Consider the following 144,179-nt stretch of genomic DNA (forward strand, 5'->3'; position numbering starts at 1 on the left):
GATGCGTCGAAGCAGAACACAGCATAGGTAAGATAAAGGGTATTTAATAACAAAAGTCTATGAACAAAAATACTGGTGTAAAGAGAAAAAAGTAAACAAAAGACGCTAGCGTGAAAGCTAGGCTAAAACAAGGAAAACTAGAACTTGGTACGAGGACACAAAAGAGTAAACAAAACATTTAGCATGAAAGCTAGACAATAAAGTGGCTTGGCGTGAGAGCTAGCGAGAAAATACATACGAATGATGAGTCGTCACTGATGCGCGTGGGCAAATTAGGATCCGAGAATGAGTGAACAGAAAAGGTGAGCTTAAATAGGAAGGTGATAATTATTAGCAGGTGTGCGGGGCGAGACTAGCAGGTGGACTGATGTGTAACCATAGTGATGGATAAAAACAGGAAATAAACGGGTCAGACAGAGAATGAAAAAACAAACACGTGAAGATCTGAGCAGCAGATCGCAACAATATATATATATATATATATATATATATATATCTATATATATATATATATATTGGGAGTGTGGGAAAAAATTGATTCGAATACGAATCGAATCATTTTCGTTGTGCGATTCAGAATCAATTCTCATTTTTAAAAAATACATTTTTTATTTATTTTATTTAAAAAAAATTATTATTATTTTTTTTTTTTATCAATCCAAAAAACCAATACACAGCAATACCATAACAATACAATACAATTCCAAAACCAAACTTAACCCAGCAACACTCAGAACTGCAATAAACAGAGCAATTGAGAGGAGACACAAACACGACACAGTACAAACCAAAAATAGTGAAACAAAAATGAATATTATCAACAACAGTATCAATATTACTTATAATTTCAGCATAGCAGTGATTAAAAATCCCTCATTGACATTATCATTAGACATTTATAAAAAAAAAAAAAAAGTGTCACAGTGGCTTACACTTGCATCGCATCTCCCAAGCTTGACAACACACTGTGTCCAATATTTTCACAAATATAAAATGAGTCATATTTTTGGTTCGTTTAATAGTTAAAACAAATGTACCTTATTGCAATCAGTGGATAAGACATTGTCCTTTACAATTATAAAAGCTTTTTTTAAAAAAAAAATCTACTACTCTGCTATCATGTCAGCAGACTGGGGTAGATCCTGCTGAAATCCTATGTATTGAATGAATACAGAATCGTTTTGAATCGGAAAAATATCGTTTTTGAATCGAGAATCGAATCGAATCGAAAAAAATTGATATATTATCGAATTGTGACCCCAAGAACTGATATTGAATTGAATCGTGGGACACCCAAAGATTCACAGCCCTAATATATATATAACACCAAATTATTAAGAGGGGCTTAAGAATATTTTAGGGCGCTTAGAGCCCCCCTAAAATAGGCCTAACAACGCCAACGGTCAGAATGGTGTTCCTGTGTTTAAAGGCCTCACTTTTTCTCCTCCCAACATATTGCTGGGTATTGTGGCCAAACAGCTATATTTTTGTTTCATCTGACCAGAGAACTTTCCTCCAGAAGGTCTTATCTTTGTTCATGTGATGTCAGATGAAACAGAAATTGAGCTGGCTACAATGCCAATCACGCCTCTCCAGGTTTCACTGTAGTTGCCCATCAGAACAAGGAAATCACCTGAGGGAGCCCTCTATCCCTCGTGGGAATCCAACAAGGTTGGGTACTCTGAGTGGCTGTTTGGTGCATAAGCACAAACAATAGTCAGGATTGTCCCCCCACCCGAAGGCGGAGGGAAGCTACTCTTCTCTACTGGGTTAAACTCCACAGTACAGGCTCTGAGCAGGAGTGCAACAAGAATTGCCTCCCTGGCCCGTTGGCTCTCACTGCTTGCAACAGCAGAGTGGAAGAGAGTCCAACCCCTCTCAAGAAGACTGGTTCTAGAGTTCTTGCTGTGCGTCAAAGGGAGTTCGACTAGATCCAGTCGGAACTTCTTCACCTCTCGCACAAGTCGGGCCCCAATGGGACAGGACCGGCCACCAGACGCTCGTCATTGAGCCCCACCTCTGGGCCTGACTCGAGAGGGGGAGCCCCGGTGACCCGCATCTGGGCGAGGAAAATCCAAGTCCTTGTTTTTTCTTTTTCATTTAGGTCTTGCACTAAAAGTCTGAGAACTATACTTCTTAAAACACAACAACACCGTGTTTTGGAAAGTGTAGCTGTCTTGTTCTGTTGGCAGATTAATTTATTTTATATGCCTCAAATTATAGTACAAATTACTTAAAAAAGAGAAATGGCCTGACCTAAGAAAAAATATTTTTGAAGCGTAGTAAGTGAAATGACAGACAATGTGACATACACATTCCAGTTCCCTCAGAGGAAATTAAATAGTGTGAGCATTTTATAAAATTCACTGAATTAGGACAAAGAGCACAATCAAGCTATTTGCATTTCTTGCTTAAAATGAAAATGTCCCATTTGCATTTTTGTGGATTTACTGCCTGTTGACACTTTTGTGTTGGTGTGATATATTATGTGCCTAATCTTCCAGAAAACACATTCCATTAGTGAGAAGACTATAATTAAAAAATACGGCTATAAATTGTGACTATAAAGTTCAGTTACGAGCATCTCCACCACTAGTTGGCATAGTCAATGTCAGAACCAACCCTGTAAGATCCACGCCAAAACATCTTGGCTAGCATTAGCTTTTAGGTAAAGCTCTTCATGACTTTGTTTTTCAAAGCATTGGAATTGAGAAAGTGATGCTCATTGAATTAGAAAAATATATGATCAAAAACATGAGTATGTTTTTGATCATATGTGTATGTGTAGGCATTATATATGTATGTTTATGTGCGTTCAGGTACTGAAGAAGGCGCCAGCTTTTGTGCCAGTCAAGGATTATAACATAATATCTAAATAGTGGAAATGTATTTATGGAAATATGGAGTAGGTGTTGGTGGTGTATATGACGGTGAAACAGCTTTAAGGACATCAATCAATCAAAGTTTATTTATATAGCCCTAACTCATGAGTGTCTCAAAGGAAGCACAAGGCACAACAACATCCTCGGCTCAGATCCCACATTAGGGCAAGGAAAAACTCAACCCAATGGGCTACAAGGAGAAACTTTGGAGGTAACCCCCCCACATATGTTCATTCATAGTTTTGATGCCTTCAGTGACAATCTACAATGCAAATAATCATGAAAATAAAGAAAACGCATTGAATGAGAAAGTGAGTCCAAACTTTTGGCCTGTACTGTACATATTATCCCCGGCATGACATGCGTTAAGCTACAAAACCCCATTTAAGAGCATTTATATCTATGGGCCCACATGTATAGTAATGTAACTGAGAATGTACAAATAGAATCAATAACTAGCTCTCGGGGTCCCAACATCCCACTGTGTGTATATATTTTACTAAGCTTTTTCTTCGGCCCACTCCTATAATGTTATTAATTTTCTCCGCCTGCAGGAAAAAAAAAACAGCATCGATCTATATCTTGACAAATAAAAAATCAATTACTTCTGTGTTGTTTTGGAACAGTTGGTAAGGGTTATGTGCAGGAAAAATTTTCATCAGCTTTACCTCACCTTAATGTCTGTTCCTAAATTTGTGTTGAATGTCTTAGATGAAGAGAACAGGGTAAACAACTAAAAACTACGGTTTTGGGCATTGTTTTTCTCTAATCATCGCATACATTTGTCTAAATGTGGTGAAGGACACGCATTATTGTGGGTTTCCTGAACGTGGTCTTCATCGCTGGAGGAAAAATCTAATCAGTGGGAGATGATCCCTCTGCCATTTTTAAGGATGTTTTTTTTTTTTTTTTGCGTCGTCAGCTTGAAGCGTCGCTCTGTCTCTGACTCTCTCGTCGTCATGTGACATGAGTGCATGTCTGTTATTATTTTGCTTCCTGGTTTCGATGACTCGTCTTATCTTGCCTCTGATTGGCCAGTCCGTGATGTTGCACCCTAACCTTAGCCATTTGTGACTCATCATTTCAACACCAACCAATTATCATGGATGTTCTCCGTATGTATGAATGTTCTCATTCAATCAGGTCATTGTATTGTCCCAGTATGTTTTTTGGCCTGGATTCGCAGTCCTGTTTTTCTCTTTTTATTGCAGCTTTGATGTAAGATAGCTTGCTACATAGGTCTAAAAATAGCTAAGCTACAGGAATCGCTACTCGTTCAAAAAGTAGTAAAGTTACTGCCAAGCTACTGGGAAATGTTCCCCAAATTTGAGAGGCCACCATCAGGTGGCTGGCTTCGTTGCCCAGCATGCAAAACTCAAATGAGGAGATCAACATTTTTGCCTAAGGATGTGCTGCTCCTTAACTCTCAGGATCTAGTTGGCACATCTAAATGTTACTAATGTCATTTCTTAAATTTGCCTTTTCCATTTTGCACCCAAAAGCTGATCTCTAGTCAACACTAAATTGGGCCTCGTGTGTGAATAAATGCAAATGCTTGTCTGTCTGTGTTGACCCTGCGATTCAGTGGCGACTTGTCCAGGGTGTACTCTGCCTTCTACCCGAGTGCAGCTGTGATAGACTTTAGCCCCTCCGCAACCCAGAGAGAGTAAAAAATGGATGGATGAATGTTGATCTTTAGTGCCAAATTTATTTGTACTAAAATTGTTTAGTACTTCATCAAATTATGTATATTTATGGTAACACTTTAGTATACGAAACACATATTCACCATTAATTAGTTGTTTATTAACATGCTAATTAGTAACATATTTGCTCCTAATTAGTCATTAAGTACTTATTAATGCCTTATTCTGCACGGCCTTATTATACAACCATTAAGCCATTAACTAGGAGTATTCCCTCAATAACCTCAGAATTATTGCTTATCAGTAACCCTAACCCCAACCCCAACCGTTACCTTAACCCTTATATGTTCCCAGAGTGTCCAAATAACTCTAAATAGTGCTAGCAACTAATTAATGGGGGATATGTTCCCCATATTAAAGTGTTACCATATTTATTATTCCATCCTCCTTTCTCATGGTAGTATGTTTTTTCTTGATTTTAGCATTTTCAACATTAGCTTTAGTTTATGTGTAATTATTTATTATTTGTGTGCATTTTTAAATGTTTACAGTCCATGTTCTCAGATGCTAAAATTTACACTGTCTATTTGCTGTTATACGTGCCTCTAATACACTCCTGTGGACAAATCACATTTTTTTTAATTAAAGTTTATGTTTGAGGTAATCATAAAAATCCTCATGTAGGAAAATGTTTTTAACCAGTTGCCCTAAAGAGCATTTCAGGTCTGAGAGTGCACTAAACTTGATGTTGAGGCTGAGATTTCAATGTAGACTAACAGTGTGGTAGTGGCGGCTGCAGATTTTCAGCCAGGTGCATCGCAGTCAGCTGACAGTGCAGGCCAATGACTGTGGCCCCCTGCAACACCCACAGAAGCTGACAGAATGACGAAAAGTAATATTCATATAACTGGAAAAGTTTGAATATTTGTGAGTAGTTATGTGTCAGAGTTTTGGCAAAGGGATTATAAAAGGGTGACATTGTGAATTGAAAAAAGGGAGTCACACGCATGCTCTAAGAGAGTACCAATTACTTTATTTTTGTATTCCAAGAGAGTCCCGTGGTATTTGGAGTAATTTTTTCTCTCTGAACAATTACTGACCTTTCTAGTATGCTCTGCTAGCTGGCTTGCTGTGCTGTACCCAGCCGGAACGCGACAGTATGGACTACGACGTGAATGTAGATTTTTTTCTGAAGTTGTGGTTCAGGGACTGCTGATGCACCATTTCAGGGAGGCGGCAACAAGCCTTTTGCTACTACTCAACCAACCAATCAATCAAAGTTTACTTACATAGAGCCCTTAATCATAAATGTCTCAAAGGGCTGCAGAAGCCACAACGTCATCCTCTGCTCAGATCCCACATCAGGGCAAGAAAAAAAAACTCAACCAAATGGGAACAACGAGAAACCTTGTATGGGGTCGCAGATGTGGTGATCCCCCCGGTTGACCGGTGCAATGGATGCCGAGTGGATACGATTAATAATGTGAGAGTCCAGTCCGTAGTGGGGCCAGCAGGGGATCCTCTTCCATGTAGAAATGTCGGGGCACAGAGACATCACCGACTGATGCATAAGGAGTACCAACTTCATAATGTGAAAGTCCATTCAATTGGGAGGCTAGCAAGGGATCATCTCGAATGGAGACAAGTCAGCAGCGCAGAGACATCACCAACTGATGCACAGAGGAGTGGTCCACCCTGGGTCCCGACTTGGAACAGCTAACATATCCTCCGTGGAGGCTGATCCGAGGTTACTTGATAACCTGTCCACGCAGGAGAGAGGGGCAGAGTGAAAAAGAGAGACGGCAGCTCAACTGTTCTAAAAAAGGGGTCTATTTAAAGGCTAGAGTATGCAAATTAGTTTTAAAATAGGACATACATTTTTACTGAGGTAGCATTTCTAACTGTTACCAGTAGGGCATTCCAGAGTACTGGAGCTTGAAGAGAAAATGCTCTAAAGCCCGCAGACTTTTTTGGGGCTCTGGTAATCATTAATAAGCCAGAATTTTTTGAACGCAGATTTCTGGCCGGGATATATGATACAATACAATCAGCAAAATAGGATGGAGCTAGACCTTGTAGTATTTCATACTTAAGTATTAAAACCTTAATGTCGCATCTTAAAGGCACAGGAAGCCAGTGCAGTTGAGCCAATATAGGCATAAGGTCAAGTAAACATGCTGTTTGTTTTGTCCCATTTACAAGTTGCAGGAGTTCCTTTAATATTATGTCTTTAAAAAGAGAGAGATTATTTTGGAGGGCAAAATCCATACATTCGTATCTGCATTAATTGAACCCAGTTGTAGCTGGGACGCATTATCCTTAATCACCTTTCTAATGATTTAAATGTTCTTATTAAATAATTTCATAAAGTCATCTGCAGAGTGGGTGTAGCTACAGGTAGTACCGTAGGAGTCCCTCGTTGGGTTAGCGATGCTCCTATTGTGAACAAATATTTAGGATTGTTTTTATCGAAGCTGATGAGATTGGAGTAGTAATTGGTTTTACCTAAGGTAAGTGCGTATTTATAAGTTATTAAACTATCACTCCATGCTTGATGGAAAACCTCGTTTAGTTGCACGCCATTTGCGTTCCAGTTTTCTACATGATAGTTTAAGACCTCTAGTTTCTTCCGTTAACCAGAGGGTACACCTTTAGGGGCCTTTTTAGATTTAGTGGTTCTATATTATCAATGGTATCGTGCAGAGCATCGTTGAAGTTTTTAGTGAGGTTATCAATAGAGCCCACATAGTTTGGGAATGGTGCCATTACCGAAGGCAGTAGGCCAGCAAGAGTCATACTTGTGACAGCATTGATGTTGCGGCTGCTAAAGTATTGGTTATTAATCGTTGTTGACAATGAGTCAGAACTTCAAATTTAATAAGGTAAAGAGCTGACATTACTTTAGTGTACGGGAATACCATAACTTTGGCAGGTGATGACACCCGGAAAAGGACTAGGTAAAAAAAAAGCTAATCAATGATCATCTTTATGACAGCACTCTAGTGTTTTTATGGACCTTCTGCAAAAACGTGAGTCTCCCACAAGTGTTTTTAACTGAACTCGCCAGCCACTAGTTGAATAGCACAAATGATGAAAAAGAGAGGACCTAAAACGGAACCTTGAAAAACACAAGTATAACTAAAGAAGTTGCACAAATACCTATTGAGTGCATCTGAAGTTACCCAACACCAGCAACACCTTAATACATAAATCGCATTACAAAAAAATTGTAATCGCCAAAAAGGAGAGGCTTAAAAAGGTGCCTTAAGAAGTGCCTCAAGAAGTGCCTCAGGTCACAAGATTGGATCCCAGTTTTCTATGTTTGCTAGCGAAGTTAAAATGTCAATGCAAGGATCAGTAAATGTGTTGGTGGTCCAAGTTCTTCAAAACAAAATGAGCATTTAAGTCTTTTTAGGATTTTGCTACAAAAATGTTTATTTTCCAAAGTTTTTACCTTAACTTTGGTATGGTGTCATTACCGGGCCTGATTTGGTCCCCGGGCCTCAATTTGAATAGCCATGGCTTGTAGTAACGTTTTTTTTTTTTTTTTTCAATCTACACCAGGGTTCACCAAAGCGGGGCCCGCGGGCACCAGGTAGCCCGTAAGGAACAGATGAGTAGCCCGCTGGCCTGTTCTAAAAATAGCTCAAATAGCAGCACTTACCAGTGAGCTGCCTCTATTTTTTTAAGTTGTATTTATTTACTAGCAAGCTGGTTTAGCTTTGCTCGACATTTTTAATTCTGAGAGAGACACAAATCAAATAGAATTTGAAAATCTAAGAAAATATTTTAAATACTTGGTCTTCACTTGTTTAAATAAATTTGTTTATTTTTTTTACTTTGCTTCTTCTAACTTTCAGAAAGACAATTTTAGAAAAAAAAAACCAACCTTGAAAATGATTTTAGGATTTTTAAAAACATATACCTTTTTACCTTTTAAATTCCTTCCTCCTCTTTCCTGACAATTTAAATCAATGTTCAAGTAAATGTATTTTTTTATTTTAAAGAAAAATAAATACATTTTAATTTAATTCTTCATTTTAGCTTCTGTTTTTTCGATGAAGAATAATTGTGAATCATTTCTTCAAACTTATAATGTTTAAAATTAAAAAAAAATATTCTGGCAAATCTAGAAAATCTTTAGAATCAAATTTAAATCTTATTTCAAAGTCTTTTGAATTTCTTTTAAAATTTTTGTTCTAGAAAATCTAGAAGAAATAATGATTTGTCTTTGTTAGAAATATAGCTTGGTGCAATTTGTTATATATTCTAACAAAATGCAGATTGGATTTTAACATATTTAAAACATGTCATCAAAATACTAGAATTAATCTTAATCAGGAAAAATTACTAATGATGTTCCATAAATTATTTTTGAAATTTTTCACGCTAGTTTTTCTCTTTTTTTTTCCGGTTGAATTTTGAATTTTAAAGAATCGAAATTGAAGATAAACTATGTTTCAAAATTTAATTTTAATTTTTTTCCGGTTTTCTCCTCTTTTAAACCGTTCAATTAAGTGTTTTTTTCGTCATTTATTCTCTACATCAAACTTTCGGTAAAAGAAAAAAAAATGTACGACGGAATGACAGACAGAAATACCCATTTTTTTTTATTCATACCGGTAAATAGATTTATTTATTAAAGGTAAATTGAGCAAATTTGCTATTTCTGGCTATTTTTTTTAAGTGTGTATCAAACTGGTAGCCCTTCGCATTAATCAGTACCCAAGAAGTAGCTCTTGGTTTCAAAAAGGTTGGTGACCCCTGATCTACACAATTCCAAATACAAACATTTGTAAAATAGGCTCCTTTCTGCCTGCATGAGTTAGTCCTTTTGTTAAAATTTTTTATACATGTTCATTTTAAATCGAATCAAACAATTCATTATGAAATACAAAAGTGTACAATTTTTGCAGTTTAACATCCCAGTCTGACATTTGACGAAATAAAAATTGCTTGGATGAAAGTTTTTCAGCTATTCTAATGTCAAGTTTGTAAATCTGATTTCATGTTTGATCATGTTTTGTGTTCTGGACTCTTGTTCTGTTTTTTCACATCCTGGTTTGTTTTTGTTACCATGACAACTCATTGCTTTTCACCTTGCCCTCCTAGTCACGCCCATGCCCTCAGTCCCGCACTTGTTCCTAATTATTCACAGCCACTATTTAAGTCAATTTCTTTCCGTCCATCAGTCTGGGAACATTAACTTTCATTACCCATGCCGTTCTAACTTTCTTTGCCTTACATACTTCATGCCATGCTTTTTGATTCATCCACGCCAAGTAAGTTTTTGTTTGTATTTATGTCTTTGATAGTATCTTTTGTTTGTTTGTAGATAGTATTGCCATTGTGCTGTTTTTGTTCTAAGTTATAGTATAGATTTTTATCCGCCACAGAGCGCGTCCTTGGTTTGCCTTTTTTTTTGTATTTTGAGTATTAATGAAATTAAAACTATGTACCTGCATTCACGGCTGGCTCGTCCTGTAATCCCGCTGCGTCGAAGGAGCACACATCATCCATGTCCAAGCCTGACAGAATGTTCCCAGCAAAAGCGCTCCTTCGCAAGAGATTTGGACGAGGCGTCTTTGGCGGTGCTGAGCGCGATGGAGGAGGAAACGCTGCGCTACTCTTCCCTCGCGCAAAGAAGGTTGACGTTGGAGCCAAATGGTGACGAGGTCCCCATTGACTTTATTTGGCCCGAAGATGACGCCATGTTGGCTTGCCGGAAGCGCCGCTCTCGACGGAGGACGGCGGGCAAGGCTTCCAGGTGCAGACAGGAAGCGCCGCGCCGGCAAGCTCCTCCCACTCAGGGCGGAAGTGGACCGCAGGCTGCTCAGACTCTGCAGGACATCGTCACGCCACCGTCAACAGATATCACAGACCAGGATTTTATTTTTCAAATCTTTCACAGTTAATCACCCACCTCCATCAGAAGACTCAGACCCTATGATAATGATTAATTATTACAAAAAAATGATTTTGCACAACAGATCACAGCAATCACAGCCATCCAATTTTCATGCCCCGCCCCCCAGGACTCAAGACCCCCCCAAGCCACAATTTTTTTTTTTCTAACCAAACCAAGACAACCAAAGAAACAAAAAATGGACAATGTAAAGAGGAAGATTCTGCCCTCTTCCTCACCGCCCTCCACCCACCCCAAGAGACTGTTTCATGTCATGGGGATAGTGTCTGGCAGCCACTCCTTGAGGGAGGGGTTGGGGCTGGGAGCTTGTGGGTTGGTTCTGCCTGGTGCGGTTCCAAGCCACAGCGACCAGCACGTCCCCCACCTCCAGTTTTTCAGCCAATTAAGCCGCAGCTTCCAGCTCCAAGACCAAGTCCACGCCAAAGCCCAAGTCCACACCCGATGCTAGCACCAAGTCCAGGTCCAAGGCTAGCTCCAAGTTCAGGTCTGATGCTAGCACCAAGTCCAAGTCCAAGGCTAGCACCACGACCTGCTCCACGTCAAAGTCGACGTCCACTGCTGGTACCAGTGGCAGCTCCACGTAGCCAAGCGCCGCCAGTGGCAGCTAAGCCCAAGTCCACGTCGACCGCCAAGCCCAAGCCCAAGTCCACGCCGACCGCCAACACCTGCCACAATGACGCTCCCGCCTCCTTGTTGGCCACGGGTGTGGCTGCTACGTGGGCATCCACCACGCCAAGGATGTCGACCTCCTCGTCGGCCACAGTGGTGGCCACTACGTGGTCGTCCGCCACGCCAAGGAGAACGGCTACGAATGTGGCCGTTCCCGGGTCGCCCACCTCGGTCCTCCACGCATCGCCGCCACCTGACTCTGCCCCGTTGGATACGGGGACACACGGTTTGGCGATTCACCGCCATGTCCCCCTCCCGCCCTCCCATGACTCTAGATCATTGTGGGACATCTGGAAGCTGTCCTTAATGGGGGGGCTCTGTCACGTTTGTAAATCTGATTTCATATTTTGTGTTCTGTTTTTTCACTTCCTGGTTTGTTTTTGTTACCATGACAACTCATTGCTTTTCACCCTGCCTTCCCAGTCACACCCATGCCCTCAGTCCCGCACCTGTTCCTAATTATTCACAGCCACTATTTAAGTCAATTTCTTTCCGTCCATCAGTCTGGGAACATTAACTTTCATTACCCATGCCGTTCTAACTTTCATTGCCTTACATACTTCATGCCATGCTTTTTGATTCATCCACGCCAAGTAAGTTTTTGTTTGTATTTATGTCTTTGATAGTATCTTTTGTTTTGTTTGTAGATAGTATTGCCATTGTGCTGTTTTTGTTCTAAGTTATAGTATAGATTTTTATCCGCCACAGAGCGCGTCCTTGGTTTGCCTTTTTTTTTGTATTTTGAGTGTACAAAAGCCTGTCTCTGAAACGCTCGTTTTCTTTTTGTGTCATTGAGTTGGTTGAGTGTAGTTCACTTTTACGACACTGGAGGGGGCATTGAACACATCACTATATCCGCAAGCTCTGAAAGTTACAGTGAACTTCGATGTCATTTGTTTAATTGGCAGTGTGCGTCAATACAAAGTGAGTTACTTTATATACACTTTAATATAACCTGTTTTGTGCTTAAAACTATATTGCAACTCATTTGGTCAGTTTTATTGTTGTCTAATGGCTGTTTGGCATCAGGTTCACAAGCTAACTGCTAGCTAAATATCATACCCTGATTGGGGCCTGTTTGTAGCATTGGACATGTTTGTTAGCCCCAATTGACAATTTAGAATTATTGTTGTGATGCTATTTACATTCTAATAATTATTACATTACTTAGGGCTGGGATGTTCAAATTCTGTGGATTTATGTAAACTGTGTATACACAGCTAAGTAATGTATATTTAACAGCCCTGTTGCATGCTTGTGCCTATATTTCATTGTATTGTGGTCACTTTAGTTAATTTATAATGATTGTATTTGTTCGTTTAGGAAACCACACACATACACAAATGCAAACGAACAACTCAATATATAATTGAACCTGCAAATCTGGACTTGGACAATCTATTATTTCTCCTGCACTCACCTGAATGAATAATAGCAGTCCTGACCCGACACCCTGAAGTGATTGCTAATCCATATTTAACCAGTCATAGTCGTCACTACATTGAGTATTAATAAAATTAAAACTATGTACCTGAATTCACGCCTGGCTCGTCCTGTAATCCCGCTGCGTCGAAGGAGCACACACCATCCATGTCCAAGCCTGACATCTAAAAGCTTTACAATTACTTTTTTGTACTGTTGTATTTGTTGGAAATCTTTCAAGATGGAAGAAATATGCCACTGTATATATTAAGTTTATTACTAACAAACTACAAATTTCATAAGTTTTTATATTGGTAAACTATCTGAGATACAGACTGTAAATAAGACAGATTAATGCATAGTTGCTAATTTACATCGATAGTCCCAAAACAGAAATAGGACAAAATGACATGTTAGTAGCACAGACACACAAACAAACAATAAAACTAGTGAAAGAGTTTACATGACTAGGAACTTATGAGAAATCGTTTTGGATGTTTTTAAAAGTGCAGAAAGTGGCACATTATTTAACATTTCCAGAAATTATTTATTTGGATTGACAGAACGGTTTGTCCAAATATTGTTTTTCTGTAGGGGCCCGGGCCGGGGCGTCGCCAGACATATTTCACTGGGGCACGTGCCCCACTGTTGATCTGCAGTGCCCCAGTAAAAATTTCACCAATAAAAAAAAAACGCTTCAGAGTTTTAAGTCTACATAACATAGACAACAGCGCACATACTACTTAGTATCACTCCACTAACAATGAGCACATGGCTAATTAATATGGTAATTTATTCACGTGTGGATGAGACTTCGGTTGAGAGAGAGAGAGAGAGAGGGGGGGGGGCTGCGAATCACTGCATGAGGTAGGTAACGTTAGCCAACAACAATTTGTTAATTACATTATTTTGATTTTGATTTGACTCAAACTGTAACTCCTAGATGGATTTAAGAAAGTTATTCGCCCGCAGCAGAAAAGAGGCAGCAGGAATGAGAGATGTAAGTGAAGTCCTAGCTAGCTAGGCAACATCATTGTCTTAAGTTGATGCTAAGTTAGCTAACGTTATTCCTTGTATCAAGACAAACATATTCATTTGCTGTACGAGCTGTGGGGGGAATTTCCAATGAACATGAAACATAATGTTGGTTATTGTCTGCTGGTTCTGCATCAATGATGATTTGGAGTAAGCATGTGTGAGTTGAGTGCTTCTCAAATGGTTTATCTTCAGGAAGAAAAACATTTTTCCATATCAAGTCGTGAGCCAAATTTTTAAATCATTCAAGTTTATTTCACAGAAAAATAGCACAGTAGACATGTCTTGTTAATCGGTGTGACTTTGACTAAAATAATCTTGTTTTGTCACCAGAAAAATGGCTACAGCTAAAGCATCTGGTTTTGTTTCCAGAAAAAATAGTAACATTTCTGTATTTGTTTTCAGAAAGATGGCTGAAAATATCGGGTTTTGTTGCCCCATTTAGATTTAAAAAAAATATATATTTCCATGTCTGTCCTGAGTCCTCCTCCAACTTGTTAGTCGGTTTGCCTTTTGCTAAAATACTCACTAATAATCACTAGAAAAAAGGCTAAAATAATCTGGTTTTGTTGCCACAATTAATTTTTTTTCTCCTTAAACTTTTTTTTTTCATGCAAACATCTGACTGCGACTCACTGAAAATGACACACAATCCACTCTTATGTCACGACCCACCAGATGGGAACCACTGGTCAACTGTATAACAGTTACTGTAATATTTCCATGTCTGTCCAGAGTGATTGACCACTTTGCAAAAATGAAAAGGAGACGTTACAGTTTACTTCTCAGAAAATGATTCCCTGAACAGACACACAACAGTTGTTCATTTATTCTACTACTGTGGCTTTATTGTTTTGTATATATTTTATAGTTTCGTGTATCCGAAATAGGATTAGCCACATTGCCATAAATGGAAATTCCATCCATCTTCTACCGCTTATTCCCTTTTGGGGCCGCGGGGCGCTGGCGCCTATCTCAGCAACAATCGGGCGGAAGGCGGGGTACACCCTGGACAAGTCGCCACCTCATGTAAAAGAACCCAGAGATGTAGGGGTGCTTTATTTTTTGTTTTACTTTTGTAGATGTTAAATTTGCAGATGATTACTGCAATATATATTTCAAAAAGATTATTTGCTCTTCCTTTTTGCTTTTACCAGTAGCAGTTTAGAAGTCTGGAGTAAAAAAGTGCACAATTAGGTCAAATGCATTAGTTAATTTCAGGTGGTTAATCAAAGATCCATGCAACATAATCTGATATGATTTCATAGTTTAAAGCACTATTTATGTATTTTTTATGATAAATAAGTGCTAAAAATGTTTTTGCTTGCGCGCTTTGCACGCTCACATGAATTATTTGTGCCCCAGGTGTGCCCCAGTACAGTATTAGGTCTAGTGACGCCCCTGGGCCCGGGTATCAGAATCTTCTGTGTAAGATGCTCTGGTACCAAAACAATTTAAAGATTGTAATATTTAAAAAAATCATCAGAGTTTGTCAGCTGCATTCGGGCGGAAGCCCGGACACAGCTGAGATAGGCTCCAGCACCCACCGCGACCCCAAAAGGGACAAACGGTAGAAAACGGATGGATGCATCATAGTTTTTTTTTTTCCAAGATGGCGCTGCTGAAGCGGCTGCTGTTGGCAGGAGCTCTGTGCTCTTGTGTCATCCTTTTGTGTTTCCCTCTTGTTTTCATGTGTTATTATGATCTTTTGCTTTTTGGTCCGGGACCCTTTGGGACTGTGTGACAAGGGGTGGCACTTTCGTGACCTCTGTGGTGCTTTTTTGTGGACTTCTGGATCTGCCTCCTGGGAGTCTTTTTACCATGGAGACCAGCTGCTGGGTGTCTGCCACACCGGAGTCGGTTTGGAGAGACTGGAGGAGATGCGGATGAGGGGACAGGGCTGCGGAGCTGGCACTGAGCGCTGGGACGGAGAGGCTTCGCGGTGTCTTGGCTGGGTGAGTAGGTGTCGGACACCTCAGTCACCTTGGACGTATCATCGCTCATCCATGCGGACTGGACACTGGCCGAGAGTGGAGTCGGCTGTCTTGGTTGCTTTGTTGGGTCTGCTCCTGTCTCTGGCCCTGCTCCCTCCACCCCAGCGGACGATGGCGTGGAACACCGCAGAGGCCACCACAGTGGATATGTTTCTTTTACTTTTTATTCATAGCTGTATGTAGAAGTGTCTGGTTGTATCTGCTGCTTTAATTTCTTTAATGTCTTTTGTGTTCTTTGATGTTTCCCTCTTACACACATGTAAGAGGGATGTGTACTATGGCTATGAGTTGAGTTGTTTTCTTTCCCTTGGCCTCAGTCTGCACCCCCTCTCCAGGGCCCAGGCCAAGACCGATTTTTTTCTTTTATTTTAATCCCCCCCCGTGTTTACCTGTATCTCACCTTTTTTGTAAGGGGCGCTGGAAGCCGGCAGACCCGTCAGCGATCCTGTTCTTTCTCTGTCCCTGTAATGTTTGTCTGATCTTGAACGGGATTGTGCTGAAAATTTTAATTTTCCTGAAGGAACTCTCCTGACGGAATAAATAAAGTACTATCTAATCTAATCTAATCTAGTTTGTCAATTTGTGTGGACAGGTGTGAGGCCTTTTTTGATTGAATGAAACTTTTATTAGTAGATTGCACAGTTCATTGCATATTTTTTACAATTGACCACTAAATGGTGACACCCGAATAAGTGTTTCAATTTGTTTAATCCACGTTAATCAATTCATGGAATTTTGCTATTTAGCGAAAAGTTGTCCAAAAAGTACTGAAACATTGAAAAGTTGGATAACATTTGCGTTCAAAAGTTTAAGGAACTTTATACTGCATTTTCGGTTTACTATATGTGACTAATTTTTGTGAGGAAATTAAAAAAAAATGGCGACCTAAAACGCACTGTTCGTTGCAACCGCTAGATGACGACAAACGGTAGTTCACGTTGTATATTTTTCTCCTTTTACTGTTGGTGTGAGGTTCCATTTTCTTCCTGGTCATTTTGTTAACCATTCATTTTACATTCTTAGAATACGAATAAAGGCTCTGAACTATCAAAATATGTTGTTTTTATTACGACTCCTGGTACATCATGGAATTACTAGACTTGGATGGTTCTTTCAGTTGTTTAATTTTGTAGAAAAAAAAAAGATAACAGTCATGACAAAGCATTATAATAATGGCAACTTTCTGGCTTTAAGAAACACTAAAATAAATCAAGAATATGAATTGCGGCAGCCAGGAACAGTTTCATTTTTAGATCAAGCAGAGTAAAAAAAACAATAGGATCGATCAAATCTGAGGGAAAAATATGGAATCACAGAGCTTGCAGTCTCTGAGGCATGGACTTAACGGGGGACAAACAGTACTCTTCAACAATCCTGATCCAACTTTCTCTAATTGATGTTGTCGGATCAGCTTTGCAAGTTGAGTCTTGTAATGGACCATTTTCTTCAACTTCCATCACAGATTTTCAATTGGATTAATATCAGGACTATTAACAGGCCATGACATTGACCTGATATATCTTTCTTCAAGGAAAGTTTTTACGGTTTTTGCTTTATGGCAAGATGCATTATCATCTTGAAAAATTATACCATCATTCCCATACACATGTTTGATTGATGGAATAAGAAACATGTCCAAAATGTCAATGTAAGCTTGTGCATTTATTGAAGATGTAATGAGAGCCATCTCAATAATGCCATCACTTGACAGGCAGCCCCATAACGTCATGACCGTGGAAAAGAGGTTTTCTTCAGGCAGTCGTCTTCATAAATCTCATTGGAACGTCAACAAACAAAAGTTCCAGCATCATCACCTTGCCCAATGCATATTCACGATTCATCACTGAATATGACTTTCAACCAGTCATCCATAATCCACAAGTGGTTTTCCTTGGATCATTAGGACCTTTTCATGTTTATGTTATGTAATGTTAGGCACTTTCTTGTAGTTCTGTCATGGACTCAAGTTTTCGCCTTATTGTTCTTCAATTGTTTTGCTGTGCATTTTTTGATTTAAAAAACCCATTGCTTTAAGTTTTCTGTCTTTATAAGCTTTGTTGTTTTCTTTGGTCTACCAGTATGCTCGCCTATTACAACCTTCCCATGTTGCTTTCTTTTACTTGGGCCAGATTTTAGACACAGCTGACCGTGAACAATCAACATCTGTTGCAGCATTGCGTGAAGATGTACTGTTTTGAAGAACGTTGATAATCCTCTCCTTTGTTTTGCTTGACATCTGACGTCTTGGAACCATGATTAATGTCAATCCACCTGGTGCAACAGCTCTCCAAGGTGTAAACACTTCTTTTTGTCTGCAGGCTAAGGAACATATTTTAATCTGATGCAGGCGTTAGTTTTGGAAATTAAAATTTACGGTGTGGTTACCAGTTTTTTCCTCAAAATTGAGCAATTTAAAAAGGTTTTCACTTTGCTTGATCTAAATATGAAACTGGTACTAATAACCACACTTGATATTCTCAATTTATTTTAGTTTTTTTTTTTAAGCCAGAAGGTTGCCATTTGAAATTACTATAGTTTTGTGTCATGTATGTTGTTTTTTCTTCTAAATTAAACAACTGAAGGAACATCCTCCAATTCTTGTGATTCCATCGTGTTTGCCAGGGGGGATTGTAATAAGGGATGGCGTGGCTCAGGAGTCCAGAGGATTTGAATACTGTTTCTGTTGCTGTTGTGTCCTCAGGCAAGGCACGTCTCACAGCGGCATCCACACATGGATACTTTCCTGAGCAAGATTCTGACCTATGACCCGGATATAGTGCGCAGGTGCAGCAAGATAGCTGCCCACTGCTCCTAAAGAGGATGGGTTAATGCAGAGGCAAATTGAGATGTAAATGTATTTATTTCTTGTGTGGGCTTTGGCCTAGTGGTTAGGACGGTTAGGAAAGTAAGGGTTGGAAATGTCAATTGGAGCATCTCTGAGTGTAATTTGCATGTTCTCCTTGTGGGTTTTTCTTCCATATTCCAAAAACATGCATCATTTTGTCTGTATATCCTTTGATCTATCGGCAATCAGATGAGGCTCCATGTCGCCTCTCGTTCATAGTCAGCTGTGTAGCGGTGGAGAAAACGGATGTATTTTTAACTTTATTCCAGTAAACTGTCACACACAGATATCCAAAGAAAAACAATGCATGCTTTAAGATCCAGGTGGGGTTAAATGAGAGACAGAGACATAGAAGTAAGAGATCTTTGATTCCCACTTTTTAATCCAATAGTTTACTTATCAAATCTAACTCATAGCAGTAGCAGCAGCAGTAGCAACAATCTGTACTTGAGCTGAAACAACTGTAAACACTGCCATTTGTCACGTCGACAAAAAGTTGGTGCAATGGAATCCAATGTTTTCAAAGTGTTTATTTTGGCAAGCACCATTCGAAAAAGAGCAAATTTGTCTTGTGCTAATGTTATGTGATAAATAAAATGTTATACCCATGCAAAATTCCCAGTGAAATGTACATATAATGTATTTATTGCAGAGAAGGTATGTGGTATTTAAATCTTGTTGATGTATGTATTAATTAATATTTTTAAATTTTTCTTTTTACTAGACTTGTTCTTGACTTGGTGTTCTTTCAGTTTTCGGTCTATTGCCCAGCATTGGTAAGTTTGTTAAAATCAATAATTATACACAGGTGTCTGGAGATGCTTGGCATGTAAGGAGTTACATGGTTTCTTGTCAACTCATACATCCGTACAAAATCAAACGTTAGAGTAGAAAAAACAAACTGGTGGAGATGCAACTCGAATGAGAGGATGGACTGAAAGAAAGGTCTCTGTGTTGAACTGGAAAAAAACATCTCATCATTTTAGATTAAGTTATAAAGCCTGTTTATGCCCCCTTCCCTCCCTCCTCTCCTTCTTTCCTTGATGTCTTTTAAATGTGTTTTGTCCTTTTTTCATCACTTCCTTCATTATTGAAAAAGGAGCAGCTGGCTTCTCTTAGTTGTAAGAAACAAGAGGAAAACTCCTGGCAAGTATCTTGGTGTGTTGTTGATGCTCAAGGCATTACTTTGCTTCCTCTGTGAGTCCTTTTATTATTTCATTTTTCATGTTTCATATCAGGTCCCTCTGCTCATGTTCATACGGACTTAAAGGCGAGGTTCCTCCCACGGCACACCGGATCGTGCCTCATACGGTGGTAACCCTCATCACCACTTCTCGGTTGGCTGCGGCGCTGATTCGAGGGTCATTGGGTCGCAGTTGACTCAGGATGTGCAAGATGGTGTAGCCACAATGGTGGTTCAGAATAGTTCTCAGCCTCCTACCGTGGCGGCCTGCACTGCCACCGGCCAGCCCGTGAGGAGAACCGCGAGAACCACGGGCCCCCGCCTTGCCACCTGAACTCACCGGGTCACCCAGGTCTTTAGATTTTTCATAGTTCAGAACTTTCCACTGCTGGTTGACAGCCTGCCATCGTTTGAAAATCCGATACACCGACGATCCCTCATGGATGATGAGGCCTGTAGGAAGAAAAGAACAGGAAGACTAAAGAATCTTGTGTGTTGTTAACATTACAATCATCAAATGATCTGGAGATTCTACATTGGGGGCAAACAATACAGTGCCCCACAACATCCAGTAGATGACGCAGAAAATCCTTCTCCTTTGTCTTTCACATATTTATTTCACATTGACGCGAATATAAGACAACTCTCACAAAGAAAATATTGAAAAACTATGAAGAAAAAATTGTAGACAATGATTGTGCTTCATTGATGACCCTTATTTAAAAACTGGGATAATAACTTCTCCGCTATTGTTTGCCATTTTACCCAACTTATGAGACACTATTTTACTGTCGAGTTGGGCTCTTTAGCTCACTGGTTGTTTTAAGTGACAGGAAGAAAAGCCCTGACTTGTTTGGGAAGCAATTGTTTGACCTCACATGTTGGTTTCCATGTATAAATCTCCAAAACAACACTTGTCAGGCTTGCCACTGACAGTTTGTTTGCGTTTTAGTTTTTCCTCTGTGTGTTTAGTCTTTCCTGTCCCTAGTTCCTGTCAGCACTCTTATTTTGGTTCAGCTTCCTGTTTGTCTCCCTGAGTGCTTTGTTACCCCTCAGCTGTGGCTGATTGGCACCTGGCCACACCTGGTGTCAATCAGCCCGCTCCTATTTTTACCTGCTCTGTCTTCCAGTCTGTGCTGGATTATTGTCATGTCGATGTCGCTCTTGTCGTTGCTACCTGTCGTGTCGTATCTTGTCTTGTCTATGCAGCGTTGCGGTAAGCTATGTTTGATTGCGATTTTTAGTTTACCGCCTTTTGTTCCCTGCTTCCAAGTTTGTTTTTATATTACATGTATGACTTCTGTTTCCGGCTTGATTCTTACTACCTTCCATGCTAAGTTCCTTTTTGTTTTCCAGCTCCCATGCTAGCTCCCATAGTTTGTTATCCGCCTCGTGCGCGCTTTGTGTTAGTACCCTTTTGTTTGTTCTTGTTCTATTATTTACAAACCTGTTTCCATATGAGTTGGGAAGTTGTGTTAGATGTAAATAAAACAGAATACAATGATTTGCAAATAATTTTCAACCCATATTCAGTTGAAAGACAACATATTCGATGTTCAAACTGATAGTTTTTTTTGTGTGCAAATAATCATTAACTTTAGAATTTGATAACCTCTTTGTCATGTGGCCACTATGTTGCTTTTGTTTGCAATTGCCCTTATTTGGAGTTCCTCGGCAGAGCCATTGCAACACACCTGGGGCCAACTCCAATTAAGCCAGCTCTTAAACTCTGAACTGAGACATGCTCGATGTCAGATGATTCTCCTTGCCTTCCCCTGCGTCGTGCATGTCTCCTCGTCTCTGATGCCTTTATAATAGCGTGGCTTCTCCCAAGTACTTCTTGTTGAACTTTATCCAGTAAGTCTGTCCTTTTATTTGCACTTTGGTTAATTTGCTAGTTTGTTGGCTTCCCGGGGGCCTTTTGTCACTGGTAACTTTCAGTCATACTTTTTACTCCCCTGTGGTGCGCTTTTTGTTTATTAAATTATTTGTTAATGGTTCATCCCGTCTATCGTGTCTTTGCTTTGGGGTCCGACTTCTGGCTTACCGCCAATCACAACCGAATCATTCGGACATAATGGACCCCGCAAAGACTGACCCTATCCAAAAGGCTCTTTGTGCCCATGCTCAACTTCTGGGCAGGCAGGAAGAACGCACGGACTCCTTCAGCACCAGTTTAGAGAATGCAGCTGAGCAGCAAGAGCTAAATTGAGCCTCAGCTCCACAGCCTCCTTTCCTCACTACAAGATGGTGCCTTATCCTCGACACCTGCTACACTCGTTGCTGAGACTCCACCCAACTTCATCCCTCCTATGACTCATGACGTCAACATTCCAGCTCTCTGCCCGCACCTCTCAAGGCCCGAGCGTTTCTTTGGGGACTCAAGTGCAGTATGCTCCTTTTCAACTCAATGCGAATTGCACTTTGAACTCCAAGCTAGGGCATTTGACTCGTTTGGCATTTGAACCCATGTAGCATTTATGATAATGCATCTTGCTGGAGAGGCTGCAGCTTGGGCCTGAGCCGAGTAGAATTGCTGTTCTGCCATCTGTTCCTCCTGCACTACGTTTTCGAAGGCCATGAAAAAGACATTTCAGAAAAATCCCCCTGGCCGGGAAGCTGCACACTCTCTATTCAAGGTACGCCAGGGTGGTCGTCGGGTTTTGGACAATGCTATTGAGTTCCTATTCTCGCTGCTGAAAGTGATTGGAAGGCCACTGTATTATTGGATGCCTTCTTTCTGGGACTGGATGAACACATTAAGAGTCACATGGTCCCATTAGAGTCACCTAATGATTTGGATGAACTTATAGAACTCAACGTTCGCAGAGAGAAACGACTGTGATTTGGAGGATACGAGGACGCCACCTTGATATGTTGCCTCCAGCGCCTGTCTGAGACCTATGTGAATTCCTACGCCATCTAAAACACAGAAGGTTCCTATGCAGCTTGGAGGACGTTGCCTAACGTCTTCAGCGTAAAAAACTCTGCCTCTGTCTCTACTGCAGCAATCCAAGCTAGTGTCCTACCTGTACAACCCAGCCTAATCGTTTGACGCCTGAGGCCACCTCTTGCAGGTCTGTTGACTGTTCACTTAACTAACCAGCCTGTGAGTACTCCAACCCTGACAATTCCTCTTCGCCATGCTGCTTATCTTCCTTGTAAGAGACTACAAGTTTCAGGGTTCTTGATTGGCAATGGACAAAATATCAGACTTGGTGCTCTTATTGACTCAGGAGCTGATTGTTTTTCTGAGCACAATTTGTAAAGATACATTCACTGACTAAGTTTAAACTTGCTTCTCCCAAGGAGGTTTATTCACTGGATGGGCACCTCCTAGCAGTTGTCATTCATCAAACTGACTTATTCACCTTGCTGCTGTTGGGTAATCATTTTGAAGCTATTAGTTTTTTTATTGTTTCATTCCAATCTGCTCCAGTCGTTCTCGGGTTGACTTGGCTTTAACTTCATAATCCTACTATCAATTGGAGTAGGCTGTCTATATCGGTAATTGGAGTATTTTCCGTCATTTGCACTGTTTAGGTTCAGCGATTAACATCCCCTTAAAGGCCTACTGAAACCCACTACTACCCACCACATAGTCTTATAGTTTATATATCAATGATGAAATATTAACATTGCAACACATGCCAATACGGCCTTTTTAGTTTACTAAATTACAATTTTAAATTTCCCGGGAGTTTCGTCTTGAAAACGTCGTGTAATGATGACGTGTACACAAGATGTCATGGGCTGTCAGGAATATGAGCGCTGCACACACACACAGCTAAATGTTGTCTGCTTTAACGACATAATTACACAGTATTTTGGAGATCTGTGTTGCTGAATCTTTTGCAATTTGTTCAATTAATATTGGAGAAGTCACAGTAGAAAGATGGAGTTGGGAAGCTTTAGCCTTTAGCCACACAAACACACGGTGATTCCTTGTTTAAAATTCCTGGAGGTGAAACTTTCCTATGGATCAGAGCGCGGTCAAGCCAACATGGATCCTTACCAAATGTCAACCAGCAGGTTTCGGTGAGAAAATTGTGGTTAAAAAGTCAGTTCTTACTGGAGAAAAGCTGAGCTTGTGCCGTCCATAGCTGCCGTCGACTCCCCTGAGACACTGCGAGTCAAAACACCTGTCGAGACACCTTTCCGACTATCAAGTACTATTTAACTCACTAAAACACTAGCAACACAATAGAAATATAAGGGATTTCCCAGAATTATCCTAGTAAATGTGTCTAAAAACATCGGAATCCGTTCCAATGCAATCGCGCTTATTTTTTTAATAATTTTTTTCCCCTAGTCCGTCGCTATCAATATCCTCAGACATGAATCTTTCATCCTCGCTCAAATTAATGGGGAAATTGTCGTTTTCTCGGTCCGAATAGCACTTTTGTTGGAGGCTTCCATTAAAAATAATGTGAATATGTGAGGAGCTCCCACACGTGTGACGTCCTCGTCTGCGACTTCCGGTAGAGACAGGGCATTTCTCTGAACACCAAAAGTTGCGAACTTTATCGTGGATGTTCTCTACTAAATCCTTTCAGCAAAAATATGGCAATATCGCAAAATGATCAAGTATGACACATATAATGGACCTGCTATCCCCGTTTGAATAAGAAAATGTCATTTCAGTAGGCCTTTAAAAGAAAATAAACTATCAGTTGAAGATATAGATTTAACAGGTGTTCCTGCTGAGTATCATGACTTATGTCAGGTGGTCCGTAAGACTGGTGCTCAATCACTTCCTCATCGTTCGTACGACTGAAGTGGTTCTTCCGCCAAGTTATAAAAAAACTAGGGCTGGGCAACGATTAAAAATTTTAATCGAAGTTAATCGCACTATTTCTCTGATTAATCGTGATTAACTGCATTGTATACGCAAAGCCCAATAATGAAATCAAAAGTAGTGTGTAGTGCACCTTTATTGGAATATTCCCCCACATGAACAAAAGCGCCAAAACATTTGTTGTGCAAACACAATTTAAATCAGTCCTTGTTAAACAGTAGCAGTTAAATAGCATATTTTATGAAAATCAACTCAAAAAATGTAAATACAATCATTTAAGCTTATTACTACCACTGCCAGGGTATTTAAGTTATCCTGTTTGTTATGGAAAATAAATATAATCTACATACAAATCTCTGAGCCACAATCATAACATCTGAACAGGCAATTTCTGAGGTAACAGCAGAAACATTTTTTTTTATCAGGGATCTTATGTTTAAAAGTGGGCTGTTTTAGGGAATTTTTGATCAAATTATCCGTAGTAGCAATATTAATAATGTTGTGTTTATTCTGCGTAGTGCACTTAAAATAATTATGACCATATCTAGGAATTGATATGATGGGAATTTTCCGATTGTTTGATGTTATGAGCTAGGGAATAAAAGACCTACCCTACCCAGCATGCAACAGGAGTGACGAGCATGCGCGGTAGCCCGGTATAGGTTGTGTCGCCATGACGGCATCTTGTATGTTGTGATATGCACGCTCTGAAAGTAAAGGTTAAGAACTCAGCCAACACTCCTCGTCTGCATTATCCATAAATAGACAGACAACACATATACTCCGCTGCTTCACAGGCCGCTGGATGTAGCCGGCAAAGTATTCCCATGCTAGCTAGCCGGTCTAGCAAGCACGCGTCATTCAGTCCAAAACGGCCCGATCTATCCACATCCAGAATTGTCTGGCGGTTGTAAGTGATCCCGGAGTGACCACGCTGTAAGCCAGCCATGAAATTTGCAGAATTGTCCGGTATTTTTTGCCAAATGTTGCATCTTTACCAAGAGCCCCTCGACGCCGGGCGACGCCATCTTGTTAAGAAAAGGCGTTAACAAAATAAAAGCATGTAAACAACATACGCAAATGTGTGATAAAATAATTGTCGGCGTTAATAGATTGATGAGTTAACTCATAATTAACTCATTAATTTGCCCACCCCTAAAAAAAACATTTATGGTCTAAAACAGCAGGCACTCAAATATTGTTTCCTCATCACTCGCAGCCAGCCTTATACGTCCATCATTTTCACCGGTTGGTGCTGGGTTTTTCTTTGTTGAAAAGAAAGAAGTCTTTTCATCCATGCATTGATTACGGCGGTCTTTAATATATCCGTTAAGAAAAAGTATCCACTTCTTTTTATGGATTCTGTTTTTGCATTGCTACATTCCGCCACTATTTCTAAACTAGACCTCCGCATTGCTTACCTCCTTGTCTGATTGAGGGAGGGGGATTAATGGAAGACTGCGTTTAACACATCTCTGGGACACTTTGAATATCTTGTCATGCCTTTTGGCCTTACAAATGCGCCCCCAGTTTTTCAACGATGTCGGCAGATGTGATTAATCACTTTTGTTTCGTGTACTTGGATGACATTCAGACATTCAAATTTTTTCCAAAAACCGTCACGAACACGCCCAACATGTCCGCCTGATAGAAAACAGTCTCTTGTCAATGCAGAGTGCAAGTGCGACTTTCCATTCAAAGTGGCATATGGTTTCCAACCTCCTCTGTTCCTTTCCCAGGTGGCAGATGTGTCTCTCCCATCAATCCACCTGCACTTGCGACGGTCGTATCGGATTTGGTGTGGTACTCGCACGGCTTTGTCCCGGACAGCATAATGTAACTGTCGGCAGACCGTCACAGGATTCCTGCACCAGACTATTTCCCCAGTCACGATTTATGGCTGTTATCATGGAACTTACACCTTACTGGTGTTTTCAGGGAGGTGGCATCGAGATTCGTAGGTCCTTACAAGATCGACTCTGTGGTCAACTTGCTGGCTGTGAAATCTAGTTACCCCCTTCGCTCCCCATCAATACTGTGTTCCATGTCTCAAGCCAGTTGCCACAGTCGTCTTCGCCCCCTGATCATTCCTCCTCCTCCTCCACGTCTGATCGATGGTCAGGAGGGCAATGTCATGTGGCCACTGTGTTGCTTGTTCTGTCTTTTGTTTGCAGTTGACCTTATTTGGAGTTCCTGGGCAGAGCCACTGCAGTACACCTGGGGTCTATTTCAATTAGGCCAGCTCTTAAGCTCTGGACTAAGACATGCTCGACCCTAGATGATTCTACTTGCCTTTACCTGCTTCGTGAATGTTCTCATTGCCTTCTTAATTGCGTGTATTCTCCCAAGTACTTCTTGTTGAATTTCAACTAGTAAGTCTGGCCTTTTATTTGCACTTTGTTTTCTTTTGTTAGCTTCGCAGTGGCCTTTTGTCACCAGTAACTTTTAGTCATACTTTTTACCACTCCCTGTACAGTGCTTTTTATTATTTAATAAATTAATTGTTTATGGTCATCCTGTCTACTGTGTTTCTGATTTGGGGTCCGAGTTATGGCTTACTGCCAATCACAGCACTAAGTGGGCAAAATATAGTGCAATCCATAAATATGCACAATATATGCTGATTAACACAACGGCCACCATGCTGGGAGAATATGTAAAATTAGTAATTTAGCACACACAGAGTGATTTATCAAGATTGAAATGGCACCGTGATGAGGTGACGACTTGTCCAGGGTGTACACCGCCTTCTGCCCGATTGCAACTGCGATAGGCTTGAACCCCCCCGTGACCTCAGGAAGGACAAGTGGTAGAAAATGGATGACTGGGATGGAAATTGTTCTTCAGCTGCTGTTTTGTGTATTTAGTATATCTCGAAAGGACGTGCAAACTGGCCGTTGCGTAAAAATGGCTTTGAGAAAGGAATCGATTGTGCTGCAGTCCTGTTCTTGGTATACTTGTCAACATACGTATATGGATTGTCACAAATCAAAATATTAGACATATTTTCTATTTAGCAATATAATTTTATAGCTGCTGAATGATTTAAGGGGCTGAATAAGACTGTGTTGGTGTTTGTTGTTTTTTTTTTTTTCAAATGTTTTTTTTATATTATATGTTCTATAGTAAAAAACGTTTTGTAATATGCATTTTCTTACAATGGGTCATTCCAGATTATGGCTGTCAAAACAAATGCGATAATGCGTTACCTATAATTTCCTTTAACAGCACACATTTATTGAAGCGCAATTAACGCTCACACATCCTGTTTGACCCTAAATCCATTACGTAGTGTGGGAAAATTTACTTGCGTTCAGTTACTGTTGACCTATAAGCAGGGCTAAAACAGCAAGCAGAAATGCACAAAAAAAAGTTGACATTATAGAAAGCCCAGGTCTACAGCCATGGCAAGTCATTCTCCTGAGAAGACAAGATTATTTTCATCTATGATTTCCGTGAGCTACCAACAATGCAGCAAATACTTGCTGGCGCGCTTGCATTCGAAGGGTTGAAGCTTTACCTACTCAGTGGCCTAGTGGTTAGGGTGTCCCCCCTGAGATCGGTAGGTTGTGAGTTCAAACCCCGGCCGAGTCATACCAAAGACTATAAAAAAATGGGACCCATTGCCTCCCTGCTTGGCACACAAGGGTTGGAATTGAGGGTTAAATCCCCATAAATGATCAAGGGGATGGGTCAAATGCGGAAGAAAAATTTCACCACACCTAGTGTGTGTGTGACAGTAATTGGTACTTTAACTTTACTTCTGTGTCGAGAGTCTGCAGTCACTTCTTTCTAGTAGACTTTCATGTCATCAAAACATGTAAAGACGACTCTTGTCAAACAAATCACACATCTGGTCTAGCTACACTAACAAAATCGAAAAGTCTTATATTACGATCATGTTTTGCCAAAGATGTTTTGTAATGTAATCTGTGATATTTCCACCTAAATAAATGCTAGTACATAAGTTGACAAATGTGGTTGGGGGGAGTATAATGGGTATATTTTTTGTTCTGGATGATAAGCCCTCAATTAAATAATATTTAGCAGGCTGAATAGTACGGCGTGGCGCAGTGGGGAGAGTGGCCGTGCGCAACCCGAGCGTCCCTGGTTCAATTCCCACCAAGTACCAACCTCGTCACGTCTGTTGTGTCCTGAGCAAGACACTTCACCCTTGCTCCTGATGGGTGCTGGTTGGCGCCTTGCATGGCAGCTCCCTCCATCAGTGTGTGAATGTGTGTGTGAATGGGTAAATGTGGAAGTAGTGTCAAAGCGATTTGAGTACCTTGAAGGTAGAAAAGCGCTATACAAGTACAACCCATTTATCATTTATTTAGTACACTTTATTAATAAAAAGAAGGTTAAAACATTGTCATGAAGTGATATGAATACAATTACTGATAACAAGTACTACATGTAATGTACAGAATATAATTTATTCAGGAAGAAATATCACAGATTACATTACCAAACATCTTTGACAATCAAATTGGATCATAACATTTTGTGTTATTAATGTGCGAAACTGGTATCCTCTCCTCTGAATGCAAGTGCTCCTACAGCAGGAATACAAATTCTGAATTCCTACAATATACCAAATATGGCAATAATAATAATAATAATGGATTAGATTTATATCGCGCTTTTCTATTGTTAGATACTCAAAGCGCTCACAGAGAAGTGGGAACCCATCATTCATTCACACCTGGTGCTGGTAAGCTACATCAGTAGCCACAACTGCCCTGGGGTAGACTGACGGAAGCGTGGCTGCCAGTTTGCGCCTACGGCCCCTCTGACCACCACCAATCATTCATTCACCAGTGTGAGCGGCAAGGGTGAAGTGTCCTGCCCAAGGACACAACGGCAGCGATTTGGATGTCAATAGGTGGGAAGCGAACCTGCAACCCTCAGGTTTCTGGCACGGCTGCTCTACCCACTACGCCATGCCGCCCCTAGGGGCGGCATGGCATAGTGGCAAGGCACCAATGTACTGCAGGTATTTTTTTTGTTGTTGTTGTAATTAAAAGTCTGTTTGCGTCCATCTTGTATTAAGCTGTTTAAAAAATATTAACGTTTCAAAAAGCATTTCAATAAAACTAATTGTTTTAAATCAATGTATTATTGGTAGCAAAAAGGGGATTCATAGTAATATTTTGATTTTGACACACCTCATCTGTGCATACATTACTAGAATAACCATAGCAGATGCACAGAAGAGATGTGTCAATACCAAAATATTATTTTGAATCATTACTTTGTCATTTTGGGTTGATGCAGCTTTTTGAAGGGTATTTCAACACGTAAACATTACAGTATGTACTATGTACTTTATTATCATATATGTAACTCTGGGTAATGAATACATCCAAACACTTTGTTAATATTTATTATGTGTATGAACAGAGGGCAGTTAATATTGTATGGAGCTTCTAAACACGAGCACATTAACATCGGCTCTATAGTCCTTTACAATCTCATTAATACTATAGAAAAGGCCAACTCCCGTTTATTGGACAGAATAAAGTGCTTAAAAAATTTTGAACACAAATCATTACAATAACCACAAATATAAGTGTCTGTCTCACATGTAGGAATCGGTTGAGGACAGAAGTAGCCTAAAGGTGGTACATGGGGAATACAATTTTGGTAGGGAATCAGGTTTTGGCACAACAGAGGAAGCAGCAAATAACAGATTTAACATACAATTGTGTAGATATCACAATCAATGACTCGCCTGCTGATGGCATCATATCAGTTAATATTACATGTTTCCACTTCACTTGCTCCCAAATGTGCACATATACAATGTGAAACATGTTGTATCCCCATATATTTCATTTTTGCCGGTGACTTTTTCATCTCGCTAGGAAAAGCATCTGTTTGGCTCTCTTTTTTCAATGTACACCATTAAAGAGTTGTGATTGGATATATTTCGAATTTGTCCCACCCATCGACAAGATGTAATTAAATACGATTGGATTTTGTTTCTGTAAAAATGTTCATCTCGTAGTTATATGTTAACTAACATGTCAGTTAATTGTATTATCGTTTTATTCAACGCGCCTTTGTTTTGATTACTTATCTTATTTTTACTTGCTCCGATGTAAAAAAAACCAAAAAAAAAACCTGAATAAAATATACAGCTTACAGCCCAAGACGGGCACGGCTGACTCTGTGGACGGGCACAGGCCATGACGCCGGGACTGCTATGCTTGTGTTCTTTTCATGGGTATTTCAACGTCAAAGTCCACAAGGGTGTGTTATGTTTATTTAAGACTAAACCGACCATGAACTGCAAATGTTTTTCTGTCTTCATGTGATCGGCACAGGTTGTACCTCACTTCCCACCATACATTAAATTGGGATAGACTGGATAAATTATGGCTGTTTTGGAGTAATTACCCTGAGTGTGTCTGTCTGACTTTGTCAGAGTGGATTCCTGCCAGCACTCCCTGTCCTTTCTCTGTGATGGCGAAGCTGAATAGGAAACAGCCAATTGAGTGTGACAAACATTTTGTTTTATTGGATTTTGGATCCAGGTATAATTTCTTCAGAGCAGAAAAAATAATCTGATGATCTGAACAGAAGCCAGTCAACTCAGATTAGTTTCCAATCGCACAATTGGCTACAGTTTAGTTTTTTGACTTCGATCAGGTAAGGCAAGCAATGTATAGTCAGTTATGTTTTTATATAGACTACTGTATATAATATGAACAATTTTCACAAAATTTAAATTTTGAGAAATGAAGGTCTTTGAAAATATAAACACTGAATTATGTTTTCTAAGTGGCTAACTAACTAACTAACTAACTAACTAACTAACTGACTAAAACATAAAATGTCCCTCATTTTCAAGTCTCAAAGTGGACAGTTATTCACTCTCGAAACAACGTTAAAGACAGAAAGGACCTGGAACCAATCAAAGACGGAAAACTGTCCCTCTAATTGCAAAATGTTGATCTGAGAAGACATGGGAAGAGAAGACAATCCCGAAAGTAAGGTGAATACCCGCTGAAGGAATAAAATGCACACAAGAAATAAGGTACTAAAAGTCGACGAGTCAAAGATTTTATTTACACGTGGTTTTGATTATTTTGGAGGTGCACGTCACACTATACCGTGGGCAAAAACCTGACTTTCAAGTTAAAATTTGATTGCTGGAGAAATACGTTTGTACTATACAGGAACACATTTACGCACTACTGGGCATTAAACCCATCAACAGTGTACAAAACAGGTTATTTTCAGGCGCATTTAAAAATTTATTAAAACACATCAGCATATGTATTAGCATTGAAACACACCGCATATGTGTGCTAATACATATGCATGACACAGCATATGTATTAGCATTAAAACACACCGCACACAAATGCGGCCCTCTCCAAAGTTTCTCATAGTCATCATTGTCACTGTCACCGACGTCCTACTGGGGTGAGTTTTCCTTGCCCTATGTGGGCTCTACCGAGGATGTCGTTGTGGTTTGTGTAGCCCTTTAAGAAACAAGTGATTTAGGGCTATATAAATAAACATTGATTGATTGAATTAAAACATATTGTATGTGGCACTGTCGTATTTGAACTCACAGTTAGTAGGACCTATTCAACATTGTATAAGCCAGTGGTCCTGGCGAGCATTTAATCGCCAAAACAGCTGAGCTAGATTCCGGGATTGTCCGACATTGTCTCACAAGATGTAGTTATTCTTCAAATATCCTTCTTGAAAATGGCCTTGCAAATATATTCTTGCCATCTAATCAACATTTTGTTCTCCTTCTCTGCGATCCCGGACTGGCTGCGGCGCAACACTTTCCGCTTCCTGCCAAATTGAAACTTGTGAATGGATACTCACTTAGGAATGACAAGTGAGTATCCAATCACAGTCTCATTAACATCAGGCTACTTTGATAGGGTACTGTCAACAACTTGGGATCTGATTGGCTATTGCAACTGTCTCTCAACTGTGTTCTCGAATTCATCCACGAACGGCCCTGATGAGTATCCAATCACAGGATGCGTAAACGTCACGTTCAACGTGAGGCCATCTTGAAGGCCTTCACTGACAACAACTCATGATCTGATTGGCTATCGCAACTGTCTATCACTGTATGTCCCCGATCGCTTACAGTGCACGGACGCCCGCACTGTTGATTCTGAAGGCCACTGGCAGATTTGGTACAGCATGGCAACATAAGCTAGCTGAATTCTGATTGGATACAAACTAAAACTCAAAATAACAGCACTGGAAGGAACATAATATGACATGAAGAGAATATGAATACTTTTAGATATTTAGGGAAAGTAAATTAAAAAAATAATTCTATCTTTGATTATGATCATGATTTCTGGTTACGTTAGGCCAGCAGAGAAGGCCTTGCTGGCTTTGATGGCACACCACTGTCCATAAGTCATCTTCTTCATTTGTACAAACTACCCTGAACTGTACATGAACTGTATTGAACTTGGAACCCACAGGGAAAAAGAAACAGAGGGAAACCAAGAACAACCTGGAGAAGAAGTACGGAACAGGAGATGAGGGCTGAGGGGCTGTCATGGCAACAACTTGACCGAAGGGCACAAGATCGGAATGGATGGAAGGCTTTTGTCGGCCGCCTATGTTCCTCAGGGACTACAAAGGCCTGAGTAATTAAGTAAGCAAGTAAGTACCATGAACTGCAAAATGTGGTGGTTTGATTGATTGAAAGTTTTATTAGTAGATTGCACAGTTCAGTGCATATTCCGTACAATTGACCACTAAAAGGTAACATCCGAATAAGTTTTTCAACTTGTTTAAGTAGGGGTCCACGTAAATCAATTCATGTTAACACAAACCAAACAGTTATGGAGGAACCTTTAGTTTCACAAACTAAACAATTCAGGAACTTAAAGTTCCTTATTTTTTGGCGGGAAAAGAGACTGTTGTAATAATTACCTGGGATTCAGCTTTAAACACTTCCTGTTGTTTTTCACTTGCCATTGTTAGCTCGCGACATAGGAAGCTAAAAAGTTAAATGCATATAATCCGGATTGGAACCCTTAAAATGCCTCACAGATGGTTGAAGTTACTTTTACATCTGCACTGTCAACTGTGAGCATCTAGCTAAAGAGCTCAGGCCAAAATGCTCAAATGTTTGAACGCCCCCACATCTGTGGTCTGATTGTGCCCAATGGGTTGAGTTTGTTCATGCCTTAATGTGGGATCATTGTGGGATGTCATTGTGGATTGTGCAGCTCTTTGAGACACTTGTGATTAAGGGCTATATAAAACAACTTTGATTGATGATTGATTGATGAGTGTTTTTGAAATAAAAAAAAGTTTGTCTTTTATCAGTTTAAGTTTTTAAATGAGATAAATCACTGTTTGGTTAGTCAACCTAGCAATTATCCTGCATCACTGCAGCGATAAGTTTAACTTAATTTTTTAACCTATCATTAATTAGGTAAGAAATGCTTGACATGGCATGAATAAAATGAATACAACCTCAAAAGACAACAAAAAACATTTATTTTGCGACCCTTACATGGTTGAATAACTAGCAAACACCATTATAAAGGTACTGAAGTTTAAAATCGCTTATGTGTATCAATGCTTAAATTCTGACCGATTTGTGCAAAATGTATGTACTTAAAATACTGTATAATGTGTCATCTTTTTTTTGCCCATTTCCTGTGTTACTGCTGGTTTTGCCGTAATAATTATGATACATTTATTTGTTGTGACTGTTATGTCGTATTGATCAATGTGTTACTAAACAATCACATTATGTAATTCCTATACTTTCGTATTCGTGATGAGGAGGCGACTTGTCCAGGGTATACCCCGCTTACTGCCCGAATGCAGCTGATAGGCTCCAGCTCCCCCCGCTACCCCTTTATCATATATTATTAGAGTACAGTTGTACCTCAATTTAATTCATTTAACAAAAAGTATTGTTTTGGACCAAATTTTCAAGTCTTTTTTTTAAAGTACCAGTACCGTTTAATTTAAGTACTAGCACCGTTTTGAAAACAGTGATTTGGCACCAGCATTGAATTATAGGTAAACAATACCCGACCCAACCCTACTCACGGGGTGCTGCCATCTTGATGTCCATCCATTCATCCATTTACTACCGCTTGTCACGTGGTTACATACTACATGTATGCTGTAATAATATGCTGGACATTTTATGTTTTATGATGTAAACCAGGGGTCACCAACACGGGGCCCGCTGGCCTGTTCTAAAAATAGCTCAAATAGCAGCACTTACCTGTGAGCTGCCTCTATTTTTTAAATTTGATTTATTTACTAGCAAGCTGGTCTCGCATTGATCGACATTTTTAAGTCTAAGAGAGACAAAACTCAAATAGAATTGGAAAATCCAGGAAAATATTCTAAAGACTTGGTCTTCACTTGTTTGAATAAATTCATTTATTTTTTTACTTTAATTCTTATAACTTTCAGAAAGACAATTTTAGAGGAAAAATACAACCTTAAAAATGATTTTAGGATTTTTAAACACATATACCTTTTTACCTTTTAAAGTCCTTCCTCTTCTTTGCTGACAATTTAAATCAAAGTTCAAGTAAATTTAAATTTTTTTATTATAAAGAATAATAAATACATTTTAATTTAATTCTTCATTTTAGCATCTCTTTTTTCGACGAAAAATATTTGTGAAATATTTCTTCAAACTTATTATGATTAAAATTCAAAAAAAATATTCTGGCAAATCCAGAAAATCTGAAGAATCAAATTTAAATCTTATTTCAAAGTCTTTTGAATTTCTTTGACTATTTTTGTTCTGGAAAATCTAGAAGAAATAATGATTTGTCTTTGTTAGAAATATAGCTTAGTCCAATTTGTTATATATTCTAACAAAGTGCAGATTGGATTTTAACCATCATCAAAATTCTAAAATTAATCTTAATCAGGAAAAATTACTAATGATGTTCCATAAATTCTTTTTTTAATTTTTTCAAAAAGATTCAAATTAGCTAGTTTTTCTCTTCATATTTTTCGGTTGAATTTTGAATTTTAAAGAGTCGAAATTGAAGATAAACTATGTTTCAAAATTTAATTTTAATTTTTTTCGTGTTTTCTCCTCTTTTAAACCGTTCAATTAAGTGTTTTTTTCATCATTTATTCTCTACATAAAACTTTCTGTAAAAGGAAAAAAAATGACAGACAGAAATAATCATTTTTTTATATATATAGATTTATTTATTAAAGGTAAATTGAGCAAATTGGCTATTTCTGGCAATTCATTTAAGTGTGTATCAAACTGGTAGCCCTTCACATTAATCAGTACCCAAGAAGTAGCTCTTGGTTTCAAAAAGGTTGGTGACCCCTGGTGTAAACTATACTACTAAGCAATTTTTATAAGGTTAATGACATGCTTTCTTGTGAAAAAAACAGCCTAAATTGGAAGGAAAAAATATATTTTTTGTGTTTTATTTGAATAAATTGTGGGTATCCATTGTACAAGTTACAAGCTGTTGGTAGACTGTTGTAATTACAACGCTTTATGCTTTATTTTCAGATATTGCAAGTTAATCTGTCCGCCAGTTGCCCATGTCTCATGTCGCCTATCTAAGTGCTTGGTGCTCCACCAGTTTTTGTCATATAAAAACGGCATTGATCACAGGCGGGGCCGATCTTAAATGTGACAGTCTCGGCGCACATATCTGATGCCATCTGTTTGCAGCGCTTCCAACTCACACAAGAACCAGATTGCTCGGAGATGTAAGAGCTCTGTGACGTCATTGGTTTTGCTGCCTTTTAGTTTTCGTTGTCATCTCCTACCTGTGCGCCATCTGCTTCTCCGATTTGGCTTCCGTGTAATGTTGCGTGACCTCAGGAACCACCAGAATGTGAAGTGAGTACAAGTAGCGAGCCATGTTTATTAATATATTTGCTAGTGTTGAGTGAATTATGTGTTGTTGTTACCCTTGGTGTTGCATAATACATCTCTTTGTGTCATCTCAATGTCATGACTATAAGAATCTGCCACTTGATGACATACACTAGCACAATCTAGAATCTAATAGTAGTGATGCATCAAAATTCTGTCAAATAATATAATAGTGTAGTTTTTTTTTACCTATGCAGACGATGTCCATGAAGCCGTACATGCCGTAGCAGATTTGGAAGAGCAGGTCCTGACGTTGCCACTTGGCCGAGGGGCTGAGGGACGACCAGATGAGCCAGGATATGCTGGCAATGAGGAAAAGGGAGCCCAGGATAATGGCCGCTATCTGCACCTTCTCGATCACTGTCAGAGAGATGGCCTGCCACTGGATGAGAGGAGGAAAGTGACAGGAGTGGAACGACTTTTCACATCCAGTAAGTGTGAGTAGAGCACTAAAAAGTGTCTCCAGCATTTCTTTCAAATTAACATCACAGTACATTAGCACAAAAGTGCCCTATTACACGTTCTGCTGTCAGAATTAGCAACCTGAAGGTTGCTTTAGTAATTCTACATTTGATAATGAAGCTATTACCACATTTGTTGAATTAATGTAAGTCAGTTACATTCATTTGAATGTAAATTGTAAAACAAATGTTTTAGGTGCTAAAAGAATAACTCCTTCACTAATTTTTAACATCTACTCATTGTACCGACCTAAAATCCGTTTCATAATACTATATGTTATGTTTCATTGACATGGTCCAGTGCTTTGTTCCTGGTTTCCTACTAGCACATATTTCCATGGCAACAGTGAGCTCCACCAATCAGAGAGGAAGCTGTGGCACACATGCACACTTGGTAGTGGGATGCCTTGTCCTTCTTAATAACAAACATGATTTTTTTCATGCACTGAAGGTTATACTAAAGGTTAATATAATGCAGATGGGCAGATTCTTCTTAGTCTCCTTTGGATTAAAAATATAGATTGATAAAATAGACAGACAGGTAACTAGATAGATAGATAGATAGATAGATAGATAGATAGATAGGTAGATAGATAGATAGATAGATAGATGGATAGATGGATAGATGGATAGATAGATGGATAGACATATAGACAGATAGATAGACAGATAGATAGATAGATAGATAGATAGATAGATAGATAGATAGATAGATAGATAGATAGATAGATAGATAGATAGATAGATAGATAGATAGATAGAATGATAGAATAGAATGGAAAGTACTTTATTGATCCCTGGAGGAAATTCAGCACCACGGTTTGCTCACAATAAATAAACACTTAGGTATTTTTTACATGTGAATAATATAAATACAGTCTCTTATACAGCATAATTCACATGTGAATAATATAAGTAGTCTATTCCAGTGGTTCTAAAACGGGGGTACGCGTACCCCTGGGGGTACTTGAAGGTATGCTAAGGGGTACGTGAGATTTTTTTTAAATATTTCTAAAAATAGCAACAATTCAAAAATCCTTTATAAATACATTTATTGAATAATACTTAAAAAAAATATGAATGTAAGTTCATAAATTGTGAAAAGAAATACAACAATGCAATATTCAGTGTTGACAGCTAGATTTTTTGTGGACATGTTCCAGAAATATTGATGTTAAAGATTTCTTTTTTTGTAAAGAAATGTTTAGAATTAAGTTCCTGAATCCAGATGGATCTCTATTACAATCCCCAAAGAGGGCACTTTAAGTTGATGATTACTTCTTTGTATGGAAATCTTTATTCATAATTGAATCAGTTGTTTAATTTTCAACAAGTTTTTTGTTATTTTTATATATTATTTTCCAAATAGTTCAAGAAAGACCACTAAAAATTAGAAATATTTTGCACCGTTATACAATTTAATAAATCAGAAACTGATGACATAGTGCTGTATTTTACTTCTTTGTCTCTTTTTTTCAACCAAAAATGCTTTGCTTTGATTAGGGGGTACTTGAATTAAAAAAATGTTTACAGGGGGTACATGACTGAAAAAAGGTTGAGAACCACTGGTCTATTATACATTCAAGTACAGTCAAAAAGGAAGATATGCATTATACAGATAGATCTCCTTTTCATATTTTTAGTCATCATTTTACACAATAGCCCTTTGGGCACATTTGACTATGCTTTACAATGTCTGCCTAGCAACAAGCGGCCATGCAAACATGTGACGCGTACCAGGAAAAACAATCGGAGGAAATCTATTGATCTCCGCTGCTGCCGTATACTTATGAAGTGGAGCCAAATGAATGCACCCCAACTTCCCCACGACGCAGCAATCGGAAGTCACACAATAATGTCTCGTTAAATATACTTTTTGGTTATTGTCTTTAATACAACCTGATTGGTAAATCTGTTAAATTGATGTAAAGACAACATGACACACATACAAGCAAGCCCTTCCAAAAAATATTAGATTTGCTATCAGCATGAAAACTGTAATTTCATTTTACTGCTGATGTCTTCAGTCATGTTTCTTGTCTATTTTTTTTATTAGCTTGGCTTGGAATACGGTTACCTCCAGAATTATTGAGACAGACATGAGGTCTTGAGCTCATGAATACCATCAAATTCTGAATTTCCTTCCCCAAACCACTGACTTACTTGGTTGCTGAAGAATTCTAAAACTGTTCATCTTTGAAAAGTCCTGAGTTGTTCTCTTATTATGATTAGGGTCATTATGCCGCTGCAATGTGAAACACAATCTGTTTGTATAATTTATGCGATGCAGGGGGCACATGTCCCTTGCACTGTTTTTTGTCCCTTGCACTCTCTAACATCCAAAAACAATGCTACATTGTTATTTTATGCTACCAAATCAAACACTAGCGCCAGGCGGAAAACGGCCTTGTTAGGCTGGAGCTTGTCCTTTTAAACCGGCCACCAGCTCATCGATCGACTTTCTGGGCCTGGCGTCTTGACTGCATGCTGTCAATCATTGTCATGTCAGTCTTTTGTTCCGGCCTACATGGTTCGATTCCCAAGCAGGAAACCTAATCATAATCCAATCTTGAAAAAACATTGTTAATTGTGGTATTTTGTAAAAAAAATTTTTTTACAATTTGTTTCATATTCATATTACTTTGGATAGTAGGAATCTAATTCCTTCAAGCCACTCACACCCCTTGCACACAAGACGGTTGTGCTTCTGAAGTCCAAATTTCATTTCTGTCTTGCACACTGGAAGGAGTGTTGAAAAGAGAGAAAAACACATTCTTATTGGGAGTAGGAAGTCTCAATATTGAAATTACTACACTGCCTCGTTTCATTGTTGAAGATCCCTGCACGTGCTGAAAGACAGCATCTTTATCCTTCATGATGGTTGCGGCATTTGAGCTGCAATTTTTTAATTTCACTTCGCTTTTCACTCTCCTTTTCTTTTGCACTCTGGGGGATATAATGTACAAACCCCGTTTCCATATGAGTTGGGAAATTGTGTTAGATGTAAATATAAACGGAATACAATTATTTGAAAATCATTTTCAACCCATATTCAGTTGAATATGCTACAAAGACAACATATTTGATGTTCAAACTGATAAAAAAAATTTATTTTGCAAATAATCATTAACTTTAGAATTTGATACCAGCAACACGTGACAAAGAAGTTGGGAGAAGTGGCAATAAATACTGATAAAGTTGAGGAATGTTCATCAAACACTTATTTGGAACATCCCACAGATGTGCAGGCTAATTGGGAACAGGTGGGTGCCATGATTGGGTATAAAAGCAGCTTCCATGAAATGCTAAGTAATTCACAAACAAGGATGGGGCAAGGGTCACCACTTTGTAAGCAAATTGTCGAACAGTTTTAGAACAACATTTCTCAACAAGCTATTGCAAGGAATTTAGGGATTTTACCATCTACGGTCCATAAAATCATCAAAAGGTTCAGAGAATCTGGAGAAACCACTGCATGTAAGCGATGATATTATGGACCGTTGATCCCTCAGGCGGTACTGCATCAAAAACAGACATCAGTGTGTAAAGGATATCACCACATGGGCTCAGGAACACTTCATAAAACCACTGTCAGTAACTACAGTTTGTTGCTACATCTGTAAGTGCAAGTTAAAACTCTACTATGCAAAGCGAAACCCATTTATCAACAACACCAAGGAACGCTGCTGGCTTTGCTGGGCCCGAGCTCATCTAAGATGTACTGATGCAAAGTGGAAAGGTGTTCTGTGGTCTGACGAGTACACATTTCAAATTATATTTGGAAACTGTGGACATGGTGTCCTCCGGAACAAAATAACCACCCGGATTTTTATAGGCGCGAAGTTCAAAAGCCAGCATCTGTGATGGTATGGGGGTGTATTAGCGCCCAAGGCATGGGTAACTTACACATCTGTGAAGGCACCATTAATGCTGAATGGTCCATACAGGTTTTGGAGCAACATATGTTGTCATCCAAGCAACGTTATCATGGACGCCCCTGCTTATTTCAGCAAGACAATGCCAAGCCACGTGTTATAACAGCGTGGTTTCGTAGTAAAAGAGTGCGGGTACTTTCCTGGCCCGCCTGCAGTCCAGAACTGTCTACCATCGAAAATGTGTGGTGCATTTTGAAGCCTAAAATACGACAGCGGAGACCCTGGACTGTTGAACGACTAAAGCTCTACATAAAACAAGAATGGGAAAGAATTCCACTTTTAAAGCATCAACAATTAGTTTCCTCAGTTCCCAAACGTTTATTGAGTGTTGTTAAAAGAAAAAGTGATGTAACACAGTGGTGAACATGCCTTTTCCCAACTACTTTGGCACGTGTTGCAGCCATGAAATTCTAAGTTAATTATTATTTGCAAAGTTTATGAGTTTGAACATAAAATATCTTGTCTTTGTAGTGCATTCAACTGAATATGGGTTGAAAAGGATTTGCAAATCATTGTATTTCGTTTATATTTACATCAAACACAATTTCCCAACTCATATGGAAACGGGGTTTGTAGGTTAAAGTTAAAAAGTAACCAAAAAGAAGAAAAGTGACGTTGTACTTGCTCAGTGTAGCGATGTGACTTCCACTTACTCTGCATGCGTAGTCCGGTAGTTCTTTTTCTTTTTGTACAGTACTAATGATTCATGGGCGTGTTTGTAACCACAAAACTTTGTAACGTGGAACGCCATAAAATGAGGACCACATGTACAGTATATAGTCCAATTATCCTATATTATTCACAGTTTATATTGTCACTACTTCTGTCAGCAGTCATCAATATACCAGTGAGCATGTGCTATGAATATTTATATAGACACATGTCTTTGGAGGTGGGAGGAAGCCGGGTACTTCGGCTTCCTCCCACTTCCAAAACATGCATGTGTCTGTGTTGACCCTGCGATGAGGTGGCGACTTGTCCAGGGTGTACGCCGCCTTCTGCCCGATTGTAGCTGAGATGGACACCAGCGCCTCCCATGACCCCAAAGGAAATAAGCGGTAGAAAATAGATGGATGCCAACACTGCTACACCATAGTGTGGTATGCTTTTGATCATAAGCTGTTATGTTGTTGAGTACAGTTTTCTGCTCATCATCCAGATACACTGGTAACCCTGATTTGTTTAAACCAGGGGTGTCAAACGTACGGTCCGAGGGACGGATCAGGCGCGAACAGGTTTTATCCCGCCCGCGGGATGAGTTTGCTAAGTATAAAAATTAACCTGAAATTTGTGAATGAAAGAGACGGCTGTTCTAAATGTGTCCACTGGATGTCGCAATAGCAATTCTTTGTAGATGATGCTACATATGTACAAAATAAACCATGTGATGTTTATACATCAATAGAGGAAAATTATCAAACTACATAAATAACATACTGTAATTTATCTTGATAGATAGAAAAATAACACCAATGAGTTGACTGATGAACATTATCACATAATTTATTTAGAAATTATAAATAACAACAAATAAAGATAGAATGCTATTAACCGCAACATGTAAGTGTAAAGAAAAAAAAAACAACATTATGATTTTTACATTTTCAGAATGTGCTTGTACTATTTTTAAACAAAGAAGTTGTCTTTATTTTTAAGTTATCGTGCCATGAATTTACCAGTCTGACCCACTTGGGAGTAGATTTTTCTCCATGTGGCCACCGAATCGATATAAAATTAGTTTGACACCCCTGGTTTAAACCATTTGTTTTTGTGTTCATTAGGCATTTTTTGATTGTGGATGTAATCAATGCAGTCCACTTTAGTTATCTTACTGTGAGTTACTGTGGGAACTTTAAGCAACTCATTTTTAAAGGCCAACAAATTGTATATACTGTACTTCAATGGCCCGCTCAGTTGCCGCATTTGAGCCCAATTGAGATATTTTTTTAAATACTGGCGAGTGTGGACAGAAAAGCTCCCAAAAAAGCAGCAGTTGAAGGTGGCTGCATTGAAGGCCTGGCAAAGTATCTCCAGGAAGACAAATCAGAACTTAGCAGTCAACAACTGCAAAGGATTTTCATTCAAGCAGAGTGGTACCGCAACTTAGAGCCCTGACTCAAGACTAATTTGAGATAAGAACCGTCTCTTGGCTAATTTCAATGCTTTATGCTGCGAGCAAAAATTTCAGTTACAAGCATCACCACCATTAGTTGCCGTAGAAAATGTCGCAGTGAATCCCATAAGATCCGCCCACAACATACAGTCTTCCTCGCTTGTGTTAGAGGAATATTTTCCATCTTAGCAGAATAGACTGCATTAGATTCATACTCTGGTCACTCCATTTTGCTAAAAGGAAAAAACGCAATTAATCTACCCTGTTGGTTTGTTAGCACCTGCGATAAATCACACAAATAGCTTATTTTTAGATTAGATGGTGATAGGGGGTGCAAGGTACGGGATGGAGAGAAAGCAGATTCACGCCACTTGCGAGGGATAGCAAAATGGACAAAAACTTGTGGGGCGCAAAACCATCTTGCAGCCCTTACAGACACTTGTGATTTAGAGCTATACAAATAAACTTGGTTTTAATGATTGATCGATCTTCGGAGAATGCGCCTAACTTTGTAGAACTCGGTCTTGCTAATGTTTTTACTTATTTTATTTGTAGAATAAATTGTTAACCTTCAATTCTAGTCTCCTCGCTTTATTGGGGTTTTCAGAATAGAAACAGGGGAGATTAGCATTAGCTAACATTAGTTTATAGCTAGAGATTGACATAAGTTTATTTTTCCAAAAATGGGAAGGAAGTAACTAAGTGTGACGGACAGTGCTGAGAAGATGAAGTGAATGATATTTACTGAATTAAATATATACCTAAATGGCAGATATAAATCCATGAAAATTTGGAGAAGCTGCTGATGGTGTGTTTGATAGAGAAGTAGCTCGAAGGAGATACTACAAAAGTCCATTTTCCAAGATAAATGCTGTACATTTTCATTATTTTACCTCATAAAACTACTGTAGAGAGGAACCTCAATTTACAAATCCCTCTATTTGCCAACTTTTCGGTTTACAAACTTTTAGATCGAACCTTATATGCTTCCGTGTGCAAACCATTTAAAAGGCATGTTACATGGTTGAAATGTGCTGCTCATTTCAATGGGCAAAATTGAATTGAGAGTGTTTTGAGGTAAAAGCTCCGTCATAGAACCAATAAGCTCGTAAGTTGTGGTACTACTGTATTAGAAATGATGGTTATATTTACAATTAACTGAATTTTCTAAAGTTTTGAGCCCCCCCAAATTCATGTACTCTAGATACAATAACTGTAATTTATGTTTTTATTGTCAGTGCTCTTAAATGAAAGCAAAATCTACAGTTCCATTCATTGTGGTGGACATACCTGCAGGGGGTTTTTAGTGCTGATGGCCAAAACCTGGTACTTGAAGTAGCAAAGCTCACAGCTCCAAGAGCCCCTTTCGCTGATCCAACGGATGAGGCAGGGCTGATGGGTGCATCGAACAGACCCATCACACCGACAAGGGCTCAGCAACTCACCCTGCAGAATAAAAGAGGAAATACAGCTGGTGTGTCAAACTCAATTTAGCTCAGGGGCCGCTTGGAGGAAAATCTATTCCCTTGTGAGCCGGACAGGTAAAATCATGGCATAATAACTTAACAATATAACTGCTACAACTTCAGATTGTTTTCTGACAACTCCAGATTGTTTTCTTTGTTTTACTTCGGCCCAAAATAGAAAATACACAATTTGAAAATGTACATATCACAAATAATCCTCTTGACAAAACACTTTTTTAGTTGAAAATTCTGAGGAAAAAACGGTGCTGTTTCAAAAACACCAAGAAGAAAACAATTAACTTAAACTTAATCTCAGTGTCTACAAAGTAATTAAACTTCAAATCACAGCTCATGTAGGATTGAACAAAAAACAAAACAAAGCATAAATAAAAACTATTTTATGTATCAACTACCTCATTTGTCATTTCCACATGATACTCCTGTGCTAAATCTACAAACCATAAAAACTGATGTAGAAACCATTTAAGAGTGTTGAGTTACTCCCTGCCTTCTAGGAGGCATCATTGTGTGTCTCTAGAAAAATAAAAGCTGTGCAAAGTGTGAACAATTTCAACAAACCAAAAATAAAAACTTAAAAAACTGACAGTATTGTAGGAAATCACACTGCTCATTTTCTTTACATTTGCACCAAAGACATTAGTTTCACAGAACTATATCAATATGCAGAGTCTCATGCAGCATTGTAAGTGGAGTTACCAGTTGTTTATTTTACTCCTGTTTGTTTTACGTTGGGTTGAGGGGGAGGAGTCGCAATCCTGCTTTACCTTGTACCTCTTGCTTAGTGTACTTACTATTTGCTTGCACTAACATAATTGCTATTGTGACATCCATTGGACACATTTAGAACAGCAGTTTCTTTGATTTGAAAATGCAGCTCAATTTTTCACTTGGTAAACTCATCTACCGGGCCTGACTGAACCTATTCCCGGGCCTGATCCGGCCAGCGGGCCGCATGTCTGACATCACTGGAATACAGAATGTCGGGCCTGGAATACAGAATGTCGGGAAAACCCATATCATATTATGAACAATCTTTTGTTAGAGAGACACAGTGGAACATCAGCTACTGGCCTCCCAACACCTTATAAAATATGTAGTTTGACACAAGGAAGAAAATGCTTTAAATGGCACGTAAATTGTGTGCTATGTTTAAAAACGTAACATTACATAAGTGCTGATTTCCTTTTTTAAAATGGTTATTGTAATATTACCTGTTAAGTTACAGCTTTTATCATGCGGCAGTTTGGAACAAATGATTTGAAATATGCTTGATCAAAATTAACACATAATATATAAATAATTACCTACTATTAATTAAACATCTTTAAATACATTCTAGTGACAACCAGTCTCTTTTATGACTACAATGTTTGAACTAACAGCATTAATTAAACGCTCAAACATGACTATTTAGTAGAATATGAAGTGAGACCGCGCGTGCATCAAATATTAACTGTGTGCCACGCTCAGGAATTTGCAGTAATTCAGCTCCTTGTTGTGACTCATAAATATATAATTTAAAACTAACATAAAATAACATGACATGTTTGCCTCAGGGGGCACACATGGAAGCCTGGGACTTTTTTTTGTTCTGTCACTATTTGGATTTATTTAATATGTGACAAATCTTACAAAGTAAAAATACTCTCCGACAGATATCTAATGTTGTCCTAAAAATAGAAATGTCCTCCCTCACTAATTTCATGGAGTCCCTGAGAGTCAAACGAGTGTGGCACTGTGAGCAAATCTATGGAGCAGCAGCAGAACCTGAAGCCTGCTGCCCTTCTGTCGGGTCCGTTCAACATCACACATCCATTTTGTCAGTTTTTCTGGCTTACATTCTGACGAGAAGTCTTGCATCACATGCAGAATATTTTTTGCACTTTCCCGAAAATGTGCATAAAAACAATGGTGTTGGGGGACAACTGTACGAATCATGAGCAGATCAATGCGTGCGTGTATCTTGGTGCAATCGCCATGTTAGCACGATGAAACCACAACAGCAGGTCAGGAGGCGGCTTGAATGGCGGGGAGGCGAAGGGCTGCTTGAAGACCGATGACAATACTTTGTCAACAAACAAAGCAGGGACACCGACTGCCACGAGAGCAGCAACATTAGGAGGGACGATTGAGACATTGTATGCATGCTCACACATGATCGGCTAACAACCTGCTTGTTTGCAGCGCCACAGCAGTGAACCACTCTGCTGTAGGTTAATAACTTTGGCTCTCTGAATGCTGAGTGTCACATTTCTCCTAAGATGGAATCTTTCCTTTGGCAGCCCACTCCAAATGCTGCCTCTTACACGTCAGGAGCTCTGGCGCTTCACACAAAACACATCCGCCACCAATGTTCATCATTTTACCTGGCACATGCACTAAAGTGCAAAGTCAAGAGGTACGGTGTTGACCACCATTTGTTAGTTATGTGGTAACATGCATAACAGCGTTACATTAAAGAACCTTACACAACTCAACATGACCGAAAAGAAGAAGCCATGTTTATTCAAGCCTACCTCTTCTTCGTGTCCTAGCAAAAACTAATAATATGTTCACATTAGCATTTTGTAGCTGCATATTGATGTCTAAATCTGCACTGAGGAGCTGTAAGTATCTAAAAAGACCGCATCAGACTTCAGTGCCACTAAGGAATTATTTTTCTTACTGATCCATTGCCTCCTACCTACAATCCAATGGTATAGTCCTATTAATGCTTTATGTCAGTAAAGACATGATGGAATATTATTGTCCATTGAATGTGAATATTTTATCTCATTCTCTATGTGCCAGAAAGTAGCATTCTAATTATTTTTCGTTTATTTATTTAGATAAAGAGCCCCATCATTTTTAAAGATAATGATTTTAATTCACATTTGAAACACTTCTTTGTGGTCCAGATAACATGTATGGATATGCTTTGGTGTACATTTTGCTCCACAGCCATATTTATAACCCATTTGGCGAGTCTATCTGCAAGATTTTTATTGGTGAAGGAAGGGCTGGGCGATACAGCTGTATACGCGATATAATGCGGGTTTGTCTCTGTGCGATATAAGAAATGACTATATCGTGATATTCGAGTATACGTTCTCACGCAGTTGCTTTTAGCTGTGGGCATTACACTACAGGCTCTTCCCACTCCTTCTTGTGTCTCCTTCTCACAGACAGTAAGCGCACTTTCTTGCATATGTCACATACTGTCACGTCATACGTCACATACGTATATACGCCCTCGCCCAGCAGAAAGGTAGCAGCATGGCTAACGTTAGCTGTGATGCTAGCGAAGCCGTGCGAGTGGTAATACGAGGGAAAGAAGATGCGAATCTGGTAACAAATGAAGGAAGAATTAATTCCCAAGAAAAACAGCACGGGGTCCATCGTCTGGCGGTGGTTCGGCTTCAAGCGGGAATATGTCGAATAGACAACTTTAATTTGTCAAGTGTGGGGCACAAGCGTTGCTACCAATATTATGATTACTGCTAATATTTAGCATCACTTGAAAAGTCACCTGCTAATTACTGCTTAATAAATACAGTTTTGGTCAATTGACTTAGTTGTGATTTCCTTCTCTGCATGAAAGTTTAAAATGAGCGTATATTAATGAAGTATGAACAAGAAAGTTTTAATGTAGACACATAGAATCATCATACTGCTGTGACTATATGCATCAAGTGTTAATTCAAGGCTAAGGCAAAATATCGAGATATATATTGTGTATCGCGATATGGCCTAACAATATCGAGACATTAAAAAAAGGCCATATCGCCCAGCCCTAGGTGGAGGCATTCTTAATTTGCAAAGGAAACCACAACCCACCGAAAGTATCATAATTCCATCCATCCATCTATTTCCTACCGCTTTTCCCTTTTTGGGTCAAGGGGGGTGCTGGAGACTATCCTAGCTGCACTCGGGCGGAAGGCTTGGTACACCCTGGACAAGTCGCTACCTCATCGCAGGGCCAACACAGATAGACAAAATTCACACTCACATTTACACACTAGGGCCAATTCATCTTTTGAAAATGTTCCCTGTTTAAATATATCTCTTGAAAAAATCAACACTATACTGTATATTAGGGGTGTGGGAAAAAATCGATTTAAATTTTAATCGCGATTCTCACGTTGTGCGATTCAGAACCGATTCTCATTTTTAAAAAATCTACGTTTTTTTTTTTTTATCAATCCAACAAAACAATACACAGCAATACCATAACAATGCAATCCAATTCCAAAACCAAACCTGACCCAGCAACACTCAGACCTGCAATAAACACAGCAATTGAGAGACAAAAACACGACACAGAACAAACCAAAAGAAGGGAAACAAAAAGGAATATTACCAACAACAGTATCAATATTAGTAATAATTTCAGAATAGCAGTGATTAAGAATCCCTCATTGACATTATCATTAGACATTTATAAAAAAAAAAGAACAATAGTGTCACAGTGGCTTACACTTGCGTCTCATCTCATAAGCTTGACAACACACTGTGTCCGATATTTTCACAAAGATAAAATAAGTCATATTTTTGGTTCGTTTGATAGTAAAAACAAATTTACATTATTGCAATCAGTTGATAAAACATTGTCCTTTACAATTATAAAAGCTTTTTACAAAATTCTACTACTCTGCTTGCATGTCAGCAAACTGGGGTAGATCCTGCTGAAATCCTATGTATTGAATGAATAGAGAATCCTTTCAAATCGGGAAAAAATCGTTTTTGAATCGAGAATCGTGTTGAATTGAAAAAAAAAAATTAGATTTTGAATCGAATCGTGACCCCAAAAATCGATATTGAATCGAATCGTGGGACACCCAAAGATTCGCAACCCTACTATTTATGTTTTCAAACACTGTCATAGATAAACTTCATATACAGTATAGAGATTCACCGGTCACAACATTAGGTACACCTGCACACTCACCGATCGATTTAGAGTCGCATAAAAAACAACTGATTTTACCAGCATTTATCTCACTGCATGTTGCACGTCTCTGTTTTTATGCACATTCCAAGACTGTATGGAAATAATACTTAATCCTACAATTTGTTTATGTTTCCTCATTGCCTTCCAGGTTTACTTAATTCCCATATTAGTATGTCTACATCGCTATGACATCACAACTTGCAAAATCCTTTGAACAGAGGCATCAAAGACTGAGCGCAAGCTTGCGCGAAAATTCATTAACCTTATGATTTGATGCTTTGATATTGTTTAACATGATTATCCAACATTGTAACAACATTTATATGTCAGAAAAGACACAAATCATCATCCATCCATCCATCCATTTTCTACCGCTTATTCCCTTTCGGGGTCGCGGGGGGCGCTGGCGCCTATCTCAGCTACAATCGGGCGGAAGGCAGGGTACACCCTGGACAAGTCGCCATATGTACCCTTTTATAGTATTTTTTTGTTTCTGCAATTGTTTTCTTTTTTACCGAGTATGGTACAGTATGGTCCTGTTCAGGAGTTTCCTGTTCCGATGTTTTAATCATAGATCGGCTTGATAATAGCAAACAAGCAAGTATCGGATTATATCAGTTTGCATGTAAATTCTCAAGTAAGCGGTCTGATAGAAGCAGTCATGCAGCGTGTTTATCTGTAAGAACCTTGACAGCATATAAATGTTCTCCAATAAGCACCCAAGATTGGTCTTTGGGTATTTTAGTGAAATAATTTACAAAAAACAAACACGGTAGGCTATAGGCTGCTAGCAGCTACACAACATCTAAGCACACAAAATAGACATACATAAATGTCCTCAATTTTACGATATTGTAGTCTAAAATACACATATTTTTATTATCTATAAAAGCGGTAGAAATGGATGGATGGACTCATTAGATGTTATGCGATGAGGTGGTGACTTGTCTACGGTGTACCCTACCTTACGCCCGAGTGCAAGTTGGATAGGCTCAAGCCGCCCGACAACCCTGATAAGGACAAGCGGTACCAAATGCGTACGGATTGCGTTTGACTTTTGTTGCTGTTTGTAGAATGGTGCCGTCGAAGTGGCAGCCAAGGTTGCGGCAGCTCTTTTATGTCCTCTTGTGTTTTCTGTAATGTGTCCTTCTTGTTTTCAAGTCTACACCCTGGACAAGTAGCCGCCTCATCATTGGGACAACCCCATCCATCCATTTTCTACCGATTATTCCCTTTCAGGGTTGCGGGGGGCGCTGGCGCCTATCTCAGCTACAATCGGGCGGAAGGCAAGGTACACCCTGGACAAGTCGCCACCTCATCGCAGGGCCAACACAGATAGACAGACAACATTCACACTCACATTCACACACTAGGGCCAATTTAGTGTTGCCAATCAACCTATCCCCAGGTGCATGTCTTTGGAGGTGGGAGGAAGCCGGAGTACCCGGAGGGAACCCACGCATTCACGGGGAGAACATGCAAACTCCACACAGAAAGATCCCGAGCCTGGATTTGAACCCAGGACTGCAGGAACTTCGCTTTTGTCATAAACTGCGTAAGGGGTGGCACGGTACATTTATGACTTTTATGCAACTTTTAATATTTTTTTGTAGACATTTTGAATCTGCACTGCGCCCACATAATTTCCCCATTGTGGGTTAAATAAACGGCTATCCTATTTTATCCTAACAAAAGTCTATCTTATCTATCTTTGTTGTTGTTTTTGTTGTTTTTATACAATTTGATTTTATTGTTTTGATTTTGTACGGTGTCTTTGAGTGCCCAGAAAGGCGCCTTATAAATAAAATTATTTATTTGTAAGTAATGCAAGTTCCCTAAGATGCTCTTCATCCATCCATCTCACTGTCCCCTTATTTAAACTGTCCACTATGGGTGCCCGAGCTTTCAGCCGCTCTGCCCCACATCTTTGGAACTCATTACCACCAGACCTTCGCAACTTGGACTCATTATCCCTCTTCAAGTCAAGACTCAAAACACACCTATTCCGGACTGCCTATTCTTTGTAGTCATCCTATCTTATCTATCTCTGTTGTTGTTATTGTTGTTTTTATCCAATTTGATGTTATTGTTTTGATTTTGTACGGTGTCCTTGAGTGCCCAGAAAGGCGCCTTATAAATAAAATGTGTTATTATTATTATTATAATTATTCAATTTACTGCATCATGAGTTTAACTTGATTCATTATTGTGGCCTCTAGGTGTCACCAAAAAAAATCACAATTCCACTTTAACTTAAAGACAGACTGTTTGAAATTCTCTCAGATCACTACATAATCAAGCACTGAAAATCCTCAATAAAAAGCCTCAGCGATACCACCGTTGCAACATACTTGAAAAATACAGTATACTTAGCTTTGAAAACTTGATCTGGTACTCCAATATCCACATGGTACATAAGATCCTAAAATATGCAACTCCTCCTCCCTTAAAAATATTTACATACAGCTATGCTCGCAATAAACAAAATAAGTGTCAAAGGTCTTTATCCAGGGGTGATTGTAATGTTCTAAAAAGAAAGTCTGCCTTCTCCCAATCAGCCTCTTCATACCAAGCCATCAAAGAATGGAATGGGCTCCCAGACAATCTAAAGAACAACTCAAGTTTTCACAGTTTCTCATAGGCAATTTCTCAAAGACTGGCTTTTAGACCACCAGTCCTACTTACATTAACAATACCAGGCAGGTAGGTGACTATCATATGATGCCCTAGCGGGAGCAGTGTGATAGCCGCCGGTGTATCTAATCTTGTAACATCGCAATCTTGTTTACGTATGCAATACAAATGCGGTATATGGCTATTGAATGATACCCTTATGGGTACCAGTTAATAGCAACTGCACTGTATGCTGTGTCATGTGGACTTTGGTAAAAAAACTGCTGCACTTTATATACTTCTGTACTTTTAATGAAGCTGCTAAAATATTGTAACTTGACCGCCCACTGATTTGTAACTCACATACCCTCTATGTATTGTACTTGTATTTTAAATTGCTTATAATTATGTCATTTAAATGTTGTTGTGTATTTTTAATCCTGTGTAATTTTTTGGATTGTGGATGTTAAATATCCCATAAAAGTAGTACAGATGGAAATTAGCATGGTGTTAAATCTGGTGCAGCCTTCTTCTTAATGTAACTGCACATTGTCCTTCAAATAAACAAATACAATCAAACAAAAAAAGAGCTTAAATCCATTCCAAACGGTTAATAATTATCAGGTTAGTGTATTTCATATCGACCCTTGCTCTCTCTTTGACTAATTTCACTTGATTTAGCATGTTTTAACATTCCATCCTCCCATTTTCTACCGCTTTTCCTTATCGGGTTCGTGAGGGGGCTGCAGCCAACCCCAGCTGCACTCGGGCAGAAAGCAGGATCCAACCTGGACAAGTCATTGCTGATATCATATGGATCAAAATCAGTATCCATCAAAACTCAAAGTTCCATTATTAATAAAAGTTGTTGGGACACTCATTGTCCCATAGTCTTATGTTCTATGTAGCATTCCAGAAGAATATAACATATTTGACTCATGACCAGAAAAATTACATGGAAACTTTATTTAATTGTAATCATTTAATCAATTCCAGCAGGCACAGGACATTAAAAATAACATTGCAAACTTATTGAATTAGGTCCCGATGTTGAGCAACTCAAACCTAACATTGAAACAAGATGCTTTTTGACAACCTTTAATCAATGTTGGGTTCTGGCATTAATTTGACCATTAAAATTTGGTAACTTTCCAACCAACATTCTACAAAACAAAAACAATTTTGAAACAACATGACCCCAAGGGGAATAAGCGGTAGAAAATGGATAGAATGGATGTGACGCGACATTTATTCAATGCCAGGTTGTGATGTTGATTTGATCATTCAAATTTGGTCATTTCCCAACCAACAACGTGGATTCAATGCTAGACTTCAACGTTATCTCAATTTACAAATACAATTATTTTGCAACAATGTTTCAAAGTCAGTTTTAACGGACATGTATGTATAATCAACGTTGTATCAATGTCTTGTGTCTGCTGAGATGCTTTCAAAATTCATTGGAGTCATGTGACATAGTCAGATGACAAAGTAAAAACTAGAATAACTATACAAACTATAGCTTTGTCCAAATGAGCAGTGCGCATTTGCTGCCAGCTGCCATCATCGCGGTATGCAAAAGCTGTCCAAATTTGAGTCCTTATATTTGTCCTCTACTTCTCCATTGATTAGAAGTATGCATCCTGACCAACCATTGTGGCCCACACATCCCAAGGGCTTCTGGAAAAAATATGCCAACATTTGTGTAGCAGAAAAGACTCTTAGTATTGATTTGTGTGTAATTATTGATTTATTTGTAAGAAATGATTTGTTTGTAATTATTGATTTGATGTGCAAAGACTTTAAAGAAGTAAAGCTTTAATAATTTCACTGTTATTTATTAGACGTGCAGAGGTTGACTTTGATCTTGGTAATGTGATTATGTAAATTAAAAACACTTTATTGCAGTGTTTCTTAACTGTTGGGTTGGAGCCCACTGTTGAACCTCAAGTGCCTGTATTTTCATTTGTAGTTACATTTTATTGACAGTTTATGTAAGAAAGATTAATTATTATTGTTTTGTTATTTAGTTTATTATTTTTTTTCCTGTTTTAACAATTATATACTAGTCCATTTATATGCAATATATTTGATTAGTAATTATTTTTGTAATCAGCCTGACCTAAGCCTTGACAATTATCTTTGTGATTAACACATGGTTTCATATGACAAGGTTTATCCTGTTAAACTGTAAGTAGGTGAGATATAATCTTTATTATGTATTACTAATTCAGTGTTAATATTTGAGTGGGCCCTGGGCCCCTCTGTAGTGGAAAAAAGGCATACATACAGTGCGTACATACATATATACACAGTATATATATATATATATATATGTATATATATATATATATATATATATATATATATATATATATATATATATATATATATATATATATATGTATATATATACTGTATATATGTATATACATATATATACTGTATATATGTATTGCACGCTGATTGCACTGTTTAAAAATATATTTTTTAGCATGTCCAAAACTTTTTTTTAAATAACACAGCATCTCAACTTTTAAATTCTTACCAAATGATGTAAAATCAATATTATTTGAGCTTGTTTAGATACTTCCCATGTAAGCACATACTTAACATTATTTTGCTGTCATTCTCATTATTTGTACATAACTTTACTGATAGTAAGCTAACGTTTAGCAAACCAGCATTGTGACGTCCATCACTCTCAAAAAAGATGAACAAACCTGAATACAGTAACTAGCTTTCGTGTAATCTTGAAATAACTTAAAAATGTCTTAAAACAGTTAATCACCTGTCTAAAATAGAATGCATTTCTATTTTTTATTGTGACTATATATACAGTAGTACAATACGATTAAAAACAGTAAAGAGTATGGTATACAATTGAAGCTAATTAGCCAGCTAAGGCTATTTTAACATCACAACTGAACAAGTACCCCAAGGAAACAATACAAAGTTTGTAGTTTTCATACAGCATAAAGACTATGCAGGGTTTAGTGTTCCCCAACTATCATTAAGATTCTCTCAAATGTATATTCAATCTATAATTTGTCGATTCACCAAAAAATATGCCGCACTGACACAAGCATTTCTTCATCACTTTCACACTCATCTGGAACGTTTGACCTTCCCACTTATAATTAAAGGCCTCAAGCGTCCCAACATATAAAAGAGCTGGCAGACGAGCCACATACTCCTAATAAACTTGAAAATAACTTGCCTGCTGACATTATGAAGAGAAAACAGAAGAAGGTCAGAGGAATATCAGGATTAAATAAATGCTAACTAAATGAAGGCAAATACTTCCAAAATTCTAGGCTGTTGCTGCTCAGGTTTGTGTATAAAGTGTTCTTTTGCCATTTTGCAGTTCTCTTACTTGTTTCAGTGCATGGCGTTTTATAAATTACAATTGAGTACATTAAGATTTGAGTATCCATTGGAGTCTTGTGTTAAAATTACATTGGTGTTGGAGTGTACTGTATGTAATGTAGTGTTTTAACGCAGATTAATCACCAAGTTTATTTTGACCGTATATGCTCCTTTCCCTTAAACATGGATGGTTACCTGAAAAACGGCATGGGTTGTTCTACGGTCAGCGATCAAGACTAAGCATATGTTAGTGCAAAGATGAGTGAGAAAACTCCGACAATTTACTTGAGATAAAACCGATACCAAATTTTGAGCAAATATATGACGTAAACAAAAGTGACACATTTAAAAGGGACCTACGAAGCAAAACCAATTTCTCTTACCTATTAATATGTGTTTTTGTACAAACCCCGTTTCCATATGAGTTGGGAAATTGTGTTTGATGTAAATATAAACGGAATACAATGATTTGCAAATCCTTTTCAACCCATATTCAATTGAATGTACTACAAAGACAATATATTTGATATTCAAACTCATAAACTTAATTTTTTTTTTGCAAATATTAATTAACTTAGAATTTCATGGCTGCAACATGTGCCAAAGTAGTTGGGAAAGGACATGTTCACCACTGTGTTACATCACCTTTTCTTTTAACAACACTCAATAAACATTTGGGAACTGAGGAAACTAATTGTTTAAGCTTTGAAAGTGGAATTCTTTCCCATTTTTGTTTTATGTAGAGCTTCAGTCGTTCAACAGTCCGGGGTCTCCGCTGTCGTATTTTACGCTTCATAATGCGCCACGCATTTTCGATGGGAGACAGGTCTGGACTGCAGGCGGGCCAGGAAAGTACCCGCACTCTTTTTTTTACGAAGCCAAGCTGTTGTAACACGTGGCTTGGCATTGTCTTGCTGAAATAAGCAGGGGGATCCATGATAACGTTGCTTGGATGATGACATATGTTGCTCCAAAACCTGTATGGACCTTTCAGCATTAATGGTGCCTTCACAGATGTGTAAGTTACCCATGCCTTGGGCACTAATACACCCCCATACCATCACAGATGCTGGCTTTTGAACTTTGCGCTACAACAATCCGAATGGTTATTTTCCTCTTTGTTCTGGAGGACACCATGTCTTCTGTTCCCAAATATAATTTGAAATGTGGACTAGTTAGACCAAAGAACACTAATCCACTTTGCATCAGTCCATCTTAAATGATCTCGGGCCAAGCCAAGCCGGCGGTTTTTCAGGATATTGTTGATAAATGGGTTTGCCTTTGCACAGTAGAGTTTTAACTTGCACTTACAGATGTAGCGACCAACTGTAGTTACTGACAGTGGTTTTATGAGGTATTCCTGAGCCCATGTGATGATATCCTTTACACACTGATGTCGGTTTTTGATGCAGTACCGCCTGAGGGATCAAGAGTCTGTAATATGATTGCTTACGTGCAGTGATTTCTCCAGATTCTCTGAACTTTTTGATGATTTTACTGACCGTAGATGGTAAAATCCCCAAATTCCTTGCAATAGCTCGTTTAGAAATGTTGTTCTAAAACTGTTCGACAATTTGCCTACAAATTGGTGACCCTCGCCCCATCCTTGTTTGTGAATTACATAGCATTTCATGGAAGCTGTTTTTATACCCAATCATGGCACCCAACTGTTCCCAAATAGCCTGCACACCTGTGGAATGTTCCATATAAGTGTTTGATGAGCATTCCTCAACTTTATCAGTATTCATTGCTACTTTTCCCAACTTCTTTGTCACGTGTTGCTGGTATCAAATTCTAAAGTTAATGATTATTTGCAAAAATAAAAAATGTTTATCAGTTTGAACATCAAATATGTTGTCTTTGTAGCACATTCAACTGAATATGGGTTGAAAATGATTTTCAAATCATTGTATTCAGTTTATATTTACATCTAACACAATTTCCCAACTCATATGGAAACGGGGTTTGTACATTATATCCCCCAGAGTGCAAAAGAAAAGGAGAGTGAAAAGCGAAGTGAAATTAAAAAATTGCAGCTCAAATGCCGCAACCATCATGAAGGATAAAGATGCTATCTTAGAGCATGTGCAGGGATCTTCAACAATGAAACGAGGCACTGTAGTAATTTCAATATTGAGACTTCCTACTCCCAATAAGAATGTGTCTTTTTCTCTTTTTAAATATGTTGTGTTTGTAGCATATTGAACTGAATATGAGTTGAAAATGATTTGCAAATCATTGTATTCCATTAATATTTACATCCAACACAATTTCTCTATGGAAATGGGGTTTGTATATTTGGGATCTGTATAAGTGCTGAAAATTTGAAATCAAACCCTTGTCAAATGACATGAAACTGCGTTAATGACAAATATTACTTATTTAACACATAAACCTACGGAGTCATAAGAACTGATGAAAAATAAATTTACATACAATTACGCAGTACTAAAATGAACACATTCTAACTAAATTAATATTAAATGATAATATTATTTTAAACTGGCAATACAATTGAAATGCAAATGAAAATACAGTTTCACCACTTTAGTCATAGTTTTTGTGCTTATGAAACTTCTCTATGACTATAGCACCAGACTTCTTCTGTATGTTTGATATTGTCATTACTGCCACAAGTGGCCGGCCGCCCATACGGACCACAGCTGAAAAACATATATTTTTTAGCGGCCCTCTAGCTGCCCAACAATGGTTAAGAAACACTGCTCTAAAACATCATTTGTTTACAGAGCAGGTGAGTTGCTCAGCAGAGCACAAGTTAGACAATATTTTATAATATCTACATGACTCTAATTTTCAAATAGTTAACACTTTTGTTTACTATTGAACCCTCACACTCATTTTGTATGCAAAATAAAATAAAAAAAAGAGGTTTAAAAATGAATGTGTATAGGTGCCTGCTGAGTTCACCCTCAAATTTATACACTGTGGATGTTGCTGAGAAATATCGATAGTTCCAAATATGAATCGATACTTGCTGTGACTGTGGATTTGGTTTAAAAAAACTCAAAACAAATTTGTGAAAGGTGCACATTTCAAGTAATAGACTTTTGGAAACAATTGTATATATAGATATTAAATAGGGCTGCAACGATTAATCGATTAACGTGATAATAAAAAAAGGTTTGATCTATATTTCGTTGCCTCGAGTAGTCATTTCATAAGTGTAGCTAATAAAAATTTATAAAATCCGGATCACATGACGTGCCCTTAACTTTAAATACACATAGACATGGACATAGACATAGTTTCCACATGACCGTTGCAATACAGCACATGAGAGCAGTGTATGGGTGCCATTATATGTGCGGCGCAAACAGCATAGATTTTTCTTTTTTCTTTTTTTTTTAAATTAAATCTAGTTAAAATGACGATGTGCATTTTTACAATACATGACTAAAAGTTATGGCAAGCTGAATTTTTTTGTTCATTTCAACTATATTTCTCTAAAATACACATTGAGGACATAAAGTGTGTTTTTTGGATTATGTAAAAATTAAACTTGGCTAAAATGCCTAAACATATGAGTATGTTGACAGGCCCTGACGTAAAGAAAGAGAGAAAGAAAGAAAGGAAGAGGAGGTGAAGAAAGAAAAAAACTGCTTTACGGTTCAGTTTCTCAAGGTAGGGGATCATGTTTACCTCAATGAACTCCTCAGTGCCAGCATGCAGCACTCATGCAGTCCCACATTATGATGCTAACACAACTATGCTTGACTTGCAGGACACACTTATATTGGTACTCACTGTTTTTTCGCTAGCCATTTACACAATAATGACTGTGTGTTAAGTAAGTTTTAGTGGATAATACATTCAGACTGTACACTGACTAATTTAAAGTATATTAAATGTAATTTATTTAGTATTGTTATTTGAGAAGATATGCTTTAATACAAATGGTCGATGAAAACTTCAATGTGTTTTGTGTAGATACAAATACAAAAACATACACTCCTGTATTTAAGTGCTCTTAAGGTGGAATGTAAGAAAACAATTGCTTATTTCTTTGAAAGTCTTGCATGTTTGCTCATTTGAGTCAATAGGAAAGGTTGAGATATAAAGGTCAACTTTCTCCTCTCGTTCTGATAAAAATAAGCCATTTTTTAAATGAGGAATACTTTCATGTAACAGATGGGTATGTAGCAAACACAACTCAAAAAGGCGTAAAAAGCTGTGGATTAATATTCCCTTAGTGCAGGTGCAGGGCGAACTGTACGCAGCAAACACTACAGTCATCCAAACAACAACACAACATGTCCCCTTGACATGGCTCCAAATTGTTTCATAATTTTAGAGAAATGGTGAAGCTCTGCTCCAGCAGATTCCGGTGACAGAGATAATAACTATCCCCACGTTCTGTCAGTCTGATTGCCGCCTCGGCTGGCTACGCCTCCGGGGCGTTATTTTAGGTTAACAAGACCTTTCTGAATGTATCAAGAGTGAGTCATAACTTTCATTGGTCTCTGGGAAATAAGGAAGGGAGTTGACTGATGTTATTGTTAACCCTCCCACTCAACTTCAGCCTTAGCTCAGCCCGTACAAATAGCCTGAAAACAATTGAAGGGGGAAATAACAATGTTGCGACAACAATCTTTATGTTATTTTACACATCTTCTACAGATCACATTATATTTTTATACTGAATACACACATCATATTAAAGAGAAAAGAAAAGAAAGAAATATCAGTATTATTCAAAAAGGTTTCCGTCACATTTTATTTAAATTTTATTACTAGTTTTTGGTATAACTTTTGTGCACTTCCATTTCCATTTCAACGTTACAAAATATGTGGAGTATCGAAAAGTGACATTGGAAGTTATTAACGCTATTTCCGTTATCGTCAATGTTTGACTTGCACAATCCAATGTAATTTCATAGCATAGTGAGCAAGGTTTTATTAATCTTTTCTTTTCGTTTTTGCCCATGGTGAGATCTAAAGTGCAATTATGCAAAATGAGAACAGTTTACAAATAGGGCTATAAAAATTAAAAAGGAATTAACTCCTGTGAAAAATCACAAAAAAATGTTTTGCATTACTCATGGCGTTACACAGATTAATCACACAATTTATGTTGACTGTTTTTTTGCATTATTCATGGATATATACGCAGATTAATCACAATTAATCTTGACTGTACATGCTCCTTTACCTTAACCGTGGTGGTTAACTGCGGGTTGTTATGAAGATTTACAAAATCAGCTGAAAATTTTTTAATCCTAAAACACCGCTTTGCATGTGCACTCGCCTGCTAGGGTAGGTCTGGGGGCATGCCACCCCAGAACAATTTTGAAATCTATGTTAGCTTAGGATACATTTCCTGCTATTTTGAGTCAAAATCTAACAATATTCTCCTGACCAAAATTTCACATTTATTAGCAAATATTTTCATTAAAATGGATCATGTGATGAAATTTATGTATACAAGTTTACACATATATCAAATTCTTGCACACTTTTGGATTATTTGGAATTCTTTGCCTTGTACTGATAAATAGGTGAACGCAGAGTAGAGCTGTGCGGTTTGCGGTCTCATCCGCGGACGCAGTTCGGGAGGGTGACATGATGAAAAAATAGATTTTAAATAGATTCGGGCGGGTGGCGGTTGAACCATTCGGAAATATATATACATAGTTAAATGTTATGTTAAAGAGGTTCATTTAGCCTACTTACGTGTATTTATAAATGGTTGGTTTATATAGGCTAGTAGGTAAAGTGTTGTACCTGACAACACTTGATGGTACAATCCATATAACACGTCACAGACAACGTCACGCTAACATCACGTGACACCTCAGATGAAGGCTGCAGAAGCAAGGTAGCCGAAACTTGTCAGGTACAACGCTTTACCTTACTAGCCTATATAAATCAACCATTTATAAATAGTTAAATGTTGTTACCCACATACGAAAAACGAGCAGCACTCTTTGAAACAGTATGTGGGCATACTTTTATTTTGAAGTGTCTCGTTTGGTCTGTCGACAGATGTAAGGAAGTTACTTCCGGGTATGGCCAACGAGGTATTTGTTTGTCATTTGTTGTTATTTTACTTGGTAAAATGTTTGATCCACATGCTGTGCATGTTATTACTTTTGCGTTTGTAATGTGCTTTATTTATTACAGTTTTCACGGTGAATTTGAAGGGAAAGGGAGCCTTCAAATAAATCAGTTCAAGAAAGCCATCGTGTCTGTGCTATTTGGAGGGAGTTACACTTTCTAACCTCACTAATGCTTTGCATCGTCTATATTAGATATATAACAACGGGCGGGTGGCGGCCGATTGGGGCTTTGATAAAATGTTGGTTTGAGTGGATGGCGGGTGGATGACGACTTTAGTGATGCAGTTGCGGATGATATAATTGCCTATCCGCTAGGGGTGTAACGGTACACAAAAATTTCGGTTTGGTACGTACCTCGGTTCAGAGGTCACGGTTCGGTTCATTTTCGGTACAGTAAGAAAACAACAAAATATAAATTTTTTGATTATCTATTTAACAAATTTGATAAATATTCCACCAAAAACAATTTTCTTAGTGGAATATTTGATGTGAAGTAATCGGAAACTTGGATAGGTCAATAATTCATAATAACATTGATTTTGATTCAATATTATGTTTTGAGCAATGATAGTTTAAAAGAAAAAAAAACAGCTTTGATTTATTAGTCAATGTTGCAACTTTTTCTTAATTACATTTAGCCTTTAAGCTTTTTTATTTCACTTTTGTTTATGATTTTGTTTATTTTAATAGTATTTTTAGAATGTGTCGTGGGCCTTTAAAACATTAGCTGTGGGGCGCAAATGGCCTCCGGGGCACAGTTTTGACACCACTGCTATAGATAATAAAAAATAATACCTGATAAATCTATGGTTAAAAAGCATAGCCTGGCGACGCATGCGCATTTATCATAACTCTCTCAATCTCTCTGTCTCCCCGTCCCTCACGAATGTTGCTGCCGTGCAGCACTTTTTTTTTTTGTTTTTAACCCCTTCTTAACCCTGAACGTACATTGAAAATACACGCAACCCTTAACTTAAAATGCCGGACATTTGAGGCATTTAAGAAACTCCACCTGGACAGCTCCGCAAAGAGGACATACTGTATCCCGTGAAAAGAGGAGGTGTGGTCAGTCTATCATATACCTTGATCGCTGCTAGCATGCCGTGTGTTGTTGTTTTTTTGATTCATTGAAACTTTTATTAGTAGATTGCACAGTACAGTACATATTCCGTACAATTGACCACTAAATGGTAACACCCTGATAAGTTTTTCAACTTGTTTAAGTCGGGGCCCACGTAAATCATTTCATGGTGCCTTGGTGTGCATTGTTTACACAACGTGCAATGGGCTACCTAATATCTCCGTGACGTTCGGTTCACCTCCGAACCGAAACCTCCGTACCGAAACGGTTCAATACAAATACACGTACCGTACGTTACACCTCTACTATCCGCGCATCTCTAATGCAGAGACAAAAACCACCCTTACGGCGCTAAAATCGGCGGAATTCCGCGGATCCGCGGAAAATTCCCATCCCTGTATACGGTCAGTGATTAGATCAATACATACCAAAGATGAGTGAGGAGACTCTAACTTTTGTGCTTACTGGGATATTTTACTCCAAAACACAACGTGTTTACATCAAACTGTTAGGAAGTTTTGAGCAAATAAATTACATGCAAGTAAAAACATTTTTAAAAGTTCCTTTCCGACATTCTGAAAATAAGACTGCATTTGTGTGAAAATACTGGGCTCTTTTTTAAGTGTTTTTAAACCAAAGGACCGGGGCCCATTATTGGACCATGAGCGCCTCATAGAGGGACACCAAAAAATAGACGTTTCTCAGCTGTGGTTTGTATAGGCTGCAGCGATACTCAGATGTAACCTTTTTCACCACTTGTGGCAATAATGACAACATCTAACAAACAAGTCTGGAGCTAATGTCATGGAGAAGTTTCTTAAGCGCAAGAAATATGACTTAAGTGATGACGCTGTATTTTCATTTGCACTAAAATGTTATTGACAGTTTATTTAAGACATACAAATAATATTATTGTTATTATAATTTATTTAGAATGTGTTTATTTAAGTACTACATAATAGTGTGTAAATGTATTTTTCATCAGTGTTAATGACTTCATTTTTTTGCAGTATATTTGATAGTATTATTGTATTTATTTTCATATCAGCCTGAACTAAGCCTTGATAATAATCATTTTTTCTAGCACATTATTTCATATCATTTGACTAGGTTTATCATTTTAAATTGTAAGTAGGCTGTATATAATTATTGAAGGCAAATAAACTCCAGAGTAACATTACTAATTTAGTGTTAGAAGTTGAGTGGGTCCTAGGCCCCTCTGTAGTGGAAAAGTTGGACCCTGAGGTAGGGCTTGGTGATATTGCCTTTTTTTAATACCGCGATATTATATACAATAAAGTTCACGGTATTTTGCGTTAGCCTTGAATGAACACTGGATACAGTACATATAATCACAGCAGTATGGTGATTCTATGTGTCTACATTAAAACTTTCTTGTTCACACTGCACTAATATATGCTACTTTTAAACTTTCATGCAGAGAAGGAAATCACAACTAAGTCAATTTACCAAAACTGTATTTATTAAAGTTATTAGCAGGTGACTTTTCAGATGATGCTACATATTAGCAGTAATGCTACTTTTGGTAGCAACGCTTGTGCCAACACATGACAAATTAAAGTTGTCTATTCGACATATTCCCACTTGAAGCCGAACCACCGCCAGACGATGGGCCCCGTGCTGTTTTTCTTACGAATTAATTTGTCCTTCATTTGTTACGAGATTTTGCACCTTCTTTCTCTCGCAACAACCCGCTAGAATCACAGCTAACGTTAGCCACGCCGCTACCTCTCTGCTTGGCGAGGGTGTGTACGTATGTGATGTATGACGTGACAGTATGTGACGTATGTAAGAATGTGTGCCTGCTTGCCTGTGAGAAGGCGACACAGGAAAGAGCGAGGAGAGCCTGTAGTGTAATGCCCGCAGCTAAAAACAACTAGGTGAGAACGTCTACTCGAATATCACGATATAGTCACTTTCTACATCGCACAGAGACAAACCCGCGATTATATCGTATATCGATATATCGCCCAGCCCTACCCTGAGGTCAAAAAGGTTAAAAAACTCTGATTTAAATGATGCAAGCGAGTAATAACCTGTGATTAACCATGGTTAATCTAAATTCAAATGTGTGATTAATCTGATAAATGCATCATTTGACAGCACTAGTTACAAGTTGACACTCAACATCAAGGGTTGGAATTGGGGGTAAATCACCAAAAATGATTCCCAGGCGCAGCCACTGCTGCTGCTCACTGATCCCCTCACCTCCCAGGGGGTGATCAAGGGTGATAGGTAAAATACAAAGAATAATTTCACCACGCCTAGTGTGTGTGATAATCATTGGTACTTTTTTAACTTAACCCTGTGACCTGTGTCAGCAATGACTTAACCATAAATCCATCATCACTGGGTTCCATCGTTATGGTAACCTATCCTTCATAGAAAGTGGTCCTAGAGGCTGAAAGGGCAGACGGGTGCCTCAGCCCCATCTCTCTTCTATGAGCATGCGTGTACCAACATGAGACTGGCACACTTTGACAGACAGCTATAGCACATTGACATGGCCCACAGAGTGAAGGGATTACGCCTGCAGGTAATTGGCCTGCTGACAGCGACATGACCCGGGCCCCTGTTGTGACCTCTTCAATTATGAAAGGATAATAAAATGGCAAACGTGCACCAGTAAAGCCACGTTGCATAAGAAAATAAGCTAATATCTGTGCTAGGTACAGCGAGAAGTGCAGCCTTTGTTTGTAGCTGTGGCCACGTTACACGATGAGTCACCTTGCACAATAAATACTAGCCCCCCCATTTTTAAAGGAAGACATTTGAGGGGGCAAGTGGGTGACATCAAACCGGTGCCTCATATCCAAAAGTGTTGCCTGCTTTACTACGCCTCACAATAGAAACTCATAGAAGGCAGATGTCATAAATTAGCACATGGGCTGCAATAACACGCATCTCGGAGAAGTGACTAAATGGTAATGTCCATCTGTGCTCCTACAAGACGTACAGTCTCTCTAATGATCCCGGCTCCAGCTTGATCTGCTGAACAGGTTTCAGCACATCTGGTTGGAAACACGCCAAACATGTGCACTTCTTACACTTTTGTTTTGGCTCAGGAGTTAAAAAAAGAAAAGAAAAAAAAGCAGATGAGCTTAACTATGGTGAGAAAAGTAATGGTCATGTGACACATGAGGACCTGAGGGTCCATTGTTTGATGATTGTGACTCAAGCATATTTGTCATCCTGCAGATCTCATTGGTTAACTTTCTTTGTTGCTATGCTGGCGGGATTTCAGATGTGTGGGAACTGCTGAAAACAAGAATCATGTGTTCAAACAAAAGACTGTGCTGAATGCAGCCTGCTAGTACAGTATAGCTCAGGTGACCCACTTTTAACAATAAAACTACCGACACAAGCACTCCTTTTGCATAAATCATGCGGATCAATGTGTGTTGAAACGCGTTCACTACACCTGCTCGGGGCCTTGGAAGCAGATCCGGCACTGGGGGGTTCGCAGGCTGCTGGCGGTACTGGCCAGGGACACGGCGTCCAGGCCCACTTGCAGCTTGGGCTCCTTGTCCTCAAAGGCCAGGCTCCGGGGCCGCGGGTCGCTGCCGTAGTACTCCTCGTCGTCGTCCCGGGAATGGCAGTCGACAAAAGGCGGCCAGCCGCAGCCGCCCATCCCCAAGCCTCGCATGGCGGTGGGTCGTCTCTCTGGGTCGGGGCCGGACTGTCTCGAATCGGATCGCATAAACACCAGCACTTTCAGTTCGTTGAAAAACATGCGGATCCGATACTTGAACATGTTTGGCTACATAGACGGAGACTTATTTGTTTCTTCTTGTAATCAAACGGCCAATTATTAATCACAGGGGACTAAATGAGCCAGGGGTGTGTTTAAAAAGCGGTACTAATGGAAGATTTCCAAACCTCCCAGTCGTGCCAGACAATATTATTTGTGTTCTGCTCGGTCCATTTTGCCGTTTTTTCCCTAAAAAAGACAGTTTTTCTTCATGAGCACTGAGCGGCTGGCGGCATAAAAGAGAGAATGTCCTACATGTTTTGCTACCCATAGCAGAAGACTGCGAGGGATAGACAGAGCAAAGCCGAGGAAGGGGACTCAAGACGGGCTGTGCGGGAACACAACAACATGCCATCCACGCACTCACATCTGGGACCTTTGGCAACAATCATTATCCAAAAATTTAAAAAAAGAACAAAATATGGCTTGAGGCGTTTTTTTAAGAGGGATCTGTCCCATGCAGCATTCTCGGAGTCAGACCGTGTCGTCCAAAAACAATCATTTGCATTTTTCAGCAGTCAAGCGGGACACAAAAACAGCCACGTCTGCCATCCTCGCCATCAAAAGGTAAAGGAAGGCGTGAGACTAAAAAAAGAAAAAAGGAAAAAAGAAGGCACCCAGCGTTTTGATTTTGTTGAAGTCAGAGTCCAGAAAAGATGTGTCTGCGCCTTCCAGCAAAGAAACACCGACGACGGCATCGATTATTGGAGCACATGATCCCCATCACCAGGATGCTGTTGCCGATGCTCGCTTTCCCCTCCTCGAAATGGTCGGCTGGTGCGGCCACTTCCGGAACAACCGAGACGACATATCCTGAAAGAAAGCCTTCTATTTGGTCCGTGGAGCGCGCAGGTGAGGCGAAGAGCCTCGTCGAGAGCTCCAACACGAAGCGGGGGGCCGCTGGCTTGTTGACCAAGATCTATCCGTGGTGCTGATCGCCCTTTGCTGCTGACGTAGGAGAAGGACCCGGATGCCCGGCAATCACGAACAGGACCTGCCCTCCTTCCGCCTTCCTCTGATGTGGGTCACAGCTCTCAGGTCCTTCATGCTGTGCAACATACTCACTGAAGAGAATAATTTGCCTTCCTGTTTGTCCTCCATGAGCTGTGAGAAGAATCTGGATTCCCAACCAAAACCGATAGAAGCACACAGGGTGGATTATCTGTGATGTAAACACAACTACACACATACCATTAATAATTTGGTTTTATGGTAATGTTGTAGGCACAATACCAATGTGAGCAATTTGCAAAATGCGCAACCGCATTTTGCAAATTTGTATAATGCGCAATCTTTTTGCAAATCGCTTCCAGCTATATATTTGAATAATGTGTGGTGCACATTATGCAAATTAATGGGCGCAAATACATGTTTTTGGTGTCAAAATAATGTATTAAATACTTATGTAAATCTATTCATTTGTGGTCGGGACAATATAACTGAGCATTGCCCTCAAATCAGTCCAACCCTAACCCTTACCACTATACAGTGTACATCCACGACTAAACTACTGACTAAACTACTACCACAACTTGGTTTACTATTTATAAAATATAATAATGTAGGGTAACTGACTAAACCATCCACAAAATCTCGTCTTAAATCTCATCTTGCGATATGCAAATTGCTTGCGCACAATGGAAATGACGTATAATTTGCAAAGTGCGCGAGATTGGTGAAATGCTTACAACAGTAACAGAAGACCTGTGATGAAGTGGTGACTTGTCCGATATATATATATATACATATATATATATATATATATATATATATATATATATATATATATATACAGTCTATATGTGTGTAAATACAGTCCTGGTCAAAAGTTTACATACACTTGTAAAGAACATAATGTCACAGCTGTCTTGAGTTTCCAATAATTTCTACAACTCTTATTTTTTGTGATAGTGTAATTGGAGCACATACTTGTTGGTCACAAAAAACATTCATGAAGTTTGGTTCTTTTATGAATTTATTAATGGTCTACTGTTAAATGTGACCAAATGTGCGAGGTCAAAAGTATACATACAGCAATGTTGATATTTGGTTACATGTCCCTTGGCAAGTTTCACTGCAATAAGACGCTTTTGGTAGCCATCCACAAGCTTCTGGTTGAATTTTTTGCCACTTCTCTTGACTAAATTGGTGCAGTTCAGCTAAATGCGTTGGTTTTCTGACATGGACTTGTTTCTTCAGCATTTTCCACACGTTTAAGTCAGGACTTTGGTAAGGCCATTCTAAAACCTTCATTCTAGCCTGATTTAGCCATTCCTTTACCACGTTTGATGTGTGTTTGGGGTCTGACATCACATGGAAAAAGATAAGACCTTCTGAAGGAAAGTTCTGTGGTCATATGAAACAAAAATGTTGCTGTTTGGCCACAATGCCCGTCAATATGTTTGGAGGAAAAAAGGTGAGGCCTTTAATCCCAGGAACACCATTCCGATCGTCAAGCATGGTGGTGGTAGTATTCTCCTCTGGGCCTGTTTTGCTGCCAATGGAACTGGTGATTTATTGAGAGTAAATGGGACAATGAAAAAGGAGAATTACCTCCAAATTCTTCAGGACAACCTAAAAATCATCAGCCCGAAGGTTGGGTCTTGGGCGCCGTTGGGTGTTCCAACCGGACAATGATCCTAACACATGTAAAAAGTGATAAAGGAATAGCTAAATCAGGCTAAAATTAAGGTTTTAAAATGGCCTTCCCAAAGTCCTGACTTAAACGTGTGGACAATGCTGAAGAAACAAGTCCATGTCAGACAACCAACAAATTTAGCTGAACTGCACCAATTTTGTCAAGAGGAGTGGCCAAAAATTCAACCAGAAGCTTGCCAGAAGCTTGTGGATGGCTACCAAAAGTGCATTATTGCAGTGAAACTTGCCAAAGGACATATAATCAAATATTAACATTGCTGTATGTATACTTTTGACCCAGCAGATTTGGTCACATTTTCAGTAGACCCATAAAAAATTCATTAAAGAACCAAACTTCATGAATGTTTTTTGTGACTAACAAGTAGGTGCTCCAATCAGTCTTATCACAAAAAAACAAAAGTTGTAGAAATTATTGGGAACTCAAGACAGCCATGACATTACAAACCCCGTTTCCATAGGAGTTGGGAAATTGTGTTAGATGTAAATATAAACGGAATACAATGATTTCCAAATCATTTTCAACCCATATTCAGTTAAATATGCTACAAAGACAACATATTTGATGTTCAAACTGATAAACATTTTTTTTGTGCAAATAATCAGTAACTTTAGAATTTGATGCCAGCAAAACGTCACAAAGAAGTTGGGAAAGGTGGCAATAAATACTGATAAAATTGAGGAATGCTCATCAAACACTTATTTGGAACATCCCACAGGTGTGCAGGCTAATTGGGAACAGGTGGGTGCCATGATTGGGTATAAAAACAGCTTCCCAAAAAATGCTCAGTCTTTCACAAGAAAGGATGGGGCGAGGTACACCCCTTTGTCCACAACTGCGTGAGCAAATAGTCAAACAGTTTAAGAACAACGTTTCTCAATGTGCAATTGCAAGAAATTTAGGGATTTCAACATCTACGGTCCATAATATCATCAAAAGGTTCCGAGAATCTGGAGAAATCACTCCACGTAAGCGGCATGGCCGGAAACCAACATTGAATGACTGTAACCTATATATATATATATATATATATATATATATATATATACATATATATATATATATATATATATATATATATATATATATATATATATATATATATATATATATATATATGTATGTATATATGTATATATATATGTATGCATATATATATATATGTGTATATATATATATGTATATATATGTATGTATATATATATATATATATATATATACATACATATATATATATACACATATATATATATATGTGTATATATATATATATATATATATATATATATATATATATAGTCCAATTATATATTGTTTCTTGCCTGACTTAAGCATTTTCAAGCATACGCTAAATAAATTATCCAATCAGAGCGTGCTATTCAGTATCATGGCCACTGATTGGCCTAGCCTTATAGGCAGCAATACTATTGGATTATAAAAGTGCAAAGGTGACCAAAGGGTGTTATTTTGTGTCTGGAGGGCTTTAATAATATTTTAAAAATTGTTTCGAAGGTAATTAACAGTTATTTTTATGCTAGAGCTATTAAAATATTAAATTTATATGAATCAACTTTGTGAAAATTCCTCTATTGCGGTTATTTCCAGAACCAATTAACAGGGATAAACGAGGGGCTCCTGTATTGTAAAGAAGTGGGTCATGGTTTAATCAGCAAATAAACATACAAAACTTCTGAGCATTAAATTGGTCTCTTTGAATAAATTATTTTTGCTAATATCAAATAACTTTTGCACAATATTTTCATTTATTGAAATCAGGGCAGCTACTGGCTAAATTTTTTTATTTTTATTTAGAGACCCTCAACATCATTCCAAACATTTGTCACGCTTTATGTCGAACAATTTTTATACCATCCATCCATCCATTTTCTACGGCTCATTCCCTTTGGGTTTGCGGGGGGCGCTGGTGCCTATCTCAGCTACAATCGGGCGGAAGGCAGTACACACCCTGGACAAGTCGCTACCTCATCACAGGGCCAACACACTAGGGCGAATTTAGTGTTGCCAATCAACCTATCCCCAGGTGCATGTCTTTGGAAGTGGGAGGAAGTCGGAGTACCCGGAGGGAACCCACGCATTCATGGGGAGGACATGCAAACTCCACACAGAAAGACCCTGAGCCCAGGATTGAACCCTGACCATTCAGGACCTTCGTATTTAAGGCAGACGCACTAACACGTCTTCCACCGTGCTGCCCCCCAATTTTTATACCTTTTAATTTAAATTTCCCAATATCAAACTTGAATTTAGAGAAATTATATGTGAAAAGTGACAAATTTAACTTAATTAATTATTGAAATAATGATTAATTACAACATACATTTGCAATCCTGCCTGAGACAACTCTAAACTGGGCTCAAACCCAGTATAAATGCCCTACAACAGTGGTTCTCAACCTTTTTTCAGTGATTTACCCCCTGTGAACATTTTTTTAATTCAAGTACCCCCTAATCAGAGCAAAGCATTTTTGGTTGGAAATAAGAGATAAAGAAGTAAAATACCGCACTGTGTCCTCAGTTTCTGATTTATTAAATTGTATAACAGTGCAAAATATTGGTCATTTGTAGTGGTCTTTCATGAACTATTTGGAAAAAAAGATATAAAAATAACAACTTGTTGAAAAATAAACAAGTGATTCAATTATAAATAAAGATTTCTACAGACAGAAGTAATTATCAACTTAGAGTGCCCTCTTTGGGGATTGTAATAGAGATCCATCTGGATTCATGAACTTAATTCTAAACATTTCTCCACAAAAAAAGAAATCCTCAACATCAATAATTATGGAACATGTCCGCAAAAAATCTAGCTGTCAACACTGAATATTGCATTGTTGCATTTTTTGTTCACAGTTTATGAATTTACATTCATATTTTGTTGAAGTATTATTCAATAAATATATTTCTAAAGGATTTTTAAATTGTTGCTTTTTTTAGAATATTTAAAAAAAATCTCACTTACTCCTTGGCGTACCTTCAAGTACCCCCATCTGAGAACCACTGCCCTACAAGACCAGCATTAATACAGTGCACCACTGTGAACATTTGCAATTACTTGTATTAGTGACAGCACAGAAACAGGCTAGGCTATGTTTGCGGTAAAATTCTCGCGCCTTGTTGTTAATTAATTGACATTGTACATGCCCTTCTTCATGCAAAACGGGCCCGCAGAAGACTGTAAAGGTGTGTGGAAAAAAACAAACACTTTCAAGCTCAACATATTTTTTCTCTTATTTTGACAGAAATATTAAAGTTTCTAAACTTTAATATTTTCAAATTCTGCAACGAGATTTTCCAATAATATTTTAGGTCATCAAAAATAAATACTTGAAAATCTGTTTGTCAAGATGTTTGTTAAGATGTTAAAGCAAGTTATCCCTCAATATGTTGGTTTTGTGTTTATTTTTAATTAAAGAAGGCATGTCAGACATGTTTGAAAGAATGTGTTCCCTGCACACAACCATCTTGATTCATCAGCCTATTGAACACTGAGGAACCTTCTTTTCTTGGACGTGTTGGTGTACGCGTGGTGTCCCCACTCCACGTCTGCCGTGTCCTCGTTCTCAAGAGTGCCCGGTCTGATCATGTACAACTTCATTTCAAACCTCGGTCCCACTTCTTTCAGCTCGATGTTCTTGTGATCTGTTTTCTTGCAGGTGTGATGTCTGAAAGAGATGAAGTCCTCCTGGTTGGCAAAAGTGATGACACGCCGACTGTCCTCTTTGGGCACTGGAAAAAGGTACTAGAGGATGTTGGACACCCGCCTGCCGAGCGGAGATGTGAAGTTGTAAAAAAATGAGATGAGGGTAGGCCTCGGACATGGTGTTGATGTTGGGGACATCGTGCCTCATGACCATATTATACAGCGTGAAGTAGGCGGTGGGTCCAAATGGCAGGTGACACACCACCAAGGCATCTGGCTGTCCTCTGGTCTCGTGAATAATCACCAGTTCTGTCATGTTATTGGCTTTGGAGGCCTGAACAAGTGCGGGGACCATGTGGTTCCCTCTGTTCTTCCGCTTAACTCCAGGGAAAAGCAGCTTCACCTCCTTTGCAAACATTTTGAGTCTGGAACTGGGTTTTCCGGACATGGTGATCATGATTTTAGGGTCTTCAACTCTAGCCCATTCGTACTCGTCGTCTCTGTGTGAGCTGACACCATCTGCACCGTCGTCATTGTACTCCAGGAATTTCTGCAGCTGCAACGCCTCTTTGCGTACCTCTGTTGACAGGACCAGGTTTTCATCGAGAGCCCCCCTAAACGTCTGTTTTTTCTCCTCAATTGTTCGTAGTAAAAAAATATTGGTAAAAAATATAGTAATCAAACATGATTGCCCATGCAAATTGTGCTATTATATGTTTATATCAATTTACTAGATATTCACCCAACAAGCGGCCCTCTGAGAACAGCCCTAATTGCAATGTTGTTCTCAATACAAACGAGTTTGACACCCCCGCCCTACATTGTTCTGCAGTGTCGGCATGATATTTGTCAGACATTTATACTGTGACTGTTTCTGGCCGCTACACTATGAGGCCAGATCTCGAAATGACTGGTACTGGTCCAGGGGTTTCTGGAGCCCAGTCCTGCATCTGCATCCACACAGACCAAGCACCGGTTGTCCATTTTTGTCAGTCTTTTGAGTGTTGTAAATGAGTAATTGTTCAGAGTTATGGTTTGCAGTGATAGTCATTGATGGTCCAACACTGCTTGTCTTCAACCCGCCTTACCTTTCATTGTGATCTCATCCGACTGCTCCTCTGTTAAAGCTGTTTGACTTAGTAATTTTTTTTGCATTATCTTTTCTTAACATTAATACATGCAGCTAATGTAGAATGCTTCTTATGTTTCTTTATCCTTTAAAATAGTGATGACATTTTCTGCAAAGGTCAAAGGAGAGATATTTGAGATAATTTGTCAAAGATGTAATACCCAAATTCCACTCCATGGTGTCTTTAAAGCTCCATTTAGCTATTTTTCGAGTGGTTGGCCGTACACATAAACGGCTTAAGTCGTCAAAACTGAAATAAAAAACGCAGCCCATTAAATGCACCCATTATATACTAAATAAAACACTAACAATAACGACAAAAGAGAATAACTGTTTTCTGTATTTAATTCTTGGTCAGTTTTGCAGCGTCAATTAATAAGGCACAGCTACAGAGTGAGCTAACATCAGCATGCTTGTTTATTACTTGTAGCAATGTAACTTCAAAAGTTACAGTGATGTTATGTTTGAAAATGCTGTTTACAGTGGTGTAGCCCAACCTTACAGTGGGGCAAAAAAATATTCAGTCAGCCACCGATTGCGCAAGTTCTCCCACTTAAAATGATGACAGAGGTCTGTAATTTTCATCATAGGTACACTTCAATTGTGAGGGACAAAATGTGAAAAAAAATCCAGAAATTCACATTGTAGGAATTTTAAAGAATTTATTTGTAATAAGTATTTGGTCAACCGTTCAAAGGTCTCACTGATGGAAGGAGGTTTTGGCTCAAAATGTCACGATACATAGCCCCATTCATTCTTTCCTTAACACGAATCAATTGTCCTGTCCCCTTAGCAGAAAAACAGCCCCAAATAATGATGTTTCCACCCCCATGCTTCACAGTAGGTATGGTGTTCATGGGATGTAACTCAGTATTCTTCTTTCTCCAAATACGACAAGTTGAGTTTGTACCAAAAAGTTCTATTTTGGTTTCATCTGACCACATGACATTCTCCCAATCCTCTGCTGTATCATCCATGTATACGTTTTGGTATAAACTCAACTCGTCGTGTTTAGAGGAAGAAGAATACTGAGTTGCATCCCAAGAACACCATACCTTCTGTGAAGCATGGGGGTGGAAACATCATGCTTTGGGGCTGTTTTTCTGCTAAGGGGACAGGACGATTGATCCTTGTTAAGGAAAGAATGAATGTGGCCATGTATCGTGAGATTTTGAGCCAAAACCTCCTTCCATCAATGAGAGCTTTGAATGGTTGACCAAATACTTATTTTCCACCATAATTTACAAATACATTCTTTAAAATTCCTACAATGTGAATTCCTGGATTATTTTTTCACATTCCGTCTCTCACAGTTGAAGTGTACCTATGATGAAAATTACAGCCCTCTGTCATAATTTTAAGTGGGAGAACTTGCACAATTGGTGGCTGACTAAATACTTTTTTGCCCCACCATATATTATCCCTCAGCTGACCAGGTACCAGAACCTAGTAGAAAATGTTTTTACAGGGGCAACTGGGCAAAACATGCACTGTGCGTACAGTACTGCATAGGACCCAAAGATCCACTGGGTCTTGTGTATGTAAAGAAGCGCATGTAAAATGTCATTAAATGTTCGACAAGGAGCTTCATATGAAATTTTACCGTGAATGTATTCCTAAACCCTTCTTGTCGTGTCATTAATAACAAATCTAATGGCAAATTATCCAAATCGGCACGCAGTTTTTGTGCTAGATTGGTAATTTGACATATAAGCATCGAATCCCAGACGAGGTTGTGCGAGGAACATTTGTAACTATATGTTTTCATTATGTTAAATTTGTTATTTTGCACCAAAACATGAATTATTGAACAACTTTTTTTAGCATGACAAAAATTCACCATAATAAATTCAAGCTTGATTAATTCATCGTTTTTTTACATTAATAAATCAAGTGTGAACACGTTTTGTAATGGGGCCCAGGTAAGCCTGGAATAGCCCTGAGTATTTGACAGTGGATATTCAGCAATAGCAACCAGATCCATGTAGGTACAGTGCATCTGGAAATTATTCACAGTGCTTCACTTTTTTACTCGATCTTATGTTAGAGGCATACTGTATTCCTAATTGAAATTAGTTTTATTCTCAAAACCGCATCACGACAATGTGAAAGGTTTTTTTTGCTTTTTCACATTTATTAAAACTAAAACAATTCCTAAGTATTCATGGCCTTCGCTCAATACTTTGTTGATGCACCTTTGGCAGCAAATACAGATTCACGTCTTTTTGAATACGATGCCACAATCTCGGCACACTTTGGGCAGATTTGCCCATTCCTCTTTGCCCATTTCTTTTTGCAGCACCTCTTAAGCTCCTCCAGGTGGGATGGGAAGCGTCGATGCACAGCCATTTTGAGATCGCTCCAGAGACGTTCAATCGGAATCCAGTCCAGGCTGTGGCTGGGCCACTCAAGGACAATTACGGAGTTGTCCTGAAGACATTTCTTTGATATCCTGGCTTTGTGCTTCGGGTCGTTGTCCTGCTGATGTCATGATCCACTGCCCGGGTCATGTCTTATTCTGGTTTTGGTTCCATCTTTGTATCTATCCTATTCTGTTGGTTTTTGACTTCCTTAGTTCCTGGTGGCACTTCCTGTTTGTTCTGTTGCTATAGTTACGCATTGTTTTTGACTCACACCTGTTTTTAATCTCTGTCTGTATTTAAGCCTGCCTTTTCCATTTACTCGTCCTCGCTTCCTAGTTTTTGTTTTATGCAACAAGTGACGACGCTGATTCCTGACTCTGGTAAAAGACTGTTTTTGTACTTGCTAGCTTCCGCGCTATGCTTCCTGTTTTCTAGCTCCCATGCTAGCTCTTTGTTTCGCCTGTTTATGCCTAGTGCAAGTTTTCTGTTCTTAGTCTGCATTTTAGTGTTAATAAATCATAATTTTTTACCTTCACGCTGTGCCCAAATCCGACTGCATCATTGAGAGAACGAACCCGCACCACAATGCCAGCGAACCGTCACAGCTGAAAGATTAATCGTTGCCCCAGTCTGAGTTCAAGAGCGTTCTGGAACAGGTTTTAATCCAGGATGTTTCTGTATACTGCTGCATTGATCTTTCCCTCTATCTTGACTAGTCTCCCAGTTCCTGCCGCCGAAAAACATCCCACAGCAGGATGCTGCCACTATGTAGAGATGGTATTGGCCTGGTGATGAGCAGTGCCTGGTGTCTTCCAAACATAACGCCTGGCATTCACGCCAAAGAGTTCAATCTTTATCTCATCACACCAGATAATTTTGTTTTTCATGGTCTGAAAGTATTTTAGGTGCATTTTGGCAAACCTTTTACTAAGGGATTGCTTCTATCTGGCCACTATACCATACATGCCTGATCGGTGGGTTGCTACAAAGATGGTTGTCCTTCTGGATGGTTCTTCTCTCTCCATAGAGGAATGCTGCAGCTCTGACAGAGTGACCATCGGCTTCTTGGTCACCTCCTTGATCAGGGTCACAATCGCTCAGTTTAGACGGCCGGCCAGCTCTTGGAAGAGTCATGGTGGTTCCAAACGTCTTCTGTTTATGGATGATGGAGGCCACTGTGCTCATTGGGACCTTCAAAGCAGCAAATATTTTTCTGTAACCTTCCCCAGATTTGTGCCTCGAGACAATCCTGTCTCAGCGGTCGACAGACAATTTCTCAGACTTCATTCTCGGTTTGTGCTCCGCCATGCAGTGTCAAGTGTGTGACCTTATATAAAGATAGGTGTGTGCGTTTTCAAATCATGTCCAAACAACTGAAATTTCCACAGATGGACTACAATTAAGCTGTACGTATCTCAAGAATAATCAGTTGAAACAGGATGCACCTGATCTCACTTCTAAGCTTCACGGCAAAGGCCATGAATACTTTTTTGTATTTGTGATTTCTATTTTTCTATGATTATTTAAAATGAAAAAAATGCAAACATTTCTAAAAAAAAAAAATAATAATAATAATAACATTTTTACAGTCATTATGGGGTCTGGTGTGTAAAATTTGGAGGAAAAAAATGAATTTATTCCATTTTGGAAAAAGGTTGTAACATGACAAAATGTGAAAAAAGTGAAGCGCTATGAATACTTTCCGGATTCACTGTAGTTTACTGTGCAGTGAAAAAGGATCCAATCAGATTGAGCATCACTGTACTGCTTATATCCACAAGGGGTAAAATGTGCATGTGTAGGGATTGCTATGATATGCTGTGATGTATCAACAACAGTTTTTACACATACGTACATAATAAGTGAATTACAATTTCTGTCATCTGGGGCCATGTTAGACTTCTGGGTAGTGTAATATAATACATTTACTCAGATAGGACATATTCCTTGAAATCGCAATTGGATGTTGTGTTTGATGTTCTGTTTCATTAACTTTTTTATCTTTATTTTTTACTTTACACACATTGGTAATACGATAATTACATGCAAATACATTCGCTAAAATGAGGAATGTAATCACGCTGGAGAGATACAGTAGCAGTGAGGGGTTTTAAAAGGGAGTCTAATTGGGAGTTAAGACCCTCCAAGGGTAAAAGCTGGATGTGATCTTCAACCATTCAGACGGCAGCACTGCTGAATGTGTCACAAAGCTGTCGGCAAACTTTACTGCATCAGGTCTGAAGCCGAGAGCAGCAATAGGAAAGAAAGTGTCTGTGTGTCATTTATCAGACTGGCAAGACAAGTTAATTACAAAAACATCAGCGGCACAAGTCCAGAGGTCACTTTAATCTGCAGTTTAGAAAGAAGAGGCTGCCACATCGCTACTCAGCATTCTGCTCCGTAGAAACATGTTGAATAGAAATTCTCTGACACATTGATCGTAATGGATTTTTCACACTGTGTTTCTTGCAAATATGGCTGAAGCCGTCCAGTGCCAGCAGTGCAGACAGAAATAAACAAGCTAGTTAAAAATACCTACTGGCATTGGTTTGTTTCGTTTTGGACATGTCAAACAGGTTACATTGAGGAACATCACATTTGCACACTAGTAATGTGCAATACCACTGATTTTCTTTCTGATCTGATATGGAGTAAAATTCCGGTTGGTATTGGCGATAAACTGATACTTTGTGCAAAACTACCAGATTGTGCAAATCGACCTAATGTGTCTGGTAAAATGTAAAAATGTTGTCAATTTCAAGTGTTGCTCTTCTCAAAGCAATATTACGCATGTTAAGGTGTACTGCGACAAGGCTGTCTTTAATATCTGTTTTTTCACAGAAACATTACCTTCACATCAAAATGTTTAAATCTCATCATTTATTCATGTTCTCCCACGGACAAATATCTTACATACTTTACAGTTGTCCATCAAATAATCTTTTTGTTATGCAATATGTACGCTTTATGAGCAAAATGATTGTTACTACACCTTTGGTATCGATCATAACAACAGTTTGAGCTTTGGTGTATAAAATGGGTACTTAGGGCAGTGGTTCTCAACCTTTTTTCAGTGATGTACCCCCTGTGAACATTTTTTTAATTCAAGTACCCCCTAATCAGAGCAAAGCATTTTTGGTTGAAAAAAGAGATAAAGAAGTAAAATACATCACTATGTCATCAGTTTTTGATTAATTAAATTGTATAACAGTGCAAAATGTTGCTCATTTGTAGTTGTCTTTCTTGAACTATTTGGAAAAAAAGATATAAAAATAACTAGTGATTCAATTATAAATAAAGATTTCTACACATAGAAGTAATCATCAACTTAAAGTGCCCTCTTTGGGGATTGTAATAGAGATCCATCTGGATTCATGAACTTAATTCTAAACATTTCTTCACAAAAAAATAAATCTTTAACATCAATATTTATGGAACATGTCCACAAAAAATCTAGCTGTCAACACTGAATATTGCATTGTTGCATTTCCTTTCACAGTTTATGAACTTAAATTCATATTTCGTTGAAGTATTATTCAATAAATATATTCATAAAGGATTTTTGAATAGTTGATATTCTTAGAATATTTTTGAAAAATCTCAAGTACCCTTTGGCATACCTTCAAGTACCCCCAAGGGTACACATACGCCCATTTGAGAACCACTGACTTAGGTGTGCATAGGCGGTACCAGTTTTATCATTAAGTTTAACTTTTTTCCTTCATTGCGGGGCAAAAAAAAGTATCTCCTATCCTAAAATGTTTAAGGATTTTTTTTTTTTTACACAACTGAGGGTGTACTTACACCACAACAAATCATACTGTGCCTTGGGCGACAATACAACTGGTAATACGAGAGTCATATCGTGCATTATCACGATATGACTCTCGTATTACCGGTGTCGCGCAAATTTCACAGCGACAAAAAAACAAAGGCATCCTCCATGTAATGTAATGTTCTTGCAAGTGTTAATGTCCCTCCATGGTGCAAATTAATAATCATTTCGTTCATGGCTGGAAATAAACTTTGTTTCTAACAAGTATCTACGAATATAACAATAAACAGTATTAATCAAATATACCTAATATGTCTGGTAAAATGTAAAAAAGTAGTCAATTTCAAGTGTTGCTGTTCTTGGGAATCATCTTTAAACAATATAAGATCACAGGTTGAAACTAATGATTCCACACTGCATGCGTTACCTTATTTATCTTCAACTTTGTATGTATATACATTTCTCCTAAAAGCCTACAAGGATACATATAAACTTTCTGTTTTATATTACTAAGTGACTCATTTTAATTGCCAGTAATTGTTGTATTCAATAAATAAATGACAGATTGAATGACTAAGCAGAGCATGCCGCTGCACTTGCACAATGCGTACTTATCTAGGTGGAAGAAAAAGAAGTTACGACCAATCGCGTTCATTTGGAGAAGATCACAATGATTTAGTTACTTTACACTGTATCAAAGTATCAAAATTCTAATTTGGGAATTGATATCAGAGCACAATGATGTGGTATCGGTGGTTTCGATATTTCAGTATCGAGCCACACATCAGGATTGCACACAGATATGAAAACACAAAGCATACAGTTTACACAGCACTATAGATATACTGTATATATAAATTAGTGTCGACTTTCTGTCTGAGAAGCAAGCAGCATTCCTGCTCTTTCATTATTGATAGGCAATATTGACCTGTTTGTCTCTTCTCACTGAAGAGAATGATTTGCTCTCCTGTTTGTCCTCGATGAGATGTGAGAATAATCTGGATTCCCAACCAAAACCGATAAAAGCACACAGGGTGGATTCTCTGTGATGCAAACACACGTGTTAGGGTGTAATGCGACAAGGTTGAATTACTGTTCTTTTTTCACGAGCATGTGGGCTTGAAGAAATATAAATTGTATTAGTGACAACTACACACATGCCATTAATGCTCAGCATAATTTGGTTTTATGGTAACAAAAGACAGATATGAGTTTACACGTAATTACTCTAAATACAAATGACATAACCTTTTATGCACTTTTTCCATTAAAGGCCTACTGATATGAGATTTTCTTATGTAAACAGGGATAACAGGTCCATTCTATGTGTCATACTTGATCATTTTGCGATATTGCCATATTTTTGCTGAAAGGATTTAGTAGAGAACATCCACGATAAAGTTTGCAACTTTCGGTGCTAACAGAAAAGCCCTGCCTTTACCGGAAGTCGCAGACAATGACGTCACACGTTGATGGCTCCTCACATCTTCAGATTGTTTTTAATGGCAGCCTCCAACAAAAACAGCTATTTGGACCGAGAAAACGACAATTTCCCCATTAATTTGAGCGAGGATGAAAGATTTGTGTTTGAGGATATTGATAGCGACGGACTAGAAAAAAAAAAAAACTCGATTGCATTGTGACGGATTCAGATGTTTTTAGACACATTTACTAGGATAATTCTGGGAAATCTCTTATCTTTCTGTTGTGTTGCTAGTGTTTTAGTGAGTTTAACAGTACCTGATAGTGGGAGGTGTGTGTCCACGGGTGTGTTGACGCGCAGTGTCTCAGGGGAGTCGACGGCAGCTTTATGGGCGGCACAAGCTCAGCTGATCTCCGGTAAGAAGCGACTTTTTACCACAATTTTCTCACCGAAACCTGCTGGTTGATATTCGTTTGGGATCCATGTTCGCTATGATCCATAGTAAAGTTTCACCTCCGTGAATTTTAAACAAAGAATCACCGTGGGTTTGTGTGGCTAAAGGCTAAAGCTTCCCAACTACATCTTTCTAGTCTGACTTCTCCAATATTAATTGAACAAATGGCAAAGGATTCAGCAACACAGATCTCCAAAATTCTGTGTAATTATGCGGTTAAAGCAGACGACTTTTAGCTGTGTGTGTGTGCTAGAGATGCGCGGTTTGCGGTCTCATCCGCGGAGTCCGCGGATAAACCGCGGGTCGGGCGGATGAAATGACGAAAAAATAGTTTTTAATTCGATTTGTTCGGGTGGCGGCTGAACCATCCGGAAATATTTGATAAACATGGTTCTGGGATTGGTATCCTTTGCCAGTCAAAGAGCCATTTTAGACCCGTGTCACAAAGCGAAGAAGACAATAGGAGACACTATTATTCTCTAGAATGACTGCAGACAGTCACCCGGATAATAAGTAATAGGGCGTGCTATGAAGCCATTGGCTTTGACAAACACATTTCGTAAGAACATCCTCACAGTAACACAACATAAACGCAACACAACAAATACCCAGAATGCTTTGTGTCCGTGACAATCCCTGACTATTTTATACACCCCGCTAGCAGCAAACCCCGCCACCCTCCCACCCCCACCTCCCTGTGCGTCGGTAAGGTGGGCGGGGTTGGGGGCGCTGGGGTGTAAAATATATTCAGGGGTAGTCACGGATACAAAGGATTCTGGGTATTTGTTGTGTTGCCTTTATGTTGTGTTACTGTGAGGATGTTCTCCCGAAATATGTTTGTCAATCTTGTTTGGTGTGGCTTCACAGCGTGGTGCATATTAGTAAGTGTTAAAGTTGTTTATATCACAACCATCAGTGTACTCTGTATCACCCAGTATGCCTTTCAATCTTGTACGTGTAATTGCGGAAGCTGCACACAACATGTTGCTGGACTAACAATCGGTTCGTACATGTTGTTGAAGGTGTCTAAGGTAATGGCTTCACAGCACGCCCATATTCTTGTCATCCGAATGAACGATATTGGATTGTCGCGAGAACATAGCGGCTCCAATTGTCTTCATTACTATGTGAAACAGATTTAAATAGCTCTGTGAGTGGTATAGGCGGCCGACCTCTGATGTATTTCAGCGGGCGGTTGGCCGGCGGGTACGGTTCTGATAAAATGTTGGTTCGGGTGGACGGTGGGTGGATGACGACTTTGGTGATGCGGTTGCGGATGATATAATTGTCTACCTGCGCATCCCTAGTGTGCTCAGCGCTCATATTTCCTAACAGCCCGTGACGTCAAGCGTACACGTCATAATTACGCGACTATTTCAAGAAAAAACTCCCAGGAAATTTAAAATAGCAATTTAGCAAACTAAAAAGGCCGTATTGGCATGTGTTGCAATGTTAATATTTCATCATTGATATATAAACTATCAGACTGCGTGGTGGGTAGTAGTGGGTTTCAGCAGGCCTATAAGTCATTTCATCATACATTTTATTATTCTGCAAATAAGCACACATATTGATTGTAATAGTATGATTTTGTTATTATTGTATGCAGCTAATAAAAGCCAAAACGTGTTAAATTAAAACTGTAATTATATTTCTGTCTCCTTTAAAAATCTTCCATTTCTGAATAAATCCAAACATCATTAAGTATACCTGCATTCATGAGTGCGTCAACAATTACAGTATGTAACCCCTATTAGGTTACAGTGCAGTTCCATAACACAAAGTAAATAGCTTGATAATCACATACATCTCAGTATCAAAACAAAACATTATTATTAGAAATGTGCTGATTGATCGGCCACTTATCGAAAAAAAAAAAAAAAGTATATAATCGGCAAATGCACATTAATGCCTTTTGACGTGGGTCCTAAACTTCTCTGGCTGACACTATTAATTCTTAGTCCCCTGACTGACAAGTGGCTAACAGCTTTGTCTCCATACATCATCGCAGGGCCAACACAGATAAATTCACACTCACAATCACACCCCCATCCATCCATTTTCTACCGCTTATTCCCTTTTGGAGTCGCGGGGGGCACTGGCGCCTATCTCAGTTACAATCGGGCGGAAGGCGGGGTACACCCTGGACAAGTCGCCACCTCATCGCAGGGCCAACACAGATAGACAGACAACATTCACACTCACATTCACACACTAAGGCCAATTTAGTGTTGCCAATCAACCTATCCCCAGGTGCATGTCTTTGGAGGTGGGAGGAAGCCGGAGTACCCGGAGGGAACCCACGCATTCACGGGGAGAACATGCAAACTCCACACAGAAAGATCCGAAGCCTGGATTTAAACCCAGGACTGCAGGAACTTCTTATTGTGAGGCAGACGCACTAACCCCTCTGCCACCGTGAAGCCCTCACAATCACACACTAGGGCTAATTTAGTGTTGCCAATCAACCTATCCCCAGGTGCATGTCTCTGGAGGTGGAAGCCAGAGTACCCGGAGGGAACCCACGCAGTCACGGGGAGAACATGCAAACTCCACACAGAAAGATCCCGAGCCCTCAGGACTACTCAGGACCTTTGAATTTTGTGAGGCAGATGCACTAACCCAGGCTTCTTGGTGGAAGAGGGGTTAGTGCGTATGCCTCACAATACGAAGTTCCTGCAGTCCTGGGTTCAAATCCAGGCTCGGAATCTTTCTGTGTGGAGTTTGCATGTTCTCCCCGTGAATGCGTGGGTTCCCTCCGGGTACTCCGGCTTCCTCCCACCTCCAAAGACATGCACCTGGGGATAGGTTGATTGGCAACACTAAATTGGCCCTAGTGTGTGAATGTGAGTGTGAATGTTGTCTATCTATGTTGGCCCTGCGATGAGATAGCGACTTGTCCAAGGTATACGCCGCCTTCCGCCCGATTGTAGCTGAGATAGGCACCAGCGCCCCCCGCAACCCCAAAAGGGAATAAGCGGTAGAAAATGGATGGATACAAACAAACTTGTAATACAATTCCAGTTATGTGCAGCCTGCGGGTGTACATAATGAGGTGTCGGCTGAGTACTGATTTGATCTAACTTAGGCACGTCCATTCAAAGTTGTATTGTGGAAAAATGCACAAATTTCATGAATCAGCAGCATCTGACCTGATTGACTCCGATCATTTACAACGCAACTTCAACTACGTCTAAGGGTCTATTGATGAGAATGCAACCCCACCCCGCTCCTTTCATACTGAGTTGAGAGTCAGTGCGATGATTGATCAAGTGTTTTAAAATCCCTCTTCCGTGTGCTTGCACAGCGAGTTCTATATCTGTAAGAAGACAGATGGCTGTCTCTGTTGGTGCAATTCTCCACAGCTTGTAGCAGCTAATACACCCGGCATATGGGCCTGATCACAAGGTGGAGACTGGCATGGGTCCCATGGAGAGCATGCTGACAGGATAGTGGCTTGCATGTGTGGTTCACGTCCCAAAACGCTACTGTTGGACACTCTCAAAATCTTACATAAATGTTCCTGTCTCAGGAAAGTGAACATGCAGGTGGTCACTGCGCTGGAGTGTTCAAGGCCAAGGATTAGGTCACAGCTTTCATAATAAGGGGGCTGCCGTACTTGTCAGATAAACCAACCTCACATTCAACATTGTTGGAATCAAAATAACCTTTTTTTTTCAAAAATCAAATTGTGTAAGATATCCTTCTGCTACCCCCACATGCCTGGAGCTCGTCCAGGCGAGAAGATTAACAGCCATCTGAAGGAATATCACAAGAAATCAACCAAGATTTTAAAATGGTCTCTTTTTACAGATTCCATCGACATCATTTTCCCACTTTCATTCTGTGCGTCACATTTTGCTTGTTTAGACAATTGTTCCTGTCTGACAGCACAAACAACAGCACAGTTGTCCAGCAGAACCCGCATTACTGCCCCCATGTGGTAGAAATTCACTGAAAAATGAGAAGCGTCACGCTACATTTTTAAAGTAATTAAATGTCATCCTTCTTGTAAACAGTTTCACAAGAAAGAAAATTACACATGAGTCAAAGCCAGTGTTTTCCTGTTTGAGATTTTATTATTTGTAAAATTATGTCCCCAAATAAAGGGAACAACGTTTCAACCGCAAGTGCACAAAAATTAAAAGGTTTGATGTAAATACTGAGCAGAACAATAAATGTAAGCTGTAGCAAAGCATCTGTACATGACGGGGAAAAGTCTCCGCAGTAGCAGCAAATCTGCGCTAGCGCGTAAGACAGAAATAAAATGTATGTTCATCTTTAAGACAAAAGCTATTCTAATGAATGACATTTTAAAATAACAATTAGTGAATATAAAACACCAAAATCTACAACACAAATTGTGCATCACCAACAGTAGCTTAAAATAGATTTTGAACATATTTAACATATTTTTACAAAGTATTTAACACTGATGAACAGAATGGCAATTATCAATAATAGAGAACAAACTAAGTATCAAGATTAAAACTGCTTACAACAAAGAATGATCCACAATAAACAAACACATTACAACAAACACTTACAAATCAAAATTAGCTTTGTGATGCAATTTTGGCCAGATTAACATAAACATGTTTTTTTCAAATATTTATATATTATTATGATATCTTCCAGATAAACAGGAGGTAAAAGTACATAATCGAGATGCAACACAAAGGAAGCATGATGAAATGTGCAGACAAACCAAGCAACTAGAATGGAAACTACTTGGAAGCTCTGTGTGAACGACAGTATTGAAACATATATACAACATCAGGTGCGCAGTCCGTTGGCAGTTCAACATTTGTGACAGCTGGCTCAGTTACAGTTCATAAATATTTGAACCTGATTGACTAGCAACTAATTGTCAGAAATCTATTCAAATTTGTGTGTGACATTTACATCACAGCTACTTTGCTCAAACCGTCCAGTCTGCACTTTCTTTTCTTCTCACCACGCAGGTCGAACCTATGCACATCACACAGAGGAACTGGTTTCTTCGTACACAAGAACATTTGAAAGTGCACCTGGACAAATTTGTGAGACACCTCTCAGATGCTGGGTCTGCCGACAACTTGACCGCCAGGATGCGTTTGGGCACTCAAATCAAGGCTGAGTCGCAATACTAATGAGTTAGGCTCACTGGTATTACAAATCATACTGTCATGCGTGAGTATCCAGGATTATGTCAAGATAGTCTTTGATTATGGCGTATAGTGTGTCCTCGGTGTTGGTAAGTAGCTGCGTGCACTCGTTGGTTCCGTGTTGCCAAGTGTGGTGTACCAGTGTATCAGCAATGGCATGGATTTCACTACGACACCTATGTGTCGGGGACAGACTATAGGAAAGCACTTGGGTTTGCTCGTGGATCCTTCTGATTCCTGTACCGCACTGCCAGCCAAACTCCCAAAATCTGGTGAAGGATTGAAAGTCACAAGAGAGAAAGCCACATTTTAACTCTGAGAAATGTTCCAGGGACAGATAGCTTTGTTGAAATACTATCAACTAGTCAAGAGAGGACTATTGACTACAATTGATCAGTAAGACCAGAAGCTAAACTGGGTCTTTGACAAAAGCACCTAACTCCCTAGCTGATCTTTGCCCGCTAAAAGCAAGTCAGTCACTGCTCTACCCTGTCATTTATCATTAGAGTTTATTATTGCTGTGTATATTCATGGCAATTAAGTGTTTCAGTCTTTAATATCTGTTGTTTTTTTCCACAGAAACATTATCTTCATACCAAAATGTTTAAATGTCATCATTTATTCATGTTCTCCCACAGAGAAAAATCTTACAAACTTTTCAGTTGAACATCACAATCCTTTTGTAGTCCGCAAACGATTCGTTCGAACGAACAAATCTTTTGTGTGAATGTACTGAACCGAATCACTTCATGAACTGATTCGTTCCTTTCTCAGTTCAGTTGAGCTCCGCCGCAACCATGCCGGTATGAGTGGAACTGGCACATTCTGTGATTTACTGAACCCTCAACGTCGGCGTCATCATGGGGGTGGGGAGAGGGACTGAGCGAACGATTCGTTCACCATGCATTAATGACATGAATCACTCAGTTAACGACAACGCTCTCGTGATATTTTGATATTTTCTTTGTTATATTTTTAAACGTAGGAAATAGAACATTTAGTTTTTGTGTTGGCATTTCTGGCTCTTAATTTATTTGTTTTATTTGGAAGGTATTTATTTTAAGTTTACATTTTCTTTGCTACAGAACATTTAGTTTTTATGTTGGCAATTGTTAAGGGTTTCTTAATTTCATATTTGTTTTTGCACTAAACAAACAAGGCCTATTTATTTAACTGATAATTGCAAGCATTTTAGTAGGCTGTTACTATTTTTTTTTATTTCCCACTTTTATTTATCCTGTCGCGGGGATATATGTTTCATGCCATTGGCATCCGTTCTCCATTCATTCTCCAAGCTAACGGCTAATGTTGACTCAAGCCACATGAAAACACACAAACGCACCCTGTCCCCATTATCTCAACACATAAAATTTTTATTGCATATTTAAATTGGTTTTTCCATTTTTATATTTTTAAATGTAAGCTACAGAAATTTTTGTTTTTATGTTGGCATTTCTGGCCCTTGGTTTAATATTTGTTTTTGTTTTTTTAAGGTAGCCTATTTATTTTCTTTTTGTTTGCACATTTAAGTTGATATTTTCTCTGTTATATTTTTAAACGTAGGCTACAGAACATTTAGTTTTTATGTTGGCATTTCTGGCTCTTAATTTATTTGTTTTATTTTGAAGGTATTTATTTTCTTTTTGTTTGCATATTTAAGTTTACATTTTCTTTGCTACAGAACATTTAGTTTTTATGTTGGTATTTGTTAAGGTTTTCTTGATTTAATATTTGTTTTTGCAGAGAGCGATTCACGTCTGTCGCCTTCTGGCCCACAGAACTGTAGCGGAGTGATTCAGGCTCGCTTCACGAACCTACAAGAACTGACTAGTTGTCGCTGAAGACGTGAATCACGTGAATCGCGTTCGCGCTGCACTCAGGAATCAGGACTCGCGATTCGGGAACCTACTGACACAGAGAAGTGACTGTGTCGCGGAGGATGACGTCACATTGAGGCTCTCGTTCAATCACTGTGCGCGTCGTTCATTGGGTGCTGAGGGCTTGTGTCGTTCGCGAACTGACACACACCGAGATCTGCCGCTGGGGAAGCTGTTACTGACTGACTCATGATTCGTCGACCTGCACACAGAACTGCTGCTGCATAAGTGATTCAGAGAACACATTTTTTGAATGAATCAATTTAAGGAACTGATTCTAGTGATTCAGTACAGTCAAAATAACTGCTGATCCCATCACTATCCTTTTTGTGTGCAATATGTACGCTTTATGAGCAATATGAGTGTTATTTGAGCTTTGGTATCATCATCTGTATGTAGTGTAATCTTGGGTGTACAAAATGGGTACTTAGGGTGTGCATAGTTGGCACATGATTCCCGGGTGCCGCGCCCGGGAATCATTTTTGGTGATTTAACCCCCAATTCCAACCCTTGATGCTGAGTGCCAAGCAGGGAGGTAAGGGGTCCCATTTTTATAGTCTTTGGTATGACTCGGCAGGGGTTTGAACTCACAACCTACCGATCTCAGGGCGGACACTCTAACCACTAGGCCACTGGGTAGGTATAATTGTGATTGAAAGGGTGTCGGCGGGCTTCCCCATGATTGGATGACCAGTCTGGACTGAATCCCTATTTGATTGGCAGCAAAATGAGCGAATCAGCAATCTTGAAATATAAATCACCGCCAAATAATTTTTAAACTTTCCTTCCTTTGTTCCTGTTGATAGGTTTATATATTTTTTTACTGTTATTGGAGACTGTACTCAGATTTAAAGAGTAGTTAAAACATAGCTACCCCTACCAGCAGCTGCCACTTGTATGCAGTTTGCGTTACATCGTACAATAACCATTATAACGTGACGGCGCAGTGGGGAGAGTGGCCGTGCGCAACCCGAGGGTCCCTGGTTCAAATCCCACCTAGTACCAACTTCGTCACGTCCGTTGTGTCCTGAGCAAGACACTTTGCCCTTGCTCCTGATGGGTGCTGGTTGGCGCCTTGCATGGCAGCTCCCTCCATCAGTGTGTGAATGTGTGTGTGAATGGGTAAATGTGGAAGTAGTGTCAAAGCGCTTTGAGTACCTTGAAGGTAGAAAAGCGCTATACAAGTACAACCCATTTATCATTTATTTATCATAAAAATAGAGCAAAACAAACAACAAAATTATTTGACTAATGGCACAGACTTGTATGTATGTAAATTATTTTAACATAAAAAAAAAAAATACACACATACATACATACCGTATTTTTCGGACTAAAAGTCGCAGTTTTTTTCATAGTTTAGCGAGGGGGTGCAACTTATACTTAGGAGCGACTTATCTGTGAAATTATTAACACATTACCGTGAAATATCAAATAATATTATTTAGCTCATTCATGTAAGAGACGAGACATATAAGATTTCATGGGATTTATCGATCAAGAGTGACAGATTGTTTTGTAAACGCATAGCATGTTCTATATGTTATAGTTATTTGAATGACTCTTACCATAATATGTTACGTTAACATACCAGGCACCTTCTCATTTGGTTATTTATGCGTCATATAACGTACACTTATTCAGCCTGTTGTTCACTATTCTTTATTTATTTTAAATTGCCTTAAAATGACTATTCTTGGTGTTGGGTTTTATCAAATAAATTTCCCCAAAAGCGACGTATACTCCAGTGCGACTTATATATGCTTTTTTCCTTCTTTATTATGCATTTTTGGCGGGTGCGACTTATACTCCGGAGCGACTTATACTCAGAAAAATATGGTACATACAGACACATCATCAATAATTATACAAATTATATGATGAGGTTTCCCTGACCACGTCCCCAGCATTACATGTAGATTTCAAGCTGGGGGAAACCCCATAATACACCCATAACTTATTAAACTATGTTGCTAACAAACAGTCAAACAAACCTTGGCGAAAACATAACATCTTCGGCGGAGATAATTAAGTGTGCGTACTGCAAAGCGTGCCCCCTTTGTCTCGAGGGTTTCGTAGCAGACACGGAGCAGGTCACAGTGGCAAGGGAAAGCGGCCCTTAGGCGTGCGGACACTGCACACCACGGGTAATACGAGTAATATGAGAAGCTACTTGATAAAAAGTCACCTGAAAATTATTTTTGATGCCAGTATGGCTGGACATAAATTTGTTACATTATTACAATAGAGAATTACATAATAAAAAAATATCCACAGCAAAAGACACTACTTCTCACAAAAGAAAAGGTTGAATGACATTAAACTGGACATTACTGTTTGATACTTGGATATTTACATTGTCACTGTAAATACAGTCAACTGTAAGTGTTTTTTATTTTATATTTGCTTGAAACAGTGGATGTCCCCACACAATTCTTCGCACCTAAAAATACATGTTTGTCGTAATAAATATGATTTTATTTGAGCATTAGGTTTTTGTCCAATTACAGTTAATGTTGCTATCCTAAACATTCCTGCCACTTCATCTAACATACAGTGGGGCAAAAAAGTATTTAGTCAGCCACCGATTGTGCAAGTTCTCCAACTTAAAATGATGACAGAGGTCTGTATTTTTCATCATAGGTACACTTCAACTGTGAGAGACAGAATGTGAAAAAAAAAATCCAGGAATTCACATTGTAGGAATTTTAAAGAATTTATTTGTAAATTATGGTGGAAAATAAGTATTTGGTCAATATCAAAAATTCAACTCAATACTTTGTAATATAACCTTTGTTGGCAATAACAGAGGTCAAACGATTACTAAAGGTCTTTACCAGGTTTGCACACACAGTAGCTGGTATTTTGGACCATTCCTCTGTGCAGATCTTCTCAAAAGCAGTGATATTTTGGGGCTGTCGCCGAGCAACACGGACTTTCAACTCCCTCCACAGATTGTCTATGGGGTTGAGTTCTGGAGACTGGATAGGCCACTCCAAGACTTTCAAATGCTTCTTACGGAGCCACTCCTTTGTTGCCCGGGCGGTGTGTTTGGGATCATTGTCATGCTGGAAGAACCAGCCACGTTTCATCTTCAAAGCTCTCACTGATGGAAGGAGGTTTTGGCTCAAAATCTCATGATACATGGCCCCATTCATTCTTTCCTCAACACGGATCAGTCGTCCTGTTCCCTTAGCAGAAAAACAGCCCCAAAGCATGATGTTTCCACCCCCATGCTTCACAGTCGGTCTGGTGTTCTTGGGATGCAACTCAGAATTCGTCTTCCTCCAAACACGATGAGTTGAGTTTATACCAAAAAGTTCTATTTTGGTTTCATCTGACCACATGACATTCTCCCAATTCTCTGCTGTATCATCCATGTGCTCTCTGGCAAACTTCAGACGGGCCTGGACATGCACTAGCTTAAGCAGGGGGACACGCCTGGCACTGCAGGATTTGATTCCCTGTCGGCGTAGTGTGTTCCTGATGGTAACCTTTGTTACTTTGGTCCCAGCTCTCTGCAGGTCATTCACCAGGTCCCCCTGTGTAGTTCTGGGATTTTTGCGCACTGTTCTCATGATCATTTTGACCCCACAGGACGAGATCTTGCGTGGAGCCCCAGATCGAGGGAGATTATCAGTGGTCTTGTATGTCTTCCATTTTCTGATAATTGCTCCCACAGTTGATTTTTCCACACCAAGCGGCTTGCCTATTGTAGATTCACTCTTCCCAGTCTGGTGCAGGTCTACAATTATTTTCCTGGTGTCGCACAGCTCTTTGGTCTTGGCCAGAGTGGAGTTTGGAGTCTGACTGTTTGAGGCTGTGGACAGGTGTCTTTTATACAGATAACGAGTTCAAACAGGTTCAATTAATACAGGTAACGAGTAGAGGACAGAAGAGCTTCTTAAAGAAGAAGTTACAGGTCTGTGATAGCCAGAGATCTTCCTTGTTTGAAGTGACCAAATACTTATTTCCCACCATTATATACAAATAAATTCTTTAAAATCCCTACAATGTGAATTCCTGGATTTTTTTTTCCACATTCTGTCTCTCACAGTTGGAAGTGTACCTATGATGAAAATTACAGACCTCTGTCATCATTTTAAGCTGGAGAACTTGCACAATCGGTGGCTGACTAAATACTTTTTTGCCCCACTGTAGTATGGCATTTTCATCAAGTTTTTTTTTTTTTTTTTTTGGTACAGTAGCACTGTATTCTACCATAGCCTTAATACTGTGACAATATCGTACCACAAGATGTTGTGATTGTTACATCCCTACAAACAAAATAATAAGTGCTTATTAATATTTTAACAGAAGTGTAGCTAAAACCATGTTACATTAGAAACAAACCATATATTAACAGTAAATGGGCAAGTAGATTTATAATAGCGAAAATAATACAAATGGAAATACAAAATTAGTAGACAAATTAATAGACTTTGTTAACCGTTTTGATATGGTTCTATTAGTCATATGCCAAATAGCATATCATTATATATATTGCTTTTGCAAGAGACTATATGTATCACCCATCCTTAAACAAAAATAATGGGACAAGTAAACCGGACAGTAAGGGGCTAGGAGTAGGAGTTCAGCACAATACAAAATGCGACTAAGCCCATAGTAACTAAAGTTTATAAACTTGACAATAAGATGCAATACCACAGACTGGATTTCGATTACAGAATGTGTGCCAATTAGCATCGGATTAGCTATATGTAGGTGTGGACACGTGCTACTCACCTCTGTGAAGCTGAAGAAGAGTCCAACACCTCCGAGAATCTTGAGAGCTTCACTGGCATGATTCAGCATCATATCGCCGCAGGTGAAACAAGAACTAGCTTTCTTGCATAACTGCAGTCAAACACACAAAAATAGCAATTCAGGCATTTGGTCTGCTGCAGTACAAATCTATGGCTGTCAGCTGAGCTAGGAAGTGGCCTACTTACTCTGCCACAGCCTTTGGGACAAACTGTGTGACTAAAAACCTGTAACTGTGACTAAATTGTCTTTACGCGATTGTTTTATTCTGTTCACAGAAATAATTTTTGATTTAAGTAATTCACAATTAAACAGCACAGTGTTTAAGGAGAATTGTGTTTTTCACCTATGAAAAGTGAGACATCAGAAACTTACAGCAGGACAGTTTTGTAGATCCTGCTCAAACTGCACTCGACTGCTGGTGACATTTAGCAGCCCGCAGCAGTTCAGCTGACTCTCCAAGTCGGTTTTGGTTTTATTTTCCAACATTCCCCACGTTGAATTCAGAAATACCTCCTGTAAAAGAAAATAAGCACAAAATGGAGTTTCTGCCTTATGTGTGGACATATCTGCTTAAGAGTAGGCCTGGGCAATATATGTTGATTTTATCAATAAATTCAAGTTTTTTGTTGCAGAGGGTTTAAAACATAAACAAATACATTTTTTTCCAACTCTTGCTCCGGCCCAGTTTTTGCCTTAAGGAGCTTCCGTAAACCATTTCGCTTTAATACGTCAATTTTGAGGAAGACTAATTACCTAAATGTAATCTCATAAAACCATGTTTCAAAATAATTAATTTGTGGTGACATCAAGGTGGGTTGAATTTAAAAAAAAAAAGTACCCACCTGCTGACCACGGTTCATTGCTAAACAAGAACAAGAGACGCCAAATTGAAAGAGGAAGACAATGAAAAGAATGACCATGTACTGCGAAGTAAGAAGTTAAAGAAAAGTGTCCAAGAATGTTTGTGTTCATTTGAATTTGATCAACGTGTAAAAAGGATACAAAGAAAAGCATGACTTGGTGGTGGTGTATTGCTCCGATGAGGCCCACAATGGCGATGAGCAGAAGGAAGACGCCCACTGCGATCACACCACCGATGATGTGAATGCTCGAGACCAGACCGAAGCCTTTCCCCCATGCTGCCACACCAATCAGCAGCAGGCCGACCAGCTGAGGAGCAGGAGGGTGAGAAGTTAGTGACAGCTTCTAATCACCTCTTGCTTTATAAACATTATTTGGGTCTTTATGGGTCACAGTGATTAGGTGTACACCTAAAAGGTGTAGCATGGGGCAAAGAGGAGGACCAGGTAGGCAGAAATCAAGATCATATAGGTTTATAAAGTCAGTCAAAGGTAGCATTTTGACATGTATCTGTGGTCAAAGGTCGCTTGTGACATCGCTGGATGAGCATTGAGCTCTAACATCCAAATTATTTTTCTTTTTCTTTGAAGGTTGAATTATGCATTACCATGAATTGATTAACGTGGACCCCGACTTAAACAAGTTGAAAAACTTATTCGGGTGTTACCATTTAGTGGTCAATTGTACGGAATATGTACTGAACTGTGCAATCTACTGAAAAAAGTATCAATCAATCATCAATGCAAAGCCATAAGAAATATCAACAATATGAAAAACATATTGCTTGCTGACATAATTTCTTCTTTCTTTCTCAGTTTATTTCGAACATGACATACCTACAACACAATACATCAGGCAATTTCATATCTTTTCACAATACATCATGTCCGAAAAGGAGTAGGAAGAAGAAAAGCTTAATAATAATTTGAAATAATTTGCCTGTGTAAGATTTCTATCTCCCAATGAAATGGCAAACGATGGGATTTTTATGTGTATTTTATCCACTCATGCGAGTGGATAAATGGTATGTCATACGGGTTTGAATTTGAGAACGCTATTGAAAAAACAAAGATTAATGATTGACTGTTTTTGTTTCATTCTGTAACTAACTGAATCTGTTTAACTCTTTGCTATAAGGGATAGACGATATCAAACTCTCTCAGATTAACAACAATAACATGTAGGAAAATAAAATCTTTGGACAGATCTCAATATTGTATACAACACAAAAATATGAAATGTGATGGAAGACAATGTAACAAAAACAAGCTAGGTTTCGATGATCAGTTATTTCATGTAAATAAAGGTGAATGAAAGAGGCGTGCAATGGTAGCAAACACACTTCAGTTACATTACACTTGTATTGTGTTACATTAGTTTTGTGAACTTGAATATCATAACATATACGGAAGCCATGTTTTAAATAAGATAACATATTCTAAGGATATTGTGATAAATATTGACACAGCTGCTTAAAATGGCATTGGTGGGGAAAACGACTAGTCCACGGTCAAAGTGGCCTCCATAGCTAGGACTGTCAAACAAAGATAGCATCTTGACATGTATCTGTTGTCAAAAGTATTTCACTACATCGCTGGATGAGCAATGACCTCTAACATCCAAATTGTTTTTCTTTTGCTTTGAAGGTTGAATTATGCGAAGCCACAAGAAATATAAACAATATAGGAAACGATATTGCATGATGACATAATTTGCCTGTTTACAAACCCCGTTTCCATATGAGTTGGGAAATTATGTTAGATGTAAATATAAACGGAATACAATGATTTGCAAATCATTTTCAACCCATATTCAGTTGAATATGCTACAAAGACAACATATTTGATGTTCAAACTGAAAAACATTTTTTTGTGTGCAAATAATCATTAAATTTAGAATTTGATGCCAGCAACACGTGACAAAGAAGTTAGGAAAGGTGGCAATAAATACTGATAAAGTTGTGCAGACTAATTAGGAACAGGTGGGTGCCATGATTGGGTATAAAAACAACTTCCCAAAAAGTCCTCAGTCTTTCACAGGAAAGGATGGGGCGAGGTACACCCCTTTGTCCACAACTGCGTAAGCAAATAGTCAAACAGTTTAAGAACAACGTTTCTCAAAGTGCAATTGCAAGACATTTAGTTAAAGTTAAAGTACCAGTGATTGTCACACACACTAGGTGTGGTGAAATTTGTCCTCTGCATTTGACCCATCCCCTTGATCACCCCCTGGGAAGTGAGGGAGCAGTGAGCAGCAGCTGTGCCACGCCCGGGAATCATTTATGGTGATTTAACCCCTAATTCCAACCCTTGATGCTAAGTGCCAAGCAGAGAGGCAATGGGTCCCATTTTTTTGTAGTCTTTGGTAAGACTCTACCTGGGTTTGAACTCCTAACCTACCGATCTTAGGGCGGACACTCAAACCACTAGGCCACTGAATAGGACATTTAGGGATTTCAACATATAAAGTCCATTATATCATCAAAAAGTTCAGAGAATCTGGAGAAATCACTCAACATAAGCAGCATTGCCGGAAACCAACATTGAATGACCAAGACCTTCGATCCCTCAGACAGCACTGTATCAAAAACCAACATCAATCTCTAAAGGATATCACCAGATGGGCTCAGGAACACTTCAGAAAACCACTGTCGCTAAATACAATTTGTCGCTACATCTGTAAGTGCAAATTAAAGCTCTACTATGCAAAGTGAAAGCCATTTAGAAACGCTAAGATGGACTGATGCAAAGTGGAATAGTGTTCTGTGTTCTGACGAGTCCACATTTAAAATTGTTTTTGGAAATATTCGACATTGTGTCATCCGGACCAAAGGGGAAGAGAAAAATCCAGACTGTTATCGACGCAAAGTTCAAAAGCCAGCATCTGTGATGGTATGGGGGTGCATCAGTGCCTGAGGCATGGGTACCTTACACATCTGTGAAGGCACCATTAATGCTGAAAGGTACATATAGGTTTTAGAACAATATATGCTGCTATCTGAGCGCCGTCTTTTTCATGGACGCCCCTGCTTATTTCAGCAAGACAATGCCAAGCCACATTCAGCACGTGTTACAACAGCGTGGCTTCGTAAAAAAAGAGAGCGGGTACTTTCCTGGCCTGCCTGCAGTCCAGATCTGTCTCCCATCGAAAATGTGTGGCGCATTATGAAGCGTAAAATACGATAGCGGAGACCCCGGACTGTTGAACGACTGAAGCTCTACATAAAACAAAAATGGGAAAAAATTCCACTTTCAAAGCTTCAACAATTAGTTTCCTCAGTTCCCAAACGTTTATTGAGTGTTGTTAAAAGAAAAGGTGATGTAACACAGTGGTGAACATGCCCTTTCCCAACTACCTTGACACGTGTTGCAGCCATGAAATTCTAAGTTAATTATTATTTGCAAAAAAATAAAGTTTATGAGTTTGAACATCAAATATCTCATCTTTGTAGTGCATTCAATTGGATATCACTCAATCAATCAATCAATGATTTTTTATATAGCCCTAAATCATTAGTGTCTCAAAGGGCTGTACAAACCAGAACGACATCCTCGGTAGAGCACACATAAGGGCAAGGAAAACTCACACCCAGTGGGACGTTGGTGATAATGATGACTATCCGAAACCTTGGAAAGGACCGCATATGTGGGCAACCCCCCACCCTTACGGGTTGAAAAGGATTTGCAAATCATTTTATTCCGTTTATATTTACATCCAACACAATTTCCCAACTCATATGGAAACGGGGTTTGTAAGATGTCTATCTCCCAGGAAAAAAGGTAATGAAATGGCAAATGATGGGATTTTCTGTATGTAATTTATCTACTCATGAGCAAGAGTATCTCATTTGAGTTTAAATTTGAGAACGCCATTGAAAAAAAAAACAATGACTAATGATTGACTGTCTTTGTTTCATTTTGTAACTAACTGAATCTGTTTAACTCTTCACTATAAGGGATAGCCTATATCAAATGCTCTCAAATGAACAAAAATTACATTTAGGAAAATAATATTTTTTGTCAAATCCCAATATTGTACGGAACAACCCAAAAGTATGAAAAAGAGATGGAAGACAATGTAACAAAAACAAGCTAGGTTTCAATTATTTATTTCATGTAATTAAAGGTTAAGGAAAGAGGTGTGCAGTGGTAACAAACACACTTCAGTTACATTACACTTATATTGTGTATTAGTGTTGCGAACCTGAATATCATATCATTTTTTAAATAAGATAACATATTCAAAGAATATTGTGATAACTCTTGACACAGCTGCTTAAAATAGCTTCGGTGGGGAAGATGACTAGCACACGGTCAAGTGGCCTCCATAGCTAGAACAGTGTCATCGATGGCTAGCAAGCTAAGGGCTACAAGGCAAAGATGGACTACTACATTTCAGACATTATGAAAACATATCTACTTCGGGGGTATAATATCGGAATCACGCACATACCCGAATTGACCTGAGAAATGGAGTCATGTAAAAAAAACAAAGGCACAGTCAAGCACTATTGTTCTGCGTTGTGACTAAACAGGTTGCTAAGGCTAGGCTACTTCATTCAGAAGCTAGGCTAAGTCTGGTAATGTCAGCTACTTCATTGGAAAACAGACTCACCATGTACACCACGTTCAAGGAACACAGAGCATTTTTCGAACAAGTGAACCCCCCGCACACCATATTTGCTGACGGCTCCCTTTCCTGATCCAGGTTAGGAATGAATGCTGCGAGCCGAATCTCTGGCGTATTGGTGACAAATGTTTTTGGTCCGCGCAGTGGGCGTGACTGATGACGTGGTCTCACGTGACGTCAACGTGTAACCATACGCAAACCTTTGCGACCTCATTATTCTATTGGCTAATTGATTGATTGATTGATACTTTTATTAGTAGCTTGCACCGTTCAGTACATATTCCATACAATTGACCACTAAATGGTAACACCCGAATAAGTTTTTCAACTTGTTTAAGTCAGGGTCCACGTTAATCAATTCATGGTATGGCTAAGGCAGTGGTTCTCAACCTTTTTTCAGTGATGTACCCCCGTGAACATTTTTTTTTTAACACAAGTACCACCTAATCAGAGCAAAGCATTTTTGGTTGAAAAAAAGAGATAAAGAAGTAAAATACAGCACTATGTCATCAGTTTCTGATTTATTAAATTGTATAATAGTGCAAAATATTGCTCATTTGTAGTGGTATTTCTTGAACCATTTGGAAAAAAAGATATAAACAATAACTAAAAACGTGTTAAAAAATAAACAAATGATTCAGTTCTAGATAAAGAGTTCTACACATAGAAGTAATCATCAACTTAAAGTGCCCTCTTTGGGGATTGTAATAGAGATCCATCTGGATTCATGAACTTAATTCTAAACATTTCTTCACAAAAAAAGAAATCTTTAACATCAATATTTATGGAACATGTCCACAAAAAAATCTAGCTGTCAACACTGAATATTGCATTGTTGCATTTCTTTTCACAGTTTATGAACTTACATTTATATTTTGTTGAAGTATTTTTCAATGAATATATTTATAAACGATTTTTGAAGTGTTGCTGTTTTTAGAATATTTTTGAAAAATCTCACGTACCCCTTAGCATACCTTCAAGTACCCCCAGGGGTGCGTGTACCCCCATTTGAGAACCACTGGGCTAAGGTACCCCGCCTTCCGCCCGATTGTAGCTGAGATAGGCGCCAGCGCCCCCCGCGACCCCAAAAGGGAATAAGCGGTAGAAAATGGATGGATATATTCATAAATGTAAGTTTCTCAATACCCGACCTATCTTTTGTGCCTTTAAAAAAGATTTTGAACTTTACAATAAAACGCTCTCTACCTCTAACAACAAAAAAGCTGTAAAAACGATGATACTGTGTTCCAAATTTAAGTTATTTAATGAATCTGAATGAGCCTATGGCTTCGCACTTTCTTTATCATATACATATTTTTTTGTATTCTATTTTTGTTATTTTGAATTTACAACCCCCTGGTGCTGTTTTGTACTGTTTTCATAATGTTTTATAATATTTTATATTGTTCTTTGACTTACTGTTTGTAATTGTTGAAATTTATAAATAAACATTTAAAAAAAAAAAAACTTTATGCAAACTTCCCTTTGCAAACTTCCCTTTCCCGTTCAGGTTAATGGTTACAAAAACATGTTCACAGTACAATATTTGGATTCGAAAAGCCAAGCTTTTGGTACACAATGTTTAAAGGTTTTAATATTTGATCATTACAAATTACACTTTTTAAACAGAATAATATATATTTTTTAGCTTAGTTAGCTTTAGCTTTTTGATTGATTGATTGATTGATTGAAACTTTTATTAGTAGATTTGCACCATACAGTACATATTCCGTACAATTGATCACTAAATGGTAACACCCGAAAAAGTTTTTTAACTTGTTTAAGTCGGGGTCCACGTTAATCAATTCATGGTACAAATACATAGAATCAGCATAATACAGTCATCACACAAGTTAATCCATCCATCTATCCATTGTCTACCGGTTGTCCCTTTTGGGGTTGCTGGAGACTATCTGAGCTGCATTAAGGCGGGAGGCGGGGTACACCTTGGACGAGTCGCCACCTTATCGCAGGGCCATTAACCATCAGAATATATACAAACGTTTGTACATTGAATTATTTACATTATTTGCAATCGGGAGGGGGTTGGGGTTGGGGAAGGGGTTAAATTTGGTTGATATCAACACTTCAGTCATCAACAATTATATCATCTGAGAAATGGACATAGTAACAGTGTAGGTCTGACTTCGTAGGATATGTACAGCGAGCAGTGAACATAGTGAGCACAGAAAGCATAAGAACAAGTATATACAGTTGATTATTTAAATTTGATTATTTACAATCCGAGGAGAAGGGAAGTGGTGGGGGGAGGGTGTTAGTCTAGGGTTGTATCTCCCTGGAGGTGTTCTTCTAGTGCGGTTTTCAAGGAGAATAGAGATCCACTTTCTTTAACACCTGTTGGGAGTGGCATAGAAGGAGAATGAGTTAAGACCTCTGTTAGATCGGAATCTGGGGTTTAACGTGGTTTGTGGAGCTCCCCCTGGTGTTGTGGTTATGGCGCTCATTTACGTTAAGGAAGTATTTTGACATGTACTTTGGTATCAGGGAGGTGTAGCGAATTTTATAGACTCGGCTCAGTGCAAGTTGTTTTACTCTGTCCTCCACCCTAAGCCAGCCTACTTTGGAGAAGTGGGTAGGAGTGAGTTGTAATCTGTGGTAGAGGTCTAGAAACAACCTGACTAGCTTGTTTTGGGAAGTTTGGAGTCTAGATTTGAGGGTTTTGGAGGTGCTGGGGTACCAGGAGTTGCATGCGTAATCGAAAAAGGGATGAATGAGAGTTCCCGCTAGAATCGTCAAGGTGCTTTTGTTGACCAGAGAGGAGATTCTGTAGAGAATAGTTAGCTTAGTTACATCAATTATTACAAATGTTAAAAATAGTGTTAATTCTATTTTGGAATAAACTAAAATGTATGGCTATTTTATTGATGAATACTAGGGGTGCAACGATTGATGGATATATCGGTAGATCAATTTATAAATTGAATACATCTCAAGTATATCGATCTCTGCTCAGCAAGTTTGCCTTCCGGAAGATAGATATCCATTCAAGATCTTTTAAATGGAACTACACTTTTTCTGGAATTTTGCCGATTGTTCACAATCATTATGAAAGACATTATGACAGATTTTTTTATTTTTATTTTATCCATCCATCCATTTCCTAACGCTTGTACCTTTTGGGGCGGCGGGGGTTATTGGAGCCTATCTCGGCTGCATTCGGGTGGAAGGAGGTGTACACCCCGGACAAGTCGCCATCTCATCGCAGGGCCAACACAGATAGACAGACAACATCCAAACTCACATTCACATACTAGGGCCAATTTAGTGTTGCCTATCAACCTATCCACAGCTGCATGTTTTTGGCGGTGGGAGGCAAGTCTAAATATTGAGTTCATGCGATCAAACGTCTGCTTGAAATGGGAGCCATTCAATTCTGCCTATTGGGCCCCTAAAACACGTACATACATCAATTAGGGTTTTATATAATAGTTAATAGTAATTTTATTTCAGAAGAAAAAATACACAATGATAAAACACAAATAAAATAAATGCAAGCAGAAATAAAATAAATACAAAATTGCATTAAAAAACAACACTCCACAATACTCAATGTCCTGCATACAGGGTTACTCGTCAATGGTTCCTCATACATGATGACATATACATGATGAAAGTATATATTTGATGTAGTAACCAGAACATTAATAATAACATTTACGTATTTTGGTAATTTTAAGCAAACGCGGCACATTAACGCATCACAGGGTTTGCTTTTTTTTGTCTTCATCTCTGATTATGTCTCACTGCAGGCTTTATGAAAGCCAACAAACACAATAAAACATCACTTACTGTATAAGGTCTGCTGTCATTTGGATGCCGATATATTCACATTTAATTGAAGAATATCTCATAATCCTTGCAAAGAAACGGGGTGGGTGGGAACAAGTGCTTTTCGTGTTGTCCTCGCTGTTTCCAGGTCCTAAATGAGAGTCAAAGTCTCCAAATTTTTCGGAATATATTCTCAGCCATCTACTTTTCAGGTGAAAGGCATGATTTATAATTATTATGTTTGTTGGCTCTCATGAAGTCTGCAGTGAGTAATAATCAGTGATGAATAAATAAAAAAGAAACATGATGCTTAAAATGAGCAAAATACGTAAATATTACATGTTATTATAAGGGTGCCCATTTCTACATTACATATATACTTAAATCATGTATATAAAATCTCAATAGAGGTGTTTGTAGTTTTTTTTTAAGGACTTTGGAAGGGAAATTGCACGGCTCCATTTGGCTCTATTCTAAGCAAACTTTTGATCACATTTATTTTACATTTGGAATTAAAAAAAAAATAAAAAACATACATCGTCATGTCTCTCATTATGATTGTGAACGATAGGCAACATTTCCAAAAAAGTGCAGTTCCTCTTTAAGAAGGGCACATTTATATGAAGTTTAGCACTTTTAGTGATAAGGGCTTTCAATCAATCATCAATCAATGTTTATTTATATAGCCCCAAATCACAAATGTCTCAAAGGACTGCACACATCATTACGACTACAACATCCTCGGAAGAACCCACAAAAGGGCAAGGAAAACTCACACCCAGTGGGCAGGGAGAATTCACATCCAGTGGGACGCCAGTGACAATGCTTTAAACCTTAAGTCTGTTTGCTCGTCTCCAGCATAATCAAAACACGCCAGAGACGACTAATCTACATTGGTCGAGAAAGGTCATAGAAATTGCAAACAAAACATGACAATATCATTATCACTTTCAGCTACAGCATGATTGCAAAAGCCACAACAAAGACAAACGGCACAACACAATAATTTTAAGCAGCAATGAAACTTAAAGCTACAGAAGACTCAAGCGACACAACAGAAGTGACAACGGAGCAAGTTTTTGCGACGTACCGACTTTTGTAACACAATATGTAACTGGCAGCAATGGAAAATTGATTTAATCAGAAACAAATAAATACATAGGATGGATCAAGGAGTCTATGGAAATTAGGAAGCGAGGTACTAACACCATCAACAGGGAGCATACATGCCTCCGCACACCTGGGACGCTGTCCTTCATCGGCGACGCCAGGACGGAGAACAGATACTGCATGGTACCTTTATTTAGCAGATAAATCTACTCTTAAAATGTTAGTACTGTACTTTTATTGAAAATGTGAGCAGAAAAGGTTTCCTCTTGTTAATTCAACCTCAAGTGTTGGTTGCACTTAATTCAAATAAAATGTGAATGCATCGGCTATTAATTATTGTTTGTTTGCTTGTTTGTATTCATAATTAATTTATACATAATTCCCTTACAAGGAATAACAGAAATATAGGACATTTTATCTGCAGTGTCCAGCATCCAGTATTTATATCACAGTCACACTGGTTGAATTGTGTAAGTTACTGAATTGATTTCAACTCACTGAATAGTTTCAAATCGTATGGTTCTAAAAACATAATATCGTCCCTGAATCCTATCAGCAACCACTAATTCCGAATCTAATCGACTTGTTAAAACAAATCGTTACATCCATAATAAATACTGTAGCGATTAACACAACTACATTTTAGAATTTGATATAGATAGATGCTTTATTGATCCGTTCTGGCTCCAGAGATTCATCCATCCGAGGTGTCCTCATCAGGGCCACAGGAGAGCTGGAGCCTATATCGCAGCTGACATGTGCAAATAAGCTTGTATCAAGTATATGAACTGTCTGTGTATGTGATTATTATTTGAATTATTAGCTGTATGTCCCAGACATGGCCTATTATATATTTAGCATAAATATATCAAGCCTTAAAAAGTAGGCTTATAGGTAAAAAAATAAAAAATCCTGCAGCTATTAAGTTTGTACTAGAATTTAAGTTTGAAGGAAGTCAAGATTGTGAACCACAACTAGAGTAGGCTTGAAAAAAGGAAGTGAGTTTACTTGAGCTCAAATGTGCAGGACGGTTCGTCGAGCCCTGCCGTGAGCTCACATTTGCGGTTTGCAGAGAGAACTAGACACGAATCTACCGCTTGTTCTTTGCTGCCTCTGTGCTCATGTGGAGGTAAGTGTTCAGATGGGCTGAAGAAAGGGTGTACGTTGCATCAATTTGCACCACGTGTCACCATGAGCAGCAAGAGCAAATCGCCAAACTCAGTGGCGATAAAAGCAGAGATCAAGAGGTTTGAATCACTCTATAGTGGCCTCAACAGACTTTCCAAGCAATTGGAAAGGGTTGCAGATCCACAACTGCGTTCGGGCCTTAAAGTTTACGTGCGCAATATAGAAGGTAAGAACACTTTTTACACTCTGTAGGTAACATGTGCATGTCCTTTTGGAGGCTCATTTTAATGTTGAATCATGTCCAGATAGAATGCTAAATACCATTTGTTTGCAGTCGGTTTGAGGGACTTTCATCAACATTCGAGAGGTGTGTGAACATGACAGCAGATATGATGACACGTTTCTGCATTTCCTATATCGAACACTGAGTCTTCTCAGGAAGTTTCCATCCTGATGTTCATTTGCTACAGTTGTGATCAAAATTATTCAACCCCCACACAATTTTGGTGTTTTAGCAGGTTGGACATTTATTAAGTATTTTGTTTATAGTCATATCAAATAGAGATGTGTCAAATAGAAAAATGGAACTTAAATTGTAACACTGTATTTTACAAAATACCAAAAAAGGACATTTTTCTTAATATCTCATTGACAAAATGATTCAACCCCCTAGTTACATGCATCTTTAGTACTTAGTAGAACACCCTTTGGCAGTAATTACATCCTTCAAACATGATACATAACCGGACACAAACTTCTTGCAACCATCTACAGGTATTTTAGCCCATTCCTCTCGGGCAAAGGCCTCCAGTTCATTCATATTCTTGGGCTTGCGTGCTGCAACTGCCTTCTTCAAGTCCCACCACAGGTTTTCTATAGGATTTAGGTCTGGCGACTGTGAAGGTAACTCCAGAGTCTTCCAGCCCTTCTTCTGCAACCACTCTGTTGATTTGGAGGTATGCTTGGGATCGTTGTCCTGTTGGAAGGTCCAACATCTCCCAAGCCTCAGCTTCGTCACTGACTTCATGACATTTGCAGCTAATATATCCTGGTAGGAAATAGAATTCATAATGCCTTGAACGCGCTGGAGATTCCCGGTACCTGAGGCAGAGAAACAGCCCCAGAGCATGATTGACCGCCCACCATGCTTAACAGTAGGCAAGGTGTTCTTCTCTTTGTAAGCTTCATTTTTTTCTCCTCCAGACATAACGTTGATTCAAAGGCCCAAAGAGTTCCAGTTTTGTCTCATCACTCCATAGAACAGTTTCCCAAAACCTTTGGGGTTTGTCCAGATGATTTTTGGCATACTGGAGTCTATTTTCCTTGTGCCTGGTAGTCAGAAGTGGGGTGCGCCTGGGAGTTCTGGCAAGGAGGCCTTCATCTCGTAGTGCGCGCCTTATTGTCTGGGACGAAACCTGCGTTCCGCCCTCTGCAATGTCCTGTTGTAGTTCCTCAGCTGTTACCCGGGGGTTTTTCACCACTGTACACACACAACATCCTCTTTCTACCACGCCCAGGTAGTGTTTCCACTGTGCCTTTAGTTTTAAACTTGCGAATTATGCTCCCAACTGTGTCTCTTGGAATGTGTAATGTCTTTGCTATTTTCTTGTATCCATATCCTTTCTTTTGAAGAGAAATTACCTCCTCTTTTGACGTCTTAGACCACTCCTTGGACTTCACCATGTTGCAAATACACCATTGACCATCTACAAGAAGCTGAGCGTCACAGTCTTTTTCAATCAGTTTAATTGTTGCTCATTATGGTTCTAATCACATCTACAGGTGTTTTCAACAGCTGATTGAAAATACATTATTCAAATTCTGTTCTTAAGAGTTATGATCTTCAAGGGGTTAAATAATTTTGTCAATGAAATATTAAGAAAAATGTCCTTTTTTTGGTATTTTGTATAATACAGTGTTACAATTTAAGTTGCATTTGTCTATTTGACACATATTTATTTGATATGACTATAAACAAAATACGGAATAAATGTCCAACTTGCTAAAACACCAAAATTGTGTGGGGGTTGAATAATTTTGATCACAACTGTATTACCTTAATCTACTAAACAGTAAAACTATCTTGTGGCATTTATGTTTCAATCAGCTGATATACATGGCAACTGAAACATCCCACAACAGCCTCTTGCACGGCAGGTAAAAGAAGACCTGCCGTGTGTCCTACTTCCTGTCTGCCAATCTGCAACTGTCCTCAAAGCCACTTCCTTTCACAAAAACAATACCATTTAATTCGAACTTGATTAGTTACACCTCATCTCCCCACTTCCTTCATTTCTCATTACATCTTGCTATTATCACACAATGTTTATGAGTCTCCTTGCATTTTTTTCCAACTGTTGCGTTCAATGTAAAACTTACATTTGAAAATGTCAACAAAACAATAATAGAGGAGCTAAAACTTATGACTGCAATGACAAAATATAATCACATCATGGTCTCACTTACAGTAGACCCTTTGATAGGGCTGCAACTTTAAAGCACTAAGATGATAATTATTACTCTTAAGAAATATTATGATGCAATGTATTGCCATTTTCTTTAACATTTTCCTTTGACCATGGTAATAGTTTATTTATTTTGTAAATGCTTAAGAAATTGAAGAACAGTGAAGAAGCTAACATGTTTACACTTGCACAATTATACAGATCCAAAAAAATCAGTTTTGTTTTGTTCTGATTGTACCCCTTTTCCATATTTATTACTGACAATTCATTGACACTATGCGCATGGTTGCGATATTGACACTTATAATAAAGTAATTAGTAGAAGAACAAATCAGGAATGTGTAGCAACAGATTGATAGCTTGTGCAATATTGATAAAGAAAGCAGACAAAGCACGATACAATTTTATTTGGACTGCAAGTGTTGTTTTATTCTTCTGTTGTCAGTATATAGACTTACACATACTCATGTATCTAGTTGTAATAAAGGTTAAGGTTAATCTGCAAAATGCCCCTGTAATGTGTTTCGTAATACTACCTCTATAACACAAATAATTACTGGGGCATTTTCCGATTTAAAACACTTTTGCGTGTTTATTTGTCTCTAATTTTTATTTCTAGTTTTCTTACAGTTTTTAGCTTCTTCGACCAGGCACTAAGGGACAAAAAACCTTTGAATAATTTTTCCAATGTAAAAGTTGAAGTTGCAAAAGAGTCAGTAAGGAGTTAACACTTCAAATTTGACTTCCAGGGTCAATAGTGAATAATAATATACTGACTTCAGTATAAGGTTCGACTCAGGGGCCCTGTGTAGTAGAGATGTGACGTTTGCGAACGAGTCAAGTTTTTTGAATGGCTACTTGTGGTGACTGACCAGAAACTGATTTGCAGTTGTGAGCCTTTCATGTTGGGAACCATTAGTAAATGCCCATGCTGCTTTCTATATTCGTCCCACCGGACTGGAATGACGTCACACCAACAGAAAAAAAACACAGAATAAGCCACAGTCAAAGGAAACAGCAACATTTGGATGCACTTTTGTGATTCATTGTTTGGTTATAGATTTGTTAAGTAGCCTAGTTTGGGTGTTCAAACCTATCTATGTAAAAATTGAATGGTACGGTATGGATGACAACATGAATGGACATGGCGCGCCTTCAAAGTTCAAATCCTAGATGTGGACTGGTTTTCTCTCGGGATGGGCATAATGATCTCTTGTATGATTCCAAATTCTGTAAACAGTGTGTGCACTACTTGACTACAACCAGGCGCTGTTGATTGAGTTTGAGCAACAACATGACAACTGTGGGTTATTGAGCTACATTCATGCAGTACCTCCACAATGGCACTATTAACTGCTCAGTGCAAAGCAGACATGGAAAAGGGGGTTCTGAACATTCAGAACTCCCCATAGCCAATAACAAAATTGACCCATGCATTTTTACTTTTACACATATTTAGTAACTCTACAGTTGATCACACTTCAAGGTAGAGACAGGATGTAGATTGACAATTTCTCTATATTTCAAAAGTGTTAGCAAGATCTAATTTCATTCAACGACTTATGTGCATCATGAACAACAATAATAGCCCTTTTTTCTTCCGTCAACTTCTGGCTTCCGTTCCAGCAGGACAATGAGAAATGTATTTATTTTGGCCCAAAACAATAACACTTCTACATTTGTCCTCTACAGTCTCATCTGCCTCTAAATGAGTACACATTAACACCATCCATCCATCCATTTCTTACCGCTTATTTCCTTTGGAGTTGCGGGGGGCGCTGGTGCCTATCTCGGCTACAATCGGGCGGAAGGCGGTGTACACCCTGGACAAGTCCCCACCTCATCGCAGGGCTAACACAGATAGACAGACAACATTCACACTCACATTCATACCAATGAATTATAAAAGTGCAACATTAATTATTCAAACGGAGAATTCAAATGAACTGTCAAACAATATACTTCACAACATATGCATCTTTTGATTAATTGTTATTTATGTTATCAATCAATCAATAATTGTTTGGAAACCGTTGAATGCCAAAATGTATCCTTCAGTACAGACTACCTTACACCAAGGATATTCAGCTAAACTGTTTTGAGGGTCAACATTTCCAAAATGTTAAGGATTGAAGGGCCAGACCTCTCCCTTCATTGTTATATGTATTTGGTAAATTCTGGAAAACCAGTGTCCTTTACAGCAGTGGTCCGCAACCACCGGGCCGCAGAAGAATTTTTTATAAAAAAAAAAAATATATATATATATATATTTTTTTTTATTAAATCAACATAAATAACACAATATACACTTACAATTAGTGCACCGACCACAAAAAAACTCCCTTTTTCATGACAAAAACGTCCCTTTTTCATGACAAAGAAGAAGAAAAAAAAAGAAAAAAAAAGGAGATCACATATATAAATTGAGTATTGTTGGCTGTTTTTGAATGATTATTGATTGTATTTTATAGACGAAATAGAAGATCTCCCATTGGCTTTATAAGCGGACTTTTGTTACCTTTATTTATTATGTAGAATGGATAAAGATTTTTAAATAATAACTGTCGTCATGTCTTTTGTAATGATTGTTAACTATAGGCAAAATTCTAAAAAAGGGCAGTTTCCCTTTAAGGACCTTTTGCAAAACAGTTCACAATTTTTTTTTTTTTTACTTAACTCGAGGGCCACCAGTTGAATAGCTCAAATAATGAAAAAAAGGTAGAATCTAAAATGCAACCTTGAAGAGCACTACTAGTATAACTAAATAAGTTGATCAAATGACTACTTATTGCATTTGATGTAAACAAGTCACCTGTTATGGTCTGTTCGTGATGGGTCATGTTATGTTTATGTTTGGTTATTTTCCTTTGTAAAAATAGTCATTTTCTGTTTCAGCGCTTCCCTTTTTTGTTTACATTCTGGTTTCTGGGGTGCTAATTTACCCCACCTTCCTCTGATTAGATGTCAGAGGGCTCACATTATTTTGATAGCGAATCAGAGAGCTTTAAAAAGTTTTTGTCACCCTGCCTTCCTTGCAGGTTCATTGTTCGCTAAATACGACAAAATGTTATTTTGTTATTTGTTAATTCAGGCTGCAAATGCAGCGTCAGTCTCGACATTTTGATTTTGTTGAACTTTCATAACTTTTCCTGTGCTTTTTTCAGTGTACTTTCATGCTGCACGTCTTTTTGTTTGTTGGCTATTTACATTAGGGCTGCGAATCTTTGGGTGTACCACGATTCGATTCAATATCGATTCGTGGAGTCACGATTCGATTCAAAATCGATTTTTTTTTTTCAATTCAACACGATTCTCGATTCAAAAACATGTTTTTCCCGATTCCAAAGGATTCTCTCTTCATTCAATACATCGAATTTCCGCAGGATCTACCCCAGTCTGCTGACATGCAAGCAGAGTAGTAGATTTTTGTAAAAAGCTTTTATAATAGTAAAGGACAATGTTTTATCAAGTGATTGCAATAATGTAAATTTGTTTTAACTATTAAACGAACCAAAAATGGGACTTATTTTATCTTTGTGAAAATATTGGACACAGTGTGTTGTCAAGCTTATGTGATGCGATGCAAGTGTAAGCCACTGTGACACTATTACTTTTTATTTTATTTTTATGAAATGTTTAATGATAATGTCAATGAGGGATTTTTAATCACTGCTATGCTGAAATTATAACTAATATTGATACTGTTGTTGATAATATCCATTTTTGTTTCACTACTTTGGGTTGGTTCTGTGTTGTGTTTGTGTCTTCTCTCAAGTGCTCTGTTTATTGCAGTTCTGAGTGTTGCTGGGTCAGGTTTGGTTTTGGAATTGGATTGTATTGTTATGGTATTGCTGTGTATTGTTTTGTGGGATTGATAAAAAAAAATAAAAATTTATTTTTTAAAAGTGAGAATCAATTCGGAATCGTACAACGTGAGAATCGCGATTCAATTTTTTTCCCACACCCCTAATTTACATGGAATAAAATATGTTCTTACCGGACACTGCTTCTGCCGCCTCCTTGCCTTTTCCTACCGCATTGTGAGAAACATGACTAAAGCCACAACACGACATTGAACGTTTCATTGCCGCAACACCTTTAGTTGCATAAATCACACTACAAAAAAATTATAACTGGCAAAAAAAGAGGGGACCTAAAGGGATGCCTTGAATAACGCCTTAGTTGTGTAAATCAAAAGTTTGGATCCCAGGGTTGTATGTTTGCTAGCAAGGTTAAAACGGCAATGCAAAGTTCTGTCAATGTGTTTACAGCGGTCCAAGTTCCTCCATACCATTGTTTCTTACCCATATAAAAAAAAAAAAAGTGTTTCTCAGCTGTGTGTGTATGGGCCTCAGTGGTGCTCAGTTGTAATAATACATTGGTGGCATTAATGACAATATAAAACAAACAGAAGAAGTCTGAAGCTAAAGTCATAGAAGTTTCTCAAGCACAACAATTACAAGTGGTAAAAATAAAGTGGTAAAGCTGTATTTTTTTGCACTTTAATTTTATTGACAGTTTATCCATCCCATCCATTTTTTACTGCTTATTACATATGGGGTTGCGGGGGCCGCTGGTGCCTATCTCAGCTACAATCGGGCGGAAGGCGAGGTACACCCTGGACAAGTCGCCACCTCATCGCAGTTATTGACAGTTTAGTTAAACATATTTATTCCTAATTGAGTTTATGTACTTTTGCACAACAAAATCTGGAAATAAATGTATTTTCCGTCAATTATTTATGAGTCCCTTCTTATGCAGTATATTTGTTTAATACTTATTTGTCTAATCAGCCAGACCTAATTTTACGTGTTAAATAATGATAATATTTGTGATTAATTGTTTCATATCATTTGACAAAGTTGTAAACAGTACGTAGATCAGTTATACTTATAGGATACGATTAAAATTAAGAGAAAGGTTTCCAATTCAGTGTTAATATTTGAGTGGGCCTGGGCCCCTTGTGGAAAAGTTGGACTCCAAGGTCAAAAAGGTTAAGAACCACTGCAGTGCGTTGGTCTATACAACTGGAGCACTCTGGTGTTTGTAGAAATTTTCTGCAAAAATGTTCGTCTGCCAAGTTTTAAACTGAACTTAGGGGCCAGTATGGTGTCATATCTGGTTGGATTTGGGCACGGGCCATCAGTTAAAATGCCTTTACCTACACTAATCTACCAATAAGAAAACATTTGTAGCACCTAGTCACATTGTAAGAGACAAAAAAAGTTTTGCTGCAAAAGATGTTGTCAAATGTAAGCTCACGTTTCAAAATGTAGCTTTTTTTTATCCTATTAAATGTCAAAATCAGAAACTTTCTGTTCTAAATTCATAATAAGACATTTCTGTATTTGTTCGAAGGCCAATTAGCTCCCTTGTGGGTTTTACCAAGCTTTGAGGTCTTTTTTAGGGTTTGGCACATCTTGAAACAATATCCCTGCGTATAACAACATTCAAGCAAATGTTGTATAATTAGGCTGAAGCGTCTACTCTGGAGTGAGGATCAAAGCTTGTGTATCCTCAGAGGGGACTAAATGTGTGAGTTTAGAGTTCACTGGTGCTAAAAAGACAGCCACCTCTCCTTGTGGCTGAGGAACATGGAGAGGAAGATGAGTTCGCTTCAGGGAGTGAAATTAAGACATTTAAATAGGAATGCGACTGGTAGTAGAAAAAATGAAAGTGAGAGGGGACAGGGAGGACGAAATGAGAGTTCACCCTGCACGACCGGTGCATTTCGCCATTATTCATATACTATACTATTCACCAGTGCATGACTGTCAGCGTGCTCTGGATTTGTGACAGATTAAATTTCCACAAACCAATGACAACCTTTTATTGAGCGTTACAGGTTTCTGTTTCTGAATTTAATACTGCACCAACCTAATGTGATGGCTAATAATGAAATATTTGGATGTTATTCCTCTGTCACGGCTGCCATTCTTCAAAAGGTTGCGTCTCTTGCCTTGAGCCAAAGGCAGTTGTCAGGTCTTTTGTATTCAGTGTGAGTCGTTATTGGTAGGACTGCAGGAGGGAGGGAGCGGCACGATGGCTGAGCAGGTGGACAGTCTGATTGAGGGTTGTGAGATGTTGGTGGGAGTATGCACTGTAAGGGAAAACATATTCTCTGGGCTTCACTCCACAAGATAATATAATTATTTGCAAGGGCAATCTGAGAGGTGCATATGTAATCATGTTTGCTGCAGTGTTTTTTTTTTTTTGCACACACACACTTATACACCTACACACTTATGCAGCAGATACTTGTCCTCATTATCATAATTTTCAGTGTTTCTGTTTGTAATTCATTTTCACACTCAATAATTGAATATGTATTTCACTGCAGTTTTTGGTTAACCACATACATAAATTGTGAAAATTATGTGTTTACAAATACAGCCAGACCTCGTCACGTTATGATATTGCTTTACTGCTAAGGCAACAGTTCAACATCTTACAGTCAAGAAGTCTATGTTATTGTGTTATTCAGAGGCCTTTGATTGATTCATAAAGATATGTAATATATGCCCATTTAATAAACCACAAACAATAAATTCAATGTTTTATATATTTTGGAATATTTCACTGCATAATTGTTCACATTACAGATAATCCAGTGTAATGAATCCTTTTGAACCACGGGCCACACCCTTCCACCGATTTCAGCAACAACAAAAAACAAAGTTCTATTTTTGGCATATATCTGCTAACAGACAGACACATAAATAGTTATCCTCTGTTGTAAAAGTACCATGCAATAGTGTGGTGTTTTTAATCAGTTAAAGGGAAGTGCAATATCACTGCAGGTTTATTCTCCATTATTCCACATCCCCTTTATGAGTCATTTTAAAATGAATGGGAACACCTCTTCTGGTTTCAATGACTTACACACAAACACTAAGTACGGTACATGTGTGATGACAGCAGTAGTCTGGGGCCCAGCTATTGATGTCCAATTTGTTCCCGTCCTCCTGCTGAGACTAGAGCTTTCCCACTTCTGCTAATGAACACGTACTATAGCAGGCAATAAGCTACGAATCAATCTACTCAGAGGAAAACACATGCACACACGTAAAATATATTTTGAGAACCAGGCAGCAATATGTGCCAATAGAGGAGGGAGGACATGAAGGAGATGATTGTGCCACCGACACCAGGAAGATTGTAACACCTTAGCAACAAAAAGCCAAGCCTCCCATTGAGGAGGAGCTATGTGGAGCCACACACACACACACACACACACACACACACACACACACACACACACACACACACATACACACGCACCCACGCACGCACGCACGCACACATGTGCACACAAGCACAAAAACGACAGCTGAGGGCAGATGGATGATTCTGATAAAATAATTTAACGGAAAAAAACAAAGCCAGTGCTATTATACCACCCCCCCCCCACCCCCACCTTTATTTTGTATTGTTGGCTGACAACGCCTCCTCCTCCTCCTTCATTTTCACCTTTTCAGCACACTGCCACTGATATTTTCCGCTGTCTCCACCCATTCAGCACTGTCGCTTCACCGCCAGCCGTTGTGAACCCCGCGCCTCATAGATACCCCACCCCCGCATCAGCAGCACGCTGGGAGAAAGATGCAGGGGAGGAGGAGGGGATGGGAGTGATGAGCAATAAAGAGCAGAGAGCATGCACGGCTTGAGAGTGGAAGAAGAGAGAAGCAGGATTGTGTGGACTGCTGATTGGAACAAGGAGGGGCATACAGAGGGAGGGACATGGGAGACTTTCAGCAATGTGTCTTAGAGACAAGCTCTGATTGTGTGACGTGCCGTGGACTCGTTGAACCTGTGCGACAGCGTCTGTTGCTTTGAGCGGTGACTCGCCTTCTACGTGTTGTCATGCTGAACGCCTCATGTGCTCTGAGGATTTGGCCGACCTGGGAGACGGTAAGGGGGGCGTGATGGCTGGATTTGCCCTGGCTCCATCGTACACCCCCAGATATCCACCAGAGATTCTGTTGGCTTTTCCTGCTGATCCACCTCTGTCCTCATCAATGTCCTTCCTGTGCGCCTTCCTGCTGTTGTGCTCTCTGAATAGACGCTGCTGTCAACACACATGTGAGGCTTGAGGAATGCTAACGAGTGCTCCGGATCCCTCGCTCCACCATGCTGCGCTGAGGTGACTCCTCCATTTCGACACTTTTTTGAACAAGAAGAGCCAAGAGGACAAGCAACATATCAAATGAAGGATGCTACAAATAAGGTCAATAAAAGTCCAACAGAAATTGGGCATCGCACACAATAACGAAGATTTATTAGCCTCAGTAGCTGCATACGATTGCAGCGGATATGTTCTAATTGCGGGTTTTCCAGGAACAATAGAGGTGCTTGGGCTGCAGTGACGGTGTGCTAAAGCAATGTCACTTGCAGAACAACAATCATAGGAACTATATGTTTGGGGATGGACGAAGCCAATAGTCCCTCTGCTGATGTATCTTCCAAGGAGAAACTTAATCTCCCTCTATGTGAGTTTTTTGTCTCAATTTTACTAACGGATTCTTCCACATCACTGGCAGTAGTTTTCGTCACAGTGTCTGCTTTTATTCATCTACTGTGTGTCTACTGAAGCCTGACCCCATGAGTGGAGACGGCTCCCTACAGCAACGCACCACCTACCTCATCTCCCTAACCTTGGTTAAGGTAGAGGCAGTGGAGGAGAATGGAGGGGACTCAGAGAGCAGCATTGCAAGGAGGGAGGCCCCAACGGGATTGGGGACCCAGTCAGGAGATAGCATGGGAGGAGAAGAAGCCAGGGTGAAGGGGGAGACTGAAACAGAGGATGATGCTGGAGCATTTGGGGCCCAACAACTGGGGGCTGAGGGTCCTCTTTTTGTGAAAAGGGAAAAATCAATTGAATTCCAGGATAAAAGAAAAAGCCCCTTGAAAGATCAACCGCGCTGCACTGTTAATGCACCAAGAACAAGCAGTGGGAAACCACAGTGTAAACTTTCTATTCCCTTAGCGTCAGAGAAGGCCATGACTCCGAAGTCACCAGGGACAGACTTAACTCAGGCAGAGAAGTCCCTTTGTACCTCTGAGGCAAAACAAACCAAGTCACCCTTGTTGACCACTACACCCCAAACTGAGGTGGCAGAACCTGTTCGTACCCCCACTAGAACCAGCCTCCCTATTCGTCCTGTTGGACAGCGGCCTGTGAGTCTGCTCAAGTCTCACAGCAGCGTGGCTACCCGTGGTCGCGACTCAAGGGAGAGTAGAGAGCGCAGCCCGACCTCAGCCCAGAGTCTAGATCGCAAGGATTGCCGAATGCCCACACGCTCACCAGGTCCCTGCAGGGCCTCGTGGGCCGAGACAAGCAGGACGGAAGTTTGGCGGGACCAACGAGACGATGCGAAAGCTGGGATGAAAATGGACATTGGAGGTGGAACAGCTGCTATGTTGAGAGACATGCCTCGGAAAGACAGGTTTAAATCTGGTTCTACCTCCCTACCTGCACCAGCAACCAATGTGACCAAACCAGCACGCAAGGGTAAAAGCCGCACACTGGATAACAGCGACTTGAACAGCCTCTCTGAAGACTTGGCGTTGACCAGGGAGGCCCAGCAGGGCCAACGAGGCGCCTCTAAAGACAGGAAGATGCTGAAATTCATCAGTGGCATTTTCACAAAGAGCAGTTCAGGTGTGGCTGGGTCATCATCTTCGGCTGCTCCTATCTTTATACAGAGAGACTCCAGTGAGGAGGAAGGTAGGCGGTCACACACAAGCACATTCACACGTCACTCCATATCCACCTTTCATGTTGAAGGGTACTCTTGTCGCGAGCAAAGAGCCTTCCTCTGCACTAAGGCAACCCTTTATTAGGGTGGGGTTGATCTGTTTAAAGGAAACCTCGCACTGAATCCGTTTATCAGCCATAATGGGGTCTTGGAAACATGCTCTTGAAGACATGTGCAAATTCAAACTGATGACAGATGAAGTTCTTTCGTCTGAGAGTGCACAATACAACCGTCTTGGACAGTCTTAATCTAATTCCCCTCAGAGCGAGGGCTGATTTCACGCCGCCGGAGGGATAATCTACATATACACTCACACACATTACCATCATTCCCGGCATGGCTTTAAATCGTATAATGAATCCGGGGGGTAATCGCTGGTGGCACAGATGGGTCGTACTGCTCGGGGTGATTTTTAGCTTATAAAACTGAAATGGTTGGGGCAATATACCTTCCCACGTCAAATCCACTGCCTTTGGTAGTCCACCCACACAATGTTCTGTAAATATATTTCCCCTCCTCTGCCACATGTACGCATTAATTCAATCATGTCAATTTTTGCAAAGGCATTTTCAGATTGAGCGTCAGCTGCCTGCAACAGAGCATCTTCACAATTGTGTGTCTTTTATCTATTCATTCACTCATTGTGTATTCACACTGTTACTCAAGCACATTGTGGATTCACTCAGACTAGCACCGACGACTACGCACACTAACTCACAAACACAAACACACACACACACACACAGACACTCACCCATGGCAGGAGGAAGTGTTGCCATGGCAACCGGCAGGACTACTGCTGCTGCTACAGAGGCAGACCCTGATGGAACAGAAGGGCGGAGGAGGAGAATGTGTTTATCTGTGTAAAAAAGATTTCTGAAAATATTCCCCATCAAAACCGATGAAATGATAGGATTGGTATCTTTTAAACTCTATGTGTCGGTGTTAAGTGGCTCCCGTGTGACTGTTTTGAACTATGGAGCGTGGATAATTGGATTTTTGTGGAAAGCTGGGTGCCGGAGCAGCTCAAAATGTCTGATCAGTTTTGGCTCTCACAAACAGACAACGCTAGTCCATGAAAGTGTTTACCTTTATCTGAAGCAAATCATCACCAGGATTGTGTCTACTGTGACTATTTATACTCCGCTTTTTTAACACAACTGTGTTCTTTCTATTTTGACTGAGTTGTTCATAGGACCGACAGTGCAGTGAACAAAAATCTTGAGGTGAACATTTGGGGAAGCACAGTCAATGATTATCACAGCTGCTTCATAGAATGAAGGTTCTGTTAAGTTCTGGTCATTTGGTGTGGTTGTTCTGTATTCTTTCCATGGACTTCAGCTTCATCAGACAGTCCAATAGCATTTATATTATTAGCATTATTGAATACTTCTTGTGAGTGTGAATGTGAGTGTGTCTTTGCCCTCTGATTGACAGATGATCAGTCCAGGGATTACTCAACCTCTTACCTAAGTCAGCGCAGATAGACGCCAGCTACCCATGATCACAAACTCATGATGTACAAGATAAGCAGTATAGCAAAACAAAGGGTATGAACACATACTAAAAAGTTTGGTCAAAGATGTATTTTTCCATTGTTTAGACCGGTTATTCTTAGGTAGGTCTAAATACCATGTGTCACTCCTTGTCACATTTGCTTGGTCTTAATTTATTAGCTACATTCCTTGTGACAGCAAACACATATCCAGTAAAAATGCAGTGTTCTGGCTGCATATGCTATGTGTAACCGGTTCCTTAACAGGTTGCGTTTCAAGCACAACTGCTTACATTCTTTTTTACACTAGATGATGTGTTTTTAGAGCTTTGCCCGAGGATGTGGACCCAGACTTAAACAAGTTGAAAAACTTATTCGGGTGTTACCATTTAGTGGTCAATTGTAAGGAATATGTACTGAACTGTGCAATCTACAAATACAAGTTTCAATCAATCTATCAATCAATCCATCAATCAATGTCATTTCAGATGCTTAAATTAGCACGTGGAAAAAAGCACCTCTAGGTTGTTTTCATGTTAATAGCATGGCAAAAGGCTGCGTTCAGGTCATGAAGGACGACTGATACATTATAATGTGTTTTATGGTCAGTTCTGTGCACAAAATTGCTAAGAAAAAATAGCTGGAAATTTGTAGATTTTTCTGTGTGTTACGGTCGTTAGTTACAAAACAAAGCATCTAATATTTGGTATATACAAGGGATTTAAAAGTACGATTTTCTCACAGTCTGGTACATACCTTGTATAAGTGTCCATACTTCCACAAGACAACTCAAAATGATTGGTACGTCGAGAGCAATACAAATCCGAATCAATACATTTTAAAATGTAACGATTCCATTCGGTTGGATTTGATGTGATCTGATCCTATTCGAAGCAAGATGATGTAACCTGGTACAGTTCCGAGTTTTAAGTAGACTTTTATTTGATAATATAAATGATCTTATGTCAGTTCTAAATAATGTGGCACTGTTTATATTCAGGTAAATAAAATTTACAAAAGACCAATAGTGTATTTGTGCGGCTATTAAGTTTTGACATGACATACTGTGTCATTGTGTATATCACTGTAACACAGGGGTCACCAATGCGGTGCCTGCGGGCACCAGGTAGCCCGTAAGGACCAGATGAGTAGCCCGCTGGCCTGTTCTAAAAATAGCTCAAATAGCAGCACTTACCAGTGAGCTGCCTCTATTTTTTAAATTTTATTTATTTACTACCAAGCTGGTCTTGCTTTGCTCGACATTTTTAATTCTAAGAGAGACAAAAATCAAATAGAATTTGAAAATCCAAGAAAATATTTTCAAGACTTGGTCTTCACTTGTTTAAATAAATGTGTTTATTTTTTTACTTTGCTTCTTATAACTTTCAGAAAGACAATTTTAGAGAAAAAATTACAACCTCAAAAATGATTTTAGGATTTTTAAAAACATATACCTTTTTACCTTTTAAATTCCTTCCTCTTCTTTCCTGACAATTTAAATCAATGTTCAAGTAAATAAATGTTCTTTATTGTAAAGAATAATAAATACATTTAAATTTAATTCTTCATTTTAGCTTCTGTTTTTTCGACGAAGAATATTTGTGAAATATTTCTTCAAACTTATTATTATTAAAATTCAAAAAAAATATTCTGGCAAATATTGAAAATCTTTAGAATCAAATTTAGATCTTATTTCAAAGTCTTTTGAATCTCTTTTAAAATTTTTGTTCTGGAAAATCTAGAAGAAATAATGATTTGTCTTTGTTAGAAATATAGCTTGGTTCAATTTGTTATATATTTTAACAAAATGCAGATTGGATTTTAACATATTTAAAACATGTCATCAAAATACTAAAATTAATCTTAATCAGGAAAAATTACTAATGATGTTCCATGAATTATTTTTTGAGTTTTTTAAAGCTAGTTTTTTCTCTTCTTTTTTTCGGTTGAATTTTGAATTTTAAAGAATCGAAATTGAAGATAAACTATGTTTCAAAATTTAATTTTAATTTTTTTCCTGTCTTCTCCTCTTTTAAACCGTTCAATTAAGTGTTTTTTTCATAATTTTTTTCTACAAAAAAACCTTCCGTAAAAGGAAAAAAAATGTACGACGGAATGACAGACAGAAATACCAATTTTATATATATATATACCGGTATATAGATGTATTTATTAAAGGTAAATTTAGCAAATTTGCTATTTCTGGCAATTTTTTTAAGTGTGTATCAAACTGGTAGCCCTTCGCATTAATCAGTACCCAAGAAGTAGCTCTTGGTTTCAAAAAGGTTGGTGACCCCTGCTGTAACACATTACATTTAAAACACTTTGGAAAGTTTGCCTTACAATGAAAACAGATTTAATATTCAGTGTTCCCTATCGACACAAATTGACTTTTTTTCTTAATTAAACAGCTCTGGCATGTATATGTCCATAGAATGCTGGTGCTTGGTGTCTGGTACTAAGGCTCCAATGTGTATTCTTATGAACTCATTCTCCACAAGACTGTACGGCCTTAAGTCTTGAAGAATGAAACAGGCTAATTAGGAATTCAATATTTTGGCTCAAGGTTTGCTTGAAAGAAGCCGTGAATATCTGTATCTTTGTCTTGTTGTGTCTTTGAGCTAGCAGAAATACCGGTACCACCCCAGACAAAAGTTAAGACAAAAACAGACTTGGGGGAGGTTCTTTCAGTTGTTTAATTTAGTAGGGGAAAATACATACAGAAAACCGACATGACACAAAACGACAGTCATTTCGAATGGCAAATTCCTGGCATTAAGAAACGCTGAAATAAATTGGGAAATTTCATTTTCAGATCAAGTGAAAAAAAAATACATGGACATACTCAATTTTGAAAACAATATTATGGAATAACCCTGTATTTTTTTATTTTCATTTCCAAAGCCTGCATCAGATTAAATGTGTTCAATAAAAAGGCGTGTTCATATCTTGGAGAGAATTAAAGAAAATGATCCATAATAAGACTCTAACCTGCAGAGCTGATCTGACAAAAAGCAGGCAAAGAACGTTGGAGTAAGATTGTTGAAGAGTACTGTTTGTCACTGGACAAGTCCATGCCTCAGAGACTGCAAGCAGTTATAAAAGCCAGAGGTAGTGGAACAAAGCACCAGTGCTATGTTGTAGGGTTTTTTTTTTCTATAATTTTTCATAGTTCCATAATTTAATTACAGAATGTTGTTATTTTCCAATTATTTCACACCGCTTGATCTAAAAATGAAACTATTACTGACTACCGTGATTTATTTTCTTGATTTATTTTAATGTTTCTTAGAACCAGAAAGTTGACATTTGAAATGACTACAGTGTTTTTTCATGTCTGTTATCTGTTATCTCTTCTACAAGTGTCCACTGAATGAACATCCTCAAATTCTGGTGATTCCATTTTGCCAGGGTTAGTAGTCTTCTAATCGCCTGTTTCTCTATGTTTTCTTACCAGGTGCGTACGGTAGATACTATTCATGTAGTCATGCTACTGCTGTACTTCAGTTTTGTATTACAGTCTTTACATATTTCAACAAGTGTATCAAGTTTACCGTTCATCTTAAAGACAACATATGATGATTCTAATCTGTATTTACCACACTTGTGGTTGAGCAATAACCCTTTTTTGAGTCTGTTTACAAATGGTTCGTTTGTGGAGGCATTCCCTCTAGATTGCAAATGAAACCCTCCATGGACCACTCGCTCCAAAAGTATCAGAATTTATCTTATTCAAATGTACACTGTTACACGTATACTCTGCACTCTGCACTTTTGCAATATCTTATGTTGTATTGCACTTCAGTAAATACCTCGTTGTGACTTTGCTCTTGAACAGTATGATAGGTTGGTAGCTGTAAGCTCACTGTCTGTCATTTGGTTATCTGTTATATATCTGTCCTATGTATAGTCTAATGTTTAGTTTATGTTTAATGTGTCAAATATTGTTTTAATCTTTTTTTTTAACATCGCACATTGGAGTATGGGAGGAACACAATTTCAGACTGCTGTATAATGTACCGTTGCATGGTCTGATTGACAATACATTTGACCTTGAACTAGACCTTGAACTTGACATCTATCTTAAAGGCAAACATCATCAATATTTTATTTTTCCCACACGCTTAAAAATACATTTCATTAACGATTTACAGATTCACTGCTCACATTAGGTATACCTACCCAAGCTGGGATTGATTTAGAGCTGTGTAAAAAAAGCCAGCATTTATGTCACTGCATGTAGCATGTTGGTGAGATTGTGCGTGTTCAGTTATTTCCGTATTGGCCCTCTGAATAGGGGGTCGTCACTAAGCATGAAAGGAATTACTCGCTGTGCACTTTTTTGCTTGTTTTATTTGGTACTGCAACTGCAGCAGTAGCAGTAGCAGCAGTAGCAGTAGCAGTAGTAGCAATAGCAGCAGCAGTAGTAACCAGTGGGGTATGCCGGTGACGAAGCACGCTGTCTTTTTTACCAAACGAACAATGAAGCCATTTTTAAAAGCTACCTAGGTAGTCACCTGACAGTGGTAGCCACGCCCATCTTAAAATTCCCAAGCAAGCCCGCCATAAATACATATAAACATAACAAATACACATAGTAAATCCAACAGAGCGCATTTCATGATTAAATGAAAATACATCATCTTACTTCCTCCCTTGCTTTTTTTAAACCAAGTTGTAAAGTCGCAATGGCAATGGTGCTGTCTTTTTTGTCTGAGTTTAGCAGCTAATCTAACTTTCTACTGGTCCATATTGTCAAAAAAGCCCCATGTAGAATGTTGTGGTTAATCAAACACCAAAGTATTTATTTTAAAGACATCAGAGCAGGTGTAAAAGCATGAACAAGAAAGAATAACATTGGAAGGTCTAGGCAGTTGAGCAGGAAGGAGGGGCCTGGCTGAAAGCAGGTACGATAAATGACCACATTTACAGGTGCTGGTCATATTATTAGAATATCATGAAAAAGTTGACTTATTTCATTAATTCCATTTAGAAAGTCAAAATTGTAGAATGTATACATTCATTCCAAACATACTGATACATTTCAAGTGTTTTTTGCCAAAAAGGAGATGATTATTGCTGACAACCAATGAAAACCCAGAATTCAACATCTCAGAAAAATAGAATATGGTGAAAAGGTCACATATTGAAGACACCTAGTGCCACACTCTAATTAGCTAACTAACTCAAAACACCTGGAAAAGCCTTTAAATGGTCTCTCGTTTTGATTCTGTATGAAACACAATCATGGGGAAGACTGCTGACTTGACAACTGTCCAAAAGATGACCATTGATACTTTAAAGAAGGAGGGCAAGACACAAAAGGTCATTGCCAAAGAGGTTGGATGTTCCCAGAGCTCTGTGTCCAAGCACATTAATAGAGAGGCGAAGGGAAGACAAATATGTGGTAGAAAAAAGTGTAGAAGCAAGAGGGATAACCGCGCCCTGGAGAGGATTGTCAAACAAAACCGATTCAAAAATGTGGGGGAGATCCACAAAGAGTGGACTGCAGCTGGAGTCAGTGCTTCAAGAACCACCACGCACCGACGTATGCAAGATATGGGCTTCAGCTGTCGCATTCCTTGTGTAAAGCCACTCTTGAATAAGAGACAACGTCAAAAGCGTTTCGCCTGGGCTCAGACAAAAAGGACTGGACTGCTGCTGAGTGGTCCAAAGTTATGTTTTCAGATGAAAGTAAATTTTGTATCTCCTTTGGAAATCAAGGTCCCAGAGTCTGGAGGAAGACAGGAGAGGCACAGAATCCACGTTGCCTGAAGTCCAGTGTCAAATTTCCACAATCGGTAATGGTCTGGGGTGCCATGTCATCTGCTGATGTTGGTCCACTGTGTTTCCTGAGGTCTAGAGTCAATGCAGCAGTCTACCAGGAAGTTTTAGAACACTTTATGCTGCCTGCCGCGGACCAATTTTATGGAGGTGAAGATTTCATTTTCCAACATGACTTGGCACCTGCACACAGTGCCAAATCTACCAGTACATGGTTTAAGGACCATGGTATCCCTGTTCTTGATTGGCCTGCAAACTCACCTGACCTTAACCCCATAGAAAAGCTATGGGGTATTGTGAAGTGGAAGATGCGAGATGCCAGACACAACAATGCTGAAGAGCTGAAGGCCACTATTAAAACAACCTGGGCTCTCATAACACCTGAGGAGTGCAACAGACTGGTTGACTCCATGCCACGCCGTATTGCTGCAGCAATTCAGGCAAAAGGAGCTGCAACTAAGTATTGATGGCCGTACATGCTGAAACTTTCCATGTTCATACTTTTCAGTTGGCCCACATTTCTAAAAAATATTTTTGGCTACTAGTCGTAACTAATATTCTAATTTTCTGAGATACTGAATTTGGGATTTTCAGTAATTGTCAGTACTAATCATGAAAATTTAAAGAAATAAACATTTCAAATATATCACTATGTGTGTAGTGAATTGATATAATATGTAAGTTTCACGTTCTGAATATAATTACTGAAATAAATCAACTTTTTCATGATATTCTAATAATATGAACAGCACCTGTATATTTCCAATACAATGTGATGTCACACTGTGCCCACTGTTAAAAAAGGCTGCAAACCAACCCTAGCACCTCAGTATTTGGGTCATTATTTGGCACATATTTTGGTACATTAAGGAATAAAAATACCAAGACATAAAACTAATAAACATTTCCCCTGAACGCACATAACCGAATTCCAGTATGAACTTGCAATCATCTATTGACTTGTGTTTACTTTACTGTTGAAATTTAGTGACGAAGCTAGGGCTTTCGTAACCAAACAAACAGAGCTCCACCATCGCTTTTCGTGCACTGACGTCCTGTCCTTACGTGACACATGTTTGACAGACATTGCACATTGTACATTTTACACTGTATTATCACATATATCATTCACATATATTTCACTTATCACGTATATATTTATTGATTGATTGATGTATTTTAATTTCAAATATTCAGAAAAAAAACAAGAGCAATCCTGATCCAATACAGTGCTATAGCCTTAACAGCCATTATAACAAAATAAAAACAATGGCGAATAAAAAACAAAAACAAATGAGCATTGGACTTTCTTTTCATTTTTTTTTTTTTTTTTTTTTCATATTTGAACAGGAGTAAGAAGAAGTTTACAGTACACTTATTTATGAAATACTACAGACTTATTTATGAATTATTACAGACTTGAAATGAATCAGATGGGAAAAAAATATTATAATGTAGTACATTTTAAAATAGTTGACCGGAAATCTGTCTCAGATGCTAAATACCACCATACATGCATTGTTATGGTCCATTGAGTCAAAATGGACGCATTCCACCTTCAAGTTGAACCTATTTAATTTTGTATTGCACCAGAAGGTAAATGTTTGTTAATTGATTCTACTAGGGGCAGTTTGACTTCATATTTGGTTTTTACACATTTGCAGAGTGTAGTATAACACAATTCCTGCCCTGGGTTGAGTCTGTCAACGGCTCCGCAGTCATTCACAGTATGAGGGGAGCAAAGGGGATAATAATTGGTGTGGTTGAAACATGGAGGAGCCCCTGTTGTGACAGAAAGGTTATATTCATTAATGCAATAGACCAGGTCACACATGTGCTTATGGCGACCAGTCAGGGTTTTATGGCGTATTGCTCTCTACAGGCTGTCATGGTTACTGCCTTTCTTATTACACATTTAAAAAAAATAATGAAGCACTCATTCTGTTGCTACCTTACTGACTGTCTCTCTCTGTCTCTTTACAGTAAACATTGCCAACAGCCAGGAGTGGAGTCTGAGCAGATCTATCCCTGAACTGAGACTAGTAAGACTACAAACACACACCTGCATGCACTGAATTTATTTAAAATGATAACATTTGTGTTGGGTACATGTCAATTGAGACGACAATGGTTTGTAGTGATTTCAGAATGCAAAAAGCCGAGGAGGCATTTTTCAGGTAAAAAGGTATTTAATAATTAAAAAACAGAAATATGAGAGTAACTGGAAAGTGCTCTGAAATCATAAGGGAAGCTATGCAGGCTACAAAGTAAATGAAAAACATAATGCTAGACAACAGCAAAGAATTAAGTTACTTTTGGAGCAGAGATTGCTTCCACAAAGTACATCCGTAATTGATATGACAAGTGACAATTTTCTGACAACAAAAGACAGCACCCACACAACTTAAATAGTCTTGATTGATAAGAAAAAATAGGTGCGGGGAATAGTGCTCAGAGGCAGGAGTCAAGTAGCTGTGGGGAAACACAAAAACAGAAATGCATTAAAATACAAAAAAAAAAGGAACTAAATCACTAACCACAGAAAAATACTAACAAACTCAAAATACAGCATGGCCTGGTGTAAGAGGCCATGACAGAATACCCCCCCAACAAAACTGATTCCAGAAGTTCTAGAAAAAAACAGGAAAAATCCAAAGTCACAGGAGGGAGGAGGGAGGACAAGGCGGCTGGTCGCCTGGCCATGTGTCCTTGCAGCCAGCGAGGAAGAGTCAGATGATGGCGGTGTGTAGAAAGCCGCTGTGGCTGGCGAGGCGGGCATCCACGAAACGGACACATCTGTGGCCGGCGAGGAAGCGGACGTGAGCCGTAACAGTCCATGCCTGGGTCATGGGCATTGCTGCTGTTGCCGTGGGAGGCGTTTATGAAAAGGTCATGTTCATGGCTGCTTAGGGGGCTGACCTGAGCGAGGACAGCGTTTCAGCAGCCGTGAAGGTCTAGGCCCAGAGTGTCCATGAAATGGCCACATTCTTGGCCGACAAGGAGGTGGCATGTGGGCGCCACACGGGTTGCTCCTGCAGCAAGCAAAGAAGGCGAGAGAGTCAGATGGGCGCTTGTGCAACAGGCAAGCTGGAGGACTGGAGGTTGCGGAGGCAACAGGACAGAAGGTTGAAGAGGCTGCAGGACTGGAGCAGCAGGTGGGGTCTATGGAAGATCCACTGTAGCAGCAAGCGGCTTTTGCGGAGGAGCCACTGGAGCAGCAGACGGCGTCTGCGGAGGAACCACTGGAAGAAGTACAGGAGCTAGTGTCAGTGGCCGTGCAAGAGGCTGGATGTATGACTGGCAGGGCGGGCGTATAGAAGGTGGTAGCTTGGCTGGACATAGGACTGGCGGCGGCGGACATGCAGGAGGTGAAGACTTGGCTTAATGTAGGACTGGCAGAAGCAGCCGTGCAAGAGGTGGCGGCCTTGGTGGACGTAGAACTGGTCGCACCAACTGTGCAGAAGGTGTTGGCCTTGCTGGATGTAAAACTGGTGGCGGTGGCCGCAGCGCTCCCTCTCATAGCTGGTGTCAATGTACCCATTTATCTTTAAAAATCTGGTCAACCTCATGGCTAAAATTAAGTAGAAGATCTTTCTTTGGCCAGCTGCTGCCAAACTGCCATCTTGTAGGCTTTCAGCCGTGTGACTGGCTGCTTGCTCCCAGGGTTTTTCCTCTCTGTCCCCCATCCTGGCTCCTGGTTGTCTAGGATGTATTGATATTTTGGGGATGTTTTTATCGGCACGACTCTCTGAAGTGTCGGTGACCCCCAAGGGGATTCCCATTTCCTCTATAAATATGGGAATAAAAATAGCATTATTGTAGTATTTTTATTGTTAAGAACATACAGTAGGCCTATGTGAGTAAAGTTGAATTTAGGTGAATTTAAAGAACTGATATGACACTTCCAAACGTTTTAAAAGTGAATATCAATGCATTAGTACATGTAGAATGATCTTCTTCTTTCTCTCAGGGCATTCTGGGAAACCTGAAAAGCGGCAAGTCAGCCCTGGTGACCAAATACATCACAGGCAGTTATGTTGCGCTTGAGAAGCCTGATGGTAAGAGACAATGCATCTTCATTGCAGTGTACAGAAACCACTGAAAATTACTATTTAATTCGAATGAAATGTATTACTGTTTATCTTTTTGACTTATCTAGGAGAAATTGGCTTCGATTAAGTGGGCATCTTTCAGAAAGGCATTGTGACAATAACACATAAAAAAACAGTTAGTAAACGTTATATTGGCAACATTACCTGTGTATGACTCCGCTCCTCCCACAAACAAACATTCAGTGACAACAGTTTTGATGTTGCCTGCAGTTCATTAGCACTCATTCAGATGTGCTCACAAGAAAGCTGTAACTGTCTCTTGTAAGTGTAAAGCTAATGATTCATTGCCGTGTGAAATGAGCGTTTGCGGTGTGCTGCTTAAAGGCCTACTGAAATGAGATTTTCTTATTCAAACGGGGATAACAGGTCCATTATATATGTCATACCTGATAAGTTTGCGATATTGCCATATTTTTGCTGAAAGGATTTAGTAAAGAACATCGACGATAAAGTTTGCAACTTTTGGTCGCTAATAAAAAAGCCTTCCCTGTACCGGAAGTAGCAGACGATGTGCGTGTGACGTCACGGGTTGTAGGACCCCTCACATCCTCACATTGTTTATAATCATAGCCACCAGCAACAAGAGCAATACGGACCGAGAAAGCGACGATTTCCCCATTAATTTGAGCGAGGATGAAAGATTTGTGGATGATAAATAAATAAATGATAAATGGGTTGTACTTGTATAGCGCTTTTCTACCTTCAAGGTACTCAAAGCGCTTTGACACTACTTCCACATTTACCCATTCACAAACACATTCACACACTGATGGAGGGAGCTGCCATGCAAGGCACTAACCAGCACCCATCAGGAGCAAGGGTGAAGTGTCTTGCTCAGGACACAACGGACGTGACGAGGTTGGTACTAGGTGGGAATTGAACCAGGGACCCTCGGGTTGTGCACGGCCACTCTACCGCTGCGCCACGCCGATGAGGAAAGTTAGAGTGAAGCACTAAAAAAAAAAAAAAGAAAAAAAAAAAAAGGCGACGGCTCCAAGCCGATTCAGATGTTATTAGACACATTTACTAGGATAATTCTGGAAAATTCCTTATCTGCTTACTGTGTTAATAGTGTTTTAGTGAGATTATCAAGTCATACCTGAAAGTCGGAGGGCTGCGGTGAAATAGTGTCTCTAAAAGAGAAGCCAATGGAGGAGCCAAGATCATAGCTGCCTTTTTGACAGCTGCTGCAGGAGGTCGCATAATCCGCTCAGGTCTCCGGTAAGAGCCGACTTAATATCACAATTGTCCCATCCAAAAACTTGCTGGGTAACTTGTTCGCTTGACCGCTCTGTATTAAAGCTTCACAACAAACAAAGAAATACCGGTTGTGTTTCGGTTGCTAAAGACAGCTGCAATCCACCGCTTTCCACCAACAGCATTCTTCTTTAAAGTCTCCATTATTAATTGAACAAATTGCAAAAAATTCAATAACACAGATGTCCAAAATACTGTGTAATTGCGCGATGAAAAGAGACAACTTTTAGCCGTGAGTGGTGCTGGGCTGAAATGTCCGCTCAAACCAATAACGTCACAAGCACGCGTCAACATAAGCTTCATCATTCCGCGACGTTTTCAACAGGATACCTCGCGGGAAATTACATCCATTTTCTACTGCTTATTCCCTTTCGGGGTCGCGGGGGGCGCTGGCGCCTATCTCAGCTACAATCGGGCGGAAGGCAGAGTACACCCTGGACAAGTCGCCACCTCATCGCAGGGCCAACACAGATAGACAGACAACATTCACACTCACATTCACACACTAGGGCAAATTTAGTGTTGCCAATCAACCTATCCCCAGGTGCATGTCTTTGGAGGTGGGAGGAAGCCAGAGTACCCGGAGGGAACCCACGCATTCACGGGGAGAACATGCAAACTCCACACAGAAAGATCCTGAGCCTGGATTTGAACCCAGGACTGCAGGAACTTCGTATTGTGAGGCAGACGCACTAACCCCTCTGCCACCGTGAAGCCCCGCAGGAAATTTAAAATTGCAATTTAGTGAACTAAACCGGCCATATTGGCATGTGTTGCAATGTTAAGATTTCATCATTGATATATAAACTATCAGACTGTGTGGTCGGTAGTAGTGGGTTTCAGTAGGCCTTTAATAAAGTGGTTGTCATTGTTCTTGACAGGTGGCAGGTATAAAAAGGAAGTGCTTGTGGATGGACAGAGTTATTTACTACTGATCCGAGAAGAAACCGGGCCACCTGATGCACAGGTGTGTATGTGAAAAAGAAACACACTGGTATGCATGAGTTGTGATACCTGCAGTATTCGTCATCTGCCCCCTCCTCGTTTTCCTTCCTTCAGTTCAGCAGCTGGGTGGATGCGGTGATTCTGGTGTTCAGTCTGGAAAATGAAGGCAGCTTTCAGGAGCTCTACCAGCTGTACAGACAGCTCGACTCGCACCGCACTGTTGTCCCCATCATAGTCGTTGGCACTCAAGGTCAGAACAGCAAATCACAACCATGTACATTTTCACATACAAGCAAAACATGTTTATCATGTTTTGTCTATTGGGGCTAGATTGGCTCAGCAGGATGAGTGTTTTTATTGATGAGGGGAGTGTTTCCTGATTGGCCGGTGAATGCTTGAACTGTGACACCAACCCAATCAGGTGGAATTATCCCCTGCTGATCCAATTCTACATTTATTGTCCCATAGGGGTGTCCTACACAGGTTTTTACTGCTATGACCTCTGAAGCAGGTTTTCTGTTCGAAAGCATGATCCCTCAAAGGCTCATTTTGTGTTGTAAACAGTTAATGGCTCTGCATTTTGGCTTTCTTTACTACATGTACAGGCGATGTGCAATCAGGGAAGAGAGAGCCTAATAATAATACCATAAATATTAAAATCAGAGCTGTCAAATTTAACAAGTTAACGCATGTGATTAATACCAAAAATATTGCATTCATCGTGTATGAACACAAATTAATCTCACAATTTTGACCACATGAGCTCTTTTACCTAAATCGGGGATGGTTGTTAGGAAGGTGGCATAGGTTGTTAAATAGATGACTCTCCATGCACAGCAGTGTTTTCATATTTAGAATGCGCAGAAAACCGAAAGACATATGTGTTCACATAAGGATTGTGAAGTATGGATCACATTTTAAAAACAAGTGCAGATCCCCTTTATGGATGTTCTCATTCATCTAGGTCAGTGGTTCTCAAATGGGGGTACACGTACCCCTGGGGGTACTTGAAGGTATGCCAAGTGGTACGTGAGATTTTTTTTAAATATCCTAAAAATAGCAACAATTCAAAAATCCTTTATGAATATATTTATTGAATAATACTTCAACAAGATATGAATGTAAGTTCATAAACTGTGAAAAGAAATGCAACAATGCAATATTCAGTGTTGACAGCTAGATTTTTTTGTGGACATGTTCTATAAATATTGTTAAAGATTTCTTTTTTTGTAAAGAAATGTTTAGAATTAAGTTCATGAATCCAGATGGATCTCTATTACAATCCCCAAAGAGGGCACTTTAAGTTGATGATTACTTCTATGTGTAGAAATCTTTATTTATAATTGAATCACTTCTTTATTTCTCAACAAGTTTTTAGTTGTTTTTATATCTTTTTTTCCAAATAGTTCAAGATAGACCACTACAAATGAGCAATATTTTGCACTGTTATTCAATTTGATAAATCAGAAACTGATGAAACTGATGACATAGTGCTGTATTTTATTTCTTTATCTCTTTTTTTCAACCAAAAATGCTTTGCTCTGATTAGGGGGTACTTGAATTAAAAAAATGTTCACAGGGGGTACATCACTGAAAAAAGGTTGAGAACCACTGATCTAGGTCATTGTATTCTCAGGGCATTCAATCAATCGCAACTGGACTCTTTGTTTTTTTCTTAGAAGACGTATCATCCAGGTATAGCAGGCGTAGGGAACCTATGGCTCTAGAGCCAGATGTGACTCTTTTGATGACTGCATCTGGCTCTCGGATAAATCTAAGCTGACATTGCTTAACACGATAAGTAATGAATAATTCCACTTGTAATCACAGTGTTAAAAATAACGTTCCAAATATAAAACATTCTCATGCTTGTTCAAGAAGTTGCATTAATGGTAAGAAGTAATTTATTTATTATTGGTTAGTGTGGGGCTTGTTGCCCTCCTGGAGGTTCTTCAGACCACCAAGAGCCTGTTTTAGGGTTACAATATTGTTTTATTTTATTTTTCTCTCAGTTGCTTTCCAGCAATTGTCTTTTTCTCTTTCGTCCTCACTCACGCTCTGGCTCCAGCCCCAGCCCTGTCTCTCCTCCTGGCTGCTGCTTATAACAGAGCGACAGGTGATTAGATAACACGGCCCAGGTGGGCCATCTACGCACCTGTCGCTGATTTCGAGGCCGGTCCTGGCAACATCCTGCTTTGCTGCAGGCCCACAGGCCACGCCCCCTCCACAGTTAGCTTCAGAATAACAATGTTATTATAAAGAATAAGAGACCTATTATACTCTGGAAATGTTGGTCTTACTTAAAAACATACGCGTTTAGTTGTGTTCAGTGTTAAAAAAAATATTATATAGCTCTTAGGGAAATACATTTTAAAATATTTGGCTTCTTGGCTCTCTCAGCCAAAAAGGTTCCCGACCCCTGAGGTATAGGCTTCATTAGTTTATGCTCAATAGACTGAGATTGGTCGGATCCAGCCTTAGTCCATGACCGTGAACTCATAAGGCCTACTTGGATGAGAGGCAAAAATCTTCTAAGACAAACAGAGCAGTCGATTGAATGTCAATAATGTACATATATTCCTTTTTTTCTTCAGTCTCTTTGTCCAAAATACAAAACAACTCATATATATTACAAGTTGATTATGTTTAATGGTGATTAATCAAAATCAACACATTATGATAATAGATTAATCCGCATTAATGTGTTAATTTTGATTGCCCTAGCTTTAATTTGGGGGTTAAATCACCAAACATGATTCCTGGGCACGGCCACTGCTGCTGCTCACTGCTCCCCTCACCTCCCAGGGGGTGATCAAGAGTGATGGCTCAAATGCAGCGAATGATTTCGCCACACCTTGTGTGTGTGTGAGACAATCACTGGTACTTCATCTTTAAGTAATATTTTGTCCGTCACATTTGTGAATTGTATATGTTTGAATCATTCTGTTCTTATTATCTATATGGCTACTTGCATTGAACACATTTTTTTTTATTTTGTATGATCAAGCCATGGAAGGAAATTACAAGCTGAGGCTTTTGACTTTTTTTTTTTAATCTACCTCAACGTCTCCTTATTTAGACAAAATCAGCAGCACCAACCCACGCGTGATTGAGGATCAAAGAGCCCGACAGCTGTGTATTGATGTGCGTCACTCCCTCTTCTATGAGACCTGTGCCACCTACGGCTTCAACGTTGATCGTGTGTTCGCAGAGGGTGAGTCGCCTCACAGAATGTTGCTGGTACACAGCAACAGCCTGCATGAGCAGCCTGAGTCATCATAACAAAATGTGCCTGTTTAGTTACACGGTGCTGTTTTCCAGCTGCCCAAAAAATTGTAGCCCAAAAGAAGCAGGCTGCACTCCAGGCTTGCAAGTCCCTTCCTAACTCACCCAGTCACTCTGGAGGTTCCACACCTGGATCGGCCTCGTTCCCGGGCCAGGTAGGACCACTCACTGCCGTATGCAGTAAACACTCATTGTGCAGAAGCATCTATACTCATACAAAAAACTAAATCTAAGGAAGATTAAATACAATATGTGAAATCAAGGTCAAAATACTGTAGACATATTTGACAAGCATACCATATATGTAATAAAATAAGTATTTTTGACCCTAATTTCAGATCAATTTTTAAATCTCATTCACAGTTTGGTTTTCACATGCATAGCAACAATGGATGGTGAATATAATGTTTTAATCCACTATAATTTTGAATGTATGTTTTTTAACCATCTCAGATAGGAAATAACAAAATAAACATCTGATCAGAACCCAAATTGTTAATGTTAAACTTCTCCCAAATGAGCTCTTTAACATACAATATTGTTATTAAATCAATTTCACCCATTAATTTCCCCTAAAACTTCCCCTGTTCTAAAACCAATCCCAGCTGGTTTCGGGTGAGAGACAGGGTGCACCGTAGACTGCTCACCTGTCAATCTGACAGAGAGACAACCATTCACTCTTACATTTACACCATCACTATGAATTGAACCCAGGCGGGCTGCACTTAAGTCAACTGTACGAACCTGTGCTTAATAAGTGATGTCACAAAATCATTGTTGGTTGCGTAGTTATTAGTATATGAGCCCTGAGCTGAGGGTGCCAAACTGACAGTCATTCATCCATCAGCATCCCATTTTCCTTTTTCGACGGCTACCTTTATGAAGAGTTGTTTTAGTTGTCATTTCATTTTACAACACATTCTCACTGTCTCTTCATGCCTTCCATCCATTCTCATCTCCGGCTGCATCCGAACCTCCTGACCCTAATCTCAGGTCAGTAATGGTCTGGGTGGCGGCTATGCCTGCTCCCTCCCTTCTACCCCCGTGGTCAGTCACAAAGAGCTGAGGGGGGTTCATGGGGAAGGAGGAGGCAGCTCACGCTCCCTCAAGAGCACCCCCCGAAGACCCTCCCTCTTCAAGGTCAGTTATTGAACCTGCTGCCATCTCACCCGTCATTGCTCAACATCATCTCCAGACTCTGAACCCAGACTTCAACAGTTTTGCTTGTATTCTTATGCTGACTTCAGCTGCTGGGTTTCTTTCAGAATCGAGACACGGATAAAAGAGGCAATGATCCCAAAGGAGACTCAAGCAACACGAGGGGTATTCCAATCAAGCAGGTTTGTGCTAAATTCAACCTGATTGCCTAAAATATAGTGTATATTAGGGATGGGCATCAAATTTGGTACTTTTAGAAGCACGGACCAAACTCCATCCGTACTACCAGGTATCAATTCACGTAAAATCAAACAGTGCCACATTTCAATATATTTGCTACACGTGACGTCGAATCCGGTTGCAGACTAAACACCGGCTCAAACACTAGACAGAGAAACAATCACTCAAGTGGCCCTCAAAGTAGACCCAGCAAAACTGCCTCTATAGGTAAGGTTGCAATTTTCACAAAGCAAGTGATAGAAAACGCTCAACGGAAAGTAAGGTTCCACTTTTTCAAATGTGCTGATTAGCATTAGCGATTTTACTTAGAAAATGAAAGCTACTAATAAAAAGCATGTTACAATTAAACAGCGGTGTGTGATAATTACAATACTTTTGACCCACCTTATAGGAATCACTCTAAGGCTAGACTGGTACATTCAGATTTATGGCAAAGACTACTTCCTGGCTTGTCAACACACCCTAGCCTATGAACTACTCCCATCTAATGTCTTGGAATTACGATTGCATGCAAAGTTTACTATATGATGCTTGCAGATGAGACTCAGAAGTGTAAGAAAACAAGATATGACAACTGGACAGCACATTTATCATAATCAATGCATTGTTAAATAAAAAGAGACATTTTATTATTAAAAAACTAACATTTATTAACACATGAACTCACACTAAATACTGAAAATTGGTACTGTTGAGTACCGGTGTCAATTCTAAGGTACACATTTGAACCAATGTGAAAGGTACCCATCCATAGTGTAAATGCAGTTTAATTTCCGGTCCTGTAACATGTACAGTATAGGGAACATGCAGCAATCACTTTTATGAATCAATTTATCTCTATAGTTGATATAGTGCACTTATTTTCTGATGATCACCTGTCTACAAAACTGCTTCTAACCCCAAATAGAAAAAGAAGTTTAGCATTATTTATTTCCTCTTCAGTGACAACTCACTTCAAAAAGAAGCGCTGTCATCCAGAGACTCAGAGACAGCGAACAAAAATATCGTCTTTGCTGTGTTTTTCTATTAATAGTGTGCTTTGTGCAATTGCTCTGGGACATCCACACTGAACAAATTGCCCAGTTTAGAGTGAGTGGTGACTGTGGTTGTTGTTTCCACAGAGCATTCTATGGAAGAGAAGTGGAAGCTCTCTGAACAAGGAGTGGAAGAAGAAATATGTCACCCTGTCCAAAAATGGCTCACTGTCCTACCACTCAAGCTCCAGTGTAAGACGACACCGCAGCACTGATCAATACGTAACGCATTGATGCACACAATCATGATTCTTTTTACCTCCAGTAGTTTTACTATACTGCAAAAAATCATTTGCAGTCATGTTAAGAGTTATATATGCCACCATAAGTAGCTAAAGTTGATTGTTAAAAAAAACCTTACTTCTTATGCAAGGAAGCACAGGCCAATTCCATAACCAAATATAAGTGTAACACAGAAATGTCTCTAATTTGAATCATATTGCTGATTATTTGAAATACTTAGCAGGTAACAGCTCCTGAAAGACACTAGAAAGACCTCTACCTTAGAAAGTACACCACATTACATTCCGCATAATGTAAAAAAAGGCAATTTGAAAGACTAGATACCATTAATGATGAATAATAAATAAATGGGTTGTACTTGTATAGCGCTTTTCTACCTTCAAGGTACTCAAAGCGCTTTCACCCATTCACACACACATTCACACTCGGATGGAGGGAGCAGGCATGCAAGGCACTAACCAGCACCCATCAGGAGCAAGGGTGAAGTGTCTTGCTCAGGACACAACGGACGTGACGAGGTTGGAACTAGGTGGGGATTGAACCAGGGACCCTCGGGTTGTGCACGGCCACTCTACCACTGCGTCACGCCGATGGCCTTGGGGACTAGACCCAGCAGGCCCCAACCAAGACGGGCATCCAAAAATGGTGGACAGCGGCAGCCCCAGATACGCAGCCTGGCTGCAGTAGCCTAAGCCGCCGACTCCCAACGGTTAACCAGGCCCCGAGAACGCCCCCCCCCCAAAAAAAGTTTATATATACAGTATATACGCAAACATATATATATATATATATATATATATATAGGTATATATGTGTATATATATATATATATATATATATATATATATATATACATACATATATGTATATGTATGTATATATATGTATATATATGTATATATATGTATATGTATATATGTGTATGTATATATATATATACAGTATATATATTTATAAATGTATGTATACATATATATGTATATATATACATATATATATATATATATATATATATATATATATACATATATATATATATATATATATATATATATATATATATATATATATATATATATATATATATATATATATATATATATATATATATATATATATATATATATATATATATAAATGATAAATGGGTTGTACCCAAAGCGATGTGACACTACTTCCACATTTACCCATTCACACACACATTCACACACTGATGGAGGGAGCTGCCTTGCAAGGCGCTAACCAGCACCCATCAGGAGCAAGGGTGAAGCGTCTTGCTCAGGACACAATGGACGTGACGAGGTTGGTACTAGGTGGGATTTGAACCAGGGACCCTCGGGTTGCGCACGGCCACTCTCCCACCATATATATATATATATATATATATATATATATATATATATATATATATATATATATACAAAACAAAATACAGGAACTATAGCAGGGCAGTTGGGCAGCACCGCTGGGGCCTCAACAAAGGGGCATTCGGCCCCCTCAACCCGAAACCAGAGGGGCCCGCACGGCCGCAGCGCAGGGCGGCCCAAGCCACACCCCGAAAATAGTAAACGTATCGTCCATCCAGCAATTCCATTTTACGAACTGCTGGATGATTCAAGAGCTAATTTGGAGCCAGTAGATAGCAAAACAAATTACTATATCTCCTACATCTAGGGTATGCTCTGGGGCCAAATGTGGTTATTCAGTCTCCTTTTTGTGGTTGAAAAGTTTACATTTTTGAAAAGAGTGCTATAACTTCCGACTGTGAGGCTGTGAATGGGCACAGTTTGAGGACTGAGGCGCAAAGAAGGCAAGTAAAAGAGACTATAAGTCTGTTTGTTCAGTTTAGCTTCTCAAGTGTGCAGCGCCTTGGCTAACCTCATCATGAATATAAAAGTGAAAATTAAAAATAGTTTATTTTCACTAGGACAGATTGCTTTTCCTGTAAAATAAAAAATCAAATAGATGAAAACTTTTTCAAAGGTTCATAAACTGTGTCACGTTTTGCAGCTCTGTATTATTTTTCTTTGGTGGATAAGGAGGTAAAATGTCTCTTTTGATATTCTAAGTTGCAGACCCATGTTCTATATGAAATAATATCTCGCGACATTGCATTCTTTAATGCAGACGTCTCCCAGAGTTCACCTTTGGTATGTCAACAAGTTGGTTCCGTTGTAGATTGCACTGGATAAGAAAAGGTGGGCAGAATAAATTTGTGTGTTGCATTTTCCACAATTTAACAAAACACCTACGGTTGGCAAGATGGGACAGTGACATAATAATATAACATGAATAAAGGGGTAAATATTAATACAGTTTGTACATATCATACCAATTACTGCAGTATTTTCACATCAAAATAAAATCAACTTAATGCAGAATCAGTGAAACAACAATATTGGATACTCGTGTTAAACATAACCAAAGCGCCAAATCAGAAGGTTTGTGCATTTGAGGGTGTTTATTGCCTAAATTTTAAATATTGTCTCATTTTATTGAAGCTCCATATAAGCACTGGATGAGTGACAAACTCTTTTATGCCTTGCAGGACTACATGCAGAACATCCATGGGAAGGAAATCGACCTGCTGCGTGTGACGGTGAAGGTTCCTGGCAAACGTCCTCCAAGAGCAGTTGCACATGCAGGCCCTTCACCTGTGCCCACTGGCTCTGGAGTCAATGGGCATGGGAGGGAGCTAACAGCTGCCGAAAACACCGGTACAGGTACTTCTTACAAATTGGACCTACAGTATTAACTATGATATTTTTATAAGATAAATACTTCACTGCCAAATATCAATGTTAGGTTGGACCAGCTAATATTAATTATTATTACTGAACATTTTCACATATGCTTTTTGAAAACTTAATATAAATATTATACTTTGACCTTTTTGGAAAACAGTATTTTTCTATATCATTGTATTGTATTGAAGATCTAAAAATGTAATGTTGTTTAATTGTGCTATGGTATACAGTGCATACTTTACTGTCGTCTATATTTGTGAGCAACGTTACTTGAGTGACCCATATCAGGACTCAGTTTCCCTTGAAAGAGTGTTAGTTGATCATAATATGAATATAGTATATTGTATAACGTGTAAAACACTTCGCATGTGTCTTTGGCAGTCCCTCAGTTGTGTCCATCCACCCTCTCTGTGGTTGATGGTGGTTTATCGCCTCAAGGAGGAGACCGAGGCCTTCAGCACTGCTCCTCGTCTTTGTCCGCAAAAGCGCAAAGTGTCGGTACGAACTGATCCTGGAGCTCCTCTAAGGCTATAAACAAAGTTTATGACAATGATTAAAGAGTGTGTATCTTTGCCCAAAATGTCAGATGCCCTCGAGGGGGCATCCAGTCAGTTTTCTGGAAAAGACGCCACCCAGTCTTCTCCTATGACAGACCGCAAGAAGAACAGGAGGAAGAAGAGCATGAATCAAAAAGCGGATGCAGCTGTCGGGCAGGCTGAAGGTAACGTGTAGATCTGTACAGACAGCAAATGCAGTACACATATAAATCGCAGGCATGCACATAGGTTGAACTCTGATAATACTCTTTGGGCCTGATTTACTAAGATCCAAATACATTGCGTTAATCATGCATGTGCATTCTATAAAGTGGCATGTACTAGAGTAGGGGGGTCCAGAGTACGGCCCCCAGGCCAATTGCAGCCTGTCAACATCTTCAATTTAACTCGCGAGATGTCATGATTTTAATAAGGAATCTTACCCATAGGGAGATTACATTAATCTTGATATAAACCAACTAACGCAATGTTGTCAGTTTGCCACCTCTTAGCGGACAACGTGGGTAATATAGGCAAATGATCTTTAATTATACCGTATTTTTCGGACTATTAAGTCACAGTTTTTTTCATAGTTTGGCCTGGGGTGCGACTTATGTGTGAAATTATTTACACATTACCGTAAAATATCAAATAATATTATTTAGCTCATTCACGTAAGAGACTAGACATATAAGATTTCATTGGATTTAGCAATTAGGCGTGACAGATTGTTTGGTAAACGTATAGCATGTTCTATATGTTATAGTTATTTGAATGACTCTTACCATAATATGTTACGTTAACATACCAGGCACCTTCTCTGTTGGTTATTTATGAGTCATATAACGTACACTTATTCAGCCTGTTGTTCACTATTCCTTATTTATTTTAAATTGCCTTTCAAATATCTATTCTTGGTGTTGGGTTTTATCAAAGACATTTCCCCCAAAAATGCGACTTATACTTCAGTGCGACTTATATATATGTTTTTTTCCTTCTTTATTATGCATTTTCGGCAGGTGCGACTTATACTCCGGAGCGACTTATACTCTAAAAATGCGGTACTCTGAACTGCTATATGTGAGCATGTACTTTTTTGACCCGATTTTATTTTTTTTGTCAAGGTGCAAAAAATAAATAAATAAAATAAAATCTCAACTAACACAAAATGTCAACAGAAATGGTCACGCATAACGCAGCCTGCTCACTGAACATTGTGGACATTATAAAAAAAACGTCCATGCACCAGAAAATAAATCTAAATTACACCCATTTAAATCCATTACAAAGCATGATGGGGAAAATGCAAAACACTTTCCACACTCATCCACGCGTGTTTGATATTTCTGAATAATTACAAAACTTTAAGGAGGTTGTCACGAAAATAAACAACGTAGAAGTCAACCTTTCACATACGTTTATTCGAACCATTCCCTCCATTTTCTGCCGCTTGTCCCTTTTAGGGGCGCGGGATGCTGGAGCCTATCTCAGCTTCATTCGGGCGTAAGACGGAGTACACCCTGTACGGATAGAAAGACAACATTCACACTCACATTCACACCAATTTAGTGTTGCCAATCAACCTATCCCCAGGTGCATGTTTTTGGCGGTGGGAGGAAGTCAGAGTACCCGGAGAGAACCCACGCAGTCACGGGGAGAACATGCAAACTCCACAAAGAACCTTCGTATTGTGTTCAAACTCATAAACTTTATTTTTTTTGCAAATAATAATTAACTTAGAATTTCATGGCTGCAACATGTGCCAAAGTATTTGGGAAAGGGCATGTTCACCACTGTGTTACATCACCTTTTCTTTTAACAACACTCAACAAACGTTTGGGAACTCAAGAAAATAATTCTTGAAGCTTTGAAAGTGGAATTCTTTTCCATTCTTGTTTTATGTAGAGCTTCAGTCGTTCAACAGTCCGGGGTCTCCGCTGTCGTATTTTACGCTTCATAATGCGCCACACATTTTCGATGGGAGACAGGTCTGGACTGCAGGCTGGCCAGGAAAATACCCGCACTCTATTTTTACAAAGCCACGCAGTTGTAACACGTGCTGAATGTGGCTTGGCATTGTCTCGCTGAAATAAGCAGGGGCGTCCATGAAAAAGACGGTGCTTAGATGGAAGCATATGTTGTTCCAAAACCTGTATGTACCTTTCAGCATTAATGGTGCTCGGGCACTAATGCACCCCCATACCATCACAGATGCCGGCTTTTGAAATTTGCGTCGATAACAGTCTGGATTGTTCTCTTCCCTTTTGGTCCGGATGACACGATGTCGAATATTTCCAAAAACAATTTGAAATGTGGACTCGTCAGACCACAGAACACTTTTTCACTTTGCATCAGTCCATCTTAGATGATCTCGGGCCCAGAGAAGCCGGCGGCGTTTCTGGATGTTGTTCATAAATGGCTTTCGCTTTGAATAGTAGAGCTTTAACTTGCACTTACAGATGTAGCGACAAACTGTATTTAGTGACAGTGGTTTTCTGAAGTGTTCCTGAGCCAAATGTGGTGATATGCTTTACAGATTGATGTCGGTTTTTGATACAGTGCCGTCTGAGGGATTGAAGGTCACGGTCATTCAATGTTGGTTTCCGGCCATACCGCTTACATGGAGTGATTTCTCCAGATTTTCTGAACCTTTTGATGATATTATGGACCGTAGATGTTGAAATCCCTAAATTTCTTGCAATTTCACTTAGAGAAACATTGTTCTTAAACTGTTTGACTATTTGCTAATGCAGTTGTGGACAAAGTGGTGTACCTCGCCCCATCCTTTCTTGTGAAAGGCCGAGCACTTTTTGGGAAGCTGTTTTTATACCCAATCATGGCACCCACCTGTTCCTAATTAGCCTGCACACCTGTGGGATTTTCCAAATAAGTGTTTGATGAGCATTCCTCAACTTTATTAGTATTTATTGCCACCTTTCCCAACTTTTTTGTCACGTGTTGCTGGCATCAAATTCTAAAGTTAATGGTTTTTTGCCAAAAAAAAAAAGTTTATCAGTTTGAACAACAAATATGTTGTCTTCGTAACATATTCAACTGAATATGGGTTGAAAATGATTTGCAAATCATTGCATTCCGTTTATATTTACATCTAACACAATTTCCCAACTCATATGGAAACGGGGTTTGTATTATATATTATGTGAAAATGCGAATGTCATTAAACAAATACGGAAAGACATCAAAACATATCAACTGAATTAGTTTTAATTAGCCCCTTAAAGGTGAACTGCACTTATTTTGGAGTTTTGCCTATCGTTTACAATTATTTTGAAAGACATGCTGACAGATACTGCATTCTAAATATTAAATAAACGTAAATATAACTCTGCTTATAGTAAAGTCAATGGGAGCTCCACTATTTTGCACATAAAATCCAATAAATAACTATTCAAAAAGTGCCAACAATACTCCATTTACATTTTGTTACTTGAATATTAACCAAATATTATCGATATTGTTATTATAAGCGGTAACGCAGACAAACTATTTATAGCGGCGACGTGATCACAAATTGTGTCCCTATGTTTACATCATCGAGTGGTCTGCTGTTTCATCGCTTCCTTGCTCCCTGTATGTTATTGTACATCATAAATCAGATGGCTGAGGGTGTAATCCAACAAGTTGGTACACTTTGACAGCTATTTAGGACCTGGAACTGTCGAGGAAAACACGAAAAGCGCTTAAAAAAATAACGGCTATCATCATGTCTTTCATATTGATTGTGAACGATAGGCAAAATTCCCCAAAAAATGCAGTTGCCTTTTAAGTCATCCCGCATCTATAACATTATAAAAGAATGTTGCTAAATAGAAGATGTGTCTAATATTTTTATTTCCAATAGACCATGAAAATATGATGAAACATACATGTAGGATGGCGGATTCTCTGTGCATCATGTGTCTTTGCGGCACGAGCCCTTATCTCTCACAGCTGTGTGTGTAACCGTGTCAGTTTGCACATTTCTTTTCCAAATGTGCTAAATGGGAAATAGAGCTCTCAAAACGGTTAAGTGTTGATAAATCACATTGCACCTGCTGTTTAGTATATTTGCATATTCTCTTCCCAGCATTGTGGGCGTTTTAATTATCAGCATACATTTTGCATACTAACGAAGACAGAGACGCAAAATGGGTTACATGCCTTATTCTGATTACTTAACAGACACAAACCACTTGTCATACATTTATTAGCTTGCGTGTG

General features: G+C 39.0%; 3 protein-coding genes and 1 pseudogene across 7 annotated transcripts in view; 1 reads left to right on the forward strand and 3 right to left on the reverse strand.

Moving 5' to 3' along the window:
* Positions 1–18,778: 18,778 nt before the first annotated feature.
* Positions 18,779–67,084, reverse strand: marchf9 (membrane-associated ring finger (C3HC4) 9). The gene is made up of 4 exons (XM_061904322.1): positions 65,802–67,084; positions 44,093–44,248; positions 36,483–36,675; positions 18,779–20,055 (listed from the first exon to the last, which is right to left on the reverse strand). Exons 1-4 carry the CDS (start codon positions 66,132–66,134, stop codon positions 19,724–19,726), a joined length of 1,014 nt encoding a protein of 337 aa, XP_061760306.1. The 5' UTR covers positions 66,135–67,084; the 3' UTR covers positions 18,779–19,723.
* Positions 67,085–72,282: 5,198 nt separating this feature from the next.
* On the reverse strand, positions 72,283–73,143 carry LOC133553972 (U3 small nucleolar ribonucleoprotein protein IMP4-like; annotated as a pseudogene).
* A 12,507-nt stretch (positions 73,144–85,650) lies between these two features.
* Positions 85,651–99,032, reverse strand: tspan31 (tetraspanin 31). Of its 2 annotated transcripts, none has more exons than XM_061904323.1 (6): positions 98,858–99,030; positions 94,385–94,552; positions 94,225–94,305; positions 93,755–93,895; positions 93,362–93,472; positions 85,651–87,007 (listed from the first exon to the last, which is right to left on the reverse strand). In XM_061904323.1, the coding sequence occupies exons 1-6, from the start codon at positions 98,918–98,920 to the stop codon at positions 86,933–86,935; spliced, it is 639 nt and encodes a 212-aa protein (XP_061760307.1). In that variant the 5' UTR covers positions 98,921–99,030; the 3' UTR covers positions 85,651–86,932. The 2 variants fall into 2 exon arrangements, with proteins under 2 accessions (XP_061760307.1, XP_061760308.1); XM_061904324.1 differs by lacking the exon at positions 85,651–87,007 and adding an exon at positions 88,391–88,829 and having other exon boundaries at positions 98,858–99,032.
* Positions 99,033–104,819: 5,787 nt separating this feature from the next.
* Positions 104,820–144,179, forward strand: part of agap2 (ArfGAP with GTPase domain, ankyrin repeat and PH domain 2) — a 54,681-nt gene continuing 15,321 nt past the window's right edge. The window contains exons 1-14 of one of the 4 annotated variants that reach the window (XM_061904326.1): positions 114,913–115,853; positions 115,957–117,091; positions 126,385–126,443; positions 128,372–128,459; positions 130,652–130,737; positions 130,830–130,965; positions 133,795–133,929; positions 134,037–134,155; positions 134,994–135,140; positions 135,266–135,340; positions 136,520–136,624; positions 139,224–139,398; positions 139,804–139,920; positions 140,009–140,143. In XM_061904326.1, the coding sequence (XP_061760310.1) occupies positions 115,818–115,853; positions 115,957–117,091; positions 126,385–126,443; positions 128,372–128,459; positions 130,652–130,737; positions 130,830–130,965; positions 133,795–133,929; positions 134,037–134,155; positions 134,994–135,140; positions 135,266–135,340; positions 136,520–136,624; positions 139,224–139,398; positions 139,804–139,920; positions 140,009–140,143 (2,548 nt within the window). In that variant the 5' untranslated portion in view covers positions 114,913–115,817. Of the gene's footprint in view, positions 105,126–114,912; positions 115,854–115,956; positions 117,092–126,384; positions 126,444–128,371; positions 128,460–130,651; positions 130,738–130,829; positions 130,966–133,794; positions 133,930–134,036; positions 134,156–134,993; positions 135,141–135,265; positions 135,341–136,519; positions 136,625–139,223; positions 139,399–139,803; positions 139,921–140,008; positions 140,144–144,179 lie in introns of those variants that run through there. The other 3 variants (XM_061904327.1, XM_061904328.1, XM_061904329.1) reach the window with 3 other exon arrangements.

Source organism: Nerophis ophidion, linkage group LG06, assembly GCF_033978795.1.
Source record: "Nerophis ophidion isolate RoL-2023_Sa linkage group LG06, RoL_Noph_v1.0, whole genome shotgun sequence".
In the NCBI taxonomy this organism is placed as follows: Eukaryota; Metazoa; Chordata; class Actinopteri; order Syngnathiformes; family Syngnathidae; genus Nerophis; species Nerophis ophidion.

Coding starts and splice junctions, on each gene's coding strand:
- tspan31 (XM_061904323.1), bottom strand. CDS start 98,920: ATGGTGTGCGGGGGGTTCACTTGTTCGAAAAATGCTCTGTGTTCCTTG. Junction 94,553..98,857: donor CCTTGAACGTGGTGTACATG/GTGAGTCTGTTT, acceptor CCTGCTCCTCAG/CTGGTCGGCCTGCTGCTGAT. Junction 93,473..93,754: donor ATCTACAAAACTGTCCTGCT/GTAAGTTTCTGA, acceptor GTTTGACTGCAG/TTATGCAAGAAAGCTAGTTC.
- marchf9 (XM_061904322.1), bottom strand. CDS start 66,134: ATGTTCAAGTATCGGATCCGCATGTTTTTCAACGAACTGAAAGTGCTG. Junction 36,676..44,092: donor GCACTAAAAACCCCCTGCAG/GTATGTCCACCA, acceptor CCTCTCATCCAG/TGGCAGGCCATCTCTCTGAC. Junction 20,056..36,482: donor CATGGACATCGTCTGCATAG/GTAAAAAAAAAC, acceptor TTCTTCCTACAG/GCCTCATCATCCATGAGGGA.